Source organism: Vigna unguiculata, chromosome 9 (assembly GCF_037176805.1).
Source record: "Vigna unguiculata cultivar grain cowpea cultivar isolate G323 ecotype 2 chromosome 9, ASM3717680v1, whole genome shotgun sequence".
Lineage (NCBI taxonomy): Eukaryota > Viridiplantae > Streptophyta > Magnoliopsida > Fabales > Fabaceae > Vigna > Vigna unguiculata.
Window position 1 is genome coordinate 41,640,174 of NC_140800.1, and position 144,179 is coordinate 41,784,352.

Sequence of the window (144,179 nt, forward strand, 5' to 3'; positions counted from 1 at the left end):
AATACTGAGTACCGTGACAGGTGAGGAAGAGTTAATTAAGGTATTAACAAATAAAAAGGAACTTAATTTTAACGTTTTCCACATAGACTTGGCTTTTCGGTGGTTACAAGAATCCTGCACCCACCACACCTCACCTAGTTCGGTGGCGTCTTGCTCTATTCTAACGCAAGGCAAAGATTAAGATCTGGTTGGGAAATTGGTGTGGAAAGAGTACGGATCTCGCAGTTTCTTGGTCCATCGGGGTATACTTTGTTTTTGCGATGGGTTGGAGATACAACGCTGGCTTGTTCCTCATAGCCACTGTCGTTGTTATTTGGGTTACCTCCGCTGAAGTTACCCAGGTACGAACTTAACGCATTTTTGGTCTTCTGTTTTTTAATGGGATTTCTAGTTACTGTCGTTGATTCCTAGGTTATGATTCTTTGGTAATTGTTGAATGAGGTTAAATATTTATTACTAGTTCTGGTTATACCGATCACACGATCAAAACTGGGTGCAAATTAATGTTTGACTTCATTTGACTTGATATTCCGAACCTCCGCAATCCGGGGGTTGTATTTCTTTGTGATTTAATAATGAGATACAAGATCTGGACATCTAATTTGGGGAAAGGAAGTGCGGGTAAAGTGCAGGCCTGTATCTTTTGTCTGCACTTGAGCTGCATACAAATGAACTTCGAATTCTTCGGTTTCCGATCCCATTTGAACTCTTCTAATACACTTGGTACTACTTGAGTTACAGCTCTTGTGTTAGGATCAGCCTTTTTATTGTTTCAGGTTATGAAGCATTTCAAACTTTATAATTCAATCATGTTATCCAACAGTTGGTGTGTTTGGGTAAAGTTTATAAATGCTCTTAGGACAGTTATATATATATAATTTGTCCTTGTTCTTTGGAGGAGGGTTCAATATGCATTTCCAGTTATATCTTATGTTGCTGTATGTTACATATGCCTATAGGTGGACACTATTAATTGGTGATTTATATTTGTATACTATTAATACTCTTGCAACAAAACTTATGATTCATTATCTGCTCATGAGAGATTGTATTTTTTCGTATTCTCCTTGTAGTTTTAAATCCTGCTTAAGTGGTATCTTAGTATCTATTTAATGTTACATTGTCATGCAACAATTTCAGCCTCCAGGTTTATACCTGTGAATAATTTTCTGCAAAATATTTCTCTACAGGATATTTTTACAGATTATAAGCAGCCGTTTGCAGTGACATATCTTGGAGCTTCTCTTATGGTAGTTTACCTCCCAATAGCATTCATTAAGGACTGGTTCTGTAACTTACTTAAATCCCGCTCCTCTAAAAGTGGTAAAAATGCAGAGTGCGTGGATGAGTTTTCTGTCAGGATTAGCTCTCCTCTCAAAAGCAATGGAGTGCAGAAAAACTTTGAACTAGAACTGGGGAGTGTAAATCGAAAAGATAGTGATTTAGACCTTGCGACACTTTCAGAAGTAAAGCCATTGGTAGCTAAATATAATGATAATACTAATGTCCTAAAGGTGGAGAAAGAACTTACTGCGAAGGAAATTGCTTCTTATGGGTTTTACATTGCACCTATCTGGTTTATAACAGAGGTAACTGCAGAGTGATATCACTGTTCTGTTTTGTGGTTAAGAAGGACAAAAAATGCTTGATTATCTGTCCTGCGATGAGGCTATGATACAGTTGACAAGATGTGACATTATATTAAAATCTATCGGTTAAAGTAGTTGATAGATGTCTCCTTCCACAATGACTTAGAAAATGCAAAACTCAAACGCAACACTTTTATAATCTCTTTGGACCAGTGATCTCTCTTGCTGATAAGTTGATGTTGCATGAACAGATTTTCTGCACCATACTTGTAGATCAACGCATGCATGTATTCTATACACTAGGGAAAACTTCAGAACACCTGACCCTTCGTAACACTGGATAGATAATTTATATAGCACCTAAGTCTATGTTCACCTGTCTGTCCTTGAGTTAGTTAATGCCTTTTCATATTGATCATATTGGTACAATAAGATGTTTCCATGCTTCTCATACTTCAACATTTGTATTTTTTGCCGACAGCATTTGATTGATTCTATGGAACTTTTTCAACATGCCTTTCTTCATTTTCTACTTTTATTCCTTTCCTTCACGTTGATGTTTTTCAATTGTAAATGTTGAACCTTTTGCTTATTCTGCTGTTTCCATCACAGCTTTACGGAAGTAGCAATGGTACTTTATTAATTATCTTCTGTTGCTTTCAGTATCTATCAAATGCTGCCCTTGCACGAACAAGTGTTGCAAGTACAACAGTATTATCATCAACTTCGGGACTTTTCACACTTTTTATTGGTGCATTTATGGGTCAAGACACTTTAAATGTAGCAAAAGTAGTTGCTGTCTTAGTCAGCATGGCTGGGGTTGTCATGACAACAATGGGGAAAACTTGGGCTGCGGATGAATCTCAATTAAGTGATGCGTAAGTTTTTTATCTTTTTGATGGCCAAATAGCATTCAGCAGATTTTCTAGTTTTAGCTGAATAGTGGTTAGTGGTTGAATTTACTGCATAATGTAATGGGAGCTAGTCCACATCATCCTACTTTATAATTTTGGTTCTGCAAACCCTCCTCTCTTTCATATAATACAAGGGTGAGGAAAAAAGAAAAACTGCACTGAATTGCATGAAATTAAAATTTTCATATTGTTGAAGAACTTATTAAGACCTTGGTTACCTATTCTCTGCTTTCAAATTTGGCACCAATTATTTTTACCCTCCCACATTCCTCCAAACAAAATAACGCTTAAAGAAATCATTTTTGAATGTTGATCATGTTGGCATAGTATTTTGGGTGAACTTTATTGCTGGTGTTTTAAACTGTTCCATACCTTTGCACAAACTCCACCGGCAACTAAGGGTAACTGCATTGCTGGGGTCATAAGTTTAAGACATGAGTCTTATTAGATCCTTCCATTGGAACTTGTTGACATGACATAAAATTTAATACTTTGAGTCTTAAATAAAATCCTGGATCAGAATAAAAAGTACTTTTAATCTTCAAAGCAACTCTTCTTCAAATAAGTTCAAAGAAAGACAATAAAATGAAGTCTTATAAAACACTTGCATTGGAGTAAAATTTACCATGAAAAAATTGATATAGCACAGTAGGACTCACAAAAAGTAAATTAAGATCTCATGCAATGATCCCTACAGTATAAAAACGTTATTGGCTAGCTTTACAAATAGAAAACATTATAGTACAATTCAAAATATTATGAATCATAACTTCAACTCTGATATAATTACCTGAAAGTTACAGAGTAACTAAAAAAATCCCCATAAATAATTCATGTCAAAATGACAGGAAAATCATTGAGGTAAAAAATATAATTTCAACTGATTTTTCTTTGTCCTGCTTTGTATTTCTTAGAAATCTATCTCTTTCTGTGTATGTTCGTTGATGTACATGTCATTCATAAGGATGGGACTGAAAGGATTGTATGAAGTGATACAAAAATAAAGATAATTATTTAAAATCATATGGCATAACTTTAGGAAGCGAAGTTCTTGTTTTTCTTTTTCATGACATTTCACTATCCTAGGATGCTGTCATCAGGACTGTTCTTTATCTAAGACCGAGTCTTTTAAATAAATATATTATTACATATTTTTCTTTGTAATGCTTTATTTGGGACATTGACATTTTATGTTTGTGCTCAGCAATGGAAAACACTCTTTGGTTGGCGATCTTTTTGGAATTCTCTCAGCTATGTCATATGGCCTATTTACAGGTTAAGCAATGTCCTGGCTGTTCTGTTTTGATCAGATAATTTAGATAAATCATGACCATTTCTTGAATCATCACTACTGCAGTTCTTCTTAAGAAATTTTCTGGTGAAGGAGAAAGGGTTGATGTGCAAAAGCTGTTTGGGTATATTGGATTGTTTACCCTAGTAGCACTGTGGTGGCTTGGTAAGTTTTTGCTTATTAATGTTTCTGCAATTACTCATCAATAACTTACTACTTTATGCTCTCATTTATATGTCGAACATGAAAACTATAATTGCTACACTAAAAGATTGCTAATTCTCTTCTATACTTCCCTCAGTTTGGCCATTGATGGCCTTAGGAATTGAACCCAAATTCAGCATTCCCCACTCTGCTAAACTGGACGAAGTGGTTCTTGCAAATGGATTTATTGGAAGCGTACTCTCAGATTACTTCTGGTACATGAAAAGCCTACTTTCAAATTTATTGATTCAAATCCTTGTAATAACTCAAAATCTTTATCTATCCACCCAGGGCACTTTGCGTTGTATGGACTACTCCCCTTGTGGCCACTTTGGGTATGTCACTCACCATTCCTCTGGCAATGGTGGCTGACATGGTAATTCATGGTCGACATTATTCAGCAGTATACATTCTTGGCTCAGCTCAGGTATTGTTATCTCTAAAGATATTAACTACTTGATCTTTTTTAGCCGGTACCTCGGGAGGATTTTTGTTTCTATTTACCCAAATGATAACAATAAGTATATTTGTTAAAAAATGGTCCTTTTCCTCTTGGTGTTATGATGACCCTTGCAGTTTAATATCTGTTCAGATAGTTTATATTTGCTTACCTGCTTGTTTGTTTGGGCATGTCCATATTTATGAGTAGTTGAGGGCATGTTTGTGGGGGATTGCCTGTTGTTTGGTCTAGTCTATTACAAATTCTTGCGGATAGCATATTGTTAAATTCTATCATGCTTATGAGTTATGTTGTTTGTCAAGTAACTTCAGGAAACGGATTTCATCAAATATACCCCACTTTCATCTCCAATCTTGGCACGCATTCTCATACCAGTCCCTCCATTGAAAAAACAAACACAAATACAAGTCCTTAACCTTTGTTTTTGTTTTCAGTCAATTTTGTCCTCCGTTTGTGCTTTTGTTCAACAATATAAGTTCCGAAACATAACACCTTTGTTAGGAACTAATTTGACAGACAAAAATAGACCTAAGACTTATTCTGCACTTTCAATTTAAGGACTAATATGACGACGCATGCCAAGGTTAGGGACCGAGTAGGAATGATGACAATGACGGTTTTCCTCGGATTTCATGAATGGCCTGTGATCAACACATTGTAATTTGGTTTAGCGTATGGATGGGTTTAACTTATTTTGTTGTGATAAAAAATGCTACTGAAAGAGCTTTTAAAAAAATGCATTTTTCTTCCAAAATTAATCAAACTGAAAACGTATTAATGGTTGGGTTGATCGACATATATGAGTAATCATTATTATTTGTTTTACCTTATGCATGCTAACTCTTTTTGCACCAACGTATTAACTATTGACTGATGGAGAGAAATTGTTATCAGCGATTTGTTCACATATTAATGCTAAAATTGGTTTGGAAATGAGCTGCAGGTATTTGCAGGCTTTGTAATAGCTAATCTTTCAGACAGGTTGACGAAGAAGTTGGGATTGTAGCATATTGTTTTCTTTGTTAATTTTTTCCATAGTTGATTCTTTGTTCGGTCCATCATCCGTCCTTTGTTCTGATAGGGTGCTGTACCACAAGACAATGTATATCATAAATCAATGCGCTGAATGGGTGCTGTAATTTTTTTGTGTATATGATTCTAGGGTGAAGTTCATGTTGTTTACACTATAGGTTGACGTATTACTAGCCACGGATCAAATGAATGTAATGAAGCCTTTTTTTCCATTTCTGTATGCAATTTATTTTTTCTCCGTGTAATTTAAGATTCTTTTCTTTCTTTTAGATATGTTATGATGTAACTCATTTCTCATGCAATACATCCCTGCCGTTTTTGGTGCATTTATCAATGTACACATAACCTGTTTTAAATTACTTTAAAGAATAAATATTTTTTAGGTCCTTTAATGAAATGACACTGTTAGGTTTTTGCGACAGTTATACTAAGTTATGAGTGAAGAGGAACACAAGAATTAGGGAAAAACATTTTTCATTTCATAACATGACAACCCTAAAATATGATAAAATTGGGCCAATCAACCCTGATTACAGAAAATGTATTTATTGGGTCTATGTGCATGGTTCATATAAAAGAAAGTGTAAATTGCTTGGTAATCATTCTGAATTGCTTCCTACACTTCATCAAATTTATCATCCATATCATCAAGAAGCATTCTGGGGGCCCTAGTAGAAGGCGAAGATTGCTTTCCGAAAAAAAAAAATCCGAAATTGTTTATTGTGTTTTAGAAAATAATTCTCTGGGTGCTGAGAGAAATCTGATGGGGGTGCAGGAAGTAATAACCTAAGGTTACTTGTGTTGTGTGCTCTTCTGGGTCTGTTTGTGTTGCTAGCCCGTGCTGTGAGACAGTGTTGTCAGAAATTAGTTTTTGAAATCTCATTAAGTTGCTTCTGAAAAAATAATGTTAAAAAAAGTTGGATAGATCATTGAGTGAAGGTATTAGAGGAATGAGTTTCTAGTTGAATTGCATAACTTAGTATATGTAGTCTGTGAATTTTATACTAAAATATATAGTATATTGTCATAAAACTAAATAAAAGCAATACTTGTTTTAAGCGCTCATTCTGCATGGATTTAACCGTGGCCGGGGTAAAATTACATATCTTGTTAAAATCATATGTAAAGTTCAAATGTATAAAATTACTTCAAATTAATCAACATAATTTGATGAATTTTTGGGATTAAAATATACGATGTGACATTACTTACACTAACATGTTGTTTGTATAAAAAATTATATTGCTTCAAAAGTTACGTATTGAAAAGAAAAATTTATGGAAAAATATTTTGAGTGTTTAAATATGAAGTCAATTGATGAACAATAAAATAAACTAAATGTTTGTTTTAGCAGTTTTATTATTGAAATTAAATTTTGCATATTTTTTATCAAAAGTTTATGTAAGAAATTATTATGTTTTTTTTACATCTTGACTATATTGACAGTTAAAATAATTTCTCATCACATGAAAAATATTATTAAAAAATAAATAAAAGAAAATAAACAAACAAACAAATTCCATCATCAAAAAATACATGATAAACTAAAACTAAGCTCTCCTATAAATTAAAAGTTGATATATATTACGATATTATACAATAAGAAAAAATAATATAAACAACACATTTGAATAATCATACATTATAAATGTTCTATTTTAACGTCGTTCTTAAATCTAAGGTGTACTATACTAGGTGGATAGGCACGCTTCGTTATCCATCCGGCCCCAACCACCAACATATATAATAGCACAAAATAAGGATATTGGCTAAATACAAAAAACACAATGAATACATAGCGGCTATAGCCGCATACTTAAAATAACGCATGAGTATGGACTGCCCAATTTAAACTTAGATAATAGGCAAACTTCTGACATCAACTCACAAACTTGGTCTTTGGGCTTGGACCAGGCCCATACAACCCAAATGGTGGCCCAACACAGTAAAGAAAGTCCATTCCTTAAAACAGGGTCAACCATAATTAATAACTCTATAAATACATGTGGACCCCAACAAGTAGAGGGAGGCAATTCATTAATCCACTAATCTATGATTTCACTTGAGAGAGCTTTTGTTGACTTGATCTTCAGAGTCCTTTCGACAGGTAGCCCTTAAAATGTCTAATCCACCTACACTATGATGACGTATCCTAGCTGAAGAGTATAGGTGTATCCATCCTGAAGGTCCGATGGTTGGGTAAGATTCAATTTGTGCTCCTTGATATTCTGTTATTGTTTATGCAGAAACATAAGGTAATATAAAAAGTTTACAAAAAGATAGGTAAAAATAATCAAGTTAGTAAGTTTGGGTGTGAGTAAAAGATGAATACAAAGATAAGTCCCTTACCCTGGACACTGAACTCCTTCTTTATATTACCCGAGTCTAATCCTGACTTCACTACGGTAACTATTTTTATTCTGTTAGTAAATACTAATAAACCCTATGAATGCCCTATTGTAATCGTAACGACAGTTACATTCCCTTATGCTGTAATATTCTTGAATGCACTCATACAGTCCTCAATCCCATTTGTGATGTACACCTGCCTGTATGCCTGAGCCCATACGTATTGGGATGTACGTTGATATGTCTAAGCATATGTATTGGGATGCACATATGTATGCTTGAGCTCTATATGTACTGGGATGTACGTACGTACGTTTGTATGCCTGAGCCCACATGTATTAATATTAGAGCTGTCATAACTTGGTACACGGCTCTGCCCACCACGAGTTGGTGGGTTAAACGAGTTGGCTCACTAGTTCACTTAATTAAAAGAATAATAATTTTTTCTCCTGTCCCAAAAAAACTAATAATTGTGAGTAAAATCTAAATAAATTTCATTATAATCTAAAATAATGTTCAACCCCAAATACAAACCAAAATCACAAATTACAAAAATATGAGGTTTGCATTTGCCAACCCAATATGTTGGCTAAGAAAAAACAGCATAGCCCAATCGAAATATAAAAAAATAGTGACCATTTATTTGCAAGTGGGTTGGTGAGCCAACCCCGCTCACCACAGGTTCAACCCGAGTGAGCTTAGTTCTTGGTGGGCTGGTCAAAAATTAATCCGTACAAAATTTTGTAAAGAAATTTCAACCTGAACCTGTGGTGGGTCAGGTTAGTTCATGGGTTCTGACATATTTTGATAGCTCTAACTGAGATATACGTCTATATATCTGATTGGACCTATCTATGAATTGGACCGAGATGTATCCGTACGTGATTGGACTTAGATGATATCGGTTTTCCAATAAAACTTATAAACAATATTAAAAAATTTAAAACTTTCATTTTATTTCATGTATACATGATATTTAAACAATAATAAATCATATTATTGTCTGTCAATAAAAAAAAGAATGTTAAGAAGTGTTTTATTATTGATGGTTTACTTTAATGAAGTAAGAAAATGTGATTTTATATACTTTTTGAAAGAAATATTGAAATTAAAACATATGTGCCGATCTTTTTGTATATTATCTTCCAATATCAATATATATTTTAATAACAATACCAAAAATGATTTATCTTTTTTAGGGATTTTATAAAATTGGAATTGATATGAAAAGTACTTTTTGATTAATTGATAATGAAAAAAAAAATTATACAGAGAATATAAAATAATCAAACTCTTAAAACAGTGAGTAAATGTTAAATTTACATTTTTTTTACACCATAGATTAAAAACAGGGGATGGAATCCCAAATTTTCAATAACTTTTAATAATGTAATTTATTTTGTGATAACATGAAAGTATAAAACATTACTAGAGGAAAAATTGTGTTTTTTTAAGTAATTAATTTATCTTATTTAATTTGATCGTACAAAAATATTCAATTAAACTTTTAATTAAAAAAATATTAATGTAACATTCTTTACAGTTAAAATTAAAGTAATTAATTTTATTAGTATTTCTTTGTTAATAATTTTATCTTTTAGTGCTCCACTTGTTACATTTTTAAAATCGAGAAATTTAAAATAAAGAAATACTAACAATAAAAATTTAATTAAGAAAAGATTTATTGTTATTTTCTTCTCTTCTCTGATTTCAAGTGATAGATCGTGAGAGTGCTTTGGTGTGTTGAACTTCAGCGTTTAACAGTTGAAATAGGAAAAAGAAAAACAGTGTTTTGGTGTCTCTGAGAAAACAAAGGTTTAGATCACCTTTGAAATTCTGCTATGGCCTCCACCAGATCACTCATTCTTTTTCTATTAATTCAATTCTGCTTCTCACTTCTACCCTTCTCATTCGCCCAATCCCCTGCCACGGGGTATCAATTCCCTATTTCCTAAACCCTAATTTCACTTTGCTTTCTGCTTTCTATCAACCCTTATTTTAACGAATCTATTTCTCCAGGTCCACCGAAGGTTATACTATTTATGGTCGAGTGAAGATCCCCAGTACGTTCTTACTTTTACTTCGTTTTTTATTAATTATTTATTTTAAATCCCGATTATTGTTTACTGTGCAGTTCTTTAATTTTTTTTATGATAAAAAAAGCGCTGAACTTCGATCTGTGAATGAAGCGTGTGCTTGTTGTGATGAGGCTAAGTTAACAGGTTAATACACGATAGGATCCTATAGGTTGTGCTGTATCATAGAGATTAATTTTGAATAGTGGTTGGGACTGTAGTGGTACTTGGGTGATCACTCAGTTCATCCTGTTCACATGAATTTACCTGCATTACATTGCTCAAAATTTACCTAGTTTGAAATTCTTGACTGGTTATTTTATTCTTCCGTCTTCAACATTTTTTTGCTTGCACGTAATGATTTTATTTTATTTATTTTTAAATAGAACTTCTGCATTCACAGATAAATACACCTCTTTTTACTTGACAACAAATATTGTCGTGTTAGGATGTGAAATTTCATGTGACAAGACTATAAAACACCAAACTTGAATGAAGAAAATGGATGGGTTTAAAAGTTGTTGGTTGCTCTCATAAGTTACTTTGATTAACTATATCCGGACAATTGAAATAGGAAGATAGAGTTCTGAACTGGCTACTATGTGTTGTCATTGGAAAAGCATGTCCCATGGCGTTTAGATAAGCCAGATTTAGTCAGGATTTAGGGAAGCTGATGGTTTAGCTACCAGGCGGTTGAAAATTGAAATGGGAAAATTTGATAGTTTATATCCTTGATGCATTCATTCTATTTGTTGCATATCTATCTTCTGACTGTATATAGGTTTGCTATATAGCCTACAAGTTTTGTTTGCATAGTGATGTTGCTAAATACTTATGACAGGTGTGGGAACAAAAGAATATATTCTTCCAGGAAAAATTTCAAACGTCAAAGTCATACTCAATGGTGGTCAAAGAGTTACTTTTCTGAGGCCTGATGGATATTTCTCATTGTATCCTTTTTGATTTACAACTTAATTTCCACTTCTTCTTAATTTGCATGATGGATGTTTTTGGGATGTTAAACCCTATTAAATTCTATCTCTCCTCATCTTCTTGTTCTTGATTTTATTAAGTTATTGTAATTAATGCTGGCAAATCATGTTAAGAGATGATCTAATTCCTTAACGTGTATGCTTTAAGCCACAATGTTCCTGCAGGGACACATCTAATTGAAGTAGCTGCAATAGGTTATTTCTTTTCTCCGGTGAATGCTCAACCTGAAAATTATATCTCAATTCTTTTCCCCAAATACATTTTTTTTTAATGTATGCTCATTTCTTAAATTGTTATGTTCATTAAAAAAAGGTACGAGTTGATATAAGTGCTAGACACCATGGCAAAATTCAGGCGGCACTGACAGAGAATAGGAGGGGACTTAGTGAGTTTGTCTTAGAGCCATTAAGGGATGAACAATATTACGAGGTTGGTTTAGACTGCAAAGTCTCTGTTTTTGTTTGCCTGTTCCCCTTCCCATTCCTTCAATTTATCATCTAAATGTCTGCATGGTGTTATCTTGTCTTGCTACAGGTTAGGGAGCCATTCTCCATTATGTCCGTTGTGAAAAGTCCAATGGGTCTGATGGTTGGATTTATGCTAATTGTTGTCTTCCTCATGCCCAAATTGATGGAGAACATGGGTATGCTTTTAATAATTTATCTGCTAACTTTTTTTCAATTTTTGAGTCTCTTTTTTTTGCATATATTGATGTTCTTGCTTTGTATGGGTGAAATGTTTTATTTCCTTCTGGAGAAGTTTGGGACTAATCCTATCTCGTAGCCGATATTATTGTTGCTTGGCAACGTCAAAATATAAAAATCAAGTTGAAATATCTGAACCTCCTTCTATCTTTTTATCTTTCTCCCCTAATTTTACTGTATTACTGAGTCATAACTGAATACTTTGCAACGTTCCACCGCTATGGTATTTTATGTGAATACGTTGTGTACTATTAAAAGGTTTCAGCTATGAATTATGCTTCTCCCTTTTTGGGCTTCTACTAACTTGTTCTTGCATGATTATCAAACTTGACGAGTTTCTCAGGAAAAAACTTGTTAACTAATCATTAACTCCATTTTGGTCAAAACCCAGATGAAATGGGGAAAATCTCGAAAATCTTGTGCAACTTTACTTTTGATGTTGTGAATTGCTTTACTTGTTTCATAGGCAATCTGCCGAATGGTAGTTTTTCGTGTGTTAGTTATATGAACCTAAAATGCCGGATATTGTGCTACATTTTGCATAAATTGTGCTGATAGCCTCATTGTATTTCTGTGGAAACAGATCCAGAAGAAATGAGGCGTGCACAAGAAGAAATGAGAAATCAAGGAGTTCCATCGTTAGCAAGCTTGTTACCCGGTGCCGCAAGAAGCAACTAGGCATATATGAGTAATGGAAAGCTGGTGAGCAAGTTGGTTGCCTCAAGCACGAGCTGAAGACATATGACTTCTGATTATTGGGGACTTTTCTCATGACAAATTGGTACTCTGAGAAATCTTTCGATGATTTATGTTGTGGATTAGCTAAAATTTGAAATTTCTGGTAGTGATTTATACGTTTGGTTTGAACGCTCAGGAGTAGGGCTCTACGTAACTCTTCCCATTTTCTTGTGAATGTTGATAACCATTCAGTAATATTTGGCTGTTTTGGTCTACTTGTAGAAGCTCTTAATTTCCACTTTTGGTCGTTTTTCTTGAAAAAGAAAATTGATTTATAATCTGTTTTGGCTGTATTGCCTTCTACGATGTATGTTTTTGCCTTCTCTTTTTGTTATTTGTAATTTGATTTTGAAATTTGGGATTTTGATAGTTATGAGGAGAATATAAACAAATGGGTTCATATTTAAATTGATACCATTTAAGCTTCCAGATTTTAAAATAGGCTTAATAATTGAAAAAGTAAGAGTGGGTTTCGGATATATATAGAGAGAAATTAATTTTTTTTAATAATTACTCTTATACCAAAAGAGTATTATAATTTATGTACAATTTTATTTATTTTTTAATTCATCCAGACGTTTGTCAAGGATGAACTGTAATGGAGCTAACTGTTCGTGGTTTATGCAAATAATTGGGATTGATGGTAATTCTATTAATCTTGTCGAGTACTAAATAAAAATTTTGTAAACATTATCTAGGTGATAAAATGTTTTAAAAATAATTAAAATGGTGGTAAAATAATTTAAAATGCCTAGATAAGATTGAACAAATGCTGTCAAAATGGATAAAACATTACCTTTACCAAATCGTGAGTAAATTTTATCAATTTAGTTATTAAATTGAAATTTCTCATAAAATAGATTTATCCTAAAATGCTCACAAATTTAAAATAATTGATATATTTGGGTAATAAAATGAAAATAAATAATTATTTGTTTTGTTTCATATATATATATATATTTAAAATGATTTAAATAAAATTATAAAATAAATAAAATATAAATTAATTAACTTAATAAAACTTAAATTAAATTTTAAGTTTAATTTTTTTAAGCATTTGCGGAATATTGTATCAATAATGATATTAAAATATTCACTATTTACAAATAACAAAAATACGTGTGGTTATCAATTATCCACTGTGAATATAAATATTCTTGTCATATATATATATATATATATATATATATATATATATATATATATATATGTATATATAATTATGATATTACTGAACCTTTCCCAACAAATTTCAATCGTTTCCTTTAGATGTGAGATATTAGTTTTTCGTTCACTTTTTTTTTTTGTTATTAAGAACGGAATAAAAAGAACAAAATTTAAGGTGATTTATTGGTAGGATTTTTGTGTGTGTTAATCTTCGAGAACCAATCCTGATAATTATAATTCTTAGAAATAATATACATTTATTTGGCCAGTAAAAGAAATTTCCAAAAATGTTATAGAAAATGTTTAGAAATAGAATAGTGATATGCTATTTTCATAAAAAAAATCCTAAATTTGTTACCATTTAAATTTAATAAAAAGTATTATACTATTTTCCAATAAAATTTAACTTTTTTTTTAAGTTAGTTTCTCATGTCTTATATAAGAATGTTATTGTGAAAAACTTATTTCCTATAAATAATATCTTTTTAAAACTAAACCGACGTGTAAAATACACTTTTTTAGTTTCAGACTTTCGAAAAAATTACAAAGCATCCCTCCCTTAAGAGAAAAAAAAAAAGTAGAAATCATAAAATTAGAATAATGTTGCTTTTAGTTATTTCTAAATCTCCAAAGTATACAAATCATTTAATTTCGAAGCAATACTTTAAATACAATTTGTATACTAAATCAAGGTTAAAATAAGAGGAAATCTCCAATAAAGAAGAAAGAAAGGAAGAGTTGAGTCCTTTAAGTTTTTAAAATTTGTTCTTTTTCCTTCTAAGTTGATACCCTGTTGGCTATATGTATAAATCGATAAACGACAACCTTAAAGCATGAGCTCGTCCGAGTGAACCCGGTAACTGAAAGTTGATTGTTGATAACTCATATCAGAGAGAGCGCAAAAGAGAAGCTGCAAAAATGGGTACCGTCTCTCTTCTTAAGTGCTACAGACCCTTCTTCTCTACGCTTTTTCCTCGCTCCGCTCCATCCACACCCCACGCCGCCATCTTCAGGAAGAAGAGCCCGCCGTCCTTCTGCGCCTGCTCGTCTCCGCCGTTCACGGCGGAGAAGGATTGCGGCAAATCCGGCGCCCAGGGTTTCACCCTGAAGAAACCTTCGCCGGAGGTATGGCTGCACAACACCATGAGTAAAACAAAACAACTCTTCAAACCCAAAGTGGAATCCAAAGTGGGAATGTACGTGTGCGGCGTCACCGCCTACGATCTCAGCCATATTGGACATGCACGCGTGTATATCAATTTCGACCTTCTTTACAGGTTTCTCTCTTCTCTTCGCACACGCTTAATTCAATTGTACCCCCTTTTCGTATTGGCACTAATTGGTTTTCTCTGCTTGACAATTAGGCAGATACTTTAAGCATCTGGGATTTGAAGTCTGTTATGTTCGCAATTTTACTGACGTTGATGACAAGGTCAGTGAGTGAGTGTCTATTTCCTTTTTTCTATGCCTCCTTGGCACTTTCTCATTAAGAAAAAAAAAAAAATTTATGGTTCTTTGTTGTCTCATGTCTAATATCTTCATAATACACAAGTTGGCGTTCTTAAGGCAATTTTATTCGTTATTTAGTGACGCGTCTTTCAGCTTTGTTTTAATAGCTTTACTGTTTGTGCCTTTGTTTTCATTAGGTTAAGGTGTTTAGCTTTTGGCTTGTTCAAAATATTAATAACTAGCAGATAAAGAAGGGATGAAAATCTTCGAGATGATATTTTTGCATCTAAGCCTGAATTTGCTCTTAGTAGAGGATGGTAATGAGGTGGGTGGGGAGTTTGTCGTGGGTTTGAACTAGGTCTTGTTTAGGTCAACTTCTTTTCGTCATTACTTATAGGAAAGGTAAATAAAAAGGTATAATGAATTGGGTTTCTCTCAAAAGTTATCCACTTATGTATCTTAGCTGTTGGAGAAGGTAAATGAGATAGCTTGTACAAAAGTTGAGTATGTAGAAATGATTTTAACTCATGAGAGAATCTCAATTTATTTTACCTTTTTCCTTTTCTTGTCATAAAAACACTTATACAGGAGTTTATCCAAACAAAACCTTTTACGTGGCTCTTGGTCATTCAGTTGTTAGTTGTTACCCTTAAACAGTAGTTCTTAATCGTTTAGAGTTTAGACCTTAAGAATTTGTAGACAAGTTTTGAGTTTTGATTATATCCATTTGTTAAAAATGCAAAGTACCCACTGTTTTTTAATTGGTATTACAGGATCTTAGTCTGCACTTTTCAATATGTAGATAATTGCTAGAGCGAAAGAGTTAGGAGAAGATCCAATCAGTTTGAGCCGGCGCTATTGTGAAGAATTCTGTCGAGACATGATAACTCTTAATTGTCTGCCTCCCTCTGTGGAACCAAAGGTCTCGGAGCACATGCCCCAAATCATTGATATGATTGAGAAGGTACTGATACTCTCCATTTACTGTGTCATTAAAATGGATACTAGAAGACATACAAATTTTAGACTGTTTATTCATATTCCATTTCTACACAACCTTACTTAGATACGTTATTGGTAGATGAAATGCTTCTCTTCATAGTTCATTAGAAAACTCTATTTTGTTTTCTGGTTAAGAAATACAATGTTGATTTGCTTCACTATTGATCAGTTAACATGCTTGTTGACAGATTCTTAATAATGGGTATGCCTACGTTGTTGATGGGGATGTATACTTTAATGTAGAAAAATTTCCAGAATATGGGAAACTATCCAGTCGAGATCTAGAAGATAACCGAGCTGGTGAGAGGGTTGCAGTTGACTTAAGGAAGAAAAATCCTGCTGATTTTGCTCTGTGGAAGGTATAATATATCAGTGACAATTGACAAATATTGATAACATTATCTGTTAAATATGTTGATCTTATATATTACAAATCAATGATTATTAAATTATTGAAATCTTAATTTAGTTTGGAACTTATTGTGAATTTCCAATGCTATTTTGCAGTCTTCAAAGCCTGGGGAGCCATTTTGGGAAAGTCCCTGGGGTCCTGGAAGACCTGGGTGGCATATTGAGTGCAGTGCCATGAGTGCAGCTTATCTTGGTTACTCTTTTGACATCCACGGTGGAGGAATTGATCTTGTGTTTCCTCACCATGAGAATGAAATTGCTCAAAGTTGTGCTGCTTGTAATAAAAGTGATATAAGCGTATGGATGCATAATGGTTTTGTTACCATTGATTCTGTGAAGATGTCAAAATCTTTGGGAAATTTTTTCACAATACGTCAGGTGACTCATCCCTGATGGTTTAAACTTATCCTACTTAAGTATATTGTCTTTTTATTAGACAAGAACTATTTAGTCTATGATGAAGGACCTACAATTTTTATTTGTTGATGGTTACCATTCAAAGGGTTGCATTTTGATGCCATGAATATTGTTTAATCAGGTTATAGACATTTACCATCCTCTGGCTTTGAGATATTTTTTGATGAGTGCCCATTATCGATCTCCTGTGAACTACTCAAATGTACAACTTGAAAGTGCTTCAGACCGTATCTTTTATATATACGAGGTATTACTATGCATTTGCCCGCTGGGTGTTCTTAAATAGGCTTGCTTCTTTATTGTGTCAGCATGTATGTTATGTGAACTATCTTGAATGTTTTGTGTGTTTGCAGACATTACACGAATGCAAAAGCTTATTGAATCAGCATGATCAGACAACTAGAAAAGATTCCATCCCACCAGATACATTGAATATTATTGATAAGTTCCAGGATGTTTTTCTGACCTCAATGTCGGATGATCTTCACACTCCAGTTGTATTGGCTGGAATGTCTGATCCCTTAAAATCAATTAATGATTTGCTGCATACCCGCAAGGTATGGCATTTTCTCGTTTATAGCTAAAGTTATTATGTAATTATGGTTTAGTAATGGTTTTAAAAGAGCTCAAGGTTTGGAAATGAACAACTTTAACATTAATACATCTTATTGTTGGTGTGCAATTTTGGTTTTTTAGGTTAATATCAGTCTATCAAATCTCTGGTTTTGGTCATACTTGTATCTAACAATCAACCTTGCTTCAAGCAAACCTATATTTCAAGTTGTTTACTTGCTAAGTGTTACATGATGCCAATAACCTAATCTTTGCAAAGGATCAATAAAAGGGTTTTGTGCAGATCTTCTGAGTTTCTGTGCTAGAAATGCATCTTTGAAACTTTGTCTTGGGGATGATATTCTTTAATGCTTGGCACATAAGCAAGTAAAGTATTTGAATTAAATACTGTTTATAACATTCCAAGTTCATAATCATGCAGGGGAAAAAACAACAATTTCGAATAGAGTCACTTGCAGCTTTAGAGAAGAGCATTGGGGATGTTCTTACTGTTTTAGGACTAATGCCTGCAAGTTACTCTGAGGTATGAATACATTTTTCTTTATGTCACTGTTTTCTATTGTTTCTTTTTTTTGGCACGTGAGGTATGATATCATACCCACCCATCAATTTTATTGGGAGAACAATCACTGATTTATGTGTAATTAACAGAAATTCCATTGAATAGAAGTTTTTTATTCCTTTATCGGTTATCTTTCTGGGGTGTCATTGTTATTTTTGGACTCTTTTAACAATCTTTTTTTACGGGTTTTATTATTTCTGGTCAATTCATTGAACCCTTTCATTTTTATTTTTTTTCTAAATCTTTAACTCCCGTTCAATTCTGGCATAGTGTTTAAATGGAGATTTTTGTAGACATTCTTTTGTGGTACCCCTGCATTATTGGCCATCGGATTAATATCAAGATTAATACTTCCACCCAGTCTTAAGCTGCTATAACTATGGACTGCTACAAATTCTCCGTAATGATTCTGTATATTTTTATGAAACATTTGTTGTGTTTTATATAGATACCTACAATGAGCTTGCATAAATCCAGAGGTAAATCTAATGGTATTAAATATGAATAGGTTTGAGATTCTGTTTCTCTGGTATCTGTTTGCATAACATAATTCATATTATTCTGGCAAATGGTCAATAAGTATTGTTACATGGTGCAGGTTTTGCAGCAGCTTAAGGAAAAAGCTTTAAAGCGTGCAAACTTGACAGAAGAGAAAGTGTTGGAGAAAATTGAAGAACGGGCTGTTGCTAGAATAGAAAAGGACTACGCTAAATCAGATGCAATTAGGAAGGATTTAGCTATTCTTGGTATTACTCTTATGGACAGTCCAGATGGCACAACTTGGAGGCCTACCATTCCTCTTCCACTTCAACATCTCCTCTAGTCCTTCACTTCTTCAACATATCCAAACCAAAACTGATAAATGTATATGGAAATTCATTGTAAGGGATGCCACTGCTGTATCAAGCTATCAACTTTCCTCACTATGGTAAAGGCTTCCCTTCTGAATTCCTGGTGCCTTAAAAATATGGATCTGCAATATTGAATTAATTTTCTTATTTATCGGGCTTTTAACCCCTTAGAATATTCTTGATTCATAGTTGCAACACTTTCATATTAATATTGAAATAACTTATCGCAGAATCACTGAAGTACCTTTGGCTTCATATTGAGAAAGCCTTCTTTTGTGTAAATTTTTCAGTTTTTTTTTTTTTCATTCTTTATCTTTGTTTATGCTAATAGTGAAATGGATCCCTAGATCACAAGAAAACGTTGTGTGTGTGTGTGTGGATGAACATGGGTGATTCAAAAATAACTCTTGTGGCATTTTTGGAAGGAAGGAGAAAACAAAAAAGGAAATATAGATAATGATGCATTTGTATTGTTTAATTAAAGAGAGAAAAGAAAAAGTCTTTGGAACATGAAAGCTTTAAAAAATAAATCTTCTAGCTAAATTTATTTCTTCTCTTCATTATAGAGTGTATTATGATAAGTATGCCACCTAAGAGTGAAATACTAGCATAATTATTTTGAAAATTATTATTTATAAAACGAATTTAGAAGGATTTCTTTTGCTTAAAAGGTTAAATGAAATTTGCTTTTCCAGCAAGAGCTTACTTTCCCAATGTCAATATAATTGTTTTAAACTTTTAGAATAAATAATATATGTGACTGACAGTATACATTTTTATAACAGTGCAATGAATGATAGGTTTATTGATTTTTATAATATTTTTAAAAATTGTATTAAAGATTTTGCCTGTTGGATTGACAAAATATAACATTCTATTATATGATTCACATGCAGAATTATTTTTGGTTTATAATTTCATTAGGTCATATTTTCGGTAATTTAATATCAAATGATCATGAAAGTATACAAAGGTGAAAAAGAAAAATTGATTAAAATTGGTTTACCCATTAACTCTATATAAAGCCAAGATTGGAAAAAACAAAATGGAAAGTGTTTTGGATATAAGGCCCAACATCCACTTAAAACAATTTTCTCATCTACCAAATGCAATATTTTTTTCTTCGTGTATAATTTATTTATACTCTTGGTACTAAAGTCAATTTAAATTTAATGGGTTAAATAAGTTAGTGTATAATAGATATGTAATTAAGTGATTAACCACCATACATTGAACTTATAATTTGATATTTGAACTTTTAATTAAGATTGACTTAACCATAAATCAATTACTGGTAAACTTAATTAGTAACATGTTTTACAACACACTTATCAATCTATCATCGGTTAAAATGATCGATTGTTCATGTTCGATCATCGCTCCGTCAATATATAGAAGTATATTATTTATACGATATATAAGGATATGTCACGAAACAAAAATATGTTTTAACCTAACTAAACATTTTTATGAGAATTTTTTTAAAAAAAAAATATTTAAATTAGTTTTTTATAAAGTAAAACTATCATTTGATAAAAATAATTACATAATTTGTTTTGATTTATATATAAGTTAATTTTAATGTGTGAAAAATAAATTTTATTGTTTATTTAAAATATATATAATAGATAGACAAGAAAGCACACCTCCCACAGAAGAAATACACAGAGAGGAGTAAGGAAAGATAAGTAGATTGTCTATCACTTAATAATAAGATAAGGAAGGCTACTTATCATGCAGTCCCACCACCTGACAGTTGTGTCCAAATTCACAAATACCACCCTCTCACCAGCGAATGTGAAAAACACTCAAACAAAAATAAATTGATGAGAAAAAGAAATAAGTTATAGAAAGAGGCAAACATAAAATTTGATTGCAAAGTAAAGTTAATGTTTTAAAATAAATATTATTTTCATATAATTATAGTTATTATTTAATTTGAATACATTTTGGATCCTTCAGTTTATTCGAATTATAAGTTTGATTCGAATCTTAAGATATAAACATTTATATTTTTTCTTTATAGAAAAATTAAAATTTAATTATATATATATATTATTAAACCTTAAAATTAACATATTAATTTAAAGTATGTTGAAAAACAATTTAATTAATTAAAATAAAAATATATATAGACAATTTTTCATTCAAAATTGAGAATAAAAAATAATACATGGATTAAATTAAAATTAAATTTCAGTTTTTTTTAAGTGTTATCTAAGGTTCTTTAAAAAAAATTAAAAAACACAATAAAATTTTCTAAGTTTAATAATATATTTACAAGACCTTTTATTTTACCTCTTTTACTTTTACACTATAATAAATGCATATATTTATAATAAGGCATTTAAGTTGGTATCATCATGTTATAACAATCATTTTAATAAATATTAAATTTATATTTTTTTTCACACGTTATAACAATCATTTTATTAAATATATATTTTAGTGAAAAATTGAAGAAGAGAGCTTAATTTGTTTGATTGGAGTCTTATTGAATGATTCAAATATTAGGGTTTTAGAGATTCATAAATTGCATTTTTAATTTTATGAGAAATTTCCTGAAATTTTACTTTGGTAGAAGAGTTGTAGTTAGGGATGGCAACGGGGCGGGATGGGGACGAGTTTCGCTATCTCATACCCATTGCCGTAAAAAAAATTCATCCCATTCCCATATCCAAACTCAACGAGTATCAAACTTTTATCCCATCCCCATTTCCACCGGGTAACGAGTATAATCTCGTACCCATACTCATACCCATACCCATTTTCTTACTACTTCAATATTAATTTTAAATAATTTTTATAAAATAATAAAAAATTATGGTAAAGGAAACATAATATTATCAAATATTCAATATTAGAAGGATGATTATTTCTTCGATATCAAATACTTTAAAATAAATTATAATTGTTTATATTTTAGATTATAATACCAAATAAAATTTCATGAAAAACAAAATAATTATTAAATTTTCAAATATAATGAAACATAGTTGATAAAATATAAAAAATATTTTTTTTTAAAAAAAAAAATCAAATTAAAATATATTTTAAATGTTTATTTACTTCAATCTTTTAAATTCTAATAAGTCTCTTTTTTATACACTAATAAAATTTATAATACATCATTTGATCAAAATGATACAAAGAACAAATAATAATCATAATAAAAGTTTAAAATAAATTATAATTTTTTACATTTTAGATTATAATACCAAATAAAATTTCATGAGAATGAACACATTTATTAAATTTACAAACATTAATGAAACCTAGTTGATAAAATTTAAAAATATTTTTTAAAAAATAGAAAAGGAAACAAATATTCAAATTAAAATATATTTTAAATGTTTTTTTACTTCAATCTTTTAAATTCTAATGCATCTCTTTTTTATACACTAATAAAAGTTATAATACATAATCAAAATGATACAAAGAACAAATAATAATCATAATAAAAGTTTAAAATAAATTATAATTGTTTATATTTTAAATTATAATACCAAATAAAATTTTATGAGAACCAACACATTTATTAAATTTGCAAACATTAATGAAACCTAGTTGATAAAATTTAAAAATATAAAAGGAAAACAAGTATTCAAATTAAAATATATTTTAAATTTTTGTTTACTTCAATCTTTTAAATTCTAATGAATCTCTTTTTTATACACTAATAAAAGTAATAATACTTGATCAAAATGATACAAAGAACAAATAATAATCATAATAATAAAATTTTAACATAGATCTTATATCTTTTGAACTTCAATTATGCTGGATGATGATAAAAAAATATTCATGACAATTACATTAGATTTTTATATTGTAGTAAATAAAATTTATTTATACAATTATAGTGAAAAAATTACAGTATAATTGATAATGAGTTAGAAAATAAAAAAAATTAGATAAAATATATCAAAATAGTTTTCTACATAATGAAAATAAACAATAAATAAAAATATTAAAAATTTAACCAATGTTTACAAACAATTTGAGAGACTATTGAAAGAAATCACACAAAGAAAAACAAATGTAAAATTAAGGGTATGATAAGTTGAAAAATATCTTAGAGATATAAGAAAACTTTTTAAATATCAACATATATACTCAATGGTTGAGAAATTTTAGTGAAACAAAAGTGTTCTTCAAATGAAACAAAAACTAATAATAATAAGTAAATGATTTTTTTTATATTACCTAATAAACGAAATGTTTGTACTATTAAATACTTACATTGAGAGTATTAAACATTTTCATGTGAAAAGGAAAATATACAATAAATAAAAATATTAAAAAATAATAGAAATATTCAAATACGAGACATAAATATTAAATACTTACATCGAGAGTATTAAACATTCTCATGTAAAAGAAAAATATACAATAAATAAAAATATTAAAAAAAATAGAAATATTCAAATATGAGACATAAAAAAAATTTAATTGACATACATCTTTTTCACATAATTACATAAAAGTTATGATAAGATGAAAAATATAATTGAAATGCGAATGAGTTTCATGACAAACCAAATAATTAGAAGAAATAAATAAATAATACACATATATATATGGTTACTTAATTAATTGTGAATATTTTAATAATTTAAACGGGGACGGATATTATGGCGGGGATATGTATTGAAAAAGTCGGGGATTCCCCATACCCATACCCAATCAATGCGGGAATTCCCCGTCAAAACGGGGACAGGTTCAGGCAATATCCACGGGAACGAGTTTGTTTGTCATATCAGTTGTAGTGTTTCAAAATTGGAAAAACTGTCTTGAATTATCAAGTAAAGTTAAAATTGGGTTCAAATCGATGGAAAAAGCTAAAATGGTAATAACTTGTTAATTAATGGCCTATTAATTTTAATAATATTTTGACAGAATATTCTATTTTATTATTGTAAAAGAGTATTATATCTTTAATTTGTTCATATTAATTCAAAAACACATCCGTCGTTACTATATCTGTGATTTATTTAATGTATTTTTATTGTAAATTTTATTTATGAATAAAATTTAGTATTTCTCTGTCAATTATGTTTTTCTCAAATTATATGTCTTCCTGTGCGAAAATTTGTGGGACAATATTAGTTTCTGACTAGTTAACATGACAAAAAAATATAGCATGCCATAAAATGTTAAATGTAATAATTATCTTTTCAGTAATATATTCAAGATATAAATATACTAATAAATGTAATGCAATGAATAATAATAAATGTACAATTGTAATTGTACATTGCATTTAATGAACTATTTAGTTATATAATTGTTTTTATTATAAAAATTAATGAACTAGTTAATTTTAATAGAATAAATAGTTCATGACTATTAAACATTTTTGAAATTTTATTAAATCATGAATTAAAAAGAAGAAGTTATGATGACATCTGTTTTACAATAAATTATAATAATTACTTGAAAAACTACTGACTCCAAATAATAAATGCGGGAGACTCAAATATAAATTGGAATATTTTTTATTCATAAAACGAAATTTGAATAATTTCTTTTGCTTAAACCGTGGAATGAAATTTGTTTTTCCAATAAGGAGCTTACTTTCCAAATGTAAATATAATCGTTTTAAAACTTTTAGAATATATATATATATATATATATTCTGGATACAGTATAAAATTTTTATAACACTGTAATAGATGATAAGTTTATTGATTTTTATAATATTTAAGAAAAATTATATTAAAGATTTTTCCTGTTAAATTGACAAAATATAACATTATTATATGATTCACATGCAGAATTATTTATTTTTAGTGTATAATTTCATTAGGTGGTATTTTGGGTGCTTCGAATTTTAAGAACTCGCTGAAGTAATAAAATTATAAAACTTTAATATTAAATTAACATTAAAGGTATACAAATGTGAATAAGATGGAAAAGAAAAAGAAAAAATTGATTGAAAATGGTTTACTTATTAACTTTATATAAAGCAATATTGAAAAAATAAATCAGTCATCACACAAGGATATGCTATATATAAGGATATCGAGCATTTTTATGAGTTTTTTTTTTTTTTAAATATAGTTAAACTAATTTTCTATAAGGTAAAACTATCATTTGATAGAATTTTTATGCAATTTATTTTAATCTATACACAATATTTTTTTTTTGTTTATTAAAACATTTAATTGTCTAACAGGAAAATTACACTAGAGATCAGTATTGAGAGTATTTCGACAAAAGATAAGTCTGAGGGCCTACTACTTAATAACTGATAAGAACGTCTACTAATCATGCAGTCTCACCATGTAATAGTTGTGTCCAAATTCACAAATACCTCTCTTCCAACCTTTCTTTTCCCTCTAATCAGACAGACATGTGAAAAACACTCAAACAAAAATAAATTGATGAGACAAAGAAAAAGTAAAGTTAATATTTTAAAAATAAATACTATTTTCATATATTATAATTATTATTTAATTTGAATATATTTTTTATCATTCCGTTCATTCAAATTATAATTTTGATTTGTATCTTAAGATATAAACATTTTAGAATTTTCTTTATAACAAAATTATAATTATATATATATATATATATATATATATATATATATATATATATATATATATATTATGACCTTAAACTTAACATATTAATTTAAAGTATCTTGAAAAACAATTTAATCAATTAAAATAAAAGAAATAAAAATATAGACAAATTTTCATTCGAAATTGAGAATAAAAAATAATACATGGATTAAATTAAATAAAATTTCAATTTTTAAGTGTTATTTAAGGATCTTTAAGAAACACTATAACAAATGTAATAAAGTTTTCTAACTTTAATAACATATTAACAAGACCTTTTATTTTATCTCTTCAACTTTTGTACTATTAAATGCATATATTTAAAATAAGAGATTTAAATACATTATGTAATTAGGGATAATAAAAATATTCGTGTCGGTGAGTATTTACGGATAAAATTTGTAACGGAGAGTTGATATTTGGTTATCTGCGAGTAACATGTAGTGGATATTTTAATACTTGTTTATAAATGGGTCAGGTGAGGATATCATACTATCCATACTGGAAGGTATCTGTTAATTGTAAAAAATTAAAATTAAAATTTAGTTTATGTTTTATTAAGTTAAATTTAATTAAAATTAAAATTTAATTTATATTTTATTAGATTAGATTAAATTAAATTTAAATTTAATTTATATTTAATACAATTTATATTTTATTTTTTGATTTTCTTTAAATTTTATTATAAAAAATTATATAAATATTCACGAATATTCATGGGTGTTCACGGGTTTTAAAATATCTAATCTTTCAAATGAGTATCCGACAAGTAAACAAACGAGTAGCAGATATTTATTTATTCTTTTTTGCAAATCGGACTGCATAATAGACATTATCTGTACCCGATCCAAGTTGTCGTCCCTAGATGCAACAATATTATTATGTTATGAGAATCATTTTAATAAATATTAAATTTAGATATATTTTTCATAATTTATAACAATCATTTTAATAAATATTAAATTTAAATATATTTTTCATACGTTGTAACAATCACTTTATTAAATATTAAATTAGACATCTCTTTTATTATAAGGCGTTACAATTTTTTTAACATTATAACATGCCAAAACAAAATAAAACGTTTCAATCTCTCTCACACAACGTCACAGTATCAAACTTGTTATGATCATCTCATTCATCTGCACATGAACCAAAAGGTTTAAGGTGGAAGATCGAAGAAGAGAGCTTAATTTGTTTGATTGGAGTGTTACTGAATGATTCAAATATTAGGGTTTTAGAAAGATTCATAAATTGCATTTTTAATTTCATGAATAATTTCCTAAAAAATTTACTTTGGTAAAAGAGTTGGAGTATTTCATAGTTGCAAAAACTGTCTTGAATTATTAAGTAAAATTAAGATTGGATTCAAATTGATGGGAAAAGCTAAAATGGTAATGACTTGTTAACGTATGGCCTAGTAATTTTAATAATATTTTGATGAGATATTTTATTTTATTAATGTAAATAATATTATATCTTTAATTTGTTCATATTAATACAATAACACATCCGTTGTTACTATACCTATGATTTATTTAATATATTTTTATTCTACATTTTATTTAAGGATAAAATGAAATATTTCTGGGACAATATTAGTTTCTGACTAGTTACGACAAAAAGTTATAGCATACCATAAAATGTTAAAAATAATAATTATCTTTGATTAATATATCTTCAATAAATAAATATACTAATAAATGTAATGTAATGAATAATAATAAATGTACAATTGTAATTGTACAACCATTTAATGAACTATTTAGTTATATAATTTTTCTTTTGTGAAAATTAATGAACTAGTTAATTTTAATAGAATAAATAGTTCATGACTATTAAAGATTTTGAAACTTTTATTAAATTATGAATTAAAGATAAGAAGTTATGGTGTAAGACAGTTTGACATCCCGTTTTATAATAAATTATAATAAATTGTAATAATTACTTTAAAAACTACCGTGAATCTAAATAATAAATGCAGGAGACTTAAATATAAATAAAAATATTTTTTAATATATATTTTATATACATACTATAAGTAAATGTGATTAATAATTAATTTTAGTGACTAGAAATTGTTAGTAACTATAGTGATCAAATTAGATATTAATTTATAAAATAAAAATTTATTGGTTACTAAAATAGTCATTATTATTAATAAAAATTTATAATTGATTTCTGGATTAGTTTTTAAAATTTAGCTACCAAGAAAATTGATTATTAAATATAAGCTATCAAATTTTTTTTACAAAAAGAAGTTAATTTTTAAATTAGTTTTTATTAAATATAAGCTATCAAAATTTATTTTACAAAAAGAAGTTAATTTTTAAATTAGTTTTTAATTAATTAATGACCAATTATATTTTTTTTATTCATAATGGTGACTTTTTTAATAATCAATAATTTTTTATTTGTAAATTGATATATAAATTTATCATTACAGTAACTAACAACTTTTTAATCATTAAAAACAATTTAATAAAAACAATTTTCAAATATTTAAGTAAGATCTATATTAAAATACTACTAAGTTTGCATAAATTAAGAATTTTAGTTAAGTTTGTTTAATGTTTTTTATTTCATAAAAATAAATAAATTTAATACATTTTTGTAATCAAAATTATAAACATGGGTCAAAATGTACACATAAAAATATTTTTGAAGTAGGAACATTTAAAAGGAAGCCTGTTATAATTATTTTTAAATAAGTGAGATTGTTGAAAATAAAATCAGTTTTAATTTTAAAGGTTTGTGAGTTTTAAACTTGACTACATAACTAAATATAAAAAAGTACTATTATATATATATATATATATATATATATATATATATATATATATAATATACGCTAATTTGATATATAAAAAAATCAATTCTTCTTTCATTCAAATTTTTATACTTTTAATTTAATAAGCACTACATAATTGAAATGAGAAATAACTTTTTTAAAGTCTGTAACTTCCTTTCACTTACATTAATTATATAAATAAAATATTGTGAAATTTTATTAAGGTTGTATTCCTTTGTATGTATGGATATGAGAGAGAGTTTGAAGATGAATTTGTGTAAATTTAAGGAGATAGAGATATGTGTATTTTAGTAGATTTAGAAGGTAAAATGAGTAAATTTGGAGAAAATTTTTGTAAAAGTTAGTGAGAGTTGATTGTGTGATAAATAAAAAAAAATGTGAAAATAGATAGAATTTCAAAGTTACCAAAATGAAAAAATAGAATGATTTTGTAATTTGATGTTATAAAAATAATTAAAATTAAATAATACGAATTTAAAAAAAAATAAAAAATTAAATAAAATGTTAAAATAAATAAATATAATTTTGTATGAATGAGAAAAATAATTATCATGCAAACACACAATACCGATTACATAATCCAGTGTCACTCGCTCACAACACTAACATCGATTACATAACCAGTGTCACATATATTACCGCACTAATGATGTAACCGGTGCACAAACGAACAAACATAAAATCATTTATGTAACCGGGTACTCTCACTCACACACACCACCCACTCTTTCCACACCCCACACGAGTTCACTCACACACACAAACATCTTTCACTATTCACACACATGCTACAAGGTTATAATGATAAAATGTCTCATATTCCTCTCAAATCATAGCTTATTAGCAAAAATAAGATAATGATATCATCCCACAAATCCATGATTTCAAATCACTGCACATCTATCGAAAAGAACACATTGTAATCCACAAATTCATCACTTCAAATGACTGCAAACACTGTTATCAGGCGAACACCGCGTAGGTGTTTAAGGTAGCTGTTATGGGAAAAACCGTGTGTTCACGTGGTCCCCACCTGCTGAGACACTTCAGAGATAGATAAGTCATTGAGCTTATCATACTAGATGAGATAAGTTCTGGTGAGTATTTTCCTTCTTGTCCACGACACTGATTCTTATATATTAACCTCAGTGGTTAGGCCAACATTTCTTACACAAAGGTTTATTTTCCCAGTAAGATAAAACCTTCTCATGTTTTCTTCCTAATTTTCATCTTTTTTTTTCTCCTTTGGGTTGAGTTTGGGTGAACCCTTGCACCTTTCTTTGTGTTTCATTTCCGATCCCTTTCGGTGCCAAATTTTTTTCTTTCATCTTTTAGTGCATGCAAGCTTTCTACTGTCATTCAGTTTGCCATTTCAATAAAAAGACTGTTCTGAGTATTTGAATGGGACAATTATCATGATTTCGATAAAAGTTTTGATTTTTATATAATTATGATGCAGGATTGATAATACAAAAGAAACAGGTTGGTAATGGAGAACTCTGCTCTACTAAATAAAGATCTTGTTTTCTTAACCATAAAATTTCTCAGAGAAGAGGGATTGAAGGAAACTGCACACATGTGGGTCACCCTCTGTATATAAATTCAGTTCTGGTTTTTGTTCTCATCATTGATCTTTTGACATTTTGTTTCCTTTAATTTTTTATTCTTCTATTCATAGGCTTGAGTGTGAAAGTGGGTTGTTCTTTAACCTGAAGCATTTTGAGAAGATGTTAGTTGTTGGAAAATGGGATGATGCTGAGAGCTATCTTTCTAGATTTACAAGCATAGATGACAACGTGCACTCAACCAAAATTTACTTTGAAATCAGAAAACAAAAATACCTTGAAGCATTGGATATGTAAGCTTTCTATTGTCTTACAAATTTAAGAAAAACCTAATTGGGCTAATCGTATTATTTTCAAAGAAATCCTAAGTTTTCATTTAGGTATAATTTTCATATCCTATGTTTGTGTTGTTTCATCGTTCATTAGTCACGATCGTGGTGAGGCTTTAGATATTCTCCTTAGGGATCTAAAAGTTTGTATTCCCGGGCATGAAGAACTGTTTAATGAATTGACTCAGCTTTTGGCAGTCAACAATATAAGGTACAACTCAATTTTCAGTGTTCTAATTTTAGATGTGAAGTTGATGTGCTTTAAGGTTAACCTTTTTTCTGGGTCTGATCAGAGAGCATGCATTACTTGCAACATATAAAGATACAAATTCTGCGAGGAAAAATGTTGCAGATGGTATTATAAAACTCATTGAGGGAAATCCTGAGTTCCATGGAAAATTGAAGTTTCCTACCTTTAAAAAACAGCGATTATATTATCTTCTGAACCTAAGGTTTCACTCTTTTTTTCAACTTAGAGTTGATAATATATATATAGACACATATAGCAATCATGTTTGTTTGTTTTTATTCTCGATTTAGACATTTATGTTTGTTCATTTTGTCAGTTTGAATTGGCAACATCAAGTTCGTAAAGATCCACTTCGAGCTCCTGACATGAAAACCTTTTTAATGGACCCTGTTTCCAGTTCCAGTTCGAATCCTTCACTTCTGCAATCAGAAAATAATGATTCAATTGAAAACTTGCAATCTGGTAAGCATAACTCAAATCGCAATTCTAACTCTTATGCTTTAATTGGCTTTGAAGCATTTTGTGCTGCATTAGCATATCTGGGTATGTGATTTGTTCTTGCTTAATTAAATCATTTCAATTATTGTGTATGACGGTAATAATCCATGTCCTTTCTCTAGAAACTACAATGGAGGATCATAATGTATTATCACTGCAGGGAAGACCCAACCAGGTGTCAGAGGAGGTTTGTTGGACTTCTTTTGTTAAACATTGTTGATTATATAAAAGATACACAAGGTTTTAGAAAATAAAAAGTTATTTGTTTTGTTTTATATATATATATATATATATATGTGTGTGTGTGTGAGAGAGCACTTGTGGTATTCTAACCAATATATAAAATTATATATATTGTTTCTCAAAGAGATTATCCCCGTGATATAAGATGATATTTTACATTTGCAATCAAAAATACTTATTTTTTTATATATTTTGATCCTGATAATGATATTCATAATTCTTCATACCAGATTAATTACACAAATTATCTTTCTATATAATGTGCTACTTCATTGTCTATTTTCAAGTGTTGTGTCCATGCAGTACTTATGTCCAACAAGGTTAGGTTTCATCAATAGCAAGATTTCATCAATACCATATAATCGAACATGACCTTTTGGAAATTTAAATTTCTCGAACATAATTTTTTCACTTCAAACCTCCTTCCTGCGATGTTCTACTCTCGCTATGTATTTGATTAGTTTTAATTCTCAATGATTTTTACCAGATTTTCCTTCTGGGTGAGCCTTCTTTATCTATTCATTCTCTTGCAAAAAGAATACTCTAGACTAGATCATCTGAGATTTGTTAGTCTTGGTTAATTATGCCTTTATGCAGTCCTCCAATTTAATGTCCTATTATCTAAGTGCCTACTTATAGTTTTTTTAAAGTAACTTGTGTAGGCATCTTATAACAATATTTTAATGCAATGCAGAGGATATAAATATCAATAAAAATGTTTTATATTTGCTCCTTATCCATGACCATATCCTCATTTGGGCTATAAGCTCCTTTTCCTATATATTATGATCCTAACAATGATATTCATAATTCTTCATAATAAATTAATTACACAAGTTATCTTTCTACATAATGTGCTACTTCATTGTCTATTTCCAAGTGTTGTGTCCATGCAAGACTTATGTCCAACAAGGTTTCATCAATTCCATATAATCGAACATGGCCCTTGGAAATTTAAATTTCTGGCACAAAATTTTTTCACTTCAAACCTCCTTCTTGTGATGTTTTGCTCTCGTTATGTATGTTCTGCTCTTGTTATGTATTTGATTGGTTTTAGTTCTTGATAGTTTTTACCAGATTTTTCTTCTAGGTGAGTTGCCTTCTTTCTCTATTCATTTTCCTGCAAAAAAGAATACTCTAAACTACTTAGATTTGTTAGTCTTGGTTAATTATGCCATTTATGTAGTCCTCCAATTTAATGTCCTATTATCCAAGTGCCTACTTATAGTTTTTGTAAAGTAACTTGTGTAAGCATCTTATAACAATGTTTTAATATAATGCAGAGGATATAAATACCAATCAGAGTATGAGAAAAATGTTTTATATTTGATTCTTATCCATGACCATATCCTCATATGGGTTATAAGCTCTGTTTCCTATATATTCTGATTCTAACAATGATATTCATAATTCTTCATAACATATTAACTACACAAGTTATCTTCCTACATAACGTGCTACTTCATTTTCTATCTCCAAGTGTTGTGTCCATGCAGTACTTATGTCCAACAAGGTTTCATCAATACCATCTAATCGAACATGGTCTTGGAAATTTAAATATCTCGCACGAAATTTTTTCACTTCAAACCTTCTTCCTGTGATGTTTTGCTCTCACTATGGATTTGATTGATTTTAGTTCTCAATTATTTTTACCAGATTTTCCTTCTGGGTGAGCCTTTTTTCTCTATTCATTTTCCTGCAAAAAGAACACTCTAGACTAGATCATCTGAGATTTGTTAGTCCTGGTTAGTTATGCCCTTTATGCAGTCCTCCAATTTAATATCCTATTATCCAAGTCCCTACCTATAGTGTTTGTTAAGTAAATTGTGTAGGCAACTTATAACAATGTTTTAATGCAATGCAGAGGACATAAATACCAATCTGAGAAATGCAATACAACTTATAAAATGTTAAGTAAATTGTGTAGGAATCTTATTCATGGACGTATCCTCATTTGGGCCATAAGCTCCTTTTCCTATATATTCTGATCCTAATAATGATATTTATAATTCTTCATAACAGATTAATTACACAAGTTATCTTCATACATAATGTGTTATTTCATTGTCCACTTCCAAGTGTTATGTCTATGCAGTACTTATGTCCAACTTGGTTTCATCAATTCCATCTAATCGAACATGGCCTTGGAAATTTAAATTTCTGGCACAAATTTTTTTCACTTCAAACCTCCTTCTTGTGATGTTTTGCTCTAACTATGTATTTGATTGGTTTTAGTTCTCAATAGTTGTTACCAGATTTTCCTTCTAGGTGAGCCGCCTTCTTTCTTTATTCATTTTCCTGCAAAAAGAATACTCTAAATTACTGAGATTTGTTAGTCTTGGTTAATTATGCCCTTTATGCAATCCTCCAATTTAATGTCCTATTATCCAAGTGTCTACTTATAGTTTTTGTAAGGTAACTTGTGTAGGCATCTTATAACAATGTTTTCATGCAATGCAGAGCATATAAATACCAATCAGAGTATGAGAAAAATGTTTTATATTTGATCTTTATCCATGACCATATCCTCATTTGAGCTATAAACTCATTTTCCTATATATTCTGATCCTAAAAATGATATTCATAATTCTTCATAATAGATTAATTACACAAGATATCTTCTAACGTAATGTGCTACTTCATTTGTCTATTTCCAAGTGTTGTGTCCGTACAGTACTTATGTCCAAAAAAGTTTCATCAATTCCTCTAATTGAACATGGTCTTGGAAATTTAAATTTCTCTCACAAAATTTTCTCTTCAAACCTCCTTCCTGTGATGTTCTGCTCTCGCTATGTATTTGATTGGTTTTAGTTCTCGATTATTTTTACCAGATTTTCCTTCAGGGTGAGCCTTGTTTATCTATTCATTTTCCTACAAAAAGAACACTTTAGACTAGATCTTCTGAGATTTGTTAGTCTTCTTTAGTTATGCCCTTTATGTAGTCCTCCAATTTAATGTCCTATTATCCAAGTCCCTACCTATAGGTTTTTGTTAAGTAAATTGTGTAGGCATCTTATAACAATGTTTTAATGCAATGTAGAAGCCATAAATATCAATCAGAGAATAAGAAAGATGTTGTTTTATGGTTGCTTCTTATTCATGGCCGTATCCTCATTTGGGCCATATATTCTTCATCTACCTTTGCTTTTCGAAACAAAATGTTTTTTTCTTCCATATACTCCATATGATAGCTATCTACATCTCCTTCCAAATGTTGTTTCCTTTTTTATTAGTTCCATTAAGTGAAAGTAATTAAAATTTATTCTTAATTGGTTATGGTTTACATTACATAACTCCTACAAAAAAAATCACACATTTGTCATACTTTAGTTGCTATCTTGCATCCAAAAAACAAATGGTTGGTTGTTTCCTTACTCTCCCCAAACATAAGACACAGTTCATTTTTCAGCCTATTGCCCATGTGTTTTAATTGTTCCTTAATAGGTATTTTATTTGACATAACCCTCCATGCTAAACATTGGACCGATAGTAGTACCTTTACTGCTCATGATTCTGTAAAAATCGTGGTTTCTTCTCTCCTACTTTTATCATACAACTTCTTGTACATATCTTGAACCATGTAGCAGTCATCATCTTCACCACCCCATATTCAAATGTCATTCCTTTCCTTATTTAGTGATATTGTAGATAATTTTCTCTTTAGTTCTATTACTTGTCTTTTCTCATTCGAACCATCGCCTCCTCCAACTCATGTTTCATTCCCACTTGCTTCGTATATGAATTGGCATATAGTCTAGGGTAGGAGTGTGTGAGTATAATTTCCTCCTCAAGCCATTTATCTTCCTAGAATCTTATCCTAGTTCCTGATCCAATCTTTCATTTCGCATTCATATCAAACCAATTTTCTTGTGAAGGCCCACAAGTGTTCCTTAGGTCTCTCTACCACCAAGATTCACCCTTACCACATCTTGCATTATTAAGATCTCTCCATGACCCATACTTAGACTCTATTATATCCTTCCATAACTCTTCATTTTTGTTCTTAGTTTCCACTTCTATTTACCTAGTAGGATTGTGTTGAATAGTTTAATATCTTTAATCCCTAATCCACCCTCTTTCTTAGGTTGACACAACTTTGTCCTCCATCCCCAATCTCCACAAAAATTTTCATTGTATTTTATTGATTTGTTGATTCACACAAGTCGACGTCTGACATGTAATATAAAGGTAATGTTGTAATTACAACCTTAATTAGGCACACTCTTCTTGCAAAAGATATATAGTTGTCTTCCCTCCCACTTTGTAAGTCTATTTTTTATTTTATTAATGATTAGTTTCCAAAAAAAATATTCTCCTTGGGTTACCTCCCACATTCATTCCTAAGTATTTGAATGGTATTCTTATTATTTTATTTTGCAGTTGAGAATCAGTAAAAATCTCTTTAATTCACTCTCTTATATACCCATTCCACCAATTTTGCTATTATGAAAGTTTCCTTCAAGGTTTAACGCTAGTTAAAAACATCTAAAAATACTTTTAACCATCATTATATTTCTATTATCTGCCTTATAAGTAAATAATGTATCATCTGCAAACTGCAACATACTTCAACATACTTACTGTAATCTCCTCTTCCCCTATTTTCACTCCTTCTAAAATCTGATTTTTAACATCTTTTCTAACCATCCCAGCTAGGCCTTCAACAACTAATAAATGAAGAGGGTGTCAAAGGATCTCCTTATTTAAAATCTTTTGTTGGTTTGAATTCTTGAGTTGGATTGCCATTGACTAAGATTGATATTATTGATGAATCGAGACATCCCTTTATTCACCTTATCCATTTCTCACAGTCTCAATCTTTGCAACATATAATATAAAATTCCAACTAACTGAATCATATGCTTTCTCAAAATCTACTTTCTCTATTGCACATTTCTTCCTTTTTTTCCATCTAGCCTTCCCCACCACTTCATTTGCCACAAAAACACTGTCCAATAATCCTTTACCCTTGATGAATGCAGATTGAGTAATATCTATTATGTTAGGGAGTATACTTTTCAGCCTATTAAAACTCTGGATATAATCTTACATGTGCTTCCTACCAAAGAAATTGGTCTGTATTCATCTAGGTCTATGGGAGTCAATTTTAGGTATAAGAGATATAAACACTGCATTACAGCCCCTAGGCATTATCTCTCTTCTTTCAAAGTCCTTCACAGCTTCTATCAATTCCTTTTTCAATGTCTCCCAATGCTGGTCATGGACTTTTGCTGCTCTCACATTGCCCGACAACAACCTTTATTTCCTTCTTTGTGATATTGCATGTCAGCATTCTATTAGTTTCAAGGGTATGGTTGGGAAATCAATATTATCTATCCTAATATCATTAGTTATTTCTTCTGTAAATCTTTTTTTTTTTAAAAAATCCTTAATTCCTCCCTTAACAACATTAGGCTTAGAAGAGTATATTCGATGTTCACTATTAGCTTAAGTATTATATATATATATATAACTTTTTTTTTCTGTTTGTTCTGATTTCAACATGGTTTTTGTAAAAGAATGGTAATAAAAAAGGCTTGGAAGATGGGAGGTCCAAACCAAAAATTTATGAGTCGTCCCCTTGTCAATTTTTGGAGCTTCCAACTCATCCCGACATAACCAAGGTATGACATTTTAGAGCAATGCTTTATTGTTAAAAATTACATGTATTATCACTAATTTTAAAAAAATAGTTGAACATGATAAATATCATCTTTTAAAAATATAGCTCTATTTATAATGCTCAACTCCCCTTTTACATAAATGCCATCATAAAATAACAATTACTACTGGGTCCCATGGATTAATTAAATGATTGTTACAAATATTAAGTTGAGAATGAATGTTTTAATAAGATCTATTTTGCACAAACAAATACACATTAGAATTTACTACTAGGGAGAAATTATCGTTAACTTTCCCTACGATAAACAGATAGTTAGAGTGACTTACACCAATGAGGGAAATGGCATTTTGGCATTGGCATCAAATGGTCATCATATACTTTGGAAGTGGCCTTGTAATAACCTTAACTCGGATGGCAAGGTAAGTGGAAACATAAAATCCACTTTTTTTTTTTTTTTAATTTTCCCTTTACCCATCCTACCTTCATATTTTTAGATTTCTTACTTTGTAGTTGAATTTATCATAAAATATATGTAATACATGTAGGCAACTACACAAGTTTCTCCTCAAATTTGGCAACCAAGGAGCTCGCAATTGATGAGCAATGAACTTTCAAGTTCATATAGTGGACCCCCAATTTCTTCTTTTTCCTTATCAAAGAACGATTTATATCTCATGTCAACATCTGGTGGACCAATCTCATTGTTCCACATGTTCTCGCTTGAGGTAAACATTATTAGAATTCTTTATATTATATGAGTTTTTTTTTTTTTGCAAATTTGTTAAAAAAATTTATAAAAAAGATTTTGTTATTTTAAATATTTTAATTCGCAGGTAATTCTTTTGTGGATAATTATTTTCTACAAAATTATAAAATTTGCAAATATTTTTTACAATTTTTTTTTGCTAAAAGTATTTTATATAAAATATTTTGTAAAAAAATTGGTAGCAATTTTTTGCAATTTTTTTCATAACAAAATTTGTAGATATTTCTTACGAAAAAAATTTCAAAACAAAATTAATACAAAATATAATTTTTTTTTAATAGTAAAAGCAAAAATATAAAAAAATTATTGTATCGAAGAAAAGTTCTTCATTTATATGAAATTTCTAATGTTAATATTGTTATATTATTGTGAAGGTTTGATTCCGTCTATGTTAAAAATTCTAAGTATGAATTGAAAATCTCGTACTAAATATAAATGAAAGAGTTTAATGGTATATAAAAAAAAAAAAAATCAAACTCACAAACATTGATTCTTAGATTTTATATTGAAAATAATGTCAGCTTTCTTATATAGATATGTCTAATTATATCAGTATTTGTACCATAAAATCTCTAATTTCACAAGAGTTTCGTAGCCACTTATAATTATACATAAACTCTTTCTGAAATAAAAAATAATTGAGTTTTCATTTTGTAATTATGTCACGTACCTCTTTTTCATCCTATGCTCATTTATGTTGCATACCTCATTTTTATCCTATATGTCCATTCATTTATAAACATTATCCCTTTGTTATCTTTTTTTTATTATTATTATTTGATATCACACTACTATTTACAATTTTTCTACTACATGTTTACACTGAAACTATGATTTGTTTGATAATAAATGTTATGCATTGTCCAATAAATACAGACTTTGACGACTATCATGCCACCATCATCTATAACAACTTGCCTCGCCCTCTACCCTCGTGATAACAATATACTCGCTATTGGTATGGATGATTTGAGTATAATTATATACAACACTAGTACAAATAAGGTATACAAGTTACTTTATGTTGAGAAACATATGTTTCATCACCTACTTCAAAGAGGTTGAAGGTATAACTTTTTGTGTCATACTTTTATACAGATTATAAGCAAACTTGAGGGTCACACCAAAAGAGTTTCCGACCTTGCATTTTCAAATAGTTTTGATCTCCTTGTTTCCATCGGTGTAAATGATCAGGTTAGTAATATCTATTTTAAAATTACCTTTCATTTTATTTGAATAATCCAAATATGAGTATAAATTTTAAATTAAGTAGAAATGACAAAATTAAAAATAAAGACTCATAAACCGAGTGTCTTACTGTCTTTAACGGATAAGTTAGTCAATTTTCCTAACTTGCTCCATATTAATTTTATTTGTCATTATTTTAATTACCACTTGTAGATTTTTGTATGGAACACCAATGGATGGAAAAAACTAAAAGATAGGTACTTGCAAATACATGGACAAAGGGTGCCGGAAGTACTAACTGAGACACATATTCACTTTCACCTATATCAGAGGCACTTCCTTGTTGTACGAAGTGATTGTCTTGTAATGTATAAAGCAAGAAATCTCAAATGTTATAACCAGGTTTTCCCTTTTTTCCTTCACTTGTGATATTGTTTTCTTCGTATAAAGTGACTTGTTTCTTACTAAACAAACATACAAACTTTTTGTTTCGTGCTAGTGGGTTCCAAGAGCTGCAGAGGTTATCTCCCAAGCAACTTTCTCATCTGATGGTCAAGCTGTGTATGTCTGTTTTGTTGATGGAACTGTAGCAATACTTGATACTTTAAAGTTTCAAATGCGTTGTAAGATTAATCTCTCGACTTACATTCCTACAATCCCAAGGTATGTTTTAATGGGTTATTATTTTCTGCTATTGTTGTGGTTATGGTGTTGTAGTGTTTTTTTTATCTTTTGTTATAATGATCTAAGCAGTCATCATGATGACGAACTATTGATTCTAATACCATTATTTGAGATTTTTTTATTTTCTTTTAAATTCATTAGGAATACACCTGACATTAGCTTAACTCATTAACTCATTGACATAATTTTTAACTTAAACTCTCAAAATAATAAATTTATGGATTTTTTACTTAATATTATTTAATTTTATTATTTTTATTCGATATAGAATTTAAATTTACACTTAAATTATTTTAACGTGTTTTTCTTCTTTAAAGTTACAATTTCTAGACTGAGTAATTAATAACAAGTTTTGGTTTGTTCATGAGATCTTGGTATCACCACAACAAGCTTTGGCCTTTTTATTTGACTGTCACACTAGAATCTGTTTTCTGGAAGAAAAGAAAAGATTTTAGTTTATGCACATTAGTAACACTGTTTTTATTCTGTGTCACTGCATTGTGCATCGTCATTCCACTAGGTTCATTTAATTTTGTTGTCACAATTGTAATCTCCAAAAGAAAATTAATAGAATTTTTTTTTTTAACTTTTACATATTGCATATTCCTTTGGCACACATTAGAATTATATTATTTGTTATTTTGTTTATTCCAGTTCAAGCATGTCTCCAATAGCCATTGCTGCACATCCACAGAATCCAACCCAGTTTGTTGTGGGGCTCACAGATGGTAGAGCCTTTGTGTTTGAGCCTCGAGAGCCACAAGATTGGAGCAGGTTTAGCCATTGATAATGCAACACCAGGATTGTGAGAGTTCGTGAACATGTCAAAAATGAAATGAATGACTGAAGATTAATAGAAAAGTATAATCAATAATTAGAGAAAATAAAAAACAATAATACTGTTTATTGTTACTCTTCATTATCTATTGCTACTTTTTTATTCATTTTGTTAAGTTATCCTTAATTACATGATCGTGATATGTTTTAGTTATCATGTTATTCTCTAAATTTATCATTATTTAACTAAACTAATTGATATTAAATGTAAACATTAATTTGATCAAATTGTGTGTTAGACAAAATTATGATTCCATCATTTATAAAAGCGCGTAATGAAAACATTTTTTTTTTCGAACTATTATTTATATTGTTTTGGATCTATTTCTCTTAAGATTTGTATGGGGAATAGTGAAACTATTTTTTGTTTTCTCTGTTTTTAGAAGTCTTGAAAAGAAGGAAAAGAAATTAACTCACTTGGAAATTTTGTAGTTAAAAGCGAAAAATAAGATATAAGGTGTTCTCAAAATAAATAAGATCTAAATTTTTGGTTTAGTTCTTTTCAATACTTTTGTGAATCTTTTTACATATTGTGTGGTGTGATTTGCTATAGGTTTAAGCAATTAAGTTGGTATCTCCGAAAGACTATTCAAGAGATTTAATTTATATATTATGTAATTACATGTTTTTGACGAGTAAAATATATTTGTAATATAATTTTACTAGATAATAGAAAAAATATATATTAATATAAAACTTTTATACATTTTTTCTTTCTCTTATCTTCTATTTACTTTTTCATTTATTTTTTATAAAATCAAATCATCTTATTAAGTAGATCCAAGATTTTTTTTTTAATGTTATCAATTGTAAAAAAAAAAAAAAGACCAATTTATTTCCATCTTATTGGGGTGGGGTCTAATTTCACTTACAGAAACATAAATTGAACTCTAAATTAACATATGCGTTAATGTATAACCAAAAAAACTGTTATATCATAAATATCAAGTTATAGTAGGCTGAAGAATACCCTACTTACAAATTTGAATTAAACTAAATTAAGCATACACTCAAACCATCTTAATTAAAGTGAATTTATGCATAAAATATTTAAAGTGCATAAGAGGGGGCTATATATAGAACTGGACGAAAAATATGATAAAAATGAATAATATAATGTGATACTTGACATCCATAAATTGTTACATTCCACCACTTAATCACTCACCAAGGATACATTACAATATTAATCACAAGCCTTCACCTATGAAAAAAAAAAGCTGTATATATGTATATACTTTTGGTGCAAGCTGAACAAATCAAATCATCCAATATACTGGTACACCTTAAAGAATGAAACCTCGCAGCAATTCCCTTCAAGTATAAAAACCAAATAAATATATATCACCAGCTTTTCTAGTCTCAAATCCCAACTAGTATCACACTGGCATCAGAAAAAATAATCCAATCATAGCACCGAACAATGAGCTAAACAACAGTATGCAGAACAAAACTCCCTGCAAAAAAAAAAATGCAAGAAAACCCCTTCAGGCCAACCACATCGGTAAAAGGTAATTGAGAAAAAAGACAGAAAAAAAAAACATAGTTGAAGGTATGTAATAATGTAATTTCATAACAATAAAAAACAGAACAAAAAATTTTAAGATGGAAAGATTAAATGTTAAGGACGACTGTGAAATACTAAAACTATTCATAACTTTTATTATTAGTCAATCCAGAACACTCTTATGTAACCCAAATATTAAATATTTAACAGCTAACATAACCAAGCTTTTGGTTACATAGAATGGACAATGAACATATACAAGACATTAACGTTATTGATGTTATCTTAAGTAACCTGTTTCTGTCCAAAGTCTAACGCCAAAAGCCAAGAGTTTTTCTTCCAGTCAGGGAACTGGCAAATCTCGTCTTACAAATTGTTTGCTTGAGTCATTCATATGATAAAGTGTCAGTGGTCACCATGAACAGTGATATCATTCAAACAGTGCCTCAACAATTATATTTTATAAATCCCATAAAAAAATGGGTGAATATGAGAAGGTCACCCCAAAGATTTACTATTGTTAGTTAATAATACATACATATAAACATTAGCTACATTAACCATTGTGCATGTTTCTATGTTATTATACAAGTTTATATAAACCCTACTTTTCGTAGGTCAATCAAAACAATGCTTTGCCTCTTGCATATGATAGCCTAAGTTCCTATAACAGAGTCCATAAAACTAACGAAGCAGTAAGTAGAATTGATTTTATTGCTCAGAACTTCAGATATAACATGGAAGGACGAACACTTCGGCATAAAAGCTTGGCTTGAAATGAAATAAAAAGATTAGAAAGAGACTGTAAGGGGGGAACATAACATGGATAAATCATTAGGTATGCAGGAACCGCGTCAGCATTTGAAATCCTCTAGTTTTTTTGTTTCTTTTTCACCCTCTTAACAAACTCTCTCTGTTTGTTTGATATTGTTTCTTTAATTCTGATTTATGAAAATTCATTGGCAATTCCCTTTGATCTCCAAAGTTATTTCTGGAAGAAGGATTCTCCTTTCCTCAGAAGTTGTTCACAATAACTTTTTCCCTGGTGCATCAGATGAATTTGTTTCTCAATTCTCACAGCAAACTCAACAAAAACCAACGCAAGATAATAATTGTCTCTGTAATACCTAGTGTCGTGGTAATCTACAGACAAATCTAAAAGTTTGGCTGAGGGTCAAATAAGCACACTCTTAAGAAATACACTTTAAACTTAACTAAACCTTCCAAAACCTTGTACGACAAGGTTTATATCTACTGTAAATTTGTTTTATACCTTGTACGATAAGGTTTATATATACTATAAATTTGTTTTATCTCTAGTTAACGTAAAATGTATGACAGAAACATCTTAAACACTAAGGCAGTAGAAAGCCATTCACCATCAGAACTATGGTGGCAGGAAACTGGCATATATTATTATTATTATTATTTGTCGTGGTTATTCAGCCAACCCATCTTGATACCTTTTGAGTTTGATGGCAATTATAAAAGAAGATTAAGGTTTGGTTTACGCAGGCAAATTGATATACATGAAAAAGAAACTAAAATTCCTAAAATCTTTTCTACCACAAACAGAAATAACCTCAGTAGTGTCTTGAATATGCAAATCATGAACAATTTATCCCCCCTCTATCCCATTCAAAACATAAATAGATCATGCCGGCAGAAAACATCTAGCCGGTTAGTCCAGCATTCCGTTATTCATGAAACAACAATTTCAGTTATAAACATAGATTTTAAAAAAATAATAATAATTAAATGCTGTTGGAAGATGATCTTCTGTAAGAGGAGCACAACAAAATTGTAGAACACATAAGGTCTCACTTACCCGTCTTAGAATGGGATGAAGGAGCTTGAAAAATACGAAGACAAGAAATCATGCCTCTCAAGAATTTTTAACAAAAGAAGAAAACTTAAAACTGCTCCAATATGGAATGGAGTTTAGGAACACGCCGACGAAACAATGGTTCAAGTCGAAATGATGGATCACTAAACTGCCACCCCTGAGCATCGTACATCTCATTCCATGCCTGTACTATCTCATCAATTTTGAACCCTGTCATTAAGAAGAATGGATTGTTAGCTATCTGTAATCCTAAAATATTTCTTTTAAAGGAATATCACATCTTTCCATCACATACCTTCAAGTGCTGTTTCATTTGAGCAGTGATTCTTTACAATGAAAGCAATATCTGTTCCAGAAGTTCCAGCTAGTTCAAATTTTTCAACAGCAACCTCCAAACATTCCTCCCATGTGGGAAGGCCAAGCTTATATTCCACAACAGAACGTTCATACAACAAGGTTCCCCATAGTAGGTGTATCTGAGACCTCATCTTTGCAGCTTGCTTTGAAGCTTCATCATCAGAAACATCTTTGAAAAGACCATCCAAGCCCATTTTCTCTAACTGTTCTCTATATTTATCTGATTTGGATATTCCATTCAAACGCTGCTCCTCAACCTCCTCCCACATCAAGATGCCTTTCTCCATGCTATCCTCTGCCTTGTTATAAAGTTGTAGAACCTCCTCAGAAAAGCCAGCATTTGAGTCCTTGCATGCCAATGCATAACACCAGCACAGCCTTGCTTGCTCAAACTGCTGATGCCCAAGAGCAAGATATCCTTCATAGAAATCAGGTTTGATTTTCAAGGCTTCTTCATATCTCAATTCTGCTTTCTCGTACTCCTTTCGTGCCAACTCATATGCAGCTTTTATATGCTCCAAGGAAGATTCTCTAGCCCCATCCTCCGAAAAGGAACCTTGATTCCTTGCCCTGGACATCTGAACACTTCCCCAATTAAACAGTGCCAAGGCAGCCATCTCTTGAAATTTATCAGCAGCAATTCCAAAAAGTTCTTGAGCATCATTGCTTGCTACGGTATCCTCCATCGCTTCTCCGTACAGCTTCATTGCAAACTCATGAGTATCTAGATAAGAATCAGACTCAAACCCTACATGGTTCTTGAACAGCCTTGCAAACTGGAGAAGCCAGTCCTCCACAGTAATCATCCTTTTTGCAGCATCTTCATCTCTGCCTTCTTCCGTACCCCTATTCTCAACACCACCATTTTCATTTCCACCCTCCCTTTGCACCTCGTCCTCATTGGTTGTTGTTCCATCATAAGAAGGTTCTTGATCTGGACTGACCTCAGTAATATAAAGCCTAAACGATGCCTTCTCAGGAGCAGACTTTTCAGCTAACCTTAGTTCATCTGTAGTAGTGATAGTAACCAAATCACCTTCTTTATCCTTATACTTCACAAGAACTCCCTTCAAACCTGGAAACCGGTTCCTAGCTATATCCCTCACCAACTTCGCACTACAATTCACGGGTAATTGAGCCCACCTTATATCTTCTCCAAACACCAACTTCACGCTCCTTGTGATCGTGGCATGTTTTTCTTCCTCCACAGGTTTGACTTCCACCACCTTTTTTTCTTGCTCAATTGCTTTTGAATCCACCTCTTTTACTCGCTCAATTGTTTTTGAAACCACCTTGTCTTCTTGCCCAATTGTTTCGGAATCCACCTTGCCTTCTTGCCCAATTGTTTTGGAAACCACCTTTTTATCCTCAACAATGACACCCGGCTTTTCCTCCACAACCACCTTGTCCACAATTTTTTTACCTCTCTTCTTCTTCAGTTTTTGCGAAGAACGAGAAGGAGAGTGATAAACGGTTGTATCAAAAGCCATCCTTTTATCATCAACAGAGACCCCCTTTTCTTCCGTTGACTTCGTGAGGCTCTCGAGAAGCTCCAACGCGGTGAGGTTATTTGGCTCCATGCTCAAAACAAGATTAACATCCCTTAGCGCCAAATCCGAGCGATTAAGCTCACGATAGCATGTGGCTCTTTTCAGAATAGCTTTGCTGTACCTTGGAGACACTTCCAGCGCCAAATTGCATTCGTGAATGGCTCGAGGGTATTCCCCGAGACCCAATTGCATGTAACACGTGGCCATGTTGGTATGAAGGTGTGCGACATCTATGTGGTTCTTCGGAAGCAGCTTCAGTGCCTTCTCGTACTTGAGCATGGCGCCTTCGTGATCCTTCTTCTGAAACAACTTGTTACCTTCTTCCCTGAACTCTTGTGACATGTTAATGAACATTGCTGTATCTTCATCGAAAGCTTTGGAAGACTTGGCATGTTTGGCATGTGAATTTGCAGCACCCGGGGTAGCGATATCCTTCTTCTTCCCTGAGGGCTTTCCCATTAAGAACCAAAGGGACAATCCCAATCAAGATTTGAGAAAGAGAAATGAATGAAGGGAGAAAGGAAGAGGATACAGGTAGATGAAAAAGGAGAATTGAATTGAACGGTTGGTTTTGGGGGGAATGAATATCTTGTGCAGAGAAAATTGCGAAGAACACAACAATAGTGATTGCGGCACTACAGGTTAAGCCATTTTTATTGCATAAGCACTTATCTCTAGGGCTTAGTTTGGACAAGTCAACTCTGCCACAAGGATAAAAGTTTCACACTTAGGTATATGCTTGGAGGTACATATGGTTATTTACTAAAAAAAACTATTAATTTTATTTAATTGAAATAGATTTTGGTTTTAAATGAAAAATATATTTTAAACTATTATTAGAATATCTATACATAGTCGTAGATGACAAATAAATAGATGCATAGAGGAGGGAGTTATTTTAACTAGTTATAATGTTGGTAACAAAAAATATCTAAATTGATGGAACATGAATACGAATATGCATATTTAACCCTTTTTTATTTGATTTGGACATACAAAATTTCTTTGGTTCACTTCATTTTTTAAATTACTTAAATAATTTTTAATTATCTAAAATATTGTGTCTTGAAATTTATCAATTATAATCTTTTTCTTATTTAGAATTAAAAAAGTTACGAGTTAAATTTACATTCAGTAACGTCGCCAATTTATTTTTATTTCTAATATTGAGAAATTAAAATACAATGGAAAAAAAGTGTTTTGACAAGCACGTTTTACAAACATATTACAGCTCTTTCCAATAATAAAAATATTTAATTAAATTATTTAATAAAATGATACTAATAACTATAACTGTAGATTGGTTGAATAAAATTGTATGCTTATCAACAACTGTGGTAAAAGTGGAAAGAACAAGTATTTATTTATTTATTTTAACTTTTAATGGTCTAGTATTCATTATTAAAGCATTTCATTTTTTAAATAACCAAAGTTGGAAAACTTTTCTTATTCTAAATTTTTAAGTTTTATAATAATTATCTAAAAATATACGATAATAATTTGTAATTAAAAATGTTCTAGAATACCGGGCATATTCATTCAACCAATATTTTTTATTATTTCACTTTATTTTAATTCTTTTAATTTTGAATTAATTGTCTTTTTCAACTTTGTTGGTTATTAATGTTATTTGAGTGTTTATGTTTCCTTTTGCATTTATATGTTCTTTTTTCCTACTCAATCAAGTAGAAGAAGAAAAAAATCCTCCTTTTTATTTTCTTTTCAACTATGCGTTCTCTTTCATTCTAGTTTCTATTCTATCACTTTCTTTTTACCTTTTTTTTGTTTCCTTCGAAAACCAAACAAAATGTTAGTTGAGTTTAGGTAGTTAGACAGAAGACACCTGATTTTTTTCTCTTTATGCTGATGTGGTAGTGGTGTTACATGCGTACACTTCACAATGAACCATTTCCAAGATCAATGAAAATCATTTGCCAATGTAATCATCCAAAAACAAATTTTCCTACATTGAAAGAATAACAGTTTACACTGCTGAGGTGTGTTTACTGTCTAAGAACTAACAGTTCTGGATATCACAGGGCGCTATTTACGTGACATGTTGATTTTCAAAACGAGAATTCACATTTCAGTGCCTACTCTGTTGTCTTGACTCGAAGATGCGTGTAACCTAAATCAAAACCAGGAAAACAACCGTGAAGATGGAGAGGTGTCCGTACATTTCCAGCAGCATGACAAAAAACCTACGATTCCTGTCCCCATGGTTTGAGCAATGTCTTTTTCTCGATGTTGTAGCACTTTAACAAACTCCTCTGTACTCAAGCTTCCATCCCTATTTGCATCAAACAAATGGAAAACAATCTCAACCACATTGTCCGACAGAGATAAACCGCAAACCTGTAATTCAACAACCAAACACCATAAGAAGTTGGCAAATCGAAATCACAAATAAACTTTCAGGCATGTGATTCTGTTCTGGATATCACAGGGTCGTACATGTGAAGCAGCTCGCTTAAAATCATCTCTTGTTAACAGGCCTTGTACTTCTGCAAAACTGAAAATGGCCAGCGAAAATGGTAATAACTTTTTCCGCAGCTCGGAAAAGTTTTTGAACTCCTCAAATGTTATGCGTACATCCTTAAACCGTGGATCAATTCTCAATTCATCAGCCAGATCAAGCAACTTGCCTATATGACTCAAGTCAGCAGAAGCAACAATGGAGCGAGCAAAGTCCATGGCCGGTATAGTTTTTCGAGATTTGTAATCATAATGAGCAAACTCCAACCTCACAATCTACACACATAATATTATAATTAGTTTGCAAGCATAATCATTCTAATGTCCACAGATAGAGGAGCATGAATTTCAAGTTATCCTGTTAAATCACAACCGCATATGTAAGGCAAAGAAGCAACTAGAGACATACTTCATCATGGAAATCTCTCATAAACTGGACGAATTTATCATGATTTAGGCGTCCCTTTCCATCTTTACCAAATAAGTATTTCACCAGCCCTCCATTCTCTACAGAAGCATTGGTGGTTCGGCCAGTTCGTCTTCCATGCCCATGGTAATCACCATGTCTGGTATGAGATCGCATTGATTGCATGACTTTCTTGAATTCTTCATGGTCTATTTCTCTGGAAATGGAGGAAACTAATTAAGGTCACCAGGAGTGAAGAAGAAGAGGAGAAGAGTTATCACCCACAAGAACATCAAATCAAATTTAAGATACAGCCAGAATTATGACACTGTATTAGTATAATCTTTTATCTCTTTGATTCGATGGCATGAATGTATCCAGTCTATTTGCAATTATATGATGCTTAACAGATAACTAGCAGCCAGTGTGTTTAGAACTAATCATATGGTTAAAAATGTTAAATCTGTAACGTGTTGTGCAAGAAATAATCACAGTTTACAACATACCAAGTTACTAAACTAAGAGCATGTAAGGTCTATAAAATATGATTGGTAATTCATTGAAAGAAGGTAGCATGAGCACTGACCCGTCATTATCCTTGTCAAACATTTTAAATGCTGCGGAGAAGCTTGATTCTGGGATGCTAAGCAGAGTTACCAAAAACATATACCTGCTCCAGTTAAGATGAGACCATTATGAAGACAGAAAAAATAGACGGAGGGTAATGAATACAGATTAGAGAACTCACTCTTTGAAGGATATAAGTCCATCTTTGTCTACATCAAAAAGCATAAAAAAATCCGAAGGGGGACACCACAAATGATCAGGATTTTTTTCACCTGTCAAGCTTCCCTCTCTTATTATGTTGGATTCTGATGGAGGAAAAACAGGAACAATTGCTCGCATTAGGTCTGCAGGCTTCATGAATATCTCTCTTTTTGGAGTACGACAAGACGCAAAGTATTCAAAAACCTTAATACAGAAGAGTGGAGTTTGTCAATGTAAAGAATTTTCTTAACAAGAGTCTAACACTATTGATGTTTGTTCCTTCTAATGTTTGTAAAACTGATTTTAATTGAAACTAATTTTAGAGTGGAGCCATTTATGTTTAGATTTTTCACTTCAGAAGCAAGTCAACGCTCAAACTCAGCATAAAATTGTCTATTCAACACAAGATTCCATCCAAAGTGCACGTGTGGTTTAACGTATATGATAGGCGGTAAGCAGAAATAACAAATAGTAGTTTCCACGCTTTTTTATTCTATTGATATGAACATGCCACGTCATGCAAGTATTTGATGTGAAAACAAACACAAGCAATTTTGAGTATGAATAAATTCTCTACAATGGGTCTACGTCAAACACGTAAACATTGTCCAAAATTACAATACTTAGTATTTCAACATAATTTGAATAACCCAACACAAAATCTTGACGTAGCTTGAAGTGTTAATGTATTATCTTGAATTACCAAATTTCAAGAAAGAAAAAATCAAAGTATTTATCTTGAATTCACTATGCATAAATGGTTTTATACAACAATGCAGGTAATGCAATTAGATAATTCAACATGCTAGTGATATATACCTTTTCGGGTGGACTATGCAACCGCAGGCGCTTCTCATAGTTGAAGTAAATCTTGGTTTTGTACTCATCTGCAAGAAAACAGAAAGAACGTGTAAGTGTAATCTTTCTAGTACTAGCCGTACGATTAAGTATAATTGAACGAAAACATTTGGGGGAGAGGGTAAATCATTTGGAAAACAGAAAAGGTACTACCAACAAGCAAACCAGGAGCAGTTGCAGGAAGGGGTGATTTTTCAGAGACCGGCGGGGAAGACGCGGGAAGGGTATTATCAAAGAAAACGGAATGGAAGGGTGAAGTGGGTGAGTTGTAGCAATAGAAAAGAGCAAGAGCAGAGGTTACGCCTGCAACTGCAACAATGGCTGAACCTGAAGCCCAACTGGGACTGCGACGAGGAGCGGGAGAAGATGAAGATGAAGATGAAGATGAAAATGAAGATTGCGAAGTGGAAGAATTCAGGGTACGGAAACGTTGAGTGAACAGAGAGAATCTCCGGAGAGTGGAAAAGGAAGGCATGATGTGCTCAGAGAGAAGAACAGGGGAACATGCAGAATGCTTTTGCTTTGGTTTACTTCTTCTTCTTCTTCTTTTTGTAAGGCCTAAACAAGAGAGAGTCAAGAATCACAAGGTGGCAAGTCAAGAATCACAACTAAAATAAAACAGATCCTCTCCAAATAACTTCATCTCCATACAAGAGTTAGTTCATCACAATAATCACAACCGTTGATTACTGCACAGAAAACAGACAATAAGAAAGAAAACTCAATCAACGGTGCAGATCTTCAGGCCTACTGTAGAGAAACAGCAGAGACGTTTTTTATTATCTGATTTTTTTTGTCCAGAGACAGTTATGACTAAGCCCACTGGGCTAAGTTCTGTAACTAAGGTGATCCCCAAGCAAGATTGAAGTAAGCCCAAAACACTAGTCAGTGCATGTATTTCCCTAAAATAAGATAAAAAATAAACTCGTGTTTTAGTTAGAAATCCATATCAGCCCAATTTTATGTTTTATTATTGAATATTTTTAATTTTAAATTTTATAAAATATAGGTGTGCATATAATAGAGAGAGGTAAAAAACTAGTTTTTTTTAGTTACACTTTTAGATAAAGTTCTGGATTCAAATTTTATAGATGAAAAAGTAAAATATATAATGTAAAGAAAAAACCACACTAAAGATAGTAAACGAGATATTCTAGTATAAATTAAGTATGAATAAAGTTCAACAAATACTTCATTTAAAAAAAAGTAAATGCCTCATGTTTATAACATAATTATAAATAAAAAAAACACATTAAAGTTAAACACAAAGTTTGAAATATTAGATCTTATTAGTATCTCTTCTATATTATTTTATTACAATCTCTTCTTATTTTCTTACTCTTTAATTTTTTGTTTGTTTATGGATTTTAGTACCAAAACATTATGTACTTATTTTACTTATTGTGCAGAGATGAACAAAGAGATTTAAATTTATGATAAGAACGCAATCTAGATCTTATTTTTTTCAATAAGATGGTTTAATATTTAACCTGTTTTAAAACTCTTGTTTAAGAAAAGACATTACTTTCTTTAAGGGGGAAAAAACAGACAAAGTTGATAAACTCCATTTTCTTTTTTGGCCCTAGCCTTATTGATTACATTGTGTTGGCAGCAACCAAATCTGCCACGTTGGGCGGTTGAAGCTGGCAAAGATGGTGTCCAAAAATCCATGTGGCCAAAGTTGACATTCCTTCATCCACACAGCTCATCATCAAAAGCACAGATCACAGATTTTCACCCTGCATTTTGGTACTCCACTCTCAAAACTCAAAAATCACACTAAAATTTCTATGCAGTAAAAAAATAATGCTCATTTTAATTTTTTATAAAAAAATAAATATGTTCTTAATATTGAAATAAATTTCCTTTTAGATAAATCAATTATTATGAACTGATTTTTATTTTTTTAAAACATATATATGATACAGTGTGTTTGAGTGAAACTCGAATTTTGGGTGGGACCGTTATAGTTTTGAAGACTTGTTGGGGTGCTATAATAGTGTGCATTACAGCAAAGTGCAAGCAAGGAAACACGCAAGTTGTGGTGGTATCTAGCCAGTAATGAGGGGCCACAATAGGGTTAGCCTTTATGGCCAAAGATGCTAATTGTTCTTCTCACATTCCCTCCTTTTGCATTTTTCTTATTGCTTCTTCCACTCTTCACCAATACCATTGCTTCTCTCAAATATTTCTACACCTTTTATTTATTGTATTTTCTCTGTGTTCTTTAATACATATACTTCAACTATTTTAATGACAAAGGGCAACACGTGTCTTCTTCTCCTCCACCTTTGGCAGGGAAATAATGACCATTGCTATGCTCTTTTTTTATCTTGTACATATTCCATGCAAGTTTTATATGAATGTGTATAGAGTGACAACAGCAATTATTTTATGAGTGGATCGAGTTACGATTAAATCATGATGTTTAGATTCATACGTTTTTAAATAAAAGAAATTACATTAAATTACATTTTGATTAATAGTTATAACTTTTAATTTATTATTAAATGTGCTCGGTCTTCTCATTAGATTTATAAAGGAATTTTTAGTTAGGTATATCTGGGTGAGGCCAGGAACTTGAATACACGTTGTAATGACCGTAGTACATGTGATGCTGTTCAATCATGTGAAACTGAAGATCTTGCTACCAAATTATGTGCTTCAATCACTTCAATTTTCAATCTTGTCTACAACTACGCTTTATTTCTTTTGGTCTTCGCAAGGTCATTTTTTAAATTGTTATTTTGAAACAACTTCTAAAACAAAACATAACTAAATTGTGATTTAAGAAATATACATTTCTGAAGTTTTTGGTCTGTAGATATTTGTGTGTTAGGGATGCACCCTTCACTCTGTTTTTTACTTTATTGTGAAGATTCCGTGTCGCTTTAGGATCTTAGTAGAATTCTGAAAATCCTAACCATACATTGTTGTCAATGGATACATCATCAGAATAAATGCACAAATAACAAAATGAGTTAAGTAAGAAATTTTTGAAGAAGTGAAATTCAAGTGTGTCACTCTCAACCGACTAAAACAAATTCTGCGTCACTCTTTTTGCTCTGTTTGAATTCATTTAGCAACTATATTGATGGTGGCATGTTCTTCGTCTTAAGCAATGAAAATATCAGAGGACAAGTGAACCACAAAATAGACACGAGTTTTGCAACGCCGTAGGCTAATTTTTATGAATTCTAAAATTTTATTTTAAAGATGAAAACAGGATTTTATTTTTTTTGTGATACTTCGAAAGAATTCTATGTATTGTATATTTACAGACCACTGGTGAAAAAGATCAGGTGGTTGTTGAGCATGAATATCCACTTCAACAAATCCCATAAATTTGCGTCTTTACCTATTTTTTTTATTGGTGTAGAGAAACTAATATTTTAATGCTAAAGAGCTTGTTCGGGTAATAAAACCAAAAAAGAAAAAAAAAATTGTTCTTGTGGTGTGGGTTAATAGCTACCGCAACCTAGAATTAAGGATGCGAATTCATATTCATAAATTACAAATTATGTTTTACATTGAGAATAAGTTATTGGAATTCATAAATTTAAAAGCATAAGTTAAATAAAGTATTCGAATTAAAGAAATAAAAAATGAAATCGTGAAAAGATGGATTACCAAAACTAAAATCGGAGGTTTTCTCCCTTGATTTGTAAGAAATAAATACAAACTTCATTTTCATTTTTGCTGTTTTTTCTTTGGTATGAAGCAGAGAGAACTTTCTTGCGGTCATCTTGGGGAAGAAAATAAGAAGCTTGTGTGTCAAAGTAGAAAATACATTTCACAATTCTTGGAATGATTATGAAATTCAAAAAATCAAAAGTGATTTTTCTTTTTAAATAGATGAAGCAAAAGACTAGACTTTGAAAGATAGATGATCACTTGTGAGTCACTAAGAAATAGCAAGTAGATAAATAGATTATGCATTTGATATTTGATATTAATTTTTTTAAAAATAATAGTAATTACACCGAATAGGTTTAGTCTAAGTAAAAATGTATAGTTTTGTTATCTTTTAAAAATTTGAATAATATGAAGGTGTGATGATTAAAGTGTGTAAAGTTACAGAGGTGTTTGGATATGGGTTGGGTCTTTTTCAAAACCATATAGTACCTACTTGTCAGTGGATCAAATATACCGTAGTAGTCTAACAATTATTTCATGCCCCACAAGTACACCAATATTTACAAAAAAAGGATAAATGGGTCTACCAAAATTGTTCATCCCCATTCTATTTTATCTCAATTCACCTTAAAGTAAATTACTAACTCGGGTGTAGAGATGGCAAATAAATTCGTCCCCGTGGGTATTGTCCGAACCCGTCCCCGTTTTGACGGGGAATCCCCGCATTGACTGGGTATGGGTATGGGTATGGGGAATCCCCGACTTTTTCAGTTGAGTATGGGGATGGGTATGGGATGTACATATACCCGCCATAATACCCGTCCCCGCCATATCTCCATTCTCGTTTAAATTATTAAAATATTCACAATTAATCAAGTAACTCATATATATATATATATATATATATATATATATATATATATATATATATATATATATATATATATATATATATATATATATATATATATATATATATATTTTCTATTGTTTTTTCTTTTAATTATTTCATTTGTCATGAAAGTCATTCTCATCTCCAATATATTTTTTATCTTATCATAACCTTTATGTAATTATGTTAAAATGATGTATGTTAATAAAAAAAAATATTATGCCTCACATTTGAATATTTATATTATTTTTTAATATTTTTATTTATTATAAATTTTCCTTTCACATGAGAATGTTTATACTCTCAATTTAAGGTAATATAAAAAAAATTCTTTACTTATTATTATTATTATTAATTTTTATTTAATTTGAAGAACTCTTTTGTTTCATTAAAATAATTTTTGTTATTTTTCAACCATTAAGTATACATGTTGATATTTGAAAAGTTTTCTTAGTTCTCTAAGATATTTTTCGTCTTATCATACCTTAGTTATACATTTGATTTTCTTTGTGTGATTTTTTTCGATAGTCTCTCAAATTATTTCTAAAACACACATTTGTTAGTTTTTTAATATTTTTATTTATTGTTTTTATTTTTATCATGTAGAATAATATTTCGATATATTTTATCTAATTATTTTTTATTTTATAACTCATTATTAATCATAATGTAATTTTTTCACTTTAAATTCTGTTTGAAGTGGTTAAAATTATATATATATATATATATATATATATATATAATGATATTTAGGAATAGTATATGATAATTCACTACAAAAAAAAACATGAAATGGTGACTGATTTAGTTAGTAACCCATATCAGTCATTATTTTTCGTCATTGGTGGTAGTAGTTGATTTATTGTCTGAATCAATGACTAAATTAGTGACTGATTCAATGATCGAATCGATACTTGATTTAGTGACCAATTTAATTACTAATTTATTTGTAATTTAAGGACAAATTTTTTGGTCACTAATGATATTTCTATTTAATTTTAACCACTTCAAACGTAATTTAATAATTAGTTCTCTAAGGTATTTTTCATTTTATCATACCTTAATTATACATTTGATTTCCTTTGTGCGATTTCTTTCGATAGTCTCTCAAATTATTTCTAAAACACACATTTGTTAGTTTTTTAATATTTTTATTTATTGTTTATTTTCATCATGTAGAATAATATTTCGATATATTCTATCTAATTATTTGTTATTTTATAACTCACTATTAATCATACTGTAATTTTTTTCACTTTAATTGTATAAATAACTTTTATTTACTACAATATAAAAATTTAATGTAATTGCTATGAATATTTTTTCGTCACTATCCAACATATATTGAAGTTCAAAAGATACAAAATCTATGTCAAAATTTTATTATTATGTTTATTATTTGTTCTTTGTGTCATTTTGATCAAGTGATGTATTATAACTTTTATTAATGTATAAAAAAGAGATTTATTATAATTTAAAAAAATTGAAGTAAACAAACATTTAAAATATATTTTAATTTGAATATTTGTTTTTCTTTTATTATTATGTTTATTATTTGTTCTTTGTGTCATTTTGATCAAGTAATATATTATAACTTTTATTAGTGTATAAAAAAGAGATTCATTAGAATTTAAAAAAATTGAAGTAAACAAACATTTAAAATATATTTTAATTTGAATATTTGTTTTCCTTTTATATTTTTTTTGAAATATTTTTTAATTTTATCAACTAAGTTCATCAATGTTGTAGTTTGCAAATTTAATAAATGTTTTGGTTCACATGAAATTTTATATGGTATTCTAATATAAAATGTAAACAATTATAATTTATTTTAAGGTATTTGGCATCGAAGAAAATCCTCCTAATATTGAATATTTCATAATATTATGTTTTCTTTACCGTAATTTTTTTTCTTTTATAAAAATTAATATTGAAGTAGTTAGAACACGGGTATGGGTATGGGTACGAGATTATACCCGTTACCCGGTGGGGATGGGGATGGGAAAAAAGTTTGATACCCGTTGGGTTTGGGTATGGGGATGGGGATGAATTTTTTATGCGGGAATGGGTATGGGATAGCGAAACCCGTCCCCGCCCCGTTGCCATCCCTACTCGGGTGTGTTTGGTAGATTGGAGAGAGAAATATAGAGAGAAAAATTATTAGTAGGTTCGATAGAGAGTGAAAAAGTTCTAAAATATATTTGTTGATTTTTTTGTTTATTTATTATTATTTTTCACATATTTTACCTTACTGAATAATTATCCACTATTTTCAGTCCTTTTATTTATTTGTTTAAAACTAAAGTAAGCATGAATGAACGTGTGATCTAATCCAACCATAATGCGTGAGGTGTAAGCAACTGTGGTGTTGTGAGTTGTGCCCTTTCTTCTTTATATGTAATGGCCATTACCATTCTAGATTGCCAGAATGACCACATTACAACGTCACTGCCATTAAATAACTTTCAGTTTTTTCAGTCAACCATCAATAAATGTTTTCTAATAATATACTTCAAAATACTAATTTCAAGAAAAAAAAATAGTCGTCAATATTACAGTGGTTCAAACAAATTTACCTGATTACCTCGATATTATGTTAATCAAAAGCCGTTTTCAAAATTGATTTAAAATTAAATGCCAAAATTGTAGTGCGTTATTATTGTGAAAGCTGGAGATGAATTAAAAAGCACCCCCCACATGGCCAGCTGGCACTGCTTCATAAACAAGTTCCATCATCTTCAACGTTTCCTGACCAAACCTTATTAAATTCAATAAAAGTTACCAAATTTCAAATTTTCTTTATTTTTTATTTTGAGATTTTCATTCATTTATTCGTTTTTATATTTATTTTTCTTATTTTTGTCCGGTTTCAGATTTCATCCTCCACGAGAGCGTGTTTCTTTCTTCACACTGTTCATATTATAATAGGATAATCATTTTAAATTGATTTTTGGTATAACTTTTTTTTTTAATGTTCTTCTTCTCCTTGTCCTGTTACAGAATTCATAGAATTGGTCCTCCTTTGTGCTAGGGTTTCTTTCTACTTTTTGTCAAAAACTTCAGCCTCTTTCTTCTAAATGTATGAACGCCAGCTTCCAACACAAGAATTCAAATATTCCCAATTCCAAAGTCCAGCTACACAACCAACCTTCAATTAAATAAATTAGATATAAACAAACAAATCATATAAAGTTAGTAACATAAATACTAAAGAAAATAAATAAAAAGTAAATTAATAAAGACTGAAAGTGAATACCTGACACAGCACGTAAAGCAACTGGACCAACGTAACAGACGGTCAACGGCATCACGGGTAACGGAACGGTTCCTAACGGTGGAACTACCCAGGAGCCAAATGGAAACGGCGGCCATTGACGGAAAATTAACGAACACTGCAGACAGAACCACTGATATGGGTCACGCAATTGATCAACGGAGTCCAAATCACCAATTAACTTATGTTAATGTTAGGATTTAATTTAATTAATTCAATTGGCAGATTTTATGCCTCGAATAAAGGCTTATATGTGGATTTCATGATGTATGTTTTCTGCAATTTAACCATGGAAAAGGCAAAAATGACAATCGGTCCAAAACTCTGCTTCCATAGCAAAAGTTATGTACAATAGCAATTGTGTGTGTGGGTCCAGTGTCATAGATCTATGGGGAAATGCGCCAAGAAGACAATTCACCAATCTGCTGCTCCAGACGACGAAATCAAAACTCGCCGGAGAGGACTCGCCGCTACCTCCAAACCGCTTCGCCGGAATCCAACTCTGGCGGCAGATCAGGGCGCTAGGGGTGGGTAAACCACCGCAATAGCAGTAAAATGGAGAACGAACCTGTAAAATTAAATTGAAAAAAAAATCAAAGATCCTGGGCCTTGGACATGACAGAGAGACGGCTGGGCCTGGGCTCGAAGGCCGCTCTCCTCCTTTGCTGATGAGAACTGGGCCGAATAAGCGCGGTTAGGGCACGTTTCACCCACTCGCCCTCCACGCCTCCGATCCTCACGAGCGAGTTCTTCATCGCGGATCTGCGCATGTTGAGGCGATTGGAAGGGTACGAATCGGCGTGGTGGTTGTTGCTGCCAGTGCTCTTGTGGAGGCTGCATCGGAAGGAGCCAGGGTGTGTGGTAGGGGAACACATGCAGGTTTTCTTGTGGCCAGAGATGGGACGGCTGTTCTTGGTGATGATCTGGTTGGAGATTGAGCGGTTGGGAGAGATGGAACGGGGGTCGATGGAGAAGCGTACGGAAGAGGAAGGAGGAGTGGGCGAGTATAGATTGACACGTGTGGGGGAAGCCGCACGGTGATGAGTGTGGTGGTTTGTGTGGGAGTTTTGGTGACGAGTGTTGGTGAAGAAGGTGGAGGAGGGAGAGGAGAAGGTGGAGCCTGTGGAGGAAGCAAAGGCTGAAGAAGGGGAAGAGAAAGGGGTTTTGGATGTGGTGTAGGAACAGAATCTGGTGGAGGGTGAGAGAGAGCGTAGAACGGGTCCACTTGACTTTGTTCTGGAAGATGAGGAAGCCATTGAAAGAGGAGAGAAAGGAAGAGATAGAGAGCGAGAGTGAGAGGGAAGAGGATTGGTCTCTCTAAGGACCCCTATGGGGAATTGGTTTGGCAAACCTAGCGAGTCTCGGAGGCCGGTTTTAAAGATGGGAGTCTGTGAGGGTGAAGAGTTAATAGGCTCAAAGGGAAGGGGTTTTTTCGACCTAGGTGATGTAGTTAATTAACTTAACCAGGGTTGAGTGGGGCTAGGTTGTGTGAGAAGTAGAACAGGATGAGGATTATGGGTAGGATCGGAATCCAACGGCTGGTGTGATGCGGACTCCTGATAACGATGGCAGGTTGAGCCGTTGGTGGAGTAAGGTTCCTAGAAGAGCGCAAAGGCTGACACGTATTGAATTATAGGGAAACGGTCGAAGGCGAATGTACCAGAAAGCCACTCCTCCTTTGTCGGTAATTATAGTGTCATTCGCTTCGCCACTTTTTTTTTTTTTTCTCCTGTGGGTCCTGTACTCCCAATAAAATTTTATTACCAAAGGATGAAGCCTCTTTGGTTGGTTCAACCCCTTGCTAGTCACATAACTTTGTCAATTTAGAGACCTCCATACAAAATTTATTTGGGTCAATGTAATTAATAAAATTTTTAATATTTATTTTATTTATTCTTAGCATCCTGAGACATTAATTACTAAGATTCATATATGATAATGATAATTAATTAAAAAGTATTGTAGATATGTTCTTTAAATACTTACTATAACTAACAATTTTATTATGAAATATATTACTTAGTATAAAATTACATTTACTATTAATATTTTTTTTATTAAATTCATATATATTTATATGAAATATGAGATATTTTTATGTCCACGGAACTAATATTTAGAATGATTATTGTAAAAAAATTAAATATTGATCAGTATGCATTTATTTTTCAAAGACTAAAGGAATAGTAATAAAATCGTGCATAAAATAAAAACAAAAATACACAAAAACTGCAATTTAAAATATTAACTTAACTTACTGATTATAACAAATTATTTAAAATAGTGATGTATATAATTGTGATAATATACCTTTATAAGATATTTTATTCTTCATTTCTGATATCATTTTGTAAATATTTTAGTTTACATCAAATAAAAATATATATAATATTTTTGTATACTTTATTTCATTACTTAGTACACCTCTTTCAAATGTAATTGTGAAAAAAGAAGGTAAATTCAAACTCTAAAAACTAAATTATATATTTTTATAACATGATTTAGTTATGAACTACGTTATAATTGAATATATATATATATATATATATATATATATAATATTTTTTTATCAATACATCAAAGTAAAATTCTGAAAAAGAAAATATTTTTCTTGGTTATAGAAATAAATATGGTACAATATATGAAATACTGAATATTGAATAAAAATGTATACAGAAGTCAAATAAAAAGTAGTTGGATTACATAATTCTTATTTATGGAGCGTGACGAAGGAGATGATTGAGCCAGGCTTTTTTTTATTGCAACTTTTTTTTATTAATCATTATTTTAAACTTCACTATAGTATCTTTTCAGTTTTTAAACTTTTTAATATATATATATATATATATATATATATATATATATATATATATATATATATATATATATATATTCAATGTTAAAGATATCAAACATACTTACTGCTAGAAAAGGTATACCACTAATTTTTATTACAACTATCAAGACACAGATTAACAATATAAAAGTTTATATTAGAATGCAAAATAAAAACATTTTAATTTTTTAAAGAATTTTCATAAAGATTTTTTATGTAATTCTTTAACTAGGTTTCTTAGTGTTTTGAGAGTTTTTTTTAATCTCGATAACAAATTTAATAAATAAGACAATTGGAATGTCTCAACCTATATACCACGAATAAAGAATAAATAAACTAATCAAACACCATAAACTCTCTTAAAAATTACATGAGATTGTGCCACAACACTAAAAGCAAAAACAAAAACATTTTCCCTAATACATGTTCAATCACAAAGAAGTATTTTGAGATGGCTAGTTAACAAGATGCTCTCTTAGTATTTCAAGAACAAACTTAATTTTTTCAAACTAGAAGAGGTATTACACATTCTATTTCAGGGCAAGTGAGGGTGTCTGTGTGTATTTTTTTTCACCTGAATTTAAATATAAATTCATCCAAATAAATTAATCAAGAAACCCAGTTAGTACTATTTCATTGTATTAAACATATTTTAAATTTTTTATACCTTTTTATTAAATTATGACATAATAATACAAAAAAGGTTATTAGAAGTAGAATTTCAATTGATAAAGGAATGTTTTTGCGGATGTAATATTAAAGAAGAATTCCGTTCTTGATGTTGTGACTTTTGGTATGGAATAATCATGATGCAAGAGAAAATTCATCTTTTATGTATGTTCAAGGCCTCGTTTTTTTTTTTATCAGGAATGAATAATTTATAATGTTATGGTAAAATAGAAGCGTATATATTGTACTGGCTAATTTCTTTTATAGTAAAAGAAAGTAAACAATAAGTATAAGATTAGGTCAATACGAATCTAAGTTTACATGGAAGTATAAGAAAATACCTACTATTCAGTGTGCACATAATATTTAGTTGTAGTAAGAAAAACTAGAGGAAACTTTATTTCAACGTAGACGTATTTTATTCAGAACAAATAAGTAGAATGGGGCTGTTATATTAAGTGTGTTTAGCTTGAACTTTTTCCTTGTGTATTTTTTTTTTTATTAAAATACTTTCTTGTTCACTTTTTTTTATCAAAATCTCAAATATATTATAAGATTTTTTTAGTTTCAATTTGAAAATACATAACAGATTATTTTAAACAATATGGTAGTAATAACATGAGGTATGGATCACTTGTCAGTTACATTTTTTATTTTATTTTTTAATTTTTTAAAATTATTTATATCACATGTTATATTAATATTCATATATTTATTATTTTAATTTAATTTCAGTCTTAAATTTTTTTAAAATTTTTTACTTTTATTATCTTTAAATTAAGATCAAATTTAATTTTATACAAACGTTACAATAATATTTTTATCTTTATTTCATGTTGTCATTTCAATATTACATACTTTTACTATTTTCTTCTTTATATATATATATATATATATATATATATATATATATATATATATATATATATATCAATAAATAAATAAAAAGAACTAAAAATATAATAGCTTTTTATCCTACATAACGAGTTTTCTTAATATATCCTCTTTCATTTCTTAAGTGAAAATTAATTAAATATTAAATGAATAATCAGTAATAAAAAGGTAGTTAGTATTGTTTTAAACTTCAAAAATCATGTATAAATAAAAACGAAAATTATCTAAAAAATGAAAGAAATAATTATCACAAAAAAATAAATAAAATAGTAGCTAACGATAAAAAGCAATAATAACAATAACAATATTGGTTGATGAGTATGTAACCATATAGCCGAGTTTGTGTTTGAATTTAAGAGGATATGACGTTCTCCCCTCTCAAACAAGTGTTCGTAGCTGTTTTGTTAGACTAATTCAGATTGGTCGGTCTTCAAATTCAAATTTTCAACTATTTGACTTTTTACTTCATGCCAATTTTGTAACCCCACGTTGTGAAACAACATAGCATATGACTTTTTCTATGTTTATAACACACAAGATACTATTTTATATATATATAAAAAAAAAGTGATACTAACAATTTATATTTCCTAAAAAAATCACACAAATGGCATGGTAGGAAAATAATAAAAAAGAAAATTTTCTTATTTGGTAGTAAAATATGGTATAAAGAAATATATTATTTTTTTATTAAGTCTATATATTTTATTTTTCACTCACCTCACCAGATAAAATACATAAATTTCATATTCATATTCATATTTTATAACAAATATATTTCAAAATTAATATTATTTTATTAAGATAACTATGTAATATTCACACAGTTGTCTCTAATCACTTTAATTGAAATATTTATAACTTAAAACTCTTAATTTCGGAATTTGAACTCAAAACAGCATTCTTACTTAAATGCATATATTTTCTTTTTCACAAATGTAATCAATGATTATATTAAAACCTACCTTAACAATTCAACATTTGAAATTTCTTCAAAGTTCAAATATTAAAAATACAACACAATAATTATATTAAAACCGTCACAAATAAACAAAAATAAAATTTATTTTAAATTCTTCACAAAATATTATTGAGAATAACTTTTCTAACTTATGAGAAATTTTCAATTAAGACTTGATGATAGTCATTCAAAACTTAGGGACTTGAAACAAATTAATTAAATGCAACATATCCGGTGCAACATTAACTAAGTTGAGCAATTAAAACTTAAAGAAATAAGATAAAGACATGCAGAGATTTAAATGAGATCTTACAAATTAAGTCTAATATTTTTAGAAAAAAAAATTATAATAAAAAGTGTTTATAATTATATATTAAAATATAAACATCGAGAAAAAAAATCTTAATTTAAAGATATTAATTTTAATAAAATTATTTCGTTTATAAAAGTAAGCAGAAAATATAGAAGTAATTTTGTAATGATACTATTATTAATTTTAATTAATTAATTTAATTTAATTTTGAAAATCATAATTTTCCTTTATTTTTTGTTATTTTTCTCTTCAAGCAAACAAATGTCCTTCTTTTGACTTTATATAATCCCTCATTCTTTTATTTGATTTCCTTACATCCGATTATATTCGATGTCAAATACCTACCAAAATGTGAAGAAACTGAAAAGATTGTCAAATTATTTTTTCTTAAATCCCAATTTTTCCCATAAAAACCAATGTTTCTTATATAAATGCGTATTTAATAATATTATTACTCGCATGTAGCATTTTCTTTAAGTAATTAAATGATATATCAATTTCAAATCAATATTAATTAATTTTCAGAAATGAAAAATCGAGTTTGAAGTTGTAAAATTATAGCAGTCAAAAAGCAGTGTTGAGTTTTTCCTTAGTTTAACATCACAAGAAGTATCCCTAAAAACGCGTTTATTAAAATAGCCTAACTTTTGTGATGAATGATGAGTAGTTGAATACAAAAAACAAAAACTGATAGATGACATTTGGCAACAAAAGATCCCTCAGAAAAATGGTCCACTTGATGCCTCAAATAAAAAAAATGACTAAGAAATTAGAAAATAGTATCAAATAGTTTTAAAAAAATTAAGATAATATAATTTGGTGATTAAACATGACGACGTGTGAGTTGTTGTAATATTTCTAATATGTTTTCAATATCAAAAGATAGCCAAAAAAGGATAATAAAAAAAATTATTGATGACCACCGAAAACCTAAAATATTCAGTAGTAAAATCTGATAATTTTTCATAATTCTATAAACACATGGTTCTACAATTTTAAAAAATTACGTGATCGATCTTGGTCAAAAAGCAATCAATAAAAATTAACCACTTATAGTCAATTGTGCAAAAGTTGTGCAATAAAATGGTTCAAAATAGGAAAATTTATAAAACGACTTTTTAACCTCGTCGTGTTTTCTTTACCTCTTAGGATTTTAGGATATTAATGATTGTTAAAATCGTCAACCATACCTTTTCGTTTATTAATTTGATTAGTAAAAATATAAAAAATATATATATAGAAAATTTACAAGGAAAAAACAATACAAATTAAAAAAAAAAAACATTTTAGGTTTTACAGGAACACAACATATATTTAACCTTACTTTTTTTTAATAAAATATGGCCTAATAACAATCACGCAGGTTGAGGCTGGCTTATTATTTTCATCATAATATTACGAAAGATTGTATTAAAACTATAATATTTAATGTTACTAATATTTGTTCACAATAATTTTTCTTCAAACTTTATTTATTAATCCTTTAAATATTATAAGACAACCAACCAATACAAAGTTGTTGGTTTTAAAGAAAAAATACACTATATGTGTTGATAAAAAATGGACGTTAATTATAACAAAAGTACACTGAAATGGTTTTAGCATCAATCCAAGTGATAAATGATTATGAGTTTCATTTTAGAGGAATTATAAATCTTCCATCTATTTATTTATAAGTTAACAGAGTTAGTATGTGTATTCGAAATGACAAATTAAAGTTTTTGCAAATATTTAAGAATTTTTTTAGAAAATCATATCCTCTCAATCTTTTTAAGAGGGCTAGTTTCTGTTTTTTTTAATCACAATTAAGGAATGACATTTCAGAAATTATTTTTCTTATTAATAACGGATTCATGAGTATATATATATAAAAAACATAAGAATTATATAAATTTGAACAATGTAAGGATATATTAACAACCGAGGCTATGAACTAATTAAGATTAGATGTTCACTGTAAAAAGCCATTCATTTAGGAAAATTCATTGCTTCTTTATTCTTTTCTTACATTAAGCATTAAGGAAGCGTTTTGTCTTGCAGAGGTGTTCTTGTTCTTTTCTTAACCTGTTTTATTTTCAGTGGGTTCTGTTTGGGTCCAAATGGAAGAGTCTGCTAACTTATCCACAAAATGAAAGAGAGACAGCTCAACATTCAGTCAAATTGGGTGCACTATTCCCTATTTTTTGTATATTTTCAGGACCATATTGAGATAACTTTTTCCCGTGACTGCATCCAAACAAAACATGTCCAACATCTAAGAGCTGTGACATGACATGTTGGTGTCATGATTGCCCTCACAAGAACAAACAATGTGCTCTATCCTTCTGTTTGTGCCTCGTATGCTGTTTGATTCCTCCTCTTCATCATGCCACGTAAAATAATGACATTTGATTAAAAAGCTAGCGTGTCATACAAAGAAGCTACAACATTATACACCCAACACCGGAAAAAGCTAAACACAGTTCAAACATGTTCATCCACCAACTACCAATGGAAGAGCAACATCATTATCAACTAGTTTGTTAATTATACTTGTCTCCTTCAGGGATTTGGGCTAATGCTAGTGCTTGTCCTGGTGGTGGTGCACGTGTAGGAGTCAAGTCCTTTAACTCTTTTCTATGCAGACGATGTCTACGCTCTCTTCCATACACGATCCAGAAGATCAAAGAGAACATGACAGCAAAAGAGACCATTACCAATCCAACATAGATCCATCTACTGTAACGCCTTAGACCAGGACAATGATCCGTAGATATAACGCTTAGAGTTTCCCGAACAAAGGTGCAATCTTGTAGCTCAACCAAAGAGGGGGCATCATTATACAAAGCGTTGGCCACGTTTATTCCGGCGGAGACTTGGTTGTAGAAGGTGGGGGTCAAACGCCCCTGCGTCATGCATATCTCAGATGGTGAAACCTGGCACACGAAACCGCCGTACACCTGCATCACACATAAACTAATATTAACATTAACTCTACATTTTTTCTGCTAATTTAGGACTTTCTCTATGTTATTTAGTTTTGGCAGTGTTTGTATGTTATATGAAGGTGGTTCAATTTATGTACCTGTGTTGCATTGCTTAGGGTCACTTCACCAGTATCACATTGTCTATCAGTCATGTCGGGATGGAAGGGATTGCAGAGGAGCGGCAAGAGGGGACCAGATTGGTTATAGTAGAGTGGGGTGAAATTGGGAGCGAAGTTTATGTTGGAGGCGTTGGTGATAACCTGGTTCACCAAATTCACTAGTTCAGAAGTTACTTCTTTGCTTCGTAAAAATGTTTCTTGTGCAGTAGCATTGTCCACACATGGCAGAATATCGTCCATTGCCGTGTGTGCAATTGGATACTGGATCCATTCATTCACTGCTAAACAACTGTCTGCTGTTGCACTACCAAAACACAAAGGAATTAGCTCCACACTAAATGCCAAATTTCATATGCAAGCTTCGCATAAAAGCTGCATTCTATGGTCCAAACTTGTGATAAGTGATAATTTCAGATTGAGAAGAAAACTTAAGTTTCAAAAAGAAAAATATGCAAGAACAACGATCAAAGATTCTCGACTATCAAAGAAGAGAAAAAGAAGAACTGAACCAGAGAGCAGCGGTGGATAAAAGAAGCTCAAGAAAGGATCTCTGATATCATGAGAGAAGGATAAACTTCAAAGAAAAAATTGAGAGAGAAATGTGCAAAGTGCTCTCAATCTGAAACTAATCACTTATGACACGTTAATTAGACAATGCAGCTTTTATATGAAGCTTACATACAACTTACTAATAAGAATTTCCTAAAGAAGCAGCAAAAAAGAATTTAATAAATAAGATATATGGTGAAATCATTGAATACTTTTTGACTATTTTAGGGAGGGGAAATAGGAACTTACTTATGGAGAACAAGGAACGAACCACATAATATAAGGGCACCAGTAACAAGAACCCATCCTGCCATTACCAAGCTGCAATTATTTATGCCAAGTGTTTCATGAGAAAACATAATGTGAAGTGGAGTTCTGTTTGCTATCAAAGAATCGCAAGAAAGGTATGTAACATTGGGTGGTACACAGTATATATTACTTACATATACACAAGGAGCTGTATTCCAAAAATTGAGAATACTGTAGTAACAAGTAAAAAGAAGGAAATGAATTCCATAGCAAGTAAGAACTTGTGCATCTAAATTGGGGGCACAGAAGAGACTTACAAAATCCAAGAAATGTCAAGACTAGCATAACAGCAGCTATTATGATCAGCGCCAACCTCCTGTATCATTGTTACATTGGTGTTATAGAGTAAAAACTAAAGCAAAAAAACAAATATCTGTAGTGGAAACATCAGAATCAATCATTACGCAGAGTCTAAGAGATCTTGTATGTTGTCTGAGTTCTCTTTTGTCTTGTCAGCAAGTGTGCCAGCAGAGTTATTGATATCTGTTTCTGCCGCATCAATATCAGTTTGAACATTTGTGGGGAGAAAAATTCGATCGATTCCAACCTGTTTAGCCTGAGCAAGATAATCTGACACGTTCCTAAGCTTATCCACAGTGGAATCAGCTTGATGTACCACGTACTGCAATGTGGAAGACATGCTGTGATGGAAACTTCCCTGGCCGATGTAGAGAACTGCACATCCAATCCTGTTAACACAGAAAAGTGCAATTTGTGATACAGATCCAACAAAACCTGAAACAAGCAAAACATAAGGAGAGAGATGTGTACACACACTGCTGCAAATGTGAACAATATCAGGAGAATAAGGGAAAGGGCATAGCATGTTGGTGAATAACCATAAGGCTCTCTTTTACGACAGAAGTAACAAACACCAATAGTCATTAAGCACAAGCCAAAGCCCAAGAACCAAACTGCTGCAATACTGAACATAGGAACTGCAGTATATGCCACAGACTGCATTCAATAAAAAAATAGTTAGTGGGTTTTGCCTTTTTAAATTCAACATTGCAAACCAAACAGCTTGGTAAGATTAAAGTGCTGAAAGTGGAAAGAGACAAAATTAAAGAAAAGAAAAGCATAACAACAGAAATCAGTCAGAAGTCACCAGATTATTACCCAACTGTAATCTAATTCAGCCAAATCAAATTCAAACAATTAAATTTGAAGCACACTACAGGACCATTCATTATCTTCATCCAGTAAAACTAAATAAAGCATATATGACCACCATGGAGATAAATATTGGTTTTCCTTAAAAACACCTGCAAAGGAATATTTAAATGTATTTTTAATAAAGCATATATAGTGGCTCCAATTTTACACAAACCCGGATACTACTCAAGATATTAATAAATGGATCACTTCTAGTGCATTACTTTTTATGCTTTTTGTCATTTTTACCAATGAGTTCCTCCTAAGGTCATTGATATAACAATCAAATTTTGATCAGAAAACATCACCAAAGGCTGCAGAGATCCTGTCCTTGTGTTTTATCCTATACATATATTGGAATAATACTTGCAGTTGCATCTATATCAATCGAAGGATAAAATAGGTAACACAAATGTGTGCACCAAAAGCATCTCCTTTTTATTGCTACACAGATACTTTCAATTCAAATACAACCACCACTCTTCGTTACATACTTTTCCAACAATTCCATATTTCATAGTTTGGGCAGATAAACTAAAATGATAGCTGAAGATAGGTGATGTAAATCCCAGAACCACAATAGAAGCACAGATTCTGAGCCTAACAGAACAGCACAATTAACGAAATACAGTCCTCAGTGGCACACTATAAAACCATTATCAGTCCTCAGTACAAAGGAGTAACGGTTCGAAGTGCTTACAGCCCAATAATGGTTGTCACTGATATTCCATCCATATATGTACTTGTTGAAGCTATTAAGAGGGTCTTTTCTTCGTGTTCTCTCAGCAGCTAAGGGAACGGGCGAGTTCTCGAACGGTGGTGCGGCATCGTATACATACAACCTAGAAAAGCCTACAACATCCTTTCCCTCATTTTCTGGCCCTGTAAAAAACAAAATGGTCATGTGCTTTGCTTTCTGAGGAAACATCTTCAAGAGTGAGAGAGTAGCCACAATCATATGAAACACTGTTCTGCATTGTCATAGTGGTGACTTATGTGTCCCCCACTAAACCCAGTGAAAAAAAGTGAGAACATTTGTTTAAATTAGAGGCTTGTTTGGCTTCCAAGATTTTAGGGTCTCCTAAACAGTGAATAAAAAACCAGAGGGAGAGAGTTGTGAGTGAAATACCTGAAGCTTGGTGCGACAACAGAAAGGAACTGGACAAGAAAACCGTGAGCAGAAAACAAAAATGCAGTGACCTGTAACTTAGCATTGTGTGAGAGGAACCAACATGAACTTATGATGTTCTTGTGTTCTTCACTACTCTGAGTGTGTGTGGAGAGAGAGAAGAATAGTTAACCGTTAGAAAATATCGTGTTTGGGAGACCGGCGAGTTGCTCAGGACATTAACCTCGTTAATGCCCCACCATTATCATATGCCGTAAAAAATAGTAAGCAAATAATAGTATATTCAGAATAACAATATATTATAATGTATGGTGCTGTAATTTTTCGTGAATAGCATAACATACAGTTCTTTACTCTCACCTATACTTCAACATTAACCTACGGAATATAATGAAAAATAAACAGCAAAATTACTTTCTACTCACACACAAAAGTATGTTCTTTTCTCAAGTATAAAGTAAAGAGTTGCTCTACAAGTAAAGCTTAATGCACCTCATTAGTAGAGATGGCAAATAAATCCGTCTCCGTGGGTATTGCCCGAATCCGTCCCCGTTTTGACGGGGAATTCCCGCATTGACTGGGTATGAGTATGGGTATGGGGAATCCCCAACTTTTTCAGTTGGGTATGGGGATGGGTATGGGGATGTACATATACCCGCCATAATACCCGTCCCTGCCTATCTCCATTCTCGTTTAAATTATTAAAATATTCACAATTAATCAAGTAACCCCTATATATATATATATTTTTTTTTTTTTCTATTTTTTATTTCTTTTAATTATTTCATTTGTCATGAAACTCATTCTCATCTCCAATATATTTTTTATTTTATCATAACCTTTATGTAATTATGTTAAAATGATGTATGTTAATTAAAAAAAAATTATGCCTCACATTTGAATATTTATATTATTTTTTAATATTTTTATTTATTATAAATTTTTCTTTCACATGAGAATGTTTATACTCTCAATTTAAGATAATATAAAAAAAATTCTTTACTTATTATTATTATTAATTTTTGTTTAATTTGAAGAACTCTTTTGTTTCATTAAAATAATTTTCGTTATTTTTCAACCATTAATTATATGTTAATATTTGAAAAGTTTTCTTAATTCTCTAAGATATTTTTCGTCTTATCATACCTTAGTTATACATTTGATTTCCTTTGTGTGATTTTTTTCGATAGTCTCTCAAATTATTTCTAAAACACACATTTGTTAGTTTTTTAATATTTTTATTTTTTTTTTATTTTCATCATGTAGAATAATATTTCGATATATTCTATCTAATTATTTTTTATTTTATAACTCATTATTAATCATAATGTAATTTTTTCACTTTAAATTCTGTTTGAAGTGGTTAAAATTTTATATATATATATAATGATATTTAGGAATAGTATATGATAATTCACTACAAGAAAAACATGAAATGGTGACTGATTTAGTCAGTAACCCATATCAGTCACTATTTTTCGTCATTGGTGGTAGTAGTTGATTTATTGTCTGAATCAATGACTAAATTAGTGACCGATTCAATGATCGAATCTGTACTTGATTTAGTGACCAATTTAATTACTAATTTATATGTAATTTAATGACAAATTTTTTGGTCACTAATGATATTTCTATTTAATTTTAACCACTTCAAACATAATTTAATAATTAGTTCTGTAAGGTATTTTTCATTTTATCATACCTTAATTATACATTTGATTTCCTTTGTGCGATTTCTTTCGATAGTCTCTCAAATTATTTCTAAAACACACATTTGTTAGTCTTTTAATATTTTTATTTATTGTTTATTTTCATCATGTAGAATAATATTTCGATATATTCTATCTAATTATTTGTTATTTTATAACTCACTATTAATCATAGTGTAATTTTTTCCACTTTAATTGTATAAATAACTTTTATTTACTGCAATATAAAAATTTAATGTAATTGCTATGAATATTTTTTTGTCACTATCCAACATATATTGAAGTTCAAAAGATACAAAATCTATGTTAAAATTTTATTATTATGTTTATTATTTGTTTTTTGTGTCATTTTGATCAAGTGATGTATTATAACTTTTATTAGTGTATAAAAAAGAGATTCATTATAATTTAAAAAATTGAAGTAAACAAACATTTAAAATATATTTTAATTTGAATATTTGTTTTCCTTTTATTATTATGTTTATTATTTATTCTTTGTGTCATTTTGATCAAGTGATATATTATAACTTTTATTAGTGTATAAAAAAGATATTCATTAGAATTTAAAAAATTGAAGTAAACAAACATTTAAAATATATTTTAATTTAAATATTTGTTTTCCTTTTATATTTTTTTGAAATATTTTTTAATTTTATCAACTAAGTTCATCAATGTTGTAGTTTGCAAATTTAACAAATGTTTTGGTTCACATGAAATTTTATTTGGTATTCTAATATAAAATGTAAACAATTATAATTTATTTTAAGATATTTGGCATCGAAGAAAATCCTCCTAATATTGAATATTTCATAATATTATGTTTTCTTTACCGTAATTTTTTTTCTTTTATAAAAATTAATATTGAAGTAGTTAGAACACGGGTACGGGTATGGGTACGAGATTATACCCGTTACCCGGTGGGGATGGGGATGGAAAAAAAGTTTGATTTGGGTATGGGAATGGGATAAATTTTTTATGCGGGGATGGGTATGGGATAGCGAAACCCGTCCCCGCCCCGCCCCATTGCCATCCCTATTCATTAGTGTATCATCTATGAGATCACGAATCCTTAACCATTGAATCACGCCGTAAAATTAGATGAAAAACTTTCAAGTTTTTTCTAAACTAGCCAGTGTCTCATCTTTTAACCTACAATCCAACAGGAATAACAATACATTTAGTTTAGGTACATAATTAATGTCTGATTAATAATAATTACAATATAAAATTCTTTAACATTTTTTTTATTATTATTATAAGGAGAGAGTTGGGGTGAACAGGTGAGAAAAGTGGAAGATGATAGAAGATGAGATGTAAACCAAAATGAGGAGAGGCCCATTGATTGGGCTCGTTCCCCAACGTACTTCTCAATACTCTTCCTATGCCTTCTTTTGACTTTAAGCCAAGTGTGGACCACCATCTCAGCCTTTTTTCTCTCCTTTTCATGCTTCAACTCTGAAATGCAAACACTGTCAAAAAACTTTCTCCCTCTAAATTTTAAACTTGATGAATGAAAGCAGTGGAATGTAGAAGAAGTCCCATATGAAACAGAAATAACCTCAGTAGAGTTTCGAATATGCAAATCATGAAGAAAAGGAAATGTCAAAGGGTTCACACCTTCCTCTCTACTCACTTCTCATGACAGCAAAAATAGGTTATTATAATGTCTCATAAAATTTATACAACCTCAAATCCGACCATGGAGCTATGAAACAAACAAACAAACAATGTCAAAAAGTTCAGGCTATCAAGGATTCCCCACTGTCACACACTGAACCTAAATGTGGATTGTTATTTCCAATTACCCTTTTTATATTTTTTTATTACTCATACCTTATTTCTATGTAAGTGTTTTTTTCACATCACATTCGACAAAAAATCTATATACATTATAATGTGGAAAGCTATCGAAAACAAAATACCTTCATCATCAACTACACGTGGTGACGAGATCAATCACTTTGATTATTGTAAGTAATAATGTGAATAGTCTTCTTATTCACACATTTTCAATTAATGCACTATCATTCACTTTTTATTTACATTAACTTAATATTATTTTATAATAACTACAAAATCTTATATTTTTTAACACGTAAAAATAAATGAGTAAAATAACGTGATTATATAATAATTATATAAATGTTAAATTAAATAATAGTAACTCAATTAAAAACTATGAAATTTATTTTTAATAAATCCAAAAAAAATAAGATAAAAATAATTATATTTTTGAAAAACTTAAAACTTAATTAAATTATAATAATATAAATATTAATTTAGTAAATAAATAATATCAGCTAATTCACAACTTTTTCAACTATTTTCTCATATGCAATAACTTTAGTTTAATTATTGGACGAAAAATACTATTACAGCGAGATACATGTTGAAAGTAGTAAAGAGTTATTAGCAACATAGAAAATTAAATATGGCGTGGAAAAATATGGAATACATGTTAATAAATCCTATTTTACACCGATTTAGATTTTTTACTGATTTTTTTGTTAATTTTTTATTAAATCTTCAATATACTGAGTATCACTAACTTTGACATTTTAAAATATATTAAAAAAATATTTAAAATTTTAATACAATATAATTTTATATTCAACATAAGAAAAATCAATAGAAAATTTGAATTCATTTTATATACACATTAAGTAAACGAAAATGTATAGTCCACCGAGTGGGAAGAGAGAGTCTTATTTTAAAGTTTATCTCTCGAGAATATAAAAACAACAACTCATGTAGCTTAATTCAAAATGTAAAACAGACCATGTTAATTTCACCTTATTTCATGAAATCAACTCAAAAACATCCTTTTTGCAATTGTAAATTTATGTCTAAAGATCACTTCTCGACACAATTTTTAAAAGCTTATTTTTAAATATATACAAAATTGAGAATGTTACGAAGACCGAACCAATCACCAAAAGAAAATGAATAAGTGGTTGAACTCATGTATTGTTAATTAAACATTTTAACCTACTTTTTATTAAGAAAAATAACATTAGAAAGTTGACATTATTTTGTTTGTCTACACTTTAAATTTAAATCATATTATCTCATAAAATAATTAATATGTATTGTGTAAATTATGTTAACTATTTTTTAAAAAAAGTCAACTGTATATTTTATAAGTATTTTAGGTTGTCGATTTCATTTGTCTTCTCTTGCTGCTGGTAGCATTGAATAGGCTTTCATCTTCTTTGACTTTGTTCATTAAAGTACTTAATGGGCTAGGTATTGTCAAAAGCCCATTAACATTTTGGGCCATATCTCGTAGTTTTCTGGGCCTCTTTGCTATAAAACAGGTGCGAAACTCTGATCAAGGAAAGAGGGATTTAGTTCTTAAACTACATGAATAAGATAATAATTTTGGAGAATCGCTTGATGAAGTGGTGCACGCAAATTATGTAATTAGTAATAATTATGACTCAGATTACCTACTCAGCAAAAAAGTTGATGAGGTCAAAAAATGATCAGATTCTGTTTTTCTGAATTTGTGAATAATTAAGAAATCTTCATTATTTGGAGAAATCTCTATCATTCCATGAAATTATATGAAAATGGGTTGGTCAAAAGTAAGAAAAGAGGGACAGAATCATTCAGCAGTGCAATGTCTCGGAAACTCATCCAAACTAAGCACATTGAACAATAGAAAACAAAAAATATCTAAGTGCTCTGAAAAATTCAACATTTCTAGAATTTGGTATATAAACAATAATTTTTTTTATTTCTATCTCTTAAACTAATATGTTAATGTTTTTTTATGAAAATAAATAAATCAAATATATTTACTAGAAAAGATACAGTTGGAAGTTCTGTTTGTTTATACTATTAATATTTTATATTTTGACATAAATATATAATACTTTTTTTCTTTTGAGTTTTATTTATTTAATAAAACAATAATTTTTAATGCTTAATTTATTGTTATACGTACTAAAACTTATATTCATTATTATCATAAATTCATTTTCGTGAAACATATTTAGCCTTAATTTAAATCTAAATATATATCTTGAAATAATAATAAATATAAATAAAATAAAGTCAATAACGTTGAAAGATTGAGAATATTAATGTAATACAATTTTAGGAATCATAGCGGAATACAGGTGGCCTTTCTTGTTATTACGAGGTTGGAGTTTTTGATTGTCGTAAGTTATAGTCCAAAAGGTCACTATGAAAAAAAGTTAAAAGTATAATTGGTAAATTTATATTCATTAATGATGATAAATAAGTTGTTTAGTTAAGCATTCAACCTATAATACCATGAGTAAAGAGATCTGCGTCGATATTGTCAACTTCAATTAATATTAATAAATAAGCTTATGCAGTAATATAGTATATAATTAACAAGCTAATAAAGTCTACATTTGGCCATAACCTTTTTTATTGCTTCCCTGGCTCTTCGTGTGTATCGACACTATTTATAGCTACATTTTGACGAAACTAAGCTGAGAAAGTATTGGGCAACTTCCGATTAATAATTTACTAAATGATTAAAATTATTCTATTCACATTACTTTTGACTTTTATCAATTATTTTTATACTTCTTAAGAAAAGAACTTCAAAAAAATAATAAAAAATAAATATCCTCTGTACCAAAAATCAAGATTATTATTTACCAGTTTTTTTTTTCATAATAGAAAATTTGTCTAGCTCATTATGAAAATAGGCAAAGTTTAAAAATATTACAAAAATAGATAAATCGTGAAGTCTCACACGTTTTTTAATTGAAGAAATCGTGCACTTTCATAACATTTTTCTTAATTTCATATGGTCAAACGATCAGATAAAGAAATCGTGTGAAAGACACACATTTTTAAACATAAAATTGCGTGAAAAAAATATTTTTGCTTATATAATCAATTATTTATGTGTATTTTGTATTTTAGATTTTTGTAATCGATTACACAAACAAAAATGTCTTCTTCCCACACAACTTCAGGTCCAAAAACATGTGCCTCACATAAAATAAAGAAAACATCATGGGATGGATTTTTTTACATAGACGTGTATATTATATATACGATTTGCCTAATTTCTTATTATAATTTGCCTACTTTTGTAATAAAAGAGGCAGATTTGCCGACTATGAAAAAGAAAACCTATTTACCCTCCTAAACATGTCAAAAAAATCCAATATATATATAAACTTAGAAGTTTTATTTAATTAATAACTTTTTTCATCATTACTATATCTCACATTCCACTTGTTATCTGAATGCAACTCCCCACCAACGTATCAAGTTCCATTGAAGGTGCTAAGTATTTGCCATAAATTAATCATATGAAATTGGTAATTTATTAGTGAAGTTAACTATAATAATATTTTATGACATGTAGATATAATTCATATGGCTATATAAACCATTCCTTCTCGTGGTTTATCCATCTTCTCTAGTCTTAACATAAGTGTAACAGAAGCATAAACATGTACAGAGTAGCGAAGGCATCAGAGTATCTTGTGATCACCGGGGTTGGAATCAGAGACATAAAGCTCGCAAAGAAAGGATGGGTGCTTCCGGGGCAGTCATGCACCGTCTTCGACCTGTCTCCGGTGAACTACACTTTCGAGGTTCAAGCCATGAGCGCAGAGAAGCTCCCTTTCATTCTCCCCGCCGTGTTCACCATCGGTCCCAGAGTCGACGACGACGGTAGCCTTCTCAGATATGCCAAACTTCTGTCGTCCCACGACAAGCTCTCTCACCACGTGAAGGAGCTAGTCCAGGGCATCATCGAGGGAGAGACACGTGTCCTTGCGGCATCCATGACCATGGAGGATATTTTCAGAGGCACCAAGTCGTTCAAACAGGAGGTGTTCGAGAAGGTTCAGCTGGAGCTCAACCAGTTCGGGCTTCTCATCTACAACGCCAACGTGAAGCAACTGGTGGACGTGGCTGGCCACGAGTACTTCTCTTATCTGGGTCAGAAGACTCAGATGGAGGCTGCCAATCAAGCCAAGGTTGACGTCGCAGAGGCAAAGATGAAGGGAGAGGTTGGAGCCAAGCTCAGAGAGGGGCAGACGCAGCAGAACGCTGCCAAGATCGATGCGGAAACAAAGATAATATCCACGCAGAGGCACGGAGAAGGTGTGAAGGAGGATATCAAGGTGAAAACGGAGGTGAAGGTGTTTGAAAATGAGCGAGAGGCTGTGGTGGCGGAGGCTAATTCCGAGCTTGCCAAGAAAAAAGCTATGTGGGCACAGACGGCGCAGGTGGCGGAAGTGGAGGCCACAAAAGCCGTCGCACTCAGGGAAGCCGAGTTGCAGAGAGAGGTTGAAAGGATGAACGCTCTCACAAGAACAGAGAAGCTTAAAGCTGAGTTCCTCAGCAAAGCAAGTGTTGAGTACGAAACCAAGGTTAGCTTATTTATTTCTCCTTCCTCCTTCATGCAAACAATTTTCCAACAGTATTATATTCCAGTGGAAATTTTGAAGGGAGTGAAAAAAATTTGTTTAACAATTAGGTACAAGAAGCGAACTGGGAGCTGTACAGGAAGCAGAAAGCAGCAGAAGCAATATTGTTTGAGAAGGAGAAAGAGGCAGAGGCACAAAAAGCTCTGGCGGAGGCAGCGTATTTCAGTCGGCAACAAGCAGCAGAAGCTGAGCTATTTGCAAAGAAAAAGGAGGCAGAGGGACTTCTGGCAATTGGGCAAGCACAAGGAGTATACTTAAGAACACTTCTTGATGCACTGGGAGGAAACTACACTAATCTAAGGGACTACTTGATGATAAATAGTGGCATGTTTCAAGAGATTGCGAAGACTAATGCAGAAGCAATTCGTGGACTTCAGCCAAAGATTAGTATTTGGAGTAATGGCACAGATGGAAGTGATGGTGGTGGTGGAATGAAGGATGTAGCTGGTGCGTACAAGATGTTGCCACCTTTGTTTAAGACGGTGCATGAGCAAACGGGTATGTTGCCACCCGCTTGGATGGGAACCCTATCAGACAAAAGTTCTTGAACCCTCATGTTTCTTTCTGCTTCGATGCGTGTTTTGTTAAGAATGTACAAGATTAAATGTGTGAACAAATATAACTTTTATGTATGTAGTAGTATTCTTAAGATAAGACTCATTTTAGTTACCTGGTTTTAACTTTTTTAAGAACAATTTTGTTCTTAAAACTCTGAAGGCGGATAACTAAAGTGGGGACTCACGTTTATGTGTTTGAAATTTGGGGACATGTTGAAGTGCAAAAATTCGCTGTGATCCATAATTGCTCATGTTTTTACATTGGTTTTAAGTCTTTGGTTTTAATTTCCTTACATTTTTCACTAATAAAAACAAAGCCAACAACCAATAAAAGGATAAAAGATAAGAGAAAAACATTAATGTGTAGTCACAATATAAAGAGCAGAAAATTAGACTCAGACGGTTTGGATGAATATAAAAAGAAATGAAAATAGAAAAGAAGTAAAATGATTGAATTTATAATTAGTAATTAATTGGGATAAGTATGTTTTTGTCCCTCAATTGTAACACAATTTTGGTTTCCATTCATATTTCAAAGTTTGATTTAGTTAGGTCCTCATTCTTAAGAAATATATGAATTCAGTCATCATGATAACATGCTGCCAAGTTGGAAGCTGACGTGGAACCTGTGCAGCTGGCAAAGATGACCTGAAATAGCCAGTGGAGTGCTCCAAACGATTGAATTCTATAGCTGGAGTTACCTGTGTTGACCAGTTGCAATTAGAGAAGTATGACTGGAAGACTTGCTGCCTAGGCATTAGGTTAGGTTAGGTTAATTAGTTAAAACAATTTGTTTAGATAGTTGTTTTTTTGGCAGTTTGGTAACTTTTAGTAGTCAGTAATAATTAGTTTGTAGGTTTCTTAAGTAGTTGAACACATATAAAGCTGAGTTTATAGACACACTCGCAGAGAAGGTCACTTTTATTTTTAGTTTGAGAGCTTTGCGAAGGAGGAAGAGGCTTGGTACATTATCATTGGTGCGTTCCAGATCTCCATTCCAACATTTGCTTGTTCATTCATCTCCATTGTTATCCAGATTTGTAATTTCCATCTTGTTCTTCTATCTTTCATGTTCAATTTGAAATTTTTGCAATATGAAACGTAGACATTGGTATTGTTCAATTACTTTTAGTTTTGTACATTCATTGACTACAATTTCTGATTTAATTGTGGTTGAGTGATCTTAAGGATCACTTTCATCTAGGAAATTCAGATTTGAATGACTAGAAATCAAAGTTTAGAAGTAATATGAACGATGCTGAGTTTATGAAGTAACAATCCAGAAATTCAAGTTGAACATGTCTTCTTCCATTTGAACCATTGTTTACATGTTTGGTCTCTCTAGTATATCTTCTTTCCATTCCTAAACACATTCTAATTCATGATTCAGAAAATTAAAAAAAAGTTAATTCAGTTTTTGACTGTAGTTTACCGTTAATTTCGTTTAATGCAATTTTTCAGTTCTGCAATGATCTTGATGCCTTGATTCATTATATTGCTTTATTGTAGTGTTATAAACTTGTTTGATGCATGAATTGTGCTTTTAATTCCACTTCTTCAGCTTAGTTCATTTCAATTCTAGCTTTAGAAGTTAGGTTTTCCAATTTTTCTAAATTTAGGGATTTTGATTCGCTCATGATTCTTTAAGTACAATTCTCGGTTCCTATGTTCAGTTAGTATTGTTTTAATTGTGTTTTCATGTTCATTTGGTCCATTTAATTTGTTCTGCATGTTAGAATAAATAATTCAATTTTCGGCCATATAAGCTGATGCACGTTGAATACATAGCCTCTACCAATTCTAGCTTGAGCTGTGACTTTGTGAATTGTGCATTGGTTGGTATTTCTACGTGTTTCTCATGCATCTTTGTAGTGTTTCAAATAGGTTTCATGATCCATATTGCATATAACTCTAATTTGCCCTTAGAACCATAAATTGCATAGGCTGTCAAAAGCTGGTGATGAACAATGATAAATCTGCCAAATTGGTTCAAGAGTTTGATTTTGAGGATTTTGAGTTTCTATCTAGTTATGCTTGCATATCTTAGTTATTTTTAGGTAATAAAACTTGTTCCAAGCCTGAGTTTTTAAGAATTCATTGTTTTTGTTCGTTTAGGCATTTTAGCAAACGCCTTGTGCATATTAGGTTTTTATATAGGAATTTCATCAAACACTTTGCGTTTTAGCATCTCTGCATCATTTTAGACTCTTTTAAAGATCCAAACATGTTTAGATACATTTTTTCATACATTCCATGCATTCATATGTGATTTCCATGCATTAGAATCCATTTTAGGTGATTAAACTATTACATTGACAGTGTAGAATCATACATTGTTCTTGCTTTAGACATAGTTCATACACCATTTGCATTGCATTTTAGGACTATTTAAGGTTAGTTTGAAGTGTTACTTTTATATTTTCCCCTCTGGCATACACTAGATAGATTTCATACACTTCAAATCACTCTAACTTAGCCATCTCTTTGATTGATTTCCTGGTTTATAATCTACAACATTTAAAAGGGGAAAACTAGGATTTTTGTAATCTTGTATGCGACTAGGAGGTTAACAAATTGACGCCTCAGCCGGTGAAATGATGAGTTTTGAGTGATTTAGTGATAATCCGACTTGTGCTTGATAGTTCATGCATTTTAGTATAGAACATGCATCATTTTATTTTCTAGAAACTGTAACTGCTGTTTTGGAAGAGTGTTTTGTTTGTGCTAGCAGCTTTATGCAGGTTAGACCATGTCATTTTGACACTAAAAAGCAGAGAACCAATGTTTTGCTAACTAACATTTTTTTTTTTTTTGTTGCAGTTTCACAGGTGTTTTCCAATCTAGTTAGGTGTTTTATGCTTTCATCACAGTTCCAAGTTACCATTCTAATATGTTTTTGCTGTTTTTAGTTTAGTCCTGTTTTCATTCCAAACTTTGTTCTGACTAAAAATTTTTGCTGCTTTTACTAACTCGTTCACTAACCCTTCTAACTTTGTTTTCTGTTTTGCTGATACAGTTTACTAACTAATATTCTTTCTTTAGCTATATCTAGTAGTAAATTCAAATTTTATTTCATTTAGCTGTTTGAGTTCATTAACATGTTTTGTTTGTTGTTTCAATTTGCAAAGTTTGGTTCTCAAGTTTTAGCTATAACTGTGATTTGTGCTAACGGTGTTTGCTGAGTTATCTCAGTTTACTAATATCACCAAAACAACTAACATTTTTCTAACTGCTTCTAACATTGTTTTTGCTGGTGTGTGCTGACAGATTCACTCACTGCAGTTTTGGCACCACTTAAACTTACGAACAAGAACAAATTAAAAAGCCAAACAAATAAAAATCTTAAAAGAGTATAGAAAAAGTACTTTCAAAGCTATTTCTGAAAATGCATTCCAGAACAGTTATATTTCAGAAGACTGTTTCATAATGACGGATTCTAAAAAATAAATTTCAAAATAGAATGTTTCTTAATAATAATTCAAATAATTGAGATACTTAAAAAAGTTAAACTAACTCAATTTAATTAAAAATATATATATTTATATCAACCATTATATAATTTTGAATTTATTTATTTATTTATTTCTAAAGTTAAGTTTGATACTAGTTAAATTAAATATCATACTTAAAATATGTGAGTGGCTCCAGGAATATAAATAAAACATTTAAGACTTACAGGGATTAAAACAAAATATAAAAAAAAGAAAATACGTACCTATAAATGTTAGTTAAATTTAAAAATACTGGTGTAACATGATAATTAGTTTAATGGATCTACATTAATCATCTCGCCCAATTTACTTATTTTTTTTTAAAAATGTATCCGGGCAAGCGATAAATAATGATATATAATTAAATTGCATCTTTTAAAAAATAATATTATTGATTTATAATAGTATCATGCGAATCCAATCCAAACTTATCCAAATGAAATAAAGATAAATAAAACTAAAGATATTGCTTGAAAGGATAAACTATAAAGATCTGTTTGGCTGGTAACTGTCGATTAACAGGAGCCACATAAGCCCCAGCTTCTATAAACCACGGTGGGCCGCCAAGCCTAATAATATTCATAGCCCAGTTGTAACCTAACACGCTCAAAACACATATACTCATCTGTCACGATCGAAAAGAACAGCTCAATGAAAACTGAACACGTCGGAGAGCAATAATCTCGAACTCTTGGTGACCACGTGTCGTAAAATAATAGGTCCTTGAAACTTTCACAATACCGATTCACCTATTTATAAGTGACAGTCTCTCTCTTCTCTTCTCTTCTCTTCTCTTTTCTGTGCAAGTATTCAATTGACGAGGATTGAATTGATGAGTGAGTGTAACAGTAACAGAATGGCTGAGAATTCATCAACGCTTCATGCACTTCACTACGACCAGGAATGCATGGTCATCACTTCTTACGGCGGTTTCCGTGAACTACGCGCCCCACATCGATATGGTGGATTGTGTCGTGAAGAGCAAGAAACATCGAAAGTTGATCGGAAGCGGTTGGGGAAGAAGGTGAAGAAGGCGGTGAAGGCGTTTACGACGAGGTTGAGGATGCGCAGTGGCGGAGCGAAGGAGAAGGAAAAGAGTAGGAAGTTCCAGTATGATCCCAAGAGTTATGCACTTAATTTTGACGATGGAATAAAGGAATGTGACGGTGTTTTTCTAGCTTTCACAGCTCGTTATGCTTGTCCATTAGGGATAAACAAAGTATATTTTGGATGGGAGCGCACTGAAACGTAAACATCATACCAAATTCTTCATTCTCCTTCTTCTAGTTTCGATGATACAGTAATTCGTGTATATGTATATCACGTGTTAGGTGGTTCACTTTTAGAAATATTATAGTGTGTAAAAGTTGATTTTTAAATTTTATATTTTAAATTATCGCATTCATAGTTTCTTGTATGAATAGGCTTATAGTTCATCCAGTATTTCTTTTCTCTGGATTACATGATAACGGTATCAATTCTTCTTCAGAAAGTTTCTGACAGTGAAATTTTGTTAAATGATCGTCATTGGCGTCAAAGTTTGTATTGATTGTGTTAGTTTTACATTCACTTTGAAGACCGAGATATATTATCATGGCGTTCTTATATATTTGTTTTTTATAATAATTATTACTGTGGATAGTTAAAAATATCAAGATCTAAAATGATAGAGATAAGATTTTATTTAAAATTAAAATCGACAGGGAACGTAGTTTGTTAGAGGAGCCATGCAGCTTGTTAGATATTATCTCGATCTAATTAAGATTAGATATATTTTCTATCATCACCATATCTTTCTTATCTCAAAATCAGATATTTTAATGTGGAAACAACTATCTTTTACGAAAAAAAAAATCTATTTCTGATCGCAAAATCATATATTTTAATGTGGAAACAACTATTTTTTACGGAAAAAAAAAATCTATTTAGGATTGGACTATTTCCTTGGAATGTCTAAATGATTATAGGAAAATACGTTTGCCATGAAATATCTGCAGAATAGAGGAGAAAAAAACGATTGACCGTTGCAACTTGCCTTCAATTCTTTCTTTCTTCTCTCTTTAATTATAATTTGTTTTTTTTCATTCTTTCTCACTTTAGTATTTTAGTTATTTGGATCGAGTAGCTTGTAAGAACATTAACGTTGAAGAATAACTTGAAAAGACTTTTATTTGAAAGTAATTATTCTAAATTTTATATGTAGAAGTTTTTTTTTATTGATTTCTTAGTTTTAATCTCAGAGTACGAAAATTAAGATTAAGATGTAATAACTGGATATGTTTTAAACACGGGTATGGAGTTAGAAACTTTAGTATCTTATTTATTTATTATTAGTTGTGTTACTTTCCTCGCTTTCAAATAAACATACATTTGTATTTTGTCCACAATTATATTCTTGGAAACATATTTGGTTTTATTTGACAAGTTTTTCTTCATATGTACTTATTGAATTTCTTTAGAAAAATAATGAAATGAGATTATTTTTAAACTAAATTAGTTTATGCATATGTTTCAGTCAGAAATATATCCATTTTAATCACTACTAACGGTTTAAGGTCACTGATTTCATGAGTGTAAATTTGTGTAATCATTTAACTTCTAAACTTAATTTTTTATTTGAATATGTGATTTAAAATTTTATTTTAATTAAGAATTATTTTAAGATATATAAGTTTGAGATATAAAAATATGTTCAAAATAACTTTTTTAGTTGCATAAATAATTTTTTTAATTATATATTAAAAAATATAAATAAAATTTGCCAAATATGTATCTTTCAAATATTTTAAAATCTCAAAAGCAGCATGAAAATTATTTCAATTTTTTAAAAATATTTAAAGATTATTGATATAGATTTCATCATCAGAGTCCAAATTCACAATTAATGTGACATCCCATTTTAAATAGAGTAATCTACTAAAATTAAGCATCACATAAATGTAATGTAAAAGAGTACATATCATGAAGCATACATGTACTGACGATTACAGTTATCCATAGTATACTTGGAATAAAAGCTTAGACACACCACAATTGTCATCAAAAGGACACAAGGGTACTATTGTTTTACAAAAGATTGCTCATAGAGCAAGGAATCTAAATAAACAAGAGTTCTTCAAAAAGGGCTCAACAGTGAGCCACAACCCAGACCATGGAGACCACTCTACACAACACCATCTTCACCATCCTGAGTTCTACCAAGGGTTTCCACATCTGCTTACACCAATAAATTGGTAATCATTGCAAAAGAGAAAGCAAAGCAAGGAACAGACAAAAATGAAAGGGTAAGCTAGAGTAAAATATTTTAACATGTTATCAAGCAACCAAATGATAAAACAGGTTATAATCAAACAAAGTAGTAGGCACCCAAATCATGTGAAAGTAAACAATTGCAAGACTCTATGACTCAATATCCGGATCATACTCTTGATATAAAATTCTAAAGGAAGTATGCACCTGTGCTGGTTTCTAAACTCTGCAGAGTTTAGACGCAAGGGGTTATCACTCAACCACACACAGGGTTAATTCTCTAATGTCTTAGGGCCAATACGTCCCAAGACTAGGACCTCCTGCCCTCTCACCACATAAAGCATTCTACTCTATGTGAGCGTGAACGATTATTAGAGTTCAGGATACATTTCTTTATCTAGACATCTCCTATATCAAGGTATACACTAACTACCATTACCAAGAGTTTCCCTTGAAACTCTTTTACCAACAAATTTCCACATGTCATCTCAAGAATTCAATTTTCATGCCATTCCACTACCAACCACAAAACAAGTCATGCTTCCCATACCAACATTTTCATTATCAATCTCATTAAAGCATACAAACAGGCATGATCATCTATATTGAGCAAGAGAAAATTAAATAAAATCATCATGAAACAAACAACCGTCAACACAACGTCTCCTACCTGAGTTTCATAGGAATGACTAAAAAAAACATGTATTATCATCGAAAATCTGACATTTGTTTTAAACTTGCAAATATATAAATAGTTTTAATAATATTTGACAATAGCATATAAAATTAAAACCCATCGTTAAACTTGCATGTGAAAGACTTTGAACAAATTATGTTAAATTGGTAATGGGTAATTAATACATTTAAAAATAAACATTTTTCTTTTATAATAATGAGAATAAAAGTTACTGTAATTTATTCTTATACAAGGATCAAAGATACTGGTATTCTAAAATGTAACAAAATGATTAAAATTTCATCAGAAAACTAAAAGAATATTTATTATTTATTATTATTTTTTTTTACCTTTACTAGGAGAGGAAAGACATTACTAATTATAAGACGAAGGAAAAAGTAATAGGTCTGAAAATCAATACATGTATGGATTCATGATAACACTTGCAACAAAACAATGTCTTTTACAACAGTGTATTATGTTCTCATTAAATTAGTTTACTCTGGTGAAAATAGTTACATCTATAATAATTTAAAAATTATTTAACCAAAATATAATTTACCCAGAAGGGAATACTCCTCACATTTATACTTTTATCTAGATTTTTAATTTTTACAAAACATAAAAATGTACTCGATGCAATATGAAAATTGTCAAGGGACATGCCATTTTTAATGTAAGCATCAACACCTTAAATTATTTTCTACAAATCCTGCACAGGGGAAATTTTCAATAAAAGAATAATTTAAACAAGATATCAACCCACAAATGTTTAAAAAAAACAATTCTACTTAGTTCATACTTCAACATAAACCCAAGTCTTCAGAGATTGAGACCAAAGGCAAACTATTTTCACGAATAAAATCTCAACAAATAAATAAAAGTATCTAATGTCAATGATCCAATGCGGGCAACAATCAACATCTAAAATTTCAACCAAAGAAACTGTGTACAGAAAACGACATACCCTTAAAAATATAAATATTAAATAAAGTTAGATACTATTAGATTTCTGCTTGTTCAAGCCCTAACAGAGCTTTCTGGTTCAGCACAAGAGATACAGAGAGGACTGTTTTCTGTAAAAGTGGCAGAATGAAGGGTAAGTGATTGTGAGAGGATCTTGAGGGTCCAAAGTGGATTGAACTTGGACCCTTAAATGATTAGGCCCAACCCCTCTTTAGGACAGAGTTTAAAATAAAAAAAAAGGGGTCTCACAATTAACTTTGAACCTTTACAATAGCAGAAATTGTAGATAGGTCCATGACCCAACAAGGTCCATGGCCAGATAGTTTGTGCACATGCTTTCCTCCAAGACCCCATCCTCTCTTTTCTTATATTTTATTTTATTTTCATTTTTACATCATGTTTTGTAATATCATCTCTGAGGTTGATTTTTTTTTTAATTTCAATTATGGATTATGATGTTTCAAGTAGAGTTGTTCATTTTATTTATTTATTAGAGTCTTCTTTATTTTATTTTATTTTGAGCTATAGTTATTATTTTTAAGATTGTCTCGTGATGGTGTTGTGAGTAGGATGGCTAAAATACTTGTGTCCCTGAGTATTCATGGATAAAATCCATGAGGGATAGTTGGTATTTACGGGTAACAAATAACGGGTATTTTAATATCCGCTTATAAACGGGTCAAGTGTGAATATCATATTGTCCGTATTCACAGGTACTCGTTACCTGTAAAAAATTAAAATTAAAATTATGTTTTATTAAATTAAATTTAATTAAAATTATATTTTATCAGATTAAATTTATATTTTATTTATATTTTATTTTACATTTTTTTGTAATTTTATTTAAATTCAATTTTAAATATTTGTAAAATATTTTTTTTTAAATATTTGCGGGTATCCACGGGTACCCCCGAATTTTAAAATACATGCAGGTATTTTTTTTTTTTTAAACAGATGCCCTACCCGCGTGAATAACAGAACAGATAGCGTTTGAATTTTTATATTGCGAGTTGGGTTCCGGATAGACATTATCTGTATCCGATCCGACTTATTGTCATCCCTTGTAAGTCAATTTTATGCATAATAATTAATAAGAACTCATTAATTTTTAATTAATAATATTTGATGTGGATAAATAGTAAACACATAATTTGTATACCGTAGAACAAAATACGGGTTAATTAATTCTTTTCACTATATATATGGTAGGATCAATTAGAAAAACTAAAATGAATCGATTGAATGGTATCTAATTAATTCAATTTTTAATAATTGTTTGCTTAGCAAAAGTATTAGTATTTTAATCGTATACCGGAATGAAAAAAAGTAAAAATTGAATCCTATCCTATTTGAAAAGACGAGAAATCAATCTTATTTCATATCATTGAATTAAATCTTTTAATCCATCTTGCATTTTTTATTTAATTGTTCTTATTTAATTACACAACAATCTTCCTTATTTTCTTTTCAAACACCAAAATACCTATAAAGTTTCTTCCTTTATTGTATCATTGTATTTAATTTGTGCATAGAATTCTAACAATTTTTTTTTATTCTTATTTGCACCAATTTATTTATCTTTCATTATTTTTTTTTATATTTTTTTATATTTTTAACTCTTAAGTGTGGGCTTTATAAGACATAATTTTAATTTAAATACATTTCGTGTTTGTTGGAAAAGAGTTTGAATTAATTTTACCCCAATTAAGATTATTGACTATTCACAAATTAATTTTATTTTTGTCGAGAGATAATTTGAGTTAATTTTATTCTAATTAGTCTTCATAACTACTCACAAAACAATACTGAAATTGTGTTTATTTAAAAAAAGCAGTGTTAATTTGATAATATAAAGTGGTGCGATATCATGATTCATGTTGTGTCTTGTAGGTATTAATTGAAAAATGAAATTGAAGAGTAGGAAATTGAAATTTACTCGCTTAGGATTATTTTGTTCTTAAGAGTTGGAGGATTTTAAAAGATAACAGTATCATTACGCTCCATTTTAAAAGAATGATTCAAGAAAATAATAATGAAAGTTTTAATTTATTTATACGTGACACTTTGAAGCTGAGTTTGAAAATATGTTTTCAATCAAATAGTCTTAACATATTTTAAAAATAAAAATCTATCGTTTTGTGTAGAAAAATGATTGTGAGAAATTAAGAAAGTTTCAGAAACACTCATAGTTGCTGTGATATTTGGCTATACTCTCTCGAAATACAGACCACAAAGAAAATATCACTGAGGGGACCACTTAAAAATTGCAGGTATGAGCCATTTATATCTGAAGAAAGTAAAAACAAAAGATTTATATCCGTTTTCTCTGTTAGTCTGTCTGCTCCACCTGAACTTTTCCTAACTATAAATACATCTATAGACACTGTCATATTTACCCTCCAACCAGACATTCTTAAGAATTTATGAACCCTGTTTTTCACCCTCCAAATTTCACCAACTTATTCCATCCATCATTATCACTTTACACTCACTTCATCATACAATGCCAACTCATCCATTCAAAACCTCCTAATAATTCCTCTAATAATTTTCCTTCCAATACATTCATATCTTTTCTTCTTTCAATATTCTTTCTTTACTAACAATATTTTAAGAACAAAAAAAAAATTCCAAACTCCATGTAAAATACCCATTTTATGAATAACAACAACAACAACAAAACTAGCTTGATTGAAGAAAAACAAAAAAAATGCTCAGATTATTACTATACACCCACAACCCCTCACTATTATATATTTCACAAACATTAATAATGAGACTAAAAATGATGCTCCATGGAGTTATCCATTTTGATATTGGTATATAATTCCTAATTCAACTTCCTAAATTCGATGCATCACCGTACACTGCAGACTTTAATACTCCTCTTCTGTGTTGACCTGTTCCTTGAGCAGAGCAAAATGTGAATGTGAATTCTTTTAATCGTTGACTTCACTTAAATGTTAAATCCCCTGTCATGCACCATGATTCAACCAACGGAATATCGGTTCTCGAGTTTTCTTGCATTTACATGTGATGATCGGCACTGTTATCACCTGCATTGCTTCTTTAAAATTAAGATTGGTTTTCAAACAAAGCTCGTGCAAATTCTGAATCAATGAAATGAAAATCACAACTTTTAACATATGAATACCTCTTGCGCTTGCTCTTCAACACAGTGGAAGTTGAGGGATTGCTGTGCCAGTTCCTCTTCCTTTGATTGATAAACCAATTGTTGATCTGCTTTAACTGCAAACCCGTTTCCTGCACCAACCGTGCCTTATCCTCCTCCTTAAAAAAAAAAAAAAACATGTCTCAATCCAATATGAAACATCTTTAAAAGGGTCGCTTGTAGACATCTCCTTTAACCACATACACTAAGGTTTTTGGTCAACGGTCAATTCCGCTAAGATAAATGTCTGAAATTTTCATTCCTTTGCTTTGAATTTAATAATAAATGTGTACAGGGACATCTATCTTTGTTCCTACTCTTAGATTCAAGCATATTTATTTGATGGGGTTTCTTGAAAAAATAAAAAATAAAAAATAGTTGAGTGAAAATATTGAGTTCTTACCGTAGGGTAAGGCCACTTGGAATGTGATTGCCACCAAGCTTTAAGGACAGAGGTGGTGTCACCAGGAAGTTTCCCAGCTCGTCTCTTGCGTAAAATTTCCTCTCTAATGTCCACAATTTTCTCTTTATAACCCTACATAATAATTAAAAAAAAAACAAAAAAAAAAACAAAAATTGATGTCAAAGACGTGGGAAGAGAGATTCAAAACGATGGGACTCTTAGGCAGACTTTTAAAAGGCATTTGCATTTAATCCCTTACCTGTTTCAATTCGTGCTTCAATTCATGTCTTACACGTTCCATGAGGGACCTCTCGTTCTCTGTGGGAATAAGAGGACCGAATCCCATGCTATCGGGACCATCCAAACCCCCATCAAACAGATTGGCATCACTGTCTACTTGTTCATCTTCGTCATCAGACATCGTTGCTCCTGTACCTTCCCCGGGTGAAACTCCTGTTCAATCAATCATTCACCATGTCAAAAAAAAATCATCACTTTAGTACTCCTCCAATGCCAAAAACAGTCCTCTGCTTTTGCTCATTATTTCTGCACAAAAAGTTAGCTAATCTAACCAAAACCCTCTCCACCATGGTTCGGCATAACGTGCCAAAAATATCAGACAACCGGGCTATGCACTTTAAAGTCTTCAATGCTTTCTTCAAATACACAAATTGTCTTCTTTCTATCTCAGACAAAGAGTAGGGGTTTCGTATATTCTTCTCTATTTGGCTATATATGTTTCAATTTTAATAAAGTTAAACAAAGATTTCAACTTTTCCAACCCAGAGACATTCTATGTCAAAACATCACCAAAATTTAATCCCTGTACCCATGTTCCTCTCACTCCAACAACCATTACGGACTTGCATATCATTTATTACTGAACCTTACAACCTTGCAATATATTCACTCATACTTTGACCTTATCACAAACTTTTAAAAATGAGCTAAAGTTCCTGATTTCCAGAACTTAAGTACCCTGAATCTCAATGTCCCAAGTTCCACACACGGGACCGAATACATAATCACACACACAGCAGCAGCTAGCACATGATACTCCTATTTTTCGTATAAAATATTTGACATTTCTAGACCCGGGTTTTTTAAAAAAAAAAATAACATATTTGCAGCTTTAAAAAAAACTGAGGTAAATTGCTAGAATGTTGTGTTCATTAGGTGAGGAAATTGCTGGTTGGTTCATTGATAGCCTGAACATAGTTGAGGGAACTAGAATGAAGTTATTCCAATTTGTCATGCAAGCAACCCTTATTTTAATGTTGAGATGTAACAATCACTAAAAAGAGTATAGTAGTACCTGTTAAGCTTTGTAAGGATTGCTCAATCTCCCAACAAGCCATTACTGCTTCCATTGCATGGACCCTGACATGCTGTTGGAGCTGTTCTTTGAAAGAACAGAGCAACAGAACATAGTGGGACTGCAGCAGGAATTAAAAAAATATATAAAAATTGTGAATTGTAAACCCACAATTGCAAATAAAGCTGGAAATAATCACGGCCCATGACAAAATAAAGAACATAACACTAAATATTGTGAAGATCCATGAGGAGTATATGGAATAAGAAGGCTCGGCTGCAAAATCATCTGAATTAGGGGTTATAATCCAAATTTCATTTGGCATGAAGGTAGCTCAAGAACTAAAATTAGAAGCACAGGTTTCCAATCTATTTATTTTTAATTAATAACCATCATTCTACATCTGACATAATTTAAATAATTTCATTCTCGAATCAAGGAAGGAACTAAATCTGTTTCACTTTCTGTCCAGGAACAACACATACTTGGCCAAGAAAACCTGTCCCATGTCTTCAACAACAATTCAAATAGCTAATTTAAAATTAGAAGCGAAAGTCCTCAATTACAACGAGAGAGAGAGAGAGAGAGAGAGAGAGAGAGGGGAGGGGATAATCACGAGAAGAATAATAAAAAATAATAATTAATCGAAAAGGGGGAAAAGAAAGGTGAAATTGGGGAAGAAAGTAAGAAAATACCAAGAACTGATCGAGTTCCTTATCATCCACAATGGCTTGTCCGAAAGCAGAGTACTTGGCGAGCACATTCTGGGACTGTGCGAGCTGAGCGTCTATCCTGGGCAACTGGTCCACCGGTGTGGCGATCCGAAGGCATGCCACGTGTGCCGACAGAAGCTGTTCATACAGAGGATGCGATAGAATCTCCGCCTTAAACCTCGCATTCTGCCAGTTCATCAGGCCGTCTCCACCGCCCTCCACTGCTGCCGCCTCGCTCTTCAAATCGCCGGATCCGGCGCCGGTCATGGCAGAGTCGCCCGCTGCCGTGACATCGTCGATGACCTCGCTCTGGTTGCGGTGGAGGATCGGACGCGCCAGCCATTGGCCAGAGTCAGTAGCCGCAGTGTGGAGGTTGAGGAAGTTGGTGGCGCTGTTGTTGGCAGCGTTAACGTTGGTGTCGGAGTTGGTGTTGTCATTATTGTTGTTTGTGGTGGTGCTGTTGGTGTAGTGCGTGCGGAGAAGGGCGTTGTTGAGCCAATTTGGCGCTGGTTGGTGAGGATCAGAGGGAGGTTTGGAGGTAGGGTCGGAGAGGAGAGATGCGTCAGTGAGAGTTTGGTTATGGTGTTGTTGTTGGTCAGTGAAATGGTGAAGTGGAAGGTCTTGAGGGTTGTGGTAAGCCATATATGATAGAAATGAAACTCTTTTCTTCTCTGTGTGCGAAAAGTAGCAGCTATTGGTTCATGCCGAAGTGAAGAGGAGTGAGGAAACCAGAGAGGAAAAGGGAGGGAACAGAAGGTTTTCTGAGTTACAAACAACGTTGTATTAATGGTTATAACACGAGATTGGAGAAACACACAACACAATACATTCACATAAGGCGGTTTTCAGTATTTCTCACTCTGGTTTTCCGGTCATTACTTACTAATTCCGGAAATTGCTTTTTTCCGTCACTCCCACTATTTTCTTTTTATTTTTATTTTCACCCCGGCCCTTCAACCCTACTACAATTCATTCTTTTTACAAACCAATTTCAACCCTTTTATATTCGCATGCTCCATGGTCCCCACTAAATTTTAAAAAAATAATTCTTTGTTTAGATATTTACTAAAAAACATTTTAAAATAAAATAAACTAATCCAATGGTTTCCTTTCAAGTATCATTTAATTTGTTAGCTTGTTTTGGTTTAGTCCTCCTAGTTTACCTTACTAAACACCACATTGTTCAAAATTCTGCAACTATTTGCACCAATTGACTCAGCTTTTACACAGAATAAAAATTAAACATTAAATTGTTTTGATATTAGATTATTAAGTGAGTATACCAATAATTCATAAAATTATGTAATCTCATTAAAGCACACTCATATTTAACCAAATAAATAACATTACTCTATCTTAACACAATTTTCTACCAATAAATAGTTGATTGATTTTTTAGTAGGATTCATATTTATTTTTATTACATTATCTACAAAGTAGTGATGTAATTGTAACCTTAATATACAACACTGTTTAAATATAATGACAACTTCACATCATTAATTAATGTGGTTTATTGAATAAAAAGTATCAGTAAAATTAAAAATTGAATATGAAATAAAATTATCTGATTTGAAAGATAAAAACTTTATTTTGATAAAATATTAAATAACTTGGTTTTCTAGAGTAGTTCTGATTCGGTCTTGGTCTATACAGTATGAAAGGATTACATATATTTGATTCCATTGTATGGCATCGACGGTCTTAAAACTTAACTAACACAGGAATTACAAGTCAACATTTAAAAAAATATAGATTTTTTGTATGTTGAAGTAATAACTGGTTTAATAAATTTTGATGACAAAGAATGAATGGATTTTTGAGTCGAAAGTTTATCGTAATATGTAATACTTAGGATTTAGTTGTGAATTTTAATATTATTTTTAAATTATTTATAAATAATATAAAATATTAAAATTTTCTATATTAATATTTAAATTTGATAAACCATATTAATATTTTTTATAAGATTAGAAAGTACATTCTACTTAGAAAGATTATTTTTTGTTGTTAATCAAGATCGTGAAATAAATTTTACTTATTACATCGAATAAAAGATAACTAAAAATGTTAGTATTGACTTAATAAAGAAAAAATTATTAGATACGTACTATGTTTTTTATAGTTATAATAATATTAAGTTATGTATTATTTTCATTGGATTATAATAGTAATAATAAAATATATAAATTTTAAATATATTATTTTGGTTCTTTTAATGTTAATGGTCTATATATATTCCTAATTACAACTCTAAGACAACTTTTGATGTTAATGTTTTAGGTCATGACTAATCTTGGATCTTCTTTCTTTCGATTTTACTTATTTATAATATTTTTTTAAAATATTTGACTTATTTTTTGTGTTCAAATTACATTTAGATAAAATAGACAACAATTTTTTACATAAATTTAACACATGAATACACATATAAGATATTTTAACTTTTATTTGTATAATAAAAATCAAATAAATACTAGAATTATTTAAAAATTAGAGATGTTACAATTCTTCCTTTAATGTCTTCGATGTGGGTAAATTACTTTCTCGAACCTTAGTCATAAGTCATCTTGAAAGTAACGTGAAATCCAACAATATTAAACATTTATGAGTTTTATATAAAGGACGAGATAGAAATTGAAATTAGTAAAGAAAAGATAAAACTTACTCTAATGATAATCTAACTTGAAGTTCTATATTTTCTCTTAACTCTAAGCATTAACTCATCAATGAACAAATAACAAAGTTTGATTTTGCGGGTTAGAAAAGAGAAGAAACAAAAATTAAAGAAAAAATATTGAAAAGAAAAATTGGAATAGTTAATAAAAGTGGAAGAAATTATTCTAATTATCATTTGCAAATTTATTCCTTTAATTATGTGTGTATCTATTTCAATCCAAACTAAAAATCCACCTATTTTTACCATCTACATTTTCCAAAATTACTATTTTCATTTCTCTACCCAAATACCAGCATTATACTTATTTTAAACCTACATTTATATTCCTTAAATACATAATTAATTAAACTAAAGTTTAACCATTAAATAAATGTAATTATCAATTTTTAATTGATATTTCACATTTCTATTATATTACAAATTTTAGGTATATATAATTATTGGAATTTATTAATATTAGTATGTATGTCTTTTGTACATTATCATATAGAAATAATGAAAATATTTATTTTAGGATAATTGTTTTCGAAGGAGTTCATGAATTTTTAAAATTACCTGTCCCGTACCAATGGACTCAATTACATTTCATTATCATATTATATATATATATATATATATATATATATATATATATATATATATATATATAAAATTTGGAAGGCCTAAAATAAATTTAAAAAAAATAGGATATTTTATTTAAAATTTACTTTTTTGAATTTCTTTATACAATATTATTTATTAAATTATCATAATTAATTTTATTTAACATTTATTTTTCAATACATAATAAACCTAATATATTTAATCTTTCTTAAAAAATTGTTAATTTTAAATAAGTTTTAAGTATTTTTGGCTTTAAGAAACTTCTTTTGACTAAGTTCTTCTCTTCTTATCGATTTTTAGATAGTTTGATTTAAATTTTCTAATTCACATATCTATATATTTTAAAATTTAATAAAAATGTATAATATATAAAACATTATTAAAGATAAGTACATAAAATAAATTTAGTTAAATCAATAAAATCTAGTCCTACTTTTTAAGAAATTAAACTTCATAATAGACTTATATTATCTTGAAGTGCTAAGTCTTTTTTTTCTTATAAAATCTCAACTATTTTCCAAACCTATAAAATTCATTTTATGATTAATCATTAATAAATAAAATTAAATAAAATTATTGCTATTATACTAAAAGAGTATTGATATATCTTGATCAATATATGAATGGAAGCTGCAACTTTTTTTTCCTATTTTCTCTCCTTTTTTTTTATTTTTTTAAATCGATTAAATATTTCACCAAAGCAAACAAATATTTATAACGTAGTGTTTTTTTTTTTTTCACTGTTTCATTCAATCTCATAGTAAAATTACAAAAATTGGAGAGGTCCACCAATATTTTTTATTTCTCTTTTATCTAATCCACTTGTACCAAATAGTTGTCTCTATTATTGACACTATTCAACCTTTACCTTTGTCCTACGTTTTTTTATTGGTCAGATCCATCACAAAACCAAAGCTATTGTTGGATCACTATATTTACTATTCTGTATTTATGTTAAATTGCATATCACATATCTTAAATTTCTCTAAGCTTTTCTTTTTACTTATATTGTTATGAATATGGTTGAGGCCTATGCATTTCTTGATCTTTGTTGAACTCAATGTCAAACTATAAACATGATTGCAATGTTTCTTTAACGTAAAATGCTTTATCTTTTGAACAACCTTGGTAAAAAAATCACTGAGTGAACTCTCGGTTTTTCTTTTTACACTTTTCTTTTGCGCTTTTGACTGTTGTTTTCAAGGGAAAAAAGCACCTATGTCGGTCCTCTTTACGATCAAATAAACACCACGATGCACCTTTTCTTATGATCGGAAGTCAAGAACTAAGATCTTCTAATCACTGATAAGATGTTTGCTTTTATTTTGTTGCTGAAACACGGTGATAAAACAAAGAAGATAATGAATAGAAGATATAAGAAAAGTGTAACGAAAGAAAAGCTATAAATTATAAATATGGACCTACAATACCCAACTAGTCAGGTATTGTAGCCACGTTTGTTTCCAAATGGCAGGGAATAGATAAGGTCAATGTGGCAAACATTTTTTTTTATGATTTTTAAATCTATTACTTTTTAGCCACACTGTTTTGCATAGTCTCATGCAACATTTTTATTATTTTTCTTTATTTTTTTTAATTTTCCTCTTATAATTGTTGGTTATTTTCTTTTGGTGCACTCAATTCCACGGTGTAAAGCATAAAGGGAATGAGTTTTGTAATTGTTTGTTTTCCAATTGAAGTCCCATACGCAATGGTATGCAATATGATGTTACTTTCACTACCATACTCCTTTTATGTTTCCTTCTAGGTCACTGCAAGATTTAAGTCTCTAATGCTGCAATAAATATCTAACTTATAAATAAACAATATAATTTTTGAAAATAAATAACGAGTTACACGCATGGAATAAATGTTAGAAGGCACTCAACTCAACGGTGTTAATCATTGCTTTCCACAATGAATAATATGTAACCATAAAATTACTGCCTCCAATTTCATTTATAAGCAAAAATATAAATGCTTACTTATATTTCATTAACATAACTTTATAAAATACAAAGAAGAAATTGAATTGGTTGTAATAATATTAAAATTTTTATTTTAAATTTAAATTTAATTTTACTGCATGAGTTTATATTCAACTTAATTTCACATAAAATATTTAAAATGACAGGTGTACCTCATTTATATATTATAATTTATTCTTATTTTTAATTAATGTATAATTATCAATATTTTCTCAAGTCGATAAATGAGTTTCTTGAAGGCGAAATCATATATTTATGAGTGATTTAAGACAAATCTAATAATAATGGTATAATAGTCACGAAGAAATTTATTAGGATAAATTTTGGATGATTATGACCTTTATACTATTTTGCTAAGTAGGTTTATTTAATTTAAAATTGCAAAATGAACTTATCGAATGAAAATAATTGCACTTAATCAGTGCATTATAATTTGTCATTATTCTGACTCTAGGTGTATAAGGTCTCATATAACATTAATTGTCCAAACATGCTAAAATAGTGTGTGTATATTTTTCTGAAATGTTTATTAAGATATAATTATTCTTCCCTCTTCATAGGAAATTTAAAATACAGAAAATATATTCTTCTAACTCTCCTTAGCATATCATTTTTCACAACCAACACAATAAATATCTTTTGCTTCCATGTAATACACGATAATCACAACACAACACACAACATAATTAAGTAGTCTTTAAAAAGTTTCATTCAAGCACACATTTTCACGTTCATTAATTTATCTAATGGATATCATTCAAAAATCAAATTATTCACTTAATCATCTCAGGACAACCAAATCAAGTGCTCAATCCAACAAGTACCTCTCATGTCATAAATAGTTGATATCACATAATCACAAATACTTAACTCTACTTTCAGAATAGTCACACACTGAATTAAATTCAAAGATTTTGAACCTATCACACTATATTTGTTCAAACACAATTAAATGTTAGGAAACTAAGTCCTTCTTATATGACATGATAAATTTCTTTGTGACATATTAGACAATTTTTTTTCACACTACAAGTAAAGTCACAGGAACATCCATCGACCCATCGACCCTTACCATCTAAAATATTTCTTTATGAGAGCCTAATATTTGTAGAGTTATATAATCTTTTCAAAATCTCAATTCATTACACAACCTACAACATTTCAATATAGTATTTACTCCTTAAAAATAACTATGTTCAAATTGCATCTCAACAATTCAACACATTTTAAATATTTAAATAATCACACCACGTTATAAATAGGCATCTCATCAATCAAAATCATTATGTACCTCCAATCATACATACTCCATTCAAATTCATTCTAATCTCATTCATAACCCAATCATTTTCTAAACTTAAAAAGCATTGTAACACACGTTTAGAAACTTCCACAATACATATCTCACCCATAATACTCTTTCCCGCTTAGTTAGCTCATAAACTCGTCCAACTAGACAAATATGGAGTTTCTTAAATAGCTCTAGAGGTATGCTCGTCCAATAAGACTTGACTTGTTCAACAACAAATTCTCCATGAGATCTCTAGATTTTAAAATTTTGAATTTTGCTTATCGAAAGGATTGTCTCACCAAGCAACCAAGTAATGTATTACTCAATTCGCTCAACAAGATCAAACTCACCTAACAATTCTAAGTTCTCGGGTTTTGGATAAAAAGAATTTCGCTTAACAAGAGATTTACTTATCCAATAACCCAACATATTGAAAGCATTATTTAAAGGTTGGATATAATTTTTGTACTCCATGTCAGAAACTTTATGGAAGACTATGATATTTAAAAAGAAAATTAAATAATCGATTTTTCTATTTATAAAATTTATCCTTAACTATTTTTTTTAATCTTGTCTATGAATCTCCAACATTAAATATATAATGGTGGCTTAATTATGTTTAAGTTTCTGATAAATTTGGAAACTTCCAATTGAGTCTCTAATAAATTTTTGTAATTTATTAAGCACTCAACAATTTGTTTTTTCAATTGAGTCCCGCTATTAACTTTATCTGTTAATTAGGTGATGTGGCGGTTAAGTAACTAGTGATTATTATCTTATCATGTCACCTAGTTCAGTTGTTGCCACAACCATTTATTACTTTATTTTATTTTATAATTTTTATAATTTATAATTTATAATTTTAATTAAAAAATAAAAATATATCAATATTATATTTCATTCTAAGAAACCTAATATCATAAAAATACTAAACCAATTAGAGATATTCAAATTTAAGAATTATATGATGATATTTTATTGATTCCAAATTTCAGAACCTCATTATCAAATGTCTTTTATATCTTTCACGCACAACTTCAATTCTACCTTTGTTCTTCGATATTAGATATGTTAATAAGTTTCTAGATTTGATGACTTTACTTTATTAGTTATGTTGGGTTTGTATGATTAATTCTTTGTCCTGTATTTCCTCTTGATTGCTTTGTTATTTTCCTTTGCTTTTGTCTTATATATTTTTTTTAACTTTCATGGTATTACACAGGAAGTGATGTTTCATCTTCCTTACTTACGTCAATTAGCGTTGTTTTGAAGATCCAAAAACATTGCTTTGATGCGGTTAGTTTGAGGAGTTAATATTGTAAAAATGTAAAAAATGATTTAATTAGGATGGAGCAGAAAAAAGACATAAGAGAAATATGAAGTTTGAAAGGATCGTAAATGATTGAAATGGTTTGAAAAATGGGTAAATGTGATTAAAGGAGTATTGAAAAGATAATGATTGGTGAGTGGAGAGAGTTGGGGACCATGGAAGAGCACGCGCCTTGGAATTGAATAAGTGATGATGTGGACAATTGAGTGGGGACCACTCTTCATTTTGACTTCACTGATACCCGCCGCCTCAATCACTATTCCATTTGTGGTCCCCTCGTGGGTCCCACTTTCCCGCTAAATTGTTCCGTCTTCACGCCATTTTGTCCTCCTCTTCTAACATCAAATCAAATCTTCTGGTCCCCTCTTTCACCAAAAACACTCCTCAATTATTCAAATACGCTGTTTATACTTTTTATTTTTTTCAATTATTTTATTTCACTCCCTAACAAACTCCTCCACTCCAACTAACACAATGCATCACTCACAATTTCATACACATGATTTAGGTTTAATGCCAAATGTAAACATCTCATCGATTAAGAACACAAAGAATACCACTCGAAAAAAAAAAAAAAAACCTTTAATCTATATTCTCTCATTTTCTTGACTTGAGTAAAACAGTATTACTTAAGTGAGATTCTCATTCAAATATAAATATCTAACACCACTAAAATTACGGCAAAATCACCATATAAATGTGTTTTGTTTCTGATAAAATTGTTATAACTACACCAGGTTAACAATAATACTTAGCATGAAATCACCAGATTATCTATCAATACTTTTTTCTAAAACTGATATTATGTAACGTGATAGATGTAATGTCACATGTTATTATTAAATGTAAAAATTTTCAATTTAATTCATGTATTTATTATTTTATCTTAATTTAATCTCAATTTGTTTAAAATTGAAGCAATTTCGTTCCTATTTAAATTGAAACAAAGTTTAATTTTTATCTAATTATCTCAATGATATTTTTAATAAAATTATATTTTTATTTTATATTAAATTTTATTTAAATATTATTTTTAATATTTATATATCAATAATTTATAAACAAATGTCTAAATTGGTTTAGAAATAACTAAGTTCAATTGTAAAATAATTATCTTGTTACTTATGTTTCAATTGAATAAAGATGAAAAACAAAGAGGTGAAAGAGAAAATGGAAAACAAAGTTGTCTGGACTAAATACTATAAATTTAAATGAAAAAAAAAGTAAAAAATCTTAAATTATAATTGTATTTTTATTTATTTATTATAATAAAAAATTAAATATATTTATAAAAATCTAATGACATAACTAATTATGTAAAACATATTCAAATTCATACAATACTTAACCGATTATATTTTTATATAATAACGACAAAAATAATTTATATATAAAACATAATTTGATTATGTATTATTTTGTAATGGGTCTTTTCATGTAAAAAAATTGACATTCATCATTATTATCGTTTTTCATATTTTTCTAAGAATTATATGCAACTTTTTTTTCTTTCATTCTGCAATTTCTTCCCAGGAAAACAATGGGGCATTATATTTTATTCGAGAAACAATGGGGCATTATATTTTATTCGAGATAATGAAATAAAAAAATATAGAGATTGTTTTGAGTGAATAAAACTAACAATGGAAAAATGAACAAAATATTCAGTTAATTAACTTTTTCATTTGTCACACACACATAATATATATATATATATATATATATATATATATATATATATATATATATATATTCCTTTATATAAAATTAAAAGAAATATGAGTGTTATTATATATTTATTAACCCTAATTGAAAAATTCTCTTTTATATAAAATTGATACATATGTTTTGACGGAAAGAAAACTAACTCGTCTCTTTTATAAAGGTAAACGCCAAAAATATAGTTTCCGTGAAGAAATGGTTCGTGATTAGTGAGATAGCTTTTCTGTTTGTCTTTCTATTAACATGTCATTTAAATAATTTAGAAGGATCGTCAGCTTTATTAAAAAATTAAAGATTCTTTTCAACAATTTACCATCTAATAGTCAAAATAAAATAGTTCTTCAATTTGCATAAGAAACTGAATTACTTTATGAAATTGTGAGTCTTCCCCTTGAATAATCATTTATAAATTTCGCCAATACAACTGCCAAATTATGTAATATTATTTTAATGATAATGTATATCATACTTTTGTTCAATTTAATATTTATAAATATGCTATTTGATAATTAAATATTTTTTAAATTATATGAAAATAGATTGTTACTTGAACTATTTTTATGACCTCTCAAACTCATAATGAAATTACTAGCAAAGATATTTTACCGACGAAGAAAAAATAAAATGTTGATAAAATGAAATTGTTGACACATTTTATCTATAAAAAGTTATCGGTAAAGTAAAATTATATAAAAAATTTGTAGACTTTTAATTATCGATGAAATATCTCGAAATATCTCTTAATAATGGATCTATCGATAAAATTAATTGATAATTTATTTATTGATGAATATTTTTATCATTAAAATGAAATTTTTTACTTTAATTTTGACTATGATATGATAAAATTTGTTGGTAATCCAAAAATTTTATCATCGACGAATATCTCTTATTAGTAAGTTTCGTCAATAATTATTTTTTCAATCGGTCGATAATTAAAATGGGTTCCAATCCATGAGTCAACTCTAGTCATTGTAGGTTTGAGCCAGATTGGGTTAAAAAAAAAATATTTTTGTTAAAAGTATGTTGAGTTGAACTCGACATACTTAACTCGTAATCCACAAGATTAAATGGGTTCGAACCAAGTTGAAGGTGGGTTGACCCTCAACCCACCACCAACAACACTATTATTTTTTTTTTTACAATTTAAACTTTTTTTATTATAATTATTTACCAATTCTAATTATATAGGTTTATAATTTGATATTTTTTAAATGTTAGAATGTTACTCAATAATATTTGAATAATTTAAATATTTAATTTATTTGTTTGTCAATATATATATATTGATACTTTAATCTTTAACTACTACCTTTATAATAATATCTCAAATAATTAGGTCAACATTTTGATCTTACTATTATAAAAAAAATAAATCGAGTTAATTCACTTTTATTGTAATGCAACAAATATATAAAATAAATTATAAAAAATTATATTTGTAAGTGAGTCAACCTATTAATCCATAAACTCAGTTGAACTGGGTTGCAAACTTTGCGGGCTTATCAAAAGGTGAACCGGGTTGAACTGATCCATTTTTAACTCAATCTATCATTTTGACACTTCCAATTTAGACTCTGAGTAGTTATCGACGAATTTTTGACTATATAATTATTAATAGATTAATTCGTTGATAAAATATGCCAATACACATATTATCGATAAATTTTAACATTGAAAGTCTTCAATAATTTTGTTTTACCAGCAAAATTGTTGTTCTTGCCAAATAATTTTAGTTGTTATTAGTTAAAAATTGATATGTATAAAAAATATGAAATAAATTAAATCCAACTACAAATTTTGTACTACTACCGTTGCTTTAATTTTAGGATATATATATAATACTTTTTATTTAATATTAATAAATTATATCCATTATATAATAAGTAAAATAAATAATGTATTATCAAAGGTACGACGAATAAAAAAGTTATTAAAATGAATCTATATTGTATTTTATTATTTCTGTGAGACACAACTATAAATAAATAAAATAGATAATAATTTAAATTTTAATAAAATTATTTAGTGTATTTGTTTGAAACTGTCAAGATAAACAATAAGTTTTAATATCACCGTAACATATTTTAGTCGATAATTTATTAAATATATTTTAATATATGAATTTTTAAAAAGTATTAACATTTCTTAAATAGAACTAAATAATATACATACAAATAATATCTAAATTTATATTTACAATGTTTTTAATAGAAAAATTGATCTCACAATTTCTTTTCTCCTTCCTTTTAAATTACTAACAGGATCGAATGTACAATTTTTCTTGACCTTCGTTTTCCACAAAAATAGAGTAAAAGTTTTATTTCAATTTTTATCATATAAAAGACTAAAATCTATACATAGTGATTTTATTTTAGCTACATTTTCATTAACGTTAAAGGGGTGAGTTTCCTTTTTTTGAAAGACAGAATGAATGGGTTCACCATATTGAAGTTTAAAAAAGCTTAGAGAAAATGACAATGAGAAAACCTTGTGGTTCAGTCAATTTGTCTTGTCTACACTACACTACTCAAATCGACTCTTCATACATTGGAGTTTATGTACGGCAACAACCAAAAAGGTCGGCAATCTTTGTTCCATTACGCGTCACTTTTTTTGTGATACAAGCGAGAACAAAAGAAACAAAGGACATACCTAAAGCTTCTTCCTTTCACTTCAATTCTTACATTATTTTAAACTTACACGCATTCTTTACCATTATTCTTTTTCAAATTAAGTAATCTTAGTTCACCTTTAAAACCACTCAAACAGTAAAAAATATTACATCTACTTATATGAAATTTTGGTATTCTTAAGTTGTGTTAGAAATCTAACTCTCTTGTTAGGATATATTTTTCTTTTTAAATAATAGTTCTGATAGTGAATTTTAAGTTTAACTCAACTTTACAAAATTAATTTATAAAGTAAAATTTATACCTCATTTATATATTATAAAATTATCTTATTTTTAGTTGATGTAAAAATTTCAACAAGATATTGATATATATATATATATATATATATATATATATATATATATATATATATATATATATATATATATATATATATATATATATATATAACTCTAACTTTTAATTATATGGAGAGGTATACTAGATTTCGTAGATTTCTAGGTGGTGAAAACAATTATATGCTGACTTGTATTTTGGCCGTAATAAACTTCTTTCAATAATATTCATATTTTAAGCATCTCATAATTCATTTGAATTAACTTCTATTCGTATATACTGTGTCGTATTATAAATTATAACTAACAATTTAAAAAGTGAGAACAATAGTTTTTTTATTGCTTCGATTACTTTTTAATTTTTTTTATAGTTTAACTAATGTACATTTTTTTGGTACATACTTTCACATTATCCGTTGTTTATTAGTTATTTTGAATATATTTTACTGTCTAAATATATAGTCTATTTTCTCACTATTTTATTTATAGAAAATCGAACTATTAATTTGGTGTCAACTTTTACTCTGAGATCACGTTAAGATATTGAATAATCTATCTGCAGTAGCATTCTACGACGTTGAAATGTTGTGTCACACGTGTGAAACTGTGAAGTACGGAGAATTGTTGTTCCACCACGACATGTTTGTATTTGTAGTTGCAGGTGTGAATACGCAATTGTGTTATGTTAGGTTTGGAAATGTCTGTAACTATAATATGCATAATTGTACTTCTAGATCTTAATTTTGAATAGAATGAGATTGATTTTTTTTTATTCATTGAGTTTTTCGAATTTGTAATAGGATAGTTTCAGTTACTGTAAAAATATTATTATTATTTAATAGATGATAATGCAGGTTATCTTGTCCCATTTTTCTCCATTTCTATTGGGTCCGTTATCCATTTAATCTTTAAAATAATAAACATTTTGGTTTAATTTCTAAATTACTAAAAAGTTAATTATAAATTTGTATTAAATTTTATAAGATTATTTGGTGATTAAAGTATAATTATAAAGATCAAGTTACTATTAAATTTCGGGAAAAATTTTACTTTTAAATTAAAATGTGGAAGCATGAACTCATATTATGTACTTGTTTAAATATTGGATAGTTTTTCGCTTAAATTTGACGACACATGACACCAAATTGGCCATTTAGCCTAAAAATATCTAATATATATTATTTAAAAATTGAAACATACGTTTAAAAAAAAAAAAAGTTATTTGAGAAGTTATCCCATGCGAAAGACCTGGCGGATGCTCTACGGAACCTACACCTCTTTCTTTTCCTTTGACGGATAGTAACGTGATCAACGTCAATCACACCAATGTCAAACACAGTCCAATCAACCAAAACTAAATGCTCATTTTTTTCTAACCACATCATTTATTTTTTTCAAAACGCGTATTTGGAAATTCCACAAACATCCATGGATTACACGATAAGAACAAATGCTTACAACATTGTTAAAACAAAATATTTATCACCACGGAGGAGTGATCACTTATAAGATAATTTACATATTTTTATACGTTATAATAATACATATATTAACAAAAGACTGGACTTTTAATTGAAAAACTTCAAAACTTAAATATTAATGTATTTTTACTTAATGTGAGAAATCTTAATATTTTCACTCCTTTAAGTGTATACGGAGAAAAAGCTTTACTTTATTTTAAAAAAATTTCCTGTAGATGCTATGTTTTATTACTATTTTTGTTTGATTTTCTAAATCTCACTTTCAAATTATTCTGATTTGGGTGTGTACTTATGTTGATATCATAAAGTCTTAAAAGGGATGAAGTCATGGTCAGTGTATATGTATGTCCCTTTTTTAAAATATCAGGTTTGATATATCCGAGGGATTAGGATACATCCATATTAGTTAGTATATGATAATAAAAAACAATGTACAAATTAGCATTTGTGGTAAAGAAAGAGATTGAATGTTGAAAAAGAAAAAAAAAACTAAAAGAGGTTTACAAGAAAGGGAAAAGAGATACTTTTGAGCAAATACGAAAAAAAAAAAAAAGGAAAAGAGAAACAAATGAAAAAACAAAGAAGAGGGACAATAAAAAGAAGAAAAAAAAAAGAAAAGAGAAGAGATCAAAGGGGTGAACAGAGAAAAAAAGAATGGAAAAAGAAACTAAAAAAAGTGAGGAAGATGTAATTTACATGTATGACATTTCTTTTACGATCTTAACTAACACTCAGTTTTTTTTTTATCTATCTGATTGCGTGTAATTATTCATTTTATTTACGAGATTAACTATATATATTTTTTGGATTATTAAATTAATATAATAATAATTATGTTAGGAACAAACACTTATCACAAAGTTAAAAACTATAATTATTAGTTGGGTTCAAAAATTTTTTATTTGAAAGTGTATTTGTTCAACCCGTTTGATTTTTACTATTGGATAATTGATATAATATACAATAATATTTTCTTTAGTAATTGTCATGGCTTAAAATGTTTCTGATGGAAAATGTCAATGTGAGAGACTCACATTCGAAGATTGTTGAAAATCCAATTACAAGTCTACTCCTAAATTAAATGAAACAATACTAATTAAAGTTTTGGTTTAAAAATGGTACCAATCACTTATGTGTGGATTGAGTTAATGTCTTATTAATATTGTATCTTCTCGTAATCTTCTCTCAAAAAATCTAAAAAATTATTATTTGTTTTATATAATATTTAAATATTGGTTCAAATGAGAGGGTTCTGAAGTTTAAAGAGTGATAGCTATTTAAGTAATTTAATAGATAATGCATATTTCTTGGTTGGTTATATATTATATGTGGATAGAAATTGAATGGAAAAATCGGGTGGGATTATATGAAATGGTAAAGTGAGATGAAAGTGATGAATATATATGTGAATGAAAGATACTTTAAAATGACATTTTATTGATAAACTATAAATGCTTTCAAAAGGTATGTAGTTGGGTAAAGCAATGCTGACTAAAGTGAAAAGTGGAAAATTGAATATTAAGTTGACTAACACTTAAATATTTCATTCATTTATTTTCGACGTGCAATTGTAAGTCAAGGTCCTCTTTTATCTATATAAGGTGCAATAATACAATAATTTGTATTTTTTTTTCAGAGAGAGAAACGTTACAGTCATGTATATCATTTTTTATAGAAGAAACTTTATCAACACTTATCTATAGTGGTTTAATTGCACTTAGTGTAATATATAAATAATACTTTCTACATCATAATTCTTATGGGTAATAACCCGTCTAAAAAAATTATGTTGTACGGAAGTAAATATTTTTATTTATTATTTTATCAATATCATATATTTATAAAAATTATTTAAAAAATTTATATTTTCTACCGTTTTTTTTTTATTTTTTTAAAAAATATTTATAAATTTTGTTATAAAAAAATTATAAAAAATTACTATTACTTTTTTTTTTTGCAAAATTCTGTATGAAATACTTTTCAAAAAAATAATTGTAAAAATTATTTGCAGATTTTATAATTTTATAAAATATAATTAATCACAAAACTCTAAATCTTAATTAACATTCTTAAAAAAAAATTGACAAAATAAGAGTTTTCTTGCAAATAATTTCAACAAATTTACAAAAACAAAAATCTCATTTAATATAAAAATTTCTAGTAGTCAAATATTATACCATTGGTCATTTTATATATTTTTTCATATTGTATTTCTTTATTTACTAATGTGAGTATTTGAAAAATAGTTAATTAGTAGAAATCATTTTTATAGATTTAACTCAGTTATTTTATTATTAGAAGGTTAAGTTATAAATTAAAAAATTAAGTACGTGATTTAATTTGTTATATTTTTAAAATACACTAATGATTATTAATTTTAAAATTTTAAAATATATTAAAAATATTTTTAAATTACTAATATACTGTAATTTTAATATACAATTAAAGACAATACCAAAAAACCTTAATAAAAAAATCTGAAGTCTAACTTTTATACGATAATTTATTTAAAGATTAGAAAGTTACATGGAACTCCATTAATTTTTTCAATTTTTTTTTTTTCAATTTGTATGGATTGACATGCAAATCCAAACCTATGATTTGGAGGAAAAAATCAGATCCATCATTAATTCACAAATGTTACATAAATCAGTCCCCTTCAACCTCTTTTTAACCGACCAGATACAAAACGAACTAAAATGGGATGTGTCGACCCATAATTGCCAGTCCCAGTAACTCTTACTATCGAATCTACGGATGGTGGAGTTTACCACTGTCATCTTTAAATGCTTGCTGGAATAATCGTTCAAAGAAGAATCGTTGAAACAACAGAAAATCCCATAATCGATCCATAAAACATTTTGAGTTTTTATTTGACGTGCAAGTGATAACAAGTGTTAATAATGATGTTGGAAATTTATGTAAGGCGTGGGTTTGACCAAAAGCATTTGACAGAAAAAACAGAGAGGGCAGCAAGAGAAATGTGTGTAAGAATTTGGTGATGTTAGAAACAGAAGAGAGGATAGAGAAATTTTGAAACAGTGTGAGAGTGGATAGGAGAAAAAGTAGTGAAGTGTTGGGAGATTCGTGATGATTATTGATGCTCTTATTATGGGAGGGTTGAAAGGAAGAGTGAGGACAAAGAAGGAGTTACAATCAACAACTTTGGACTGCACTGTTTGAAAGAACCCTAAAATCACTTGAAGTGTGTGAATAGATGAATGAATTAATGAATGAATGAATGTGTGGTGGTGGTCTTATCCAGATTATGACTCTGCTTGTATTTATCCACATTTTTGGTCTTCAAAACTTTACATTACCTGGTTCTTTGTTTTATGCCCATTTCCGTGTACGCCTTTTTGAGGTGCACTTTGTCGCGGAAAATGATTGTTGGGGTCAATGCAAAACGGTATATATTATTATCGGAATGGAACAATTACTAAGGAGAGGGAATTTGAATTTGGCTCAAAAAGTGGTGTTTGAAGGAGTTAAAAGAGACGTGCGTTTTGTTCTTTTATCATAACACCAACCATTCAACACCCAATCGCAAGATGCTCCCTATCCCTTATCCTCTGCGGATTCACAAATTACTTTTCTCTTTCAAACAAACAAACAATAACCTAGTATTTTAGTACACTCCTCCTCATCTTAAACTTCTTCACTCAACATGAAATAATTGATAAGGTAATAATGTTTGAAAGCTAATTAATTGGTAAGGCCCCCCCTTCTCTCCCACCATCTCATGTTCCTTTGCCTCCCTTCACCTGCCTCCAAATTAGGCTTTCCTCAACTCAACTCCAGGACCACAAAACCACTGTTTCCTTCCCTGGACCACTTTTTCACTCATCTTTTTCTCTTTTCCTCGGATATTAATATTAATAATAATAATTATTATTATATCAAACAACATAAATTCATTCATATGACTCTGGTGTTGTTGGATTACACGCTCCAACAATTTGAGACGTGTGAAGAAGAAATGAGTTTTAACATGTAGGATATAAGGGTGTAGCTGTAGGAATAGGTAAGGGGCCAAGTGTCCCCACCAAGGTAATGTAGGTGACATGATAGATGAAGAAAAAAAGAGTGTTTATATTTCATAATAGGAGCAAGCATGCATTCGGATGAATGAATAATCATGTGTGTGGTCGATGGAATTCACTGTTTTATTTTCTTCCTTTCCATTTTATTTCTGTTTTTGTTTGCTTTCTTCCAACTATACCAGTTTTTGATCCTCGTGTTGTATCTCTTCTTTCACGTCTTGTCACACCAATCTGCTCTTTGTTTTTATTTTATTTTTTTGTTTCATTTGCTCCATTCATGAAACAGAGAAAAAGTTAGAATCATCAAATAATAATAATATATATAGAGAGAGACTTTGTTGAAAGTTTCTGTCATTTGAAATTACTATTTGTTTATCAGATTCTTGTCCCTTCAAAAAATAAAATAAAAAATTAACTGTATTCTCTTTTTCTCTGAAAAGGTTTTAGATCATAAATTTGACCATTCAGATCCTAGAAGAACATAGGCTTGTCATGATCCTGTTGCATACTTTTGACCCAAAACTGTTCATTATTAGTGTTTTTTTTTTTTCATTAGTGTCTAATTAGAAAATAGTAATATAATGTATGAGGTTTGGAAATAGGTAAGTGGTGAATGTGAAGAGGGTGATGTGGCAAAAGGGGGTGGAATATATTAAAATATAGTTTATGAAATGAATAAAATAAGAATATTAGGGTTAAAAAAAGAGAAAGGTGAATGTGAGAATGGTGATATTCCTTATTTGTATAAGGAAGTAGAATAGGACGAAAAGGGATAGTTGAGAGGAAGCCGTTATACTTAAGGTTGGTTGGTATGCATTTGTAGGGTGAATTGGACATATGCAATCACTTTCAAAGTACCATATTTTCTATATTCTTTTGGGTCACTTTCCTTCTTCTATTTTAGTTACATGCCCTTGTTTCCCTTCTCCCAACCATTCTACAAACAGATTTAACTTTTTTTTATACTCCCATCTCATTAAAACAACAACAACATCATCAACACAAAAAATACCAAAAAAGGCCCAAATCCACTAATCCAGCCCATCAAAACAGTAATACAAGATAAGGGTGTGTTTGCTAAAACTAAATGCCTGAGTTAGGTGAAATTTGGAAATTTAAAGATTTAGTAAATTCATCTATTAAATTATTTTTGGATTAAACCCTTTTCAAAACGGGTTAAAAAATTAAACTAGATAAATAAGTTAAATTAAAACAAACTAACCGTGTGTGTGTGTACTGGTTCATTCTGTCTCGTCCTTTCTGATAAAGGATTTGGCCCAATAAGGAATCAATGAAATTATCTTCATAAATGAGCGAGCATAATGATGAGAAGGTTAGAAGAATCTCGGAAATTATATGTTTTTAATGATTTATGTCGGCACGTGTAATGTAAAATAATTATATTAGTTATTTATTATAAAAAGAATTTTATTCAAGTGGTCAAAATGGAGTCCGATAATTATTAAGGAACTTTATATTATTGATGTTAAGATGTTGAGTATACATAGTAGACATAAGTGTATGTCTTTAAAAATGGTTTCAGTATATCTTTATTTGTGGTGCGAACAGTATTTTTTTTAAAGAAACTATTTCTTTTTATTATTTTTAGTAATATCGATATAAAAAGGTAAATGATGATAAATGTAAGGATTAGATTATGTTATTTGGCATATCACATAAAAAAATAAGATGGGAAGGAAAATTCGAGATGATTTAAAGGGGCTTGATATATTTTCCAATGAATTGCAGTGTAACAATCATAACAGGTTTCTTTTAAGTAACGATGATGGAGACTTTGAAATTTAGTATGTAATTAATTCAAAGTACATAACAATTTTTTTTTTCTGCCTACCACTTCTTGAAATGGGCTTCAACACTTGTAATATACTTGATTCACTGTGGATTCTTCAGTTTTGCTTCCTACACCCCATCATTACTAGATGCACTTTCACACTAATAGAAAAATATTAAAATATCCTTTCTCAATGTACCACAGCACTACAGAGAGAAAAAAAAAATAAGAAGAAAGGGGAATAACGGTGTGAAGGAAGAAGAGATAGAATGTGTTGTTTAAAAGAACTTTTTCCGAAACAGATTTTTTCATGTATTCCAAAAAGGTTTATTCTAGAAAATTTATTTTGGAAAACCCATTCCAAAAATATTACATATATATTTTGAAATATTATTCTAAACATTTTGTTCTGAAAAAACGTAATACAGAAAGCATTCTATACGTACAGAAAATTTTATTTCAAAAAATCATATTCCAGAAAATTCCAAAAATTTGTTCCGAAAAATTTTAAAATAAGTAATCAGGAAATGACTTTTGTCAACGGTATAGTAGTCATTTCAAAAAGTAAAGGAGTGCGTGAAGATATTTTGGAGGTGCAAGAAGAAAAAATCTTTTATTTTCTTTGTGTTCGATGTGAGTCCATAAATTATTAAAGTTAAGGTGATTTGGACTGTAGCCCATTTCGGAAAAAACCATTTTAGTCTATTATAAAGCGCATTACTGTATTTTTGACATCACATGAATTTGAAGGAGTAAATTGCTATCTAATTCATAAAGTTTAACACGCTCAATTATATTAATAAATATAAAAAATGTAATATTTTCCTATAAAACATATTATGAGTAATATGCTTTTAAAATTTTCCAAGATTTCCACTTTTAAATTTTATAAAATCAGTTAACTTAAGTACGACGTTGCGTTAATAAAATAGTGAAATGAAATATACAAAATTTATTCAATTAAATAAAATGCGCGAGAGTTATTACAAACATGTTTAATTCATACAAAAATCAAATACCCCAGAAAAGTGCCAGCCATGACAGTCCTATAATATCCAAGTTCATAAATTATTGTTTTGCATTTCTAAAGGACTAAATTAAATCGAAATCCCTAATCCAATTCTTTTTAAAAAAATAAGACTTAAATAAATTTTAGATTCCTTATAAATTTAGATATTTTTATTGATTGAGTTTTACATAAAGCTTGTCTTCCACTTCAGAAATGGAAGCGTCTTAGGCAAACTCAATTCCTTTAATTGGGAGAAAGAAGAAGAGTAATGTGACAAGTTTCATAACACCAAAACTCACCAACAATTTTTTTTTTTTTTCTCAAAAGAAGTGTACCAAAAATCCCACTAATCGGTGGAACCCACTAGTTGAAAACATAACAGTTACCTAACCAAGCAAAAAACACCGGCTTCTTAATCTCTAATTTTAATCAGGTTTAATTATTTGAATAATAAAAATGTTTGTTTAGATATATTGATATCTACTTTTAAAAAATGCATAAATTTATTTCTAATTTTTTTTTAAATGTCTCAATGCCATTTTTAAAATTAAAATTATTAACACCGTTAATTTTATTCATGACTTTTACTACTAAATTTTAATATAAATATTAATACTTAATTTTGTAAGTTATTTTAAATATCAATATCGCTAATTAATAATTTTTTTTTTCTGAAAGTGACGTAAGACATATTTTTAAGAGTTGAGACTCAATTGACATATTTTTAAAAAGGGTACCAAACTGAAACATCCGAAGGAAGGTGAGTACCATTCGACTAATTAACCATATGTTTTTTGTGCTTCAAATTTTAGTGAAAATTAGAATTAGTCTTTCTTGAAAACTTTGAACCAATTTAATCTCTCAACTCTATAAATGCTTGGATTTAGTCATTTTAACAAAATTTTGTTAAGTATATTTGACATTTCATTGGAGTATTATAGTTTATTTATCCCGTTTGACATATGTTCGTTCAATGTTATTAGCTTAGAAACACGTTTGAAATGTTAAATAAATTTGAAAAATTTGGTTTAAAAGACTAAATTCACACATTTTTAAAGATAATGAATTTAATTAATTTAGGATTTTCAAGTGGGACGAATTTTAATTTTCACTATAAGTTAAAGAACTAAAAACATATTTAAAAAAAATAATTATAGTTCTTTTGGAAATAATTTTAAAAGAAATTCATTGAAAATGTCCTTGAAAACAGAAGCACCTTCCAGGATTTTGGATTCTCATGTTTACGCACCCAAAAGTCACTATCAACAATTGTTTGATTGCAGAAGCTGTTAGCTATATTTCTTCCTCTCTTTTTTTGTTTTTCTTATTTTTAGCAGAAACATTGTCTTTTTATTTGTTATATAAAAGTAGAGGTTTAAATCCCTCTTTCGTGGAAATTGCTTAGAGGTAAAGTAGTATGTTATGGATGATAGCTTTTGTGGGTTTGTAGTTGGTGGGGACCCTAAAAACTATGCAATGAACCAAATTGTTGAAAACGGCAAAAACAAATCAAAACAATTCCTCTGTCTTAAACCACCTTTTTCTTAAGTCTGTTTTAACACCAGCTGCTTTAACCCTTTCTCACCCTTTCTTTTAGATCATTTATAATTTTTAGAAAGAAAAAGGGATATGGAATATTTCTTTTATTTATTTGGAGAGAAATAAAAAGATAAATTGTAAAGTTTCACCTACATCCATTACGTTTTCTTTCTACTTCAAAATGATTTTTTTTTTATTGTAAAGTTTCACCCACATCCATTACATTTTCTTTCTACTTCAAAATGATTTTTTTTTTGTGTTCCATAAAAATTAAATGATACTTTAGTAACTAACAAAAAGGGAATCATTCCTGCAATAACTTTTCGACTTCTTCGTGTTGGGGTGAGTGCGCATTCCTTAAACCATTTCAATGAATTGATTTATATAAAATTGCAAAAATGTTGTTTGATAAAATAGTATTAATAAAAATTAACTTTTATATATTTTTTTTTTTAAAAAAGTAAATAGTAAAAGAGAGAGTGTCAATTAGTAATAAAAAAAAAAGTGATGTTAAAATACCAAGTAATCAATAAATATTATAATGTAGCTCTATCAATGATTCCTGGACACTTTATCTGAAACTATATATTTATTACTATATATTAATATTTTTTATTTGTTTTAATTTTATCTTTTCAATTACTATTTTTTAAATTTAAATAACTATTAACAATATTTTTTTTTTCAGTTTTATTATCTTAATAACTACTTTTTTGAATTTAGATAGTTACTCAAACAACGATTCGTTATATAAAAAATTATTTACCGTTTGAATCATTTTTATATTTATATTAATATATAAAGAGATTTTTCTTTTTATGTTTACATTTTAAAATATCAATTTTATCCTTTAAATATAATAATTTATTAAAATTTTAAAAATTGACCGTTATTTTACAAACTTTTTATAACATTAGTTATTTATGTTTTTCTTTTTCTTTATTGATTGATGGTTATTCTTTCATCTATTTTGATATATTTCACTTTATTTTTGATAAATATAATTTTAACTTAATAATATTACAATATTATCACCTACTAATATAATATATATTAAAAAAATGTATACACAGACATACACTAGTGTATATATATATATAAATATATATATATATATATATATATATATATATATATATATATATATATATAATATGTTGAAAATTCCTAACTTATAAGTCTTTCTCTTTAAATCGAAGTCTCTGTGGAACCTTTTCAAAAGTCCTTCTTCCTTTTTCATTAAGTTTCTCACGTTATTTAGAGAAAAATTTGAGGTTATCAAAGTGATAAAATTTTGTTTTATCTATAACTATATGTATCTTTTATTTTTTTTCAATTTTTCATTACTATTTTTAAAATTTAAATAATTTATAAATATTTAAAAAATACATATACACATAAAAAAATGTTTTGTTTGAGTAAAAACAGAAACAAAGCTTAAAGAAAAAAAAATACATGCTTACATTTTAATATTCTAATTCTAGGAATTCATTATGATGATATTTACATACCACATATAATCAGTCTAAACACTACTAAGTTTACCAAGGGCATCAAGCAAAAACAAACATTATTTTGGACAGAATACTAATCAATTAAAAAACTTGTCTTACATCAGAAAAATTAAATTCCATAACGTCTTGCATTTTATTTTATATATAGCCACAGCCACCGAAGAAAAACCCGAGGGAGAAACTTCAGCTTTCCAAATCTCGAAATCTCCAAATAATTTACAAATAAACCCAAAATGCTTACTTTTATACTTGAACTAAAAAGCAAATATATAAAATATTGTTTATAGGTTGCGGGGATAAAATTGTCAATACCAGACTATGTATTATACGCCGCATATATCGCATTCTAAACTTTTGATATACCACGTCATGCATGGCATTGGTAAAAAAAAAATATACATTGTGGGCCTCCAATTTCTAAATATACCACTAATGTTGATGGATATTTCCATTCACTGCTAAAATCATAATGAAAATAGTTATGCAATGATTGATCCCACAAAACTTGTAATTGAAATTAGACGAGCCCTCGGTTTCAATCACTTCATTTTTCGAAATTACATATAACGTCGAAAACGACTTGGCTTATTGTTTTGGACACACTTTTCACAACAATCTCGAAAGATGAAAAAAGATGTTCTCAGTAACATTTTCTATTTTCACCAAAAAATGGAAAGAGAAAAAAAGAAGATTAACAAGCAGAGCCCCCTAATCCTTTCCTATTTACTTCATTGCACAAATAAATAAAAAAATCTAAGGAGATGATGAACTTAAGTGTGGTGAAAAGTAAGTGTGTAAAAGATCTAACCTCACAAACAAGCATGGTTAGCAGTTCCCTGTACTGTATACAAAGTAAAAGTATGGGACCACTAGTACTGTATGCATCTGGTTGGATGCATGCTTTTATCTCTATTGCACTGTGCTGAAATTTACGAGGTTAGATCTTTAATAAAGTAAAACAGTTTGGGCAGGGGGAAGGGGTGTCGTTTATCAAATAGAATAATATTACACGGCGCCAGGATATTGTGTTCGTCAGCCACCAGTGAGATAAGCGAATCTAGCACACCGTGGCAATGACGAAAATCCTACAAAAAAACCATATGAACAATCTCTGTCCCTTCAACTTCCAGGAGAGGCATGAATTTCACAGCACATATATTATCAAAAAAGAAACCAATGGAAGTGATGAATAAAAATATGGAATTGTAGATTAATTTTAGATACCTTCTAAGGGGGGAATCCAAGTGATTTAACCTACAAAAGAATGGTACATCTTACAAGCTTTAAGGAAATTTCGGAATGGGCGGAACCTGCAACCTTAGCATATCTCTACTCTACAGCCTAATTGCCTACGAGTACCAAAGAAAATTTTCCCATATATGACTACCAAATTCACAAGAACTGGTAGTCACACCAAGAAACGTCTCTGGCGCACCATCTTGTCCATTGGTTTTCTATTGGATAGAGCCTCCAAAACGGCCTGTACATTTTTTCAGGTTTGATTCCCCAAACACAAACAGCGCAACTGTTTCAAGAGTTCTGCGTTCTGAACTATGAAAGAAAAAAAGGTCTCAACTCATTCAACATTGAGCGTCAGTGCAAGAAACATCATCCGATGGCGTCATATTTAGATCCGGTATCAAGAAAAACTTTTCCCCGGTTGATTCTATCTCGTTTGGCCTAGATTCCGATGCTTGTGAACGGGTATCGTCTTGAGTGGTACGTATGAGGGCCTCCGCAGATACTATTCTCTGATGGGGTTGACCAGCAACCATACGCTGTGGTTCAACAGATGTTGAACTTGGATTCTTCCGAGATTTTGATCCGATATCCAGCTGAAAATTCAAAAAAGAAAATTGAGGTTAAGTTTTAATCCTATGTGGTCGACTCACTATAAACGTAAAAAGTAGAGAGGGCATTTGAATTTGAACACACCTTCATCCTCTTCAAACTCTCATTTTTAGCTCTCTCTGCCTCAAAATTTGCATTTATGGTTGCAATTTCCTGCAAAGCAAGAGTGATATCAATATTCATGAATCATTTAGTCCCCAGTTAATGTATGACAAACTAAAATTTATATTTCTTGAAAATATGTGCCATGCCAAGTCCAGGGAGATACCTTTTTCAAATATATCCTTTCCTTTAGCAGGGAGCTTTCCTCTTCCTTTAGTTCAGCAAAGGTCTAAAAAATGAGTAAGAAACAGCAATTAGCATTCGTAAACGGTATTTGGAGAGCCAAAGAAAGACCACTGGCAACGGCATCTCAACCCAGAAATCATTTACCACGATATACGATCTCTGGAATCTTTCGAAGAAAGAGAATAAAGGCAGCAATTACTAAGATAATAAAGTGTAGTTTTACCTTTTTTCTTCTGCACCTCTTGGTAGAAGCCGAGTTGCCAGTGTATCCACTTGTGGCAGTGGCCTGAAATTGGTGAGATGATGAAGGATTAGAAAGATGTGACATGAATAACATTCGACAAAATCATAGTCGAAAATAAGGGTATAAGCAACAGAAGAACGTAAACATAAAAATTAAATATAAGAGAATCTTCAATCAGACCGAGTATCTCAGCATAAGAGCCAAAGAAAAGGGTAGAATGAGATGACCGAGAAGACATCGACGCTGGGATCATGCAGAAATGAAAACATATAGAAAGGTCGCTGGAGAGGGAGCTAGTTCTTTAGTATTTATGATAACAAATAATAATAATTTATATGTAATTATTTAAATCAGGAAGTCGCTCGGCTCCATCAATCATCGCTGCCATCTGTTCGTGTAATGGGACACGTCTCAGGCCATTGGCCATCCTGACCCTCACCCACCCTCGGGCCCACCCATATATAGCCCATTCATAATTCTTGCTGATCAAAGCCCAACTTGTCCATAATTTATTTATTTATTTTTATCATAATCGCACAAAAACCGATTCTCAGACAAATCAGCGTAGGCACGCACGCGACGGCACGTGATGACGATCGCGTTTGGAAGGGTCACATGACGTAGCCCAATAGCCCATGAATTGAAATTAGGTTGTAATTTTGTTTTTGCAAACGGTAGAGAATAGAAAAAGAGATATAGGGGTGCGGGTGCGGGTGCGGGTGCGGGTGCGGGTGCGGGTGCAGGTGCAGGTGCAGGGCATGGTGCACGCCCTGGAGTGGAGTGGGCCAAGGGGGCGGAAATGCTGCGTGTCTTCCCATTTCCCACCCAACCGAATCCTAATGTATAGGATTTTAATTTCCCATTTAAGACACCAACTTTAACTACCATCACCCCCGTGATACTGAAACCCCATCCACCTCATAATGGCAGTGTGTCGCGGTGTTCTCCCTGTCTATCACATCTCATTTCAACACACGAGAAACGCTTCACATCCACACTAACAACTCCACCTCTCTCTCTCTCTCTCTCTCCCACATTCCTAATATACCTAAATTCTCCATTATAATCGCCTAAAGGATAATTAATTACCATTATTTTAATTATTATTTAAATAAATACAAGCAGTACTTGCAATAAAGACACGGTGAATGTGAATTTTCCACTTCAGCGCAGGGGCCACGGGCAGAAGTAGAAGCGATGCAGCTAACTCAGGAGCTTACAGAACTCATGACACTAACTTCAACGAATCGCAGGCCCGTCGTCATCTATCCACGACATAGCCAAGCAAACCTTCCACACTCCACATTCGGTTCGGTCTTTTCTCAACCGTACCCGTCCCCGTCCAAATCATGGGGTCCACAACCCCAATTTTACATTGACCAAAATACCCACGCTTTCCACTGCCATTTTTTAACGACTTTTGTCCATGTAATAAATATTAAAAAAGGGATCTGTGTTCTCATCTCGGTTAAGGCCACCGATAAAATGGGTGAGTGGACAAATTATCGGTTTTGTTTTTTCACTTCGTCAAAAGAAAAAAAAGGGCGTGAGAGGAATATTAGTTGCACCTGGAAGGGCGTTTTCGTCAATCGATGGAGAACATAGAATGACAGGAGGTACCCCAAACAAAAAAACAGGCTAGAACAAAACGCCGAGTCTTTGTTCCAGTGCTGACCTAGTGCCCCCACGAACATCCCCAGACATTTCCGTCAACACAGTATCAACATGAACACCGAAGGAACCCCAAAAAATAATCAAAAACAAAATAAGAACGGAAAAATCATCTTCCTTGATGAGAAGCGAGCACCACAAGTGCGCGGAGGATAATAATTATAATTCGATTTAAAAACTAAAAGAAAAACAAAAACAGAGAAATTGACAGATTTGCCGTCAGCGTCTGATGTCAGCGTAAAATCGAAAACGATGCGCGATTGGAAAAAGAAAAAGAAAAAAGAGAGGAAAACAGTTAAAGCTTAAAAATACCACTGGCCTTTGGCCTGTGAATAAGGAGGTTAAGGGCAAAATTGTCAGAGGCGAAGGAAACGTCATGCAGAAGGAAAGAATGTTTCGTGAGGCACGCTACGCCATCTGAACCGCCGATAACTACCAGAGAGGCGGAGGGAGTTACGAGCACGCGCAGGCGCAGTCGTAGCGGTGTTTGGGTGAAACAACGGAACTCGGAGCACAGAAGAGAGATCAGAAGAAACGGAGAGCGGGGGAGAGGAATAGAGAGAAAGAAAGAAAACCTTGGATCTGGCGGCATGGTGTTGGCGGCTGGAGTCTTCGTAACCGTCGGCGGTGGCGGATGGCGAGGCGGCGCTGCTCCATGAGAGCGGCGTGGTGGGACTGCATCTGGTTGAAAGGGCGGCGTCGCATCGAGAGACGGCAGCGGTGAGCCTTGATCTTGAGCGCGGCTGTTTGACCCCCCAGGAGAGAGGCGGGCGGTGGTGGTGAGATTTGGTGGAAACGGTTTGCTTGAGTCGTAGGAGAAGTTGGACGACGACGGTTTCGTCCGTCATGGCCGCCCTGACCCAGTCGTCGTTCAGCATCTTGGGGTTTGGGTGATACAAGTCATGAAAGGGAGAGACAGTGTGGTGTGAGTGTTGCGTTGGTGTGCGTATAAGAAAGAGAGAGAGAAGGAAAGGGGTGGCGGAGGTATTGGAAGAAAAGATGAAGAGCGAGGGGAGGATAGGTTTATATATAATTTATAATAAATGAGAATAAAAAATAAATAGAAAAAAAATAATAATAAAATGGAGAGGGGGTGAGGATATTGTGTGGCGGTGAAGAAGGAGGAAGGTGGAGTAGATTCGAGTTATTCTTGGTTGGTCGTTGGTTCTTAGTTAAAAGAAAGGGTTGGGTCGTGTAGGAGGGTGTGGCCACTGTGGGCTCTCACTCTTTTCTGCTCTTTCTCCCTCTCTTTTCTTCCCCCTGACCCCACCTACTCACATCTGGCATTGCCATACCAATGCCATTTTCTCTTTTTTAACATTATTCCCCCTTCCCTTATTACACTTTGCAATCTTCACAATATAAACATTTTTTTTTTAATTTCAATTACATCCAATTTATCAATTTATTGTTGTTTTAAAGTTACTATTTTTTTACATTGTGTGGTATATGGTGATATGATTATAATCTATCTCGTGTCAACTCTACAATTAAAAAAACTATTTGTTTTTTAATTATTCATACTTTGCCCTTTAACTAATAATTTATTTATTTGTATGTATTTGTCTTTTCTTAATTTATTTTTTTCTTTTTCGTCTCTCCTATTTTCCTTTTCAGAACCAAGCAAGGAAAATTATTTAATAATTAGCTATTAAATTTTAAATTAAATGTGAAGTTAACAAAGACATGGTGTCATTGAATGTAGTATTGTAATAAGAAGAAAACAAGTCCTCCTATTGAGTAGGAACAACAATGGAAAAACTTTGTTTTTATCTTACTGTAGTAGCTTACATGACATCATTAAACTAAGTTTTGAGTCAAGGTTTTGAGGATGATAATGAGATTTCTCGTGTAACTTTAGGCATTATTTTTAAAATTTTTTGAAATATGATTTTAAGCTATTATAGGAATTTATTATGAGGAAATCAATGAAAGATATACCACAATTATACCATTTAATTATAATTTTTCGTGGAAAAATAAGATTGACAAAAACAATTTTTCTTAAACAAAGGAAAAAACTCATGATAAAATCAAGATGCACTTAGAGTCAAAAAAGAATAGTCAAGGTAGTTACAATCATGAGTTGAAACCATATATACACTTAATTAATATAATATACGTATCATTAAATGTATTATAACGTAACATGTATTTTTCTTTTTTCAATGTTGAATTATACTATGCACCCCGTAAAGTAAGAAACAAAATAATTCCTTACAAAATGCATTTCAAAAGGTATTTTATGATAAATCGGATAATGACTGTTTAAGAAAAGTTCTAAAAGATGTGTTTGAGTTAAATTATTTTAAGTTTTTAAAAACTTAACTTTTATGATTTTTTTTCTTTTAAAAAGAGTAATTTTTATTTTAAAAAATTTAATTATAAGTATTTGGTCTAGTTGTTAAGTAGAAGTTAAACTGAAAATAAACCAATCAAGCTACCATAAACAAGGCTAATTGAAATTAGTGATATGACACCTTAAAGATATTGTTTTCATGCTAAAGATAATATTTGAAACTGAAATGAGAATGGAAATAACTAATGGTACCGTAACTAAAACTTTAAACATGTCAAATGTAAAATGTACGGAAAATACAAAACATGTAAAATGTGAGAGTGATAATTAGTTTGTGTTTGATAACAATAGTTTTTTTTCTTCTTTCCAATAAAAAAACGTGAAAATATACACAAGCTACCTATCTCATATATATATATATATATATATATATATATATATATATATAATTGATTTTTTGGCCTAAGTAAATAAAGACAAATTCTTCATTTTAGAATACACACTTATTTTATAAAATTAAAATAATTATTTTTTTACTTTTTAAATTTAAATAACTTTTAAAATTGAAATAATTTTTTACATTAAATTTATTTATTTTTATAATTATAATAATAAAAAAAATTTATGAAGTAAACAAATACATAGTAATGTCACTTTAAAAAGAATAGATTATAAACATTACAATTTAAATTTAAATCGTATCTAAATATTTTTATTTTAAAAATTTATCCGTTGTAAATTGTAAACAATATATTTCAAAATAAAAAATGTAATGGTACATAAAATTACAAATTATATGGATTCAATGTTGGGTAAATAATAAAGAACTGTGCTGAAATAAATAGGTGGACAAAGAGAGTAGGTTAATGAAAAGTTTTGAGAAGAGTAAATATAGATTTATAAAATAAATAAATATGATGATATATATGTAATTGAATATGTTGGATTTATTATTTTTATATTTAAAAAATGAAAGATACTGTTAATATAAAAAACCAGAAGAAAAAAAAAAAGAAGTAGGAAAAGAGAGACAGTGGTGAATGATTGGAATGGAAGAGTGCATGACAAGCCTTCCTTTCGGCTACTTCACGCCTCATTGTCACCATTGGGATTTGCACTACCAACACAAACTTTGAAACCCTATCACAAATTCATAATTATAATATTATTTTATTTTAAACAACTCTGACTCATAATTATTACTATTATTACTGTAGTATTAATGTCGTCAACAAATTCTATATAATGCTGATTGCACACTTCTATGTCATTATTTAGACGTTAATTAATTCTCCTGTGATATTTGAAACCAGTAAAGAAGTTATATTCACAAGTATTACCTTTTTTTTTTAGAATATTTCATTTTTTGTTCTATTGTTAAATTCCTATAAGAACATTTGTGAAAGAAAAGTGTCAAAAGTGAAAAAACACAGAAAGAAACTAAAGACTAAACTCGTGTTTTTGCAAATCAATCTGCACATGATGTCTTTTGCCTCTGAAGGAGTATGTTGAAGAAACCTAACATTCCAAACCAAATTTTCTTCATTAAAGTTCAAACTTAAGATTCCATTTTAACTAAAATAAATAAAAATTGCAGTTTCGTTTATTAAGACTGACCATCTTAAGTACTTTTAATGCTAATAAACTGACAATGGTATAAAATAACCTAACTCCAATCACTTTATATATTTAAAAATCAAATAATTACTTTCACATCCTTTTGAAAATAAGTCACTTTTTTAAAAAATACAACACTTTTACTAAGGGTGGATACGTTACTTTCTTCAAAAATACATCATATGGTGAATATTGAATTTTTTAATACTCAATTTAAATCTACAAATTCAAATTCACTTTAGCTAGGTCAACTAAATCAGATAAAAATATTTTATATTTAAATATCCCTTTTGACGATTATTCTCTGCTAGGCAACCATTACACTGTGTCTTTGATGAATATTCATTTGTGGGTGTGTGGAGAGACATAGAGTTCATAACTTATATTTCAATTTTTGTAACTTATGAGAAATTGTAAAGTAATAAATCATTCTTCAATTTTACATAATCCAATTAACTATACAAACCTTAATTTCTCTGGTAGATTAAAAGTTTCCTTGACCCTTAATTTTCATAATAATGTCAAGAAAATCGATCAAATTCATCCTTTAATTTTTATCTGACTATTTAAATGTCAATTCATCTCTCTTTAATTTGATTTCCATTATTAAATCCACATACGACTCCTTATTAATGTTGCACATAAAAGCTAAGAGTACTCAAAATTATTTCTGTAAAAGGGCAATCCCTCTATACTTAAGTATTATTTGTGTAGTTTTGTCTTTTCATATATATATATATATATATATATATATATATATATATAATTATGTAAAAAGTACAAAGCTGTTTTTATATTCAAGTCCAGGCTTATCACTAGAGAAGACTATCCCCACACTGTTAACCCAATAAGGCCCAAATAAAGCCCAAGATATCATGACGAGGTGACCTATCTTCTTGACTTACAACAGTTTCATACTTGAAAGCTGAACTTGACAGCTGGAGTTTTGCTGCAATCCGATAGTTAACATTTTAACAACTGAGTATTACACTTTACACATCTTCCTGCATCTTCATATCATGTTACAAAGTTTAAATTTGTTTTTACGAGGGTTAAGTATGTTTTTCCTATAACTTTCATAACGTAAATTTTGGAATTAATCAATTTAAAAATTTTGGATTAATTTAATCATTCATCTTTCGAAATATGTAAATTTAGTCATTTTAATCAAATTTTATTAGGTTTATTTGATATTTAGTACGCATTTCAAGATTATATTTGAGTTGTTTATATTGTTTGACACATTTTTGCTTTAATGTTAAGTCAAATACTATTATAAAATAAGCTTGAAATGTCAAATAAACATAACAAAATTTGATTAAAAAGACTAATTTCATGTATTTTAAAAGATAAATGACTAAATTGGTCTAAAAGTTTAAAATAGACTAATTCCAAAATTTACTGAAAATTAACTGACCAAAAACATACTTAACCTTTTTATAAATTTAAATATTTTTAATTAAATATTTATTAATTTTTTATTTATTAAATACATAAAGGTTTTATAAAATGTGACTTTTATTTAGATGATGTATTTTTTTATCATGTTTATCACCTTGTTTGTATTTAGATGTTATTTTATTTTATGTTAATATTAAATCATATGATTTTGTAGGTAATATAATGTGTGAATTTTTCTTTATTGGATGAAATTGAACAAAAACGAAAGAGAAAACCAAAGGAAAATTTTAAATATGATGTTTAAAAACTGTTGTTCAAGAATGATGTTGAACAGCAAAAATAAGCATGAAATGACATTAAAAAAAAGAAAGTGAAAATAAGTGTTTAATGAAGGTAAATGAAAACAAGGAAAGCAAAATAAAACGTAAATAGTATGTTAGTAGACTGCGGATGGAATTATATTAATATTTACAACTTATAGAGAAATTTAGAATTTTTCTCAGATGGTGCAAGAAGAAATTACAGAGGTGCTACAAGAATTTGGGAGGTACGTCCAACATTTTTGAAATGTGATAGTTGATTGGGTCTTGTTGGATAGAGTTGCCTTCTAACCCAATTGGTTGCGGGGCTTCCCACCTCCAAATAATTTTTTTTTCACCTTCGAAACTTTTCAATTTTCTCACAATATTTTCCTAATTTTGATCAAGAAATTCGATAAGTTACTTAATTGGATTTTGAAATTCGATAACATTTTTGTATCGAATTTTGATATTCGGTACATTTTATTTTAAAAACAAATTTTGCTTTTGTGTATAAATTTTAAAATTTGGTACCTTTTAAAAATGGATTTTATTTTAATTGGGAAACATGTTTCATATTTTTCTACCAAATTTTGAAATTCAATAATCTATTAATTTAGGGGGTGTGGAGAGTAGATATAAAATTTTGGGTTAAAATACTTTTTGCTCTTAACTTTTTATCAAGCTTTATCAAAACAGTCCTAATTTTATTTTTGTGTTCAAATAGGTCACAATTTTTATAATTTTGTTCAATTTGATCATTTTTTACTAATATCGTCTAAATCATTAACGGTGACGGTCACATATCACTTTGTTGTTTTATATATATATATATATATATATATATATATATATATATATATATATATATATATATATATATATATATATATATATATATATATATATATATTTATATATTTAAATGTACACGTGTCAACCCAACAACGTGTCACGTGTTAAAGTCAATGTTTATATTCAATTTAGTGTCTATATTTGTTATTTTTATCAACTTAGTCTTAATTTTGTTTAAAATAGAATAATTTTGTCCCTCTCGAAATTATGACCAAATTTAATTTTTATATTAAAGTTATAATGATGTTTTTGATAAAATTCACATTTTTATTAAATATTTTTTATTTAAGGTTACAATTAGCTTAAAGTTATAAAAATTAAATTTGGTTTCAATTTCTAAAAGGACAAAATTGCTCAATTTTAAACAAAATTGGGACCAAATTGAATAAAAATAATAAATATAAAAACTAAATTAAACATAAAATATTGATTCTGACACGTGACACACCATTGGGATGACACGTGAACATTCAAAATTAAAAAAAACAAAAAAAATTAAAGAAAAAAAAAACTCTAAAATGACATGTGACAATTATTGTTCATTATTATTAGTGATTAAATTATTTTTAAAAAACTAAATTAAATAAAATTAATAAATTTTTTTAACAAAAATAAAACTAGGATTAAATTGATAAGAACAAAATAATATTTTAATTAAATTTTTATCGGTCGTTAGAGAATATTATAAAAAAATTGAAATATTTTAGAGGTGCAGAGAGTAGGTGAAAGGAAAAGAAAAGCCCATTGATTGGTCATTTATATGTACACGTGTTATGCCACGTTTTTTCACTGGATCGTGTGTAAAATATAGTGAAAATTGGCAAAAATATATATAATAAAAATGCTGTCAGTTCAACAGATATATAAATAAAAAATATTTGAAGATTTTATCCTTAGTTGCTAGTTGCTTAGATAGACGAGAAAAATAAATAGTTGTTTTAATATAATTACTTTTTTTTTCTTTTAATTAATTTGTCTTCCATCTTATCATTTATTTCGCTCTTCTTTATTGTGTTTACCTTGACGGATTTTCTATAGTTTCTCTCCTTACATACTCAACATAAAAAGCTTGGGGGCATGAATGTTTTGTGTGGGGATTTATGCGGTAACACTGTTTCTTTCTTTCTTCAATTTCTCTCTCATCACTTCACCACCAAACACTATAGAAGATATTTTTTATTATATATTTTTCAGATCGAAATTACGTCAATTTTTAATTTCAATGTAAATTTATATTGAAAACATAAATTTACGTCAAGTCTCATAAATTTTAGATGTTTCTTTTTATATTTTAGAAAGTTATTTGATTTTGATTTAAACTAAAATCTGAAATATAATTTTTTTTCCAATATAATATAACTTTAGTAAAATTTCCAGGAAGAAAGTTAAATCAACATGAAAATAACCCAAAAACACTATATAAGCTTGAAGAAGAAGATTAATCTATCGCTCTATGTAACTTAAATAGTCATGGTATCAATTTAAAAAATAAAATGAAGGTTTTGACTACTCAACTCAATGAAGAACGGGACTACAATCTAATAGGATAAAAATCTCTCTCACACAAAATCACTTACATAGATGAAAGAAAAATGTTTTTTGGATCACCAATACAAATAGAAACAAGCTCGTCACAATCACTACAGAAAAAAAAAATAAATAAAAACATTATAGAGACATTAATGGAGACTTTCACGTTAAACATCCTAAAATCCGACATAAATTTACGTAAATTTCAAAATTTACAGTGAACTAAAACTCAACAAAAATTACATCTTTTTAAAATATATAAATGTCATTACACATTTTTACGTTTCATGATTAAATATTAAATATGTGACATAAATACCTCTGTCACTAATAAAAAAATATTAAATATATTTTTGTCAATTTTGGAATTAGTCCAACTCGAAACTTTTGACTAGTTTAATCTTTCATCTTTCAAAATACGTAAATTTAGTCATTTTAATCAAATTTTGTTAAATTTATTTGTCATTTCAAGCACATTTTATAATAGTATTTGACTTAACATTAAAGAAAAAATGTATCAAACAATATAAATAACTCAAATACGATCCTGAAATGCGTTTGAAATGGACTAATTTTAAAATTCACTAACAGTTAAGGGATCAAAAACGTATAAGTACCACTGATTTTTTTTTTGGTATCTTTATTTGTAGCTTAGTCTATTTTGGTTCAGTAACTTATTTTTGTATGTTTTTCGTATGAAAAAAAGTTTTTTAACCTCATTTGATAACTTTTATAAAGATAAAGTCTTAACAAAAATTAATTTTTATATTTTAAAAAGATAATAATGAAAAATAATATCAAATAATTAAAAAAATGTATAATATTATAATTATGCAAATAGAAAAAGGTTCATTGAGTGAGTGATTCTAATATGAGCCGATATTCAATCACATACGTAATATTCATATCACATTCATATACATGTTGTGTGCTGAACTTTGAAGTTACTATAATTGACACTTGTCCTCATGACATTGTTACGTCAAAACTACACAAACTCATGCTACTACATAAAAAAAGATACAGGCGTAGAATGGAACATTAATATATTTTCTAGTGTTGAAAAATTCCTTTAGTTATTGACTACTGATACATGGAAAAACGTGAGCTTATGTAGTATATATATGCATATGCGAGGCATATATACAAATATATAATAATACATAAAATAAAAGGTTGTAACAGTGATTGAAAACATGATATGACGTTGGAGCAACTTTAGAATAGAAACCTTCAATTTGGTAGTTAGCAACATAGATAGCAACTGTTTAAAATGTTAATGTTTTCATTTTTTATTTTTTAACATAATTTAATATAGATCATTAATTAATGTATTATTATTATTATTATTTTAAATAATTAATGAAAAAATCATATAAAAAAATAAAGGATAAAAATAAAATAAAAAGAAAGTAAATAAATTAAGAGTTAAAATATAAATTTTCTATCTTAAACGGAAAGGAGAATAAGATGGACGAAACCTGGTCGGTAAAAGTATCAATTGGACTCAGTTATATGTTCAAAGTTTTTTTAAACTGCCTTTAATTTTCAATCATGTTAAAGATAACATTATAGTTATTATAAAAAATAAAAAAATACACTGGACAATTGTTTTATTAATTAATAGAACAAAAGCAGTTTATATTATTAGATAATTGGAAATTTAATTCTTACACTTTTCAATACACAAATTGCAGAATAACTATTTTTTTTTACATTTTTTGTTTCCAAATCTATCCTATCAGTTAATCCTCCAATATTAAAACAAAGGCACAACTAAATAGATAATCACCATTTATTTTTCAATTTATACAAAAAATATATAATTAGTGTTGTGAAAAAGTTAACTCTAAAAGGTAAAAGTTGATAACAATTAGTTATTATACGTAGCCTAGACAAATCATAAATGTTAATCCATTAATATTATTTTTGAAGATTGACTTTTAATAGTGTCAATTAAGTGAATGTAAATTCATTCTTAATTGTTAAATTAATTTTTTAAAGAGTTTTGGATGGACAAACTAACGTTAATGTACTTTAAAAATATATTTAATTTAGTATCACTTAAATTGATATTAAATAATTTTTTTAATATTAATTTAATTTACGTAAGTGTGGTCGAAGTTAATGACAATAATTTAAGGAAAAAAAAATCTAGGACAACATTTTTATCTTCAACAAAAATAAATCAAACAAAAAGTATACCGAACAAATAAGCTTTAAATTCAAAGAGTTTTGCTGAAAAAAATATGAGAATAAAATCAAAATTTCTTGATCGTGTATGAAAAGACGAGTGTGAAAAAATTTATATAAAAAGGTGATTGAAGAAGAAAAATTATAAATAAGAAAAATGTGTCTTCTTTAAACATAAGTTTCTGGATAAATATAATTTACGCTTTTTGTTCGTTATCACATAAAAACACAAAAACATATAAATTAGTGCTAACTTAAGAAACATTAACTTAAATAATTATCAAAGATATATTATATTAATGTTGACTTGATCGACTCCAATTTAAATAAATAATTAAAATTAAAAAAAATTAGTGTTAATATGATAATAACCGTAACTTAAATAAGTATAAATATTAAAAATAAATAACACTGATATTTTTAATATTTGTTTAAGTTAGCTTGATAAGTTAACATGATATATAGTAAACACAAATGTTTTTATTTATTTAAAAGTTAAAAATAGTTAGTATTTTATAGTTGACTAAATCAACTCTATTTCTGTCTATTATTAAGTAAACTCTATTTACGTCGACTAAACTTATACTAATTTGACATTAACACCTTTTCTTTATTAGAAAGGTTACATGAACTTATAATCGACTCTATTCTTGTTGCAAACATAAACTTAATTGACATGTATTCTACATATTATAAAATAAATTTAAGGTTTTAACTTTCGTTAAAAAAAAAAAAAAACTTTTTAGACTGTGTTAGAGTCTGTTAAGTACAGAAAAAGCAAATGTCACATTTTTATTTGCATTATGTTTTGAAAACTAACTTAATGTTCTTTCCTAATGTATGTATTGAAAAAATATATTTAAAATAAAAATGATCATTGTTCACGAAGAGTTAAGTAAAAGCTTGGTAGAGAAAAAAATGGAAAGAAAAAAAACTGAAAAATAGATTATAGTCTTCCCCCTAAATTGGACACTTCAATACTTCTATACTATTTACCGATATATATAAGTCGAAGTAGAAGAGTATCTGATTATAGCTTTCTAACCCAAATTAATGTATATGACAAAAGAAAGTGTTGAAAGGAATTCTTACCAAGAAATTGAAAATATCCCCTACCTTAATCCCTATTTCTTAACAGCTATATTACCCACACTAATTTTCCTATCCAACTAATTCACCATCCTTCTGCTTAAACACAATTGATTTGTAAATGAAGAGAAATATTAAATCTAAATTTTTTTACATAAATTATCCATCGATAAGATTACCAATTATGTCACTGTGATTCCAAAAAAATGTTGTGTCAGTGTTTATAATACGTGTAATTTGATTTATTTAATGTTTTTTCATGGCAGAGCTATTATACTATTTTAATATCTGTTGTTGCTTTGGTTGCTGGTCAGTGGTCGTGAGCTTGTAGTTTAAGAGTTGTTAGTTAAAGACGTACCCAGCACAACCGAAGCCTTCCTTATACTTCCCGCAATAAATTCAAACGTTAAATTTCTTGGTATGAAAAAAACACCAGACGTTGCTTCTCATCTCTCACTGTCTGTCTCTGAACGTGCCTTTGTGTGTGAGCTACACAACCAATGACACCAACCTCCTAACCTCTGAAAATGATTCCACCGCATTACCATCACCTTCCACACCCTTTACATCAGACACCACTCTCCATGAGTTTATGCTCTTTCATATAAAATTCCATCACAGCATACACTGAGAGAGAGAACCGAAGGACCAGAACCAAAGATGATGGAATCCGGTGCTCACTTCTGCAACTCTTGTGGTGAACAAGTTGGAGTTGATGCTAATGGGGAGGTGTTTGTGGCTTGTCATGAGTGCTATTTCCCAATTTGCAAGGCTTGTTTTGAATATGAAGTCAATGAGGGTCGTAAGGTCTGCTTGAGATGTGCCACTCCCTATGCTGGTAAGTGTTAACTTTCACTTCCTAACTCATTTAGTGAAGACTGTGTTGTTATCATACTCATAAAATAAAAAAGTTTTATGCATATACTAGTTCATTAGATTTGTCTCTTTTTGTATATTTCATAGATAGAGCAAAAGATAATGATGACACCAAGGCTTATGGAAATCAATCCACCATGGCTGCCCAGATCAATGTTTCTCAGGTAATTATTTACTCTTAAATATTTAGTGTAAAGTTGTTCATGTTTGCACTTACAAAATCTCTGCTTGCATTATGTAGGATGTTGGGCTCCATGCTAGGCATGTCAGTACTGTGTCCACAGTGGATAGTGGTAAAGAGAAACTTGGCCTACTACATCTTCTGGTATAGTTTCTTTGGTACTTCCTTTTGATAATCATGATCTGTTTTTTCTTGTAGAACTGAACGATGAATCTGGGAATCCAATCTGGAAAAATAGAGTGGAAAGCTGGAAGGAAAAGGATAAAAAGAACAAGAAGAAAAAGTCTGCACCTAAGACTGAAAATGAGGCATCAGTTCCACAAGAACAGCAGATGGAAGAAATACAGTGAGTTTTATGCGTTATGTAACGTGTTTTCTGCAGGGAACAATACAAGATGTGTATTGAAATAACACCCGTTTTGGAAAGCTAAAAATATTTCAGACCATAACTTGGTTCATTTTAAGAGAAGCTATTGAAGAAATTAAAAGAGTTCCTTGTATATGTAATGATGTGCATGGCTTCATGCTGATATACTGTGCAGGTCCTCAGAGGCTGCAGCTGCTGAGCCACTTTCAACGATTGTTCCAATCCCAAAAACGAGAATCACACCATACAGAATTGTGATAGTCGTGCGACTTATAATCTTGGGTCTTTTCTTCCATTATCGAGTTACAAATCCAGTTGACAGTGCTTTTGGTCTGTGGTTGACATCCATCATCTGTGAGATCTGGTTTGCATTTTCCTGGGTATTAGATCAGTTCCCTAAATGGTCTCCCATCAACAGGGACACTTTTATTGACAGGCTTTCTGCAAGGTAAATACCCAAAGTTGTGAAACATTTGGAAACTTTGTTCCTTGTACTTCAAGATTTGAAATGAAAAATCATATTGAAGTGTATTGAGGATTGTTCCAGTATTTCTTTCTTTCTTTCTTTCTCAGTTTAGATTTGTGAAAGGTAAATGAATGGATAATATAAAGTAAAACAAGATCTAAGTTGAATTTGAGAATGATATTGAGTTAGTTTATATTTTGGATGCTTGAATACTCACTGTCATGGCAGATATGAAAGGCCTGGTGAACCCTCTCAGCTTGCTGCTGTGGATTTCTTTGTCAGTACAGTCGATCCTCTCAAAGAACCGCCATTGATCACTGCTAACACAGTGCTTTCTATTCTTGCTGTGGACTACCCTGTGGATAAAGTATCCTGTTATGTGTCTGATGATGGTGCTGCAATGCTGACATTTGAATCCCTTGTGGAGACAGCTGATTTTGCAAGAAAGTGGATTCCATTTTGCAAAAAGTTTGCAATTGAACCACGTGCACCTGAGTTCTACTTCTCTCAGAAGATTGACTACCTTAAGGACAAAGTACAACCTTCTTTTGTTAAGGAACGTAGAGCAATGAAGGTAAACATCTGAATGACCTCAAAGTTAGGAACAACCTTGATGGAACAATTAGAAAACATATGACTTGCTTTAAGCACCACCCTTTTTTTGTTCAAAGAGAAACCTCTTCATGATTGTCTTTACTTTTCTTCCAGAGAGACTATGAAGAGTTTAAAGTGAGAATTAATGCTTTGGTAGCAAAGGCTCAGAAAACACCAGATGAAGGATGGACTATGCAAGATGGAACCTCATGGCCAGGAAATAACTCTCGTGATCACCCTGGCATGATTCAGGTACATCCATTCATTTTGTGTGTAATCAAATCTCAATTCTGACATAGTCAGATGCCCGATTTCTGCAAATTGGCTACCAAATTATTTGGAAGGAGCAAACTTGGAAGTTTAAAAGTCCAGAACTTTAATGGAATCCTATGTAAAGCTAGTTATCTACTTTGTGTAGAAGCAATTAACACATATTCAGCTCAAAATATGCTTTCTTGAATATGATTAGTTTAAGCCTTGTGTATTTTTCTTCAATATCCACAACATTTGTTCTTACTTTTTCTTTTGATGAAAATTGGTGCTCCATTTGAACGTTCATGAGCAATTGGTTGTTCTATTCTACTAATCATCACTCTATTTTTCATTCTGAGCAAATAATATGAAGAAACTTTTGAATGATTGTATGGAAAGTGAGAACCTTCTCTGTTTTTGAAATATTGACTAGTTCTATTGATCAATTATTGGAACAAGTGCATGCCATACTTCTATATGCATCTTCATTGGAAAAGAAAACTGAAATGTGAGCAAACTTTCTGTTTGCCATTTGCAGGTTTTCCTTGGACACAGTGGTGCCCATGACATAGAAGGAAATGAACTTCCCAGGTTGGTGTATGTTTCCAGAGAGAAAAGGCCAGGTTACCAACACCACAAAAAGGCTGGTGCTGAAAATGCACTGGTATGGTAGATACTTCAATTAATATTCTATATAAGGTCATCAAAATTTTATAGTGGCTGATGCTTATTTGCATTTATACAGGTGAGGGTGTCTGCAGTTCTCACAAATGCTCCCTTTATTCTCAATCTTGATTGTGATCATTATGTGAACAATAGCAAGGCTGTTCGGGAAGCAATGTGCTTTCTGATGGATCCAGTACTTGGAAGAGAATTGTGCTATGTGCAGTTTCCCCAGAGATTTGATGGTATCGATCGTAGTGATCGATATGCCAATCGCAACACAGTTTTCTTTGATGTAAGTTTTATAGAATAAAGAGCATCAAACAAGTATTAACTTGATGTGTTTTCTTTTTGTGAATGAGAGATTTCAAATAATTTGGAATTTATCTGATTCTATGTACAGAAATTGTTTGGTTGTTAAACAATATTGTAATGGTGTTGAATAAAGTGCATCTGGTGGTATAACTTGTATGAAGTAAAAATCATGGACACACATTTACTGTATACTTTCCAACCTTGATCTCTTTCAGGTTAACATGAAAGGACTTGATGGCATTCAAGGACCTGTATATGTGGGAACTGGATGTGTTTTCAATAGACAAGCACTTTATGGCTACAGCCCACCTTCCATGCCCAAATTACCAAAATCATCATCCTGTTGTTGCTGCCCCTCAAAGAAGCAAACCAAAGATGTCTCGGAGCTTTATAGAGATGCAAAGAGGGAAGAACTCGATGCTGCCATTTTTAATCTTAGGGAGATTGACAGTAAGTACAGTGAAGCTTTTGAATGAGTTTTACTTAAGCACATAGCAGAGTCTTGAATGAGGAAAATGCTTCTTGCTTCTTTTCTTCCTCCAGATTATGATGAATACGAGAGGTCAATGCTGATTTCACAAATGAGCTTTGAGAAAACATTTGGTTTGTCCACTGTTTTCATTGAATCTACACTGATGGAGAGTGGAGGCCTGCCAGAATCTGCTGATCCCTCAATGCTGATCAAAGAGGCCATTCATGTTATTAGCTGTGGATATGAAGAGAAAACTGCATGGGGAAAAGAGGTTACACTCAAATGCCAATGCTCTTCACTACTGATTTGCTACATACATTTACCTTTTTACTTATTTGATAACAAGTTTTCTTGTTTATTCAGATTGGATGGATCTATGGTTCAGTGACTGAGGATATCTTAACGGGTTTCAAGATGCAATGCCGGGGATGGAGGTCAGTTTACTGCATGCCCTTAAGGCCTGCATTCAAAGGATCAGCACCAATCAATCTTTCTGATAGGTTGCACCAAGTTCTTCGATGGGCCCTTGGATCAGTTGAAATCTTCTTCAGCAGACATTGTCCTCTCTGGTATGGTTTTGCAGGAGGTCGCCTCAGATGGCTGCAGAGACTTGCTTACATAAACACCATTGTTTACCCATTTACATCCCTTCCTCTCATTGCTTATTGCACTCTCCCTGCAATTTGCCTTCTCACAGGAAAATTCATCATACCAACGGTAAATATCTATTGAACTCTATGTAATTACAGAACCAATGAAAACAGTTTCAGTAATGTAAAAGTTGGTAATTTGATGCAGCTTTCGAACCTTGCAAGTGCCCTCTTTCTTGGACTTTTCCTGTCCATTATAATCACCAGTGTGCTTGAGCTGCGGTGGAGTGGTGTGACCATTGAAGCTTTGTGGCGTAATGAGCAGTTCTGGGTGATTGGAGGAGTTTCAGCCCATCTTTTTGCTGTGTTCCAAGGATTCCTGAAGATGTTGGCCGGTGTTGACACTAACTTCACGGTCACTGCCAAAGCTGCTGAAGACACGGAGTTTGGTGAACTATATATCATAAAGTGGACCACACTCTTAATTCCTCCAACCACCCTTATCGTTATTAACATAGTTGGTGTTGTGGCTGGATTTTCTGATGCACTTAACGGAGGATATGAGTCTTGGGGACCACTTTTTGGAAAGGTTTTCTTTGCCTTTTGGGTTATTTTCCATCTCTATCCATTCCTAAAGGGTCTCATGGGTCGCCAAAATCGTACTCCAACCGTTGTTATTCTGTGGTCAGTGTTGTTGGCGTCTGTGTTCTCTCTGGTGTGGGTGAAGATTAACCCTTTTATCAGCAGAGCTGACAGTTCTAGCATCTCCCAGACCTGCATTTCTATAGATTGTTAAGTCTCTCTCACACACACACTACCTACATAAAAGTTTTGATCATATCTCAAAATATGGATGATGATTGCTGATGATTTGAGCCGCATTAGTTCTTTGCTGAAATGTGTAAGCATGTTAAAAGTGTGGTTGCAGACATCGTTGTTGCTTCTTTTCCATGCGTTGGACGAATTTCTTTGAGTAGAGAACAAGCATTCACCGATTGTTTCAATGTAAAATAGTGACTTTGCTTTCCACTTAGATATTCGAATGATATGGACAAAATAAAGATTAGAAAAATATGTTTTCAGTCTCTCCATTGAATTTAATTGTCATTAAAATTCATTTTTTAGTTCTCATAGTAAATTTTGAAGTTTTATAAAAAAAATATTATTATAATAATAATATAAGATGTATGTCCACTCACTTATGAACAATAATATAAGATTCTTAATTATTGATTCTATTGAAAGGTCTCAGCCTCATTAGTTTTCACACCGAAAGCTAGTAAATCATCAGCGTCATATATCTTGGACCTAACACTCCAGAACTTATGTCTATGAATAACAATGTTATTCTTTCTCTAACGTATCGTCTCCAACCTTTAATTACACGAAAAGTACCTCAAATTTTGACCAAAGTAAATTGAGGAGTGGCTGCAATGCAACTGTCATGTCGTAATCGCTGGAGTGGTCGAGCCTAACGAACTTTCCATCTGTAATTACCGGACGAACCACTTGGATCATCAATCAAACCAGAGATGGACCCTCCAATTTTTGGATCTTTTGTGCTGTCTCTATTACAAATCACAACAATTTAGGAGGACAAGTACAATTTGTTGTTCTCCTCTTCAATGTCTCTTCTTTTCTTCTTTCTTAGTTCTAATTACCATTTATCATTATGTTATATTATATCAGAAATAAAACACTTCTATTTTTCATCATACGTGCACATATGAAAATTTTACTTTCCTGTTCTCTTTTAAATAGCAGTGTCGTGGAAGGAACATAAATCGACATTACCTTAATCCAAATTCAGTTTATATCTTAAATGCAATTTAGCTAATCCAGGTTTCTAAACTCGATTATACTTGAAGCTGTATCAGGATGAGATAGATCCAAAACATTGTCTAATAGTAAAAGGAACTAAAACAATTTAAAAAGAAAAAGGAACAAAAGAAGGCTCTATGTATTTGTTTTGCAGCAAAAATCTTAATTTTTACAACATCATTGCCACCAAAAGTAACATATACTCTCGCTGTGTGTATATTTACCTCCGAACAACACAAACAGACATTGGTAGGAATGAAGAGTTGAAGGCAAAAACTATATAGTTTGATTCATCATCTAGAACATATTTACACGAAAAAACCAAGGCAGAACAAAGGCTATCACCAGGCATGCCATCAAGAAGTTACAAAATGGCTGTCCTCGCCAGCATCCAACAATTCTTGGGGATGAGTTACCATCGTTGTCCATGAATCTTCTTTCATTCCACTCTTCTATAAACCCATTACTGCTAACACCTGAAACGTTTTTTGCAGGCTCACCGCATATTTCACATAACCTGTGGTTTAAGAAGGTTGTTAGTATCAGTAAAAGGTAGAATCATCCAATGGATAGAATGCATAACTACTGTTACATTTCAGGTCCCTATAATATCTAATAAAAAATCATTTTGTGGGTGATAAGACTAACATTTCTTAACCTATGTCCCCTATTGTTATCTGAACATGGAAACATTATCCAAAAGGATCTTCATGGACACAATTATTCAAATATCAATGACCCAACAAGAATATGACAACCAAATCCAATAATTTACTACTCGCCAAACTGCGACTTGATCACTTGATGCATCTTATGGATGTCACGTAACCTCAATTCACAAACAATAGGAGAAAATTGCTAATAATACTCACAATCTTATATCCTAAAGGAGGAAACTCCACCGCGTGTTTGGATGCACTTCTCCAATTTACTCATCATAGAATCCTGATCAATATGCAAGGAATGGCTATGTGTGGGTGCAGTAGTGATGATAGTGATTGGCCAACTACAGATATACCAATCAAAGCAAATAGCAGCACGCTATGCTACCCAGTTCACTAATTGTAAATGGTGGCAAGCAAATTCAATGCCAAGAGCTCAACCAAAGGAGCCTTATGAAGGCAAAATCAAACATAAGCCCAGTCATGGATCTGGAAAGGTTTTGAAGGAATACTGATTATGATATTGAAAAGTCCTACTTCTAAAATCCTATTCTAATGTAAGAACACGTTCACAAGGATGCCACTGATCTCAAAAGATCAAGACAAGTCAAGGAAAGACAAAGATAAAGCCTATCCAATATTATTGTTGAATTAAAAATGTTCCATATATCATCAAACACAAACACAGCAACAAAAGGGATGAGGAATATGAGTTATCAGAAAGTGCGCCAGACAGTATAAGTGACAAAAACTTATGATATAGGAAATCAAAATAAGCAGACAACATCAGGAACGTCGTTGATGTTAAAAGGATCAATGCAAAACCTCAAAAAGCACACTGATTTCATTGTTGATCTGCAAAAACTAGAATCAAACTAATTTGACAAGAACAGATACCTGTTCCCCTTGAGCTTGAACCACGCCTCAGCACAGTGAACGTGCGCGATGCCTAGTTCATCTTTACATGCACAACCAAGCTGAATCAAATCTACTCTTGTAGCACTAGTAGCAGTGCCAACAATTGTTACATCCGGTGATTGATCAGAAGTCAGATGGCAAATCCTGCAAATCGTTTCACCTTCAGAATTGTCATATAACTTTTTGTGGCTGCTGCACTTTATATCAATCACACATGAACTTTTATCAGTTTCAGTCACCTCTTTTGCTGCCTTCATGGACCCCAAGCTCAACCCCGATTCCTCAACTTTTACTTCCAATTTCCTATTATCTTCATTCATGTACTCAGTCCGAATAGACTCAATCACAATCACACTTTCAATCACTTCTTGATTAACAAAATGGTTTGAATTACAACTAGTTCCCTGATCAACCCCAGGTACCTTATCACTGGAATTTTCTCGACCATGCTTGTCTTGACCCTTAACTTCCTCCTTTAGCTCCTTATCAGATCCTGAATTCTCATCGACCCGTCTCGAAGTTCCAGCTTCTTCACTTATACTATCGCTAGCAATTGCAACCCGTTCAACCAAATGACTTGAACTCTTGTCATGAACCGGATCCAATACCTCACCTCTATCTTGATCCATTAACAACTCGTTCACTCTCAAGATACTCTTACAATGCCACAGAGTACAAACCCCACCTAAAAAAACTCCTTTTTTTTAATTAAAGAGGATGAAAATGTGATCAAATCAAAGGAGTAACATACGTATCTTCCAACAACCCACTTCTTTGTTGGGGACACAATCTCTTCAGATATTCTTAAAAAAAATCACACTTTTAAAAAAAAATGTTAACCTGGGATGTCACCTATGAGATGGACGACCTCACTGTCCAAGGAAACAAGCCCCCAAATAGCCGCAAAGAGATGGGCTTTACCTCAAAATATTAAATTCCACAAACAGTTCATATCATCTGACATGTTTCAATCCAACTCACACCAGGTAAAACCTACGTGATTAATGGGGGCAAAATAGGAGAAAAATTAGGAAAACAAAGAAACTATGAAAAAAAAAAAACAAAACCCAACAATAAGACTGGGAGATTGAGTGCAATCGAATCATTACATGATTTAGGGTAGTGATTCAAGCAAAGGAAGGAAAAAAAAAGACAACTTTGTCTTTATTGGGAAATTTAACAGAAACCCTGGTACTGTTGTACCAAGATAGATACGGATGACTGTACATTAAAAAAAATGAGCATTTATTCACTTATTATTAACTAAATTAATCGAATTGCAGAAAAAATTTATGATTGAAGATTATCTGGGAAAAAAAGTTTGCAATGAGCAAGTGGGTGCACAGTGTGAGTGGTGGGTGGGTGAGCTTTGTCTACTTTATATGATAGATAGTGGCTTAAGCAGAAACTCCAACTACATGGCTGTGGTGAAGTGTGAGAATTTTTTATGGACCTTAAAAAATGGTAAAAAACTACAAACACAGATTTGGACTCGTCCAGGTTTTACATAATAATGGCGACTACTGCTGACCACTGGTCTGTTAGCCACACCACACATATTATCCATTAACTTTAATTTGTCGTGTTCCCTTTATTTGTGTATCATGTTAATTTGTTGTTTTTTTTTTGTGTGTTTTTGTTGTTAATTATTAGTCTTTATCTTTGTGTCTATTGTGCTTTTTTTGTTAATTTGTTCTCGGGTGTATGTGACTAGTTTGGAGGATTATGGAAAGAACTTGTACAATTTGAATTTTGTTGATTGAAGAATAAATTCTCACTTTTGTTTACTCCAATCAAGTTTACCAAAATAGAAGTGTAGGAGAAGGAAACAAAATGTATAAGTATATAAAACTTGGTATTCCAAAGTAAGAGGAGTTATCCTATGCAATTGGACAGAGACTAGAAAATCCTTAAAAAATGTTGGAGAAAAATTTGATTCTTACTAAATGTCAGAATGAAGTATTTAGTTGTAAATGTTGGTGAATGTAACGTTTATAATAAAGTAGATATAATAAGAATGCGTGTCATTTTTTGATGGTTTGTGATAGGTGCAAGACAAGTTTAATGTTGTTTATGAGTAGCTGAATTTTTGTAAGAGATAGAATATTCGAAACTTCAAAGGTTTGCCTTTAGAACATTTGAATATTTATATATTAGTAATGCCAGATCTTTATGAGTTTTGATTTTTTTTGTTTAAGTTACTATCGATGTTGATAGATGCTTTTTAAGATTATTTTGACTATGAAATTATTTTGTAAAGGAATTAATTTCTAATATTTAGCATAAAATAATGTTAAAATGCATTTCGTGTCTTATATCTAGCATGTAAAATACAATTACAATATAATATTTAATATAATGAAATAATCTCATTAAGATTGAGAGGATTTAAATGAATATAAATATGGCATAATTGAATCACTACAAAAATTATCATTTTTTTTAACTCTCTCTTTTAATTTCCATTCTTATATCTTCATTCTTTAGAAAAATTTTATTGTGGTTATCCTTTTTTTTTTTTTTACTTTTCATATCTCCTTAATCAAGTATGACAAAAAATTATTAATCACACAATATTTTTAAAATAATAATTTACTTCATAAATGTTTAACCAAAGTTCAGTCATCTGACTCAAATTAATTAGGAACAATCACCGCGTTTTCAAGATATTATCCATTTTGGAGTATTCGAGCTCTATCACGGTTTTGTCTTTAAAAGGCGTCTCGGAGAGTAAAGGGAGATAGGAATACTTAAACTTCGCTTGACCTCGACTCCTAAACGATGTGAGACTTATTGGATGTACCGGAACAAAGTATATAACATTTTTCTTTATAATTATTTATTTGATAGACTTAGTTTAAGTTTTAGTAATCTTAAGCATCCCATTTTTAAATAACATCTTTTATTTATATTTTTTCATCTTTTATTATCTCTCATGCCCCATGTTGAATAAACCCTACTAATTATTCATTGTGTTTGTCAACTTGCACAACTTGTCTCTAAGGACACGAAAGTTCTGTTTTTGATTCCATTTCACTTATATTTAAAGATAAAGCGCAAAGAATGCAATAAATTAAAGTAATGTATAGTCCTTTTATTCTCACAGAAATTATAAAGATGATTAATGTAATTAAAAAATAAATAAAAGTGCAAATTGTGATAGTATATGTCTAAGATATAGACATTTCCAGCTATTGATAATGAAACACTTGGCTAAGTAATGGAAGGATACAGCCATGTGACTGTGTTTCACGTTAATTCATTCAATCCCTTTGAACTACACCAACTCTGCACTAATCATATTTTAATTAAAATTTAATTATATCACCGTATAATGCACAATGAAGATGTGTTTCTACGTTAACAGATTTATTTATATATCAAATCAATGTTTTTAATCATCAAAATCGCACCATAATTTTATCTAAGTATATTAATATTTTTATCTTAAATATGTGGAGATAATATCAATAAAATTAAATTTTGTTAAGTAGAATTTTATCTTAAATAATTTTATCTAAAGATATTAATATATTTAAATAATATTCTGTTCTAAGACAGAACATTTTGTTACGATTTTATTCTTGAAAATGTTTCTTTATGATTAGATGCATAATATGCATGAGAAATGGATTTTCAATATAAAAAAAAAAGAAGAAAAAACTCTTCATTGTGATGTGATGTGATGTGTCTTTAATGTTTATGTAACTAATAAAAAAGGTTATTTTATTATATAGAAAGAAAGATGTTCGGTATTTGTCGTGAACCGAAGTGATTTACTTATTTTATTGTTTTTTTCTCTGGAGAATGGCTGGGCTGAGACTTACGTGGACCCTGAGACTTTGAAAATGTTAAAATTTATGGGCCCCGTCATTACTAAAGAGATATGATTTTTGGATACAAATATTCTTTTCAATTTTTTTCTAAAAGATAAATCAGTTTTTAAAATAATAATAATAAATAAATTTCTATGTTAATAAGAAAAGAAGAGCATATTTTTTGTGAGTATTAATTAATATAAAATGTTTTATAATTTTTTTTACTTACTCTTAGACAAGGAAACATATATAAATCTCCATATCTTTTATTTTTATCTATTAAAAAAAAGAAAAAATATTTTCTTTTTTTTCTCCTTTAATATATTCTTCGTTTGTTTTGTTTGGTTAAAATTAAAATTGTGAAAAAAGGAAGAAAGAAAATTAGAGTTAATTTATTTAGAAGTTAGCATAAAAAAATTCAAGAGACAAGATAAAATTGTGTTATGTAACTTTTTACATTTTTTATTTTAAATATTCACCGAAAGATCTTGTTAATTGACAGGATAAGAAAAAAGAAAGATATTTCATATCAGTAATTGTTTTATTTACGAGTCTTTCAAAAATATAATATAATAGTTGAAAGAC

At 30.1% G+C, this 144,179-nt stretch overlaps 14 protein-coding genes across 23 annotated transcripts; 7 read left to right on the plus strand and 7 right to left on the minus strand.

Annotated features, from left to right (window-relative positions):
• The first annotated feature begins 81 nt into the window (after positions 1-81).
• Positions 82-5,735, plus strand: LOC114164406 (EamA-like transporter family). 2 transcript variants are annotated; one of them, XM_028049074.2, is made up of 8 exons: positions 82-341; positions 1,191-1,589; positions 2,253-2,467; positions 3,708-3,778; positions 3,861-3,959; positions 4,096-4,213; positions 4,290-4,425; positions 5,402-5,735. In XM_028049074.2, exons 1-8 carry the CDS (start codon positions 261-263, stop codon positions 5,462-5,464), a joined length of 1,182 nt encoding a protein of 393 aa, XP_027904875.1. In that variant the 5' UTR covers positions 82-260; the 3' UTR covers positions 5,465-5,735. The 2 variants fall into 2 exon arrangements, with proteins under 2 accessions (XP_027904875.1, XP_085523340.1); XM_085667214.1 differs by having other exon boundaries at positions 1,191-1,250.
• Positions 5,736-9,531: 3,796 nt separating this feature from the next.
• Positions 9,532-12,564, plus strand: LOC114196142 (ER membrane protein complex subunit 7 homolog). Its single transcript, XM_028086687.2, has 7 exons — positions 9,532-9,772; positions 9,859-9,902; positions 10,756-10,864; positions 11,055-11,118; positions 11,220-11,336; positions 11,442-11,550; positions 12,195-12,564. Exons 1-7 carry the CDS (start codon positions 9,681-9,683, stop codon positions 12,287-12,289), a joined length of 630 nt encoding a protein of 209 aa, XP_027942488.1. The 5' UTR covers positions 9,532-9,680; the 3' UTR covers positions 12,290-12,564.
• Positions 12,565-14,327: 1,763 nt separating this feature from the next.
• LOC114196110 (Cysteinyl-tRNA synthetase, class Ia family protein) lies at positions 14,328-19,013 on the plus strand. Of its 5 annotated transcripts, none has more exons than XM_028086638.2 (9): positions 14,328-14,793; positions 14,885-14,948; positions 15,768-15,929; positions 16,156-16,326; positions 16,475-16,756; positions 16,917-17,042; positions 17,149-17,352; positions 17,790-17,891; positions 18,529-19,013. In XM_028086638.2, exons 1-9 carry the CDS (start codon positions 14,435-14,437, stop codon positions 18,751-18,753), a joined length of 1,695 nt encoding a protein of 564 aa, XP_027942439.1. In that variant the 5' UTR covers positions 14,328-14,434; the 3' UTR covers positions 18,754-19,013. The 5 variants fall into 5 exon arrangements, with proteins under 5 accessions (XP_027942439.1, XP_027942440.1, XP_027942443.1 ...); XM_028086639.2 differs by having other exon boundaries at positions 14,565-14,793; positions 14,881-14,948; XM_028086642.2 differs by having other exon boundaries at positions 14,709-14,793; positions 14,881-14,956.
• A 10,581-nt stretch (positions 19,014-29,594) lies between these two features.
• LOC114164828 (topless-related protein 1-like) lies at positions 29,595-40,248 on the plus strand. Its single transcript, XM_028049601.2, has 14 exons — positions 29,595-29,740; positions 29,841-30,020; positions 30,154-30,267; positions 30,350-30,508; positions 30,623-30,768; positions 30,927-30,991; positions 36,567-36,671; positions 36,982-37,092; positions 37,219-37,398; positions 38,316-38,444; positions 38,538-38,633; positions 38,841-39,029; positions 39,127-39,290; positions 39,966-40,248. Exons 1-14 carry the CDS (start codon positions 29,652-29,654, stop codon positions 40,096-40,098), a joined length of 1,860 nt encoding a protein of 619 aa, XP_027905402.1. The 5' UTR covers positions 29,595-29,651; the 3' UTR covers positions 40,099-40,248.
• A 975-nt stretch (positions 40,249-41,223) lies between these two features.
• LOC114163310 (protein PHOX4-like) lies at positions 41,224-46,076 on the minus strand. The gene is made up of 3 exons (XM_028047538.2): positions 43,797-46,076; positions 43,484-43,711; positions 41,224-41,605 (listed from the first exon to the last, which is right to left on the minus strand). The coding sequence occupies exons 1-2, from the start codon at positions 45,865-45,867 to the stop codon at positions 43,569-43,571; spliced, it is 2,214 nt and encodes a 737-aa protein (XP_027903339.1). The 5' UTR covers positions 45,868-46,076; the 3' UTR covers positions 41,224-41,605; positions 43,484-43,568.
• A 1,242-nt stretch (positions 46,077-47,318) lies between these two features.
• On the minus strand, positions 47,319-50,556 carry LOC114164623 (calcium uptake protein, mitochondrial-like). Its single transcript, XM_028049356.2, has 7 exons — positions 50,069-50,556; positions 49,877-49,944; positions 49,038-49,261; positions 48,876-48,959; positions 48,293-48,506; positions 47,863-48,159; positions 47,319-47,763 (listed from the first exon to the last, which is right to left on the minus strand). Exons 1-7 carry the CDS (start codon positions 50,388-50,390, stop codon positions 47,542-47,544), a joined length of 1,431 nt encoding a protein of 476 aa, XP_027905157.1. The 5' UTR covers positions 50,391-50,556; the 3' UTR covers positions 47,319-47,541.
• A 7,466-nt stretch (positions 50,557-58,022) lies between these two features.
• LOC114164870 (serine-rich protein-like protein) lies at positions 58,023-59,080 on the minus strand. Its single transcript, XM_028049643.2, has one exon. The coding sequence runs from the start codon at positions 58,971-58,973 to the stop codon at positions 58,311-58,313; it is 663 nt and encodes a 220-aa protein (XP_027905444.1). The 5' UTR covers positions 58,974-59,080; the 3' UTR covers positions 58,023-58,310.
• A 6,676-nt stretch (positions 59,081-65,756) lies between these two features.
• On the minus strand, positions 65,757-69,872 carry LOC114196189 (uncharacterized). The gene is made up of 9 exons (XM_028086752.2): positions 69,618-69,872; positions 69,189-69,370; positions 68,109-68,290; positions 67,738-68,022; positions 67,591-67,649; positions 67,468-67,504; positions 67,274-67,345; positions 66,455-66,779; positions 65,757-66,329 (listed from the first exon to the last, which is right to left on the minus strand). The coding sequence occupies exons 1-9, from the start codon at positions 69,700-69,702 to the stop codon at positions 65,913-65,915; spliced, it is 1,644 nt and encodes a 547-aa protein (XP_027942553.1). The 5' UTR covers positions 69,703-69,872; the 3' UTR covers positions 65,757-65,912.
• A 6,846-nt stretch (positions 69,873-76,718) lies between these two features.
• Positions 76,719-78,558, plus strand: LOC114162178 (flotillin-like protein 4). Its single transcript, XM_028045971.2, has 2 exons — positions 76,719-77,700; positions 77,808-78,558. The coding sequence occupies exons 1-2, from the start codon at positions 76,774-76,776 to the stop codon at positions 78,303-78,305; spliced, it is 1,425 nt and encodes a 474-aa protein (XP_027901772.1). The 5' UTR covers positions 76,719-76,773; the 3' UTR covers positions 78,306-78,558.
• A 4,014-nt stretch (positions 78,559-82,572) lies between these two features.
• On the plus strand, positions 82,573-83,330 carry LOC114162983 (uncharacterized). Its single transcript, XM_028047016.2, has one exon. The coding sequence runs from the start codon at positions 82,638-82,640 to the stop codon at positions 83,055-83,057; it is 420 nt and encodes a 139-aa protein (XP_027902817.1). The 5' UTR covers positions 82,573-82,637; the 3' UTR covers positions 83,058-83,330.
• A 5,994-nt stretch (positions 83,331-89,324) lies between these two features.
• LOC114163397 (homeobox protein knotted-1-like 3) lies at positions 89,325-93,259 on the minus strand. 3 transcript variants are annotated; one of them, XM_028047710.2, is made up of 6 exons: positions 92,282-93,259; positions 91,587-91,707; positions 90,531-90,724; positions 90,272-90,403; positions 89,851-89,987; positions 89,325-89,752 (listed from the first exon to the last, which is right to left on the minus strand). In XM_028047710.2, the coding sequence occupies exons 1-6, from the start codon at positions 92,939-92,941 to the stop codon at positions 89,749-89,751; spliced, it is 1,248 nt and encodes a 415-aa protein (XP_027903511.1). In that variant the 5' UTR covers positions 92,942-93,259; the 3' UTR covers positions 89,325-89,748. The 3 variants fall into 3 exon arrangements, with proteins under 3 accessions (XP_027903511.1, XP_027903509.1, XP_027903510.1); XM_028047708.2 differs by having other exon boundaries at positions 89,325-89,763; XM_028047709.2 differs by having other exon boundaries at positions 89,333-89,760.
• Positions 93,260-117,445: 24,186 nt separating this feature from the next.
• On the minus strand, positions 117,446-121,405 carry LOC114164477 (uncharacterized). The gene is made up of 5 exons (XM_028049170.2): positions 120,892-121,405; positions 118,625-118,687; positions 118,382-118,444; positions 118,198-118,266; positions 117,446-118,097 (listed from the first exon to the last, which is right to left on the minus strand). The coding sequence occupies exons 1-5, from the start codon at positions 121,192-121,194 to the stop codon at positions 117,843-117,845; spliced, it is 753 nt and encodes a 250-aa protein (XP_027904971.1). The 5' UTR covers positions 121,195-121,405; the 3' UTR covers positions 117,446-117,842.
• A 10,689-nt stretch (positions 121,406-132,094) lies between these two features.
• On the plus strand, positions 132,095-137,462 carry LOC114163977 (cellulose synthase A catalytic subunit 8 [UDP-forming]-like). Its single transcript, XM_028048400.2, has 13 exons — positions 132,095-132,437; positions 132,563-132,639; positions 132,717-132,768; positions 132,855-133,002; positions 133,199-133,471; positions 133,718-134,063; positions 134,198-134,335; positions 134,874-134,999; positions 135,081-135,293; positions 135,529-135,763; positions 135,857-136,056; positions 136,149-136,502; positions 136,584-137,462. Exons 1-13 carry the CDS (start codon positions 132,260-132,262, stop codon positions 137,169-137,171), a joined length of 2,928 nt encoding a protein of 975 aa, XP_027904201.1. The 5' UTR covers positions 132,095-132,259; the 3' UTR covers positions 137,172-137,462.
• An 854-nt stretch (positions 137,463-138,316) lies between these two features.
• LOC114196076 (uncharacterized) lies at positions 138,317-141,141 on the minus strand. Of its 3 annotated transcripts, none has more exons than XM_028086591.2 (3): positions 140,886-141,141; positions 139,756-140,769; positions 138,317-138,713 (listed from the first exon to the last, which is right to left on the minus strand). In XM_028086591.2, exons 2-3 carry the CDS (start codon positions 140,403-140,405, stop codon positions 138,494-138,496), a joined length of 870 nt encoding a protein of 289 aa, XP_027942392.1. In that variant the 5' UTR covers positions 140,406-140,769; positions 140,886-141,141; the 3' UTR covers positions 138,317-138,493. The 3 variants fall into 3 exon arrangements, with proteins under 3 accessions (XP_027942392.1, XP_027942393.1, XP_027942391.1); XM_028086592.2 differs by having other exon boundaries at positions 139,756-140,461; positions 140,617-141,141; XM_028086590.2 differs by having other exon boundaries at positions 139,756-141,141.
• Between the last annotated feature and the right edge of the window lie 3,038 nt (positions 141,142-144,179).

What these genes read in the sequence shown, in the direction of transcription:
- LOC114164406 (XM_028049074.2), top strand. Translation starts at nt 261, where the DNA reads ATGGGTTGGAGATACAACGCTGGCTTGTTCCTCATAGCCACTGTCGTT. An exon ending in GTCATATGGCCTATTTACAG is followed by an intron (nt 3,779 to 3,860) that starts GTTAAGCAATGT and finishes TCACTACTGCAG; the next exon opens with TTCTTCTTAAGAAATTTTCT. An exon ending in GTACTCTCAGATTACTTCTG is followed by an intron (nt 4,214 to 4,289) that starts GTACATGAAAAG and finishes CTATCCACCCAG; the next exon opens with GGCACTTTGCGTTGTATGGA.
- LOC114196142 (XM_028086687.2), top strand. Translation starts at nt 9,681, where the DNA reads ATGGCCTCCACCAGATCACTCATTCTTTTTCTATTAATTCAATTCTGC. An exon ending in GCCCAATCCCCTGCCACGGG is followed by an intron (nt 9,773 to 9,858) that starts GTATCAATTCCC and finishes CTATTTCTCCAG; the next exon opens with GTCCACCGAAGGTTATACTA. An exon ending in TAGGTTATTTCTTTTCTCCG is followed by an intron (nt 11,119 to 11,219) that starts GTGAATGCTCAA and finishes CATTAAAAAAAG; the next exon opens with GTACGAGTTGATATAAGTGC.
- LOC114196110 (XM_028086638.2), top strand. Translation starts at nt 14,435, where the DNA reads ATGGGTACCGTCTCTCTTCTTAAGTGCTACAGACCCTTCTTCTCTACG. An exon ending in TCATTGATATGATTGAGAAG is followed by an intron (nt 15,930 to 16,155) that starts GTACTGATACTC and finishes GCTTGTTGACAG; the next exon opens with ATTCTTAATAATGGGTATGC. An exon ending in TGCCTGCAAGTTACTCTGAG is followed by an intron (nt 17,892 to 18,528) that starts GTATGAATACAT and finishes TACATGGTGCAG; the next exon opens with GTTTTGCAGCAGCTTAAGGA.
- LOC114164828 (XM_028049601.2), top strand. Translation starts at nt 29,652, where the DNA reads ATGGAGAACTCTGCTCTACTAAATAAAGATCTTGTTTTCTTAACCATA. An exon ending in AATTGAAAACTTGCAATCTG is followed by an intron (nt 30,769 to 30,926) that starts GTAAGCATAACT and finishes TCCTTTCTCTAG; the next exon opens with AAACTACAATGGAGGATCAT. An exon ending in CCAACCAGGTGTCAGAGGAG is followed by an intron (nt 30,992 to 36,566) that starts GTTTGTTGGACT and finishes TTTTTGTAAAAG; the next exon opens with AATGGTAATAAAAAAGGCTT.
- LOC114163310 (XM_028047538.2), bottom strand. Translation starts at nt 45,867, where the DNA reads ATGGGAAAGCCCTCAGGGAAGAAGAAGGATATCGCTACCCCGGGTGCT. An exon ending in AAATGAAACAGCACTTGAAG is followed by an intron (nt 43,712 to 43,796) that starts GTATGTGATGGA and finishes TCTTAATGACAG; the next exon opens with GGTTCAAAATTGATGAGATA.
- LOC114164623 (XM_028049356.2), bottom strand. Translation starts at nt 50,390, where the DNA reads ATGCCTTCCTTTTCCACTCTCCGGAGATTCTCTCTGTTCACTCAACGT. An exon ending in TGAGAGATTTCCATGATGAA is followed by an intron (nt 48,160 to 48,292) that starts GTATGTCTCTAG and finishes TTATGTGTGTAG; the next exon opens with ATTGTGAGGTTGGAGTTTGC. An exon ending in TTAAGCGAGCTGCTTCACAT is followed by an intron (nt 47,764 to 47,862) that starts GTACGACCCTGT and finishes GTTGAATTACAG; the next exon opens with GTTTGCGGTTTATCTCTGTC.
- LOC114164870 (XM_028049643.2), bottom strand. Translation starts at nt 58,973, where the DNA reads ATGGCTTCCTCATCTTCCAGAACAAAGTCAAGTGGACCCGTTCTACGC.
- LOC114196189 (XM_028086752.2), bottom strand. Translation starts at nt 69,702, where the DNA reads ATGCTAAGTTACAGGTCACTGCATTTTTGTTTTCTGCTCACGGTTTTC. An exon ending in ATACAGCTCCTTGTGTATAT is followed by an intron (nt 67,346 to 67,467) that starts GTAAGTAATATA and finishes AAATAATTGCAG; the next exon opens with CTTGGTAATGGCAGGATGGG. An exon ending in CCCTAAGCAATGCAACACAG is followed by an intron (nt 66,330 to 66,454) that starts GTACATAAATTG and finishes TGTGTGATGCAG; the next exon opens with GTGTACGGCGGTTTCGTGTG.
- LOC114162178 (XM_028045971.2), top strand. Translation starts at nt 76,774, where the DNA reads ATGTACAGAGTAGCGAAGGCATCAGAGTATCTTGTGATCACCGGGGTT. An exon ending in GTGTTGAGTACGAAACCAAG is followed by an intron (nt 77,701 to 77,807) that starts GTTAGCTTATTT and finishes TTTAACAATTAG; the next exon opens with GTACAAGAAGCGAACTGGGA.
- LOC114162983 (XM_028047016.2), top strand. Translation starts at nt 82,638, where the DNA reads ATGAGTGAGTGTAACAGTAACAGAATGGCTGAGAATTCATCAACGCTT.
- LOC114163397 (XM_028047708.2), bottom strand. Translation starts at nt 92,941, where the DNA reads ATGGCTTACCACAACCCTCAAGACCTTCCACTTCACCATTTCACTGAC. An exon ending in TGAAGCACGAATTGAAACAG is followed by an intron (nt 90,404 to 90,530) that starts GTAAGGGATTAA and finishes ATTATTATGTAG; the next exon opens with GGTTATAAAGAGAAAATTGT. An exon ending in TTGAAGAGCAAGCGCAAGAG is followed by an intron (nt 89,764 to 89,850) that starts GTATTCATATGT and finishes TTAATTTTAAAG; the next exon opens with AAGCAATGCAGGTGATAACA.
- LOC114164477 (XM_028049170.2), bottom strand. Translation starts at nt 121,194, where the DNA reads ATGCTGAACGACGACTGGGTCAGGGCGGCCATGACGGACGAAACCGTC. An exon ending in AAAGGATATATTTGAAAAAG is followed by an intron (nt 118,267 to 118,381) that starts GTATCTCCCTGG and finishes CTTGCTTTGCAG; the next exon opens with GAAATTGCAACCATAAATGC. An exon ending in AGAGTTTGAAGAGGATGAAG is followed by an intron (nt 118,098 to 118,197) that starts GTGTGTTCAAAT and finishes TTGAATTTTCAG; the next exon opens with CTGGATATCGGATCAAAATC.
- LOC114163977 (XM_028048400.2), top strand. Translation starts at nt 132,260, where the DNA reads ATGATGGAATCCGGTGCTCACTTCTGCAACTCTTGTGGTGAACAAGTT. An exon ending in CAGCAGATGGAAGAAATACA is followed by an intron (nt 133,003 to 133,198) that starts GTGAGTTTTATG and finishes TATACTGTGCAG; the next exon opens with GTCCTCAGAGGCTGCAGCTG. An exon ending in AAACTGCATGGGGAAAAGAG is followed by an intron (nt 136,057 to 136,148) that starts GTTACACTCAAA and finishes TTGTTTATTCAG; the next exon opens with ATTGGATGGATCTATGGTTC.
- LOC114196076 (XM_028086591.2), bottom strand. Translation starts at nt 140,405, where the DNA reads ATGGATCAAGATAGAGGTGAGGTATTGGATCCGGTTCATGACAAGAGT. An exon ending in TTCAAGCTCAAGGGGAACAG is followed by an intron (nt 138,714 to 139,755) that starts GTATCTGTTCTT and finishes CTTAAACCACAG; the next exon opens with GTTATGTGAAATATGCGGTG.